We start from the raw sequence: 144,179 nt of genomic DNA, 5'->3' as shown, positions 1-144,179 counted from the left end.
AAAACGGTTTGCGTTTGGAGAACAGTGAAGTGGCGAGCGGTCATCACTTGAAATCTTTTCGAAAATCTTCTCTGGGACGATTAGTTTTATCCTGGATTCCATCTGGATGGTTCAGATCAGCAATCCGATCAGAAGTGATGGGCCACAACATCCCAATGTGCGACGGTTGCGAATGGATCCGGTTCTTGGTCTTTTGTTGATGTCTATGGGGCCCGCTTATGGTGATTTTTCGGAAGATGCGAGACGTTCCTCTGATTAGTGGGGTCGAGTTAGGCCATGAACCAAAATCTGGATTGGATCCGAGTCTTGGATGGGCCACAAAGTTGATCAACGTGGTGTCGCCTTCTCCTTCTTCGCGAGCTTGTTCTTATGCATGATTACACAAGAACTTCAAGGTTTGGGTCGAAATCATCTCTTGGTCTTACTGAACGGCTCGGATCATCCTTCCGAATGATCGTGGTGAGCCACCACTAGTCCCAGCGAACAACATGCACGAGAGAGGAGAGAGTCTCCCTCTCAGATTAGAAAGTCAAGTCAAACCGACTTTGACCGAAATTCCGGTCCAGTGCATCGCGAGTGCACAGGTATGTGCAATGTACGTGACACGCTATAGGACCCACAATGATGTTCTTGATCCATCCGCTTCGTCCATTCATTTTTTCTTGCCAATTCAAGGGTTGAGCTCAAAGTTGAGGTATTTCCAGGGATCAGGTGGGCCCCAAATCAGGGATTTATGGGCTGATCTGTCCGTTGGGCCGCTTTCACAAGGATTCAATGGGTGAAATTTGACATGCATGGTTAATTTATGGTCCTTAGGCCATATATAAAGTTTTGAGCCGAACGGATGGTGGGAACCCTATAATCTTGCATTTTGGACGATTTTCGGGCCTCTTTAATGTGAAATACTTGATTTTCTTGAATATCGGGCGTGTAAATTCTTCTATCTCGGTCCCCTGGAGTCCATCCCTTGCTTTGGTGCTTCTTGAGCATTAAATTCATGCCTTTAGTACCCTTTTTCAGTCTAGGCTCCTAAATACACCTTGCATCACAAACACGATTAAAATGGGGCATTAAACAGTATCATATTCGTAAAAGCATGTAATAATTGGGGTCTGATATGCAATATTTGACCCTCAACACTGAAATTCTCAAACCTTTAGAAGTATACTTGGCATACTTTACAAATTCAGATAATCTTATGATTAGAGATATAGTGAATGCCTTGTAGGATTATGTCCTAGTGCCTGACACTAACCAAGAATAAAATTGTTCCTAGAAACCTCCTTCCACCAATTCTGAATGCTTTATTATTAAGGGCGGAAGAGTTGGATTCTAAACTAAATTTTGAAACTTTAAATTTTATGAAGGCTATGCTAACTAAGAATTTTACTGAAATACAACTGTTTCTAGTCTCTTATTCACCATGGTACACTAATATTGAATTATTATTTTTTGCCACAAGTGAATCTTATATTCTTTTGACGCCTCACAACAATAAAAAGAAAATTTTTGATAAGGTGCACAGATTTCTTTAGACAATCATGGTCTAATGTTATGAGCAAACCCCAAGTGCAGGGCTACGATGTAGTAATAACTCGGTGAGACCGAGGTCGTACCCACATGGACTTATGATTGTGTAATTTCTAGAACACTTTTGGACTAAAACTAAAATATCGAGAAAAGTAATACCAGCCATGAGAGCCAGTGCTGCTCTTGGCCTAGTACAAGTAGAAAAGCTCTTCTACAAGTAATACCAGCCACGAGAGCCAGTGATGGATCCTTACTCTTGCTTTGGTGGTAGACTCTCAGGAGTTCCAACACCCGGTCAAGGGTTCGAGTATCCATAGGTGGTGAAATCTCACTACGGTGTGAGTGTGTGTGCGTGTGTAAAAAAAAATCTTGGAGTTGCCAACCTGTAATGCCTCAGATTTTTGCGGTTTGATTACATACTCATGCTTGAGAATTCCAAGTGTTAATTATGTAATAATTTGATGCTTCAAAATCACACCTTATTTTATTTTTATTTTTTCATATCACATTCACGAAGGTAATCATTCATGTGAATAAAATCGACTATACTTCTTATTCTTTCAAAGTATAAAATCAACTAGTTGTCTAATACCCTCACAAGTGAGAGCTTGTTACATTATTCAAAGCTTTGCATTGAATGAAATGTTATCCTTCTTCTTTATTCAAATTTTTTTTTCATAGAGCTATCATCATTTGTATCTTCAATCTGCACTTCACATGCAACGTCTGTATGTTTGGAGAGGAATAATGCCGTACTCATAATGATGGTTATCATTTAAGATTAACAATAATTCAAGAGATTCATAAGAATAATATGAGGCTTTCGATACATCTCGTACTCCACCACTATGAGTGGTATTGGTATGTGCAACCAATTTACATGGATGCATACCTAGCATAGTGTATGCGGTCAATCATATGTAGTGATCATAACAATATAGAATATAATTAATAGAAAACCCAGATCGGCCTTCATCCCATACTACGAAAATTCATCGGTGTGTCTAACACTACCATGGATTTGCGTGAACACCTTGAGCGGCACAACACACGATCGGAAGATTTACGTGACACTATTTGTTCATGGAGGGACTATTTATGACATCTAATCCCGAAAGTGATATAACACGCATGTCAGTTTACTTAAATTGATTGTGCACCACTACCCAAACCTATGAAATTACCGTCAATCAAGACGGTAACTACCTAGAGCACATTACGTCCATGATAAAATATATGAATCACTAGATGTGAGACCTCTAACATATCACTTGCATCAATATGAAATAAATCGAAATATGAGAGTTTTGAAATTCCAAGACACATGCTCAAACCATAAAGGGAGGTAGCACAAGGTTAACCTCATAAAAGAGAAAAGTAACATTATATTAACTCAATAAAAATAAAGGGTGATGAGCAAAAGCCAACTCAATATAGAGTGAAAACACGCATCACTCTCAAAATCAGTAAAGGGCAAGGCTTGTATCCATCACCCCACAAGAATTAATAAAAATCATGCATAATTAAGAATCATATATTAACCATAATTCTTATAAGGATAAATATTTACAACGGTCTATCAATCAATGACATGGACATCACAGTAATATGAAGGTATGAAAAAATAAGACAAATCATGTATATATCAACCCGAATTAGTGTAAGCTTAAAGAAATCTCTCACCTAAGCCTTATATGTAAACCCTACGTAGATCTCGATGTAGGAGGGCTTCTACATGAACTACGATATAAGACCCATATCCTAACCTGTACCATTCCGTAGGCTTCCGCGGTCCTCCCGATCAAATTCCGGCGACCCACAATCCGTTATCGGCATTTGCACGCGATCCTAGGTCATATCCTGTAGATTTGAGTCGGCTTAATCCGAGACTTGTATCATTGCGACCGCGCTGTCACTGCGGTTCTGATGCCGCGTCTCATGCGCCAAGACGATACCCGAGCCAGAAGATGTAGGCCCGCATTCAGTTCAAGGAAAAACGTCGCGCATTGCAATCCGTAGAGAATCCATCACATCAATCACTTCACTTATCAAAGTACACCCATCAAGTCAAGTACCCTATCCCATCCTCCAAGTACACTACACCATACCCAAAGTCAACCTTTCCATCCCATCTCTTACACACCCCATCACTCCTCTCCCATCATCTCTCTCTCTTTCATTCTCTCTCATTTTTCCTCCCAAGCAACCCACGTCCAAGCTCCCCATGAGAGAGCTAGTGTGGCCCACCTTCCCATCTCCCATCTCCACCATCCTAAGTCGATCTCAACTATTGAAATCCATCCATTAGATCTTTAGCATGCATTGATGGAAGAAAAAGTCCAAGAAAATCTAAGGTGGGTGTCTTCTATGGTTAGATCCCTCTTTCTCTCTCCTCTCTTTATTTCTTTTTATGATATGATGATATGTATGTATGGCCCACCTAATCGACAATCTGGACTATCCAGGTTTTTTGGATGTCCAGCGAATGGGGCCTGTCTTGCTGCCCGTTTTAGGCCAGCTAGGATGGAGGGAAATAACAAATATCGGCTTAGTCCGTGTGGACCCCACCGTGATTAATGTATTTTATCCCTACCGTGTGGGGTGGCCACGTCTACGTGGGACCCATCTTGATTAATGTGGGTACGCGGACGGTCCAGCGTCCTTGGACGTCTTCACTGAGGAGTGAACAGATGGTGACTCTCTATAAAAGAAAAGGAACAAAAAAAGAAAAAGGGAAGGGTTTTAAGGCTTTTAGGAAGGGCCACCTATGCAGGCCCCAACTTGATGTATCGGTCAAATCCATATCGTCTATTCCACTCTCCAGCACGTTTTAGGCATTGAGCCAAAAAATGGAGTCAATCCGAGCTTCTAACGGGCCATAGCATAGCAAATGGTGGTTTTTACCGTTGAAACCCACCCTGTTGATTTTATACATCGAAAATACATTGAATATTGGGCATGTTTGGTCCGTCTCGACTCCTAGGATCCAATGGTTGGAGTGGATTCACCTGATACAGGCCCCGCATACGAAAAACCGTAAAATTTCTATTTTTTCAAAAAAAATGTAATGCAACAGCAGCAGGCACTGCTGCCGCTGACACCACAGGACAGCAGCGTCCTGCGCTGGGCGTGAATGGGGCAGGGATGTGGTCCCAGCCATGGGCCCCACGTGATGTGTGTTGAACATCATACCGTACATATGGTGGGCCCCTTTTAGCTGTGATCCCCACCTCAAAAATCAGCCTTATATGGAGCTCAGGTGGCCCACATCACATGAAATAGTGGGATTGAACGTCTACCACTGAAACCCTTCTTGGGTGTCCCTAATGTTTGGATCATTAAGAAATTTATTTTTCCCCTTTCACCTAGGATCTGTGAGACCTTATCAACGGTTTGGATGGCAGATAAACATTATGGTGGGCCCCCCCATGGGACCCACCTATGTGGAAATACAGTGGCTGAGGTTTGTACAATAGCTACAGAGCTGCTGTATATACATCAGCGCCCCTTTTTGTGAGCCGTGCATGTGGCACGTGCCACATCTAAACCGTCCATCCATTTCCCACTTGTGAGCCGTGCATATGGCACGTGCCGTATTTAAACCATCCATCCATTCTTGTGGGGGCCACCGTGATGTATGGGTCTTATCTACACCATCCAAACAGTGGGGCCTCCCCTGATGTATGTGATGAATCCAAACCGTCCACCCAATGGCCAACATGTCTTATGGCTTGAAATAAAATAATAATAATAATAATAATAATAATAATAATAATAATGATAATAATAATAATCATAATAAATCAGATTTGTTATCAAGTGGTCCACACAACAAAGGGAGCGAGGGGTTGAACGTACACCATTAAAACCCTCCTGGGTCACAGAAGCTTGGGACCTATATGAAATTTATTCAGGTCCTTGTGACCTTATAAATAGACTGGATAAAAAAAATAATAATAAATAATAAAGTGGTGGCCCGATGAAATTCTAACAATGAAAATCGCTATTTTCGCTACTATTTGAGATGTGGTCCATATGATCCTTCAATCATCATTTTGCTGTTATTTGTGGTATGGTCCAAATGATTTTTGATCTGATTCATTGTTTGGATAATGCTTTAAAATGACCTCTGTAAATGGATGAATGGCTCCGCCCACTTTGATATACTTGTGGCCCATTAGTGCGGCCCATTGATGCGGCCCACTTGTTGTATATGAGGCCCATTGGTGCGGCCCAATGATGTAACCCATCATGAAGTGTATGTTATACAGGTCGTTCTTTGGCTGGACCACTGGTAGGCCTAGCTGTGATGTGTGGGCCCACTTGCTACATGTGCAAGGCCCACCTCTGATGAATATTTAAGGCCCACTTGTTAGATATTTGAGGCCCACCTGTTGACTATTTAAGGCCCACTTGTTGGATATTTGAGGCCCACCTGTTGGCTATTTAAGGCCCACTTGTTGGATATTTGAGGTCCACCTATTGGCTATTTAAGGCCCACTTGTTGGATATTTGAGGCTCACCTGTTAGCTATTTAAGGCCCACTTGTTGGATATTTGAGGCCCACCCATTATGTATTTTCGGCCCATATGGCATGGCATTGTGATGTTTTGCAACCCATTTAACGAGGCCCATTATGATGTGCACTAGGCCCATGGGTTTTGGTCATGCGATGTATCTGAGGCCCATGTGCAGGGCCCACTTGTTGTGTATATATCCTTTGTATGAGGCCCAATGCGATGTACATTAGACCTTTGTGTGAGGCTATGGACCCACCTTATGTTTGACTCTACATGGGCCACTGCTTGGGAGCAATGTTGGTTGAATATCCACATTGATGGGTAATGACGGTTAGATGTCCTCATTGTAATCTTCCCTTAGGCCTTGTTAGGCCCATTCTCTTCATGGGTTAACCCAAATAAGTGGGCCCCATTTGCCATAGACAGATGGCTCCGTGCTATCGGATTGATATAACCACGGTCGAGAGCCGATCTTTACATTATTATTAATTGGTTGTCCATCTATGGACCCCGCCTTGTTTATATATGCTGGTTGTCGGTGCCAATTATCGATACTGATTGTCAATGCTGATTATAGATGTTAATTATCGGTACCGATTATCGAGGCCGATCCCGAGTGTCGATTCAGAGTATTGAGGCCGATTAGCCATCAAGGTCAACTATCGTGACCAATTGTCGATTTTCGATTATAGAGATTGATTATCGATTCTAATCCCGATTGTCGAGGCCGAATATCGAGGTTGATTGTTGAGGCCCAATGTGTTGTATATGCAACCCGTATTTGAGGACCGTTGTGATGTGCATTCAGGCTATGTTTAAGGCCTAATATGATGTATATGAGGCCTATGCGATGAGGCCCATTGGGATGCATTTGAGGACCAAGCTATGGAGCCTATTATGGTGTATGTTAGGCCCATGAGAAAGGCCCATTGTGATGTATTCATGGCCCATGATACATGGCCCATTCGATATATTTGGGACCCATGTGTAGGGCCCACATGTCATGTATTTGAGGCCCATGAGCAGGGCCCGCCTATTGTGTATATGTGGCCCTTGAGTAAGGCCCACTGTGTTGTATATCAGGCCTTTGTATGAGGCCATGGGCCCATTATATGTTTGGCTCTATGTGGGTCATTCCTTGGGGGCAATGTTGGTTAGATGTCTATATTGTCGAGGTCGATTATCGATGCCGGTTGTTGATACCGATTATGAGTATGTGACAGCATAGCATCATGATACATGCCCATACGCATCATCTGCATGTTTGTTATAAGATGTGATTGATCATTGCATATGTCATTGAGCATGTTGTTATGAGACTCCCTGATAGGTGGAGGTTATCTCACATGAGCACGCGGTATGCGCAGGATTGATGCATGACTGGATTGTATGACTCATGCATCTCGCATTATGATTACTGTATGCCCTAACGACATCAGGGCCGTAGCCTCCATAGGCATATCGTGGATGGCCAAATGGGACACCGAAAATATTTTGTTCTAGCATAGGGGCGCCATAGATGTCCCTGGGTAAAAATCCTTAAACCTCTGTGGCCAGGAGACGCCCCGACGTCGAGACCGAGTAGATACATGAGCGCCCGAGTGCCGAATACCAAGAGGCCGCGTCTCCCACTGTGTCATGGTCAGTTGGGAGGAGGTGTGGCCTTACCCACCCGAGGGTAGGGGGCAATACTAGGCTGAGTTTGACCAACTCGTGAATGGGTCCGCTATCGACGTGCCGGATAGGTATTAGCAGACTATTAGTCAGGTGGATAGTGAGGTTTCTTAAGCTCACTTAGACTGTGCGCTGGGAGAGCGGTAGTGCCATTTAGAGTGTACTAAACCCCAGTGATGATCCTAGAGATGAACTATATTAATATGTGGATTTAGTGAGCAGGAGTTGCATACTCATTCATGCATTCATTCATTCATTATCCACTCAGGTTGGTGGTGCGCAACTATTTGTTACGTGTGCCTTCGCAATGGCCAGGATTTCGGTTGGGGCGCACGACTAACCTGAGATTAGGAGTTTACCACATTAAGTCTGACTATCCAAATTTAGGTATAGGACTGGTTTAGATAGAAGTCCCTTGTGATGGACCCCATAACCTGCGATACTACGTACTATCATCCCAATTTCAAACTCCAGTATGGTCATTCCATTCGCACTGCATATTGCATGACATTCGCGGCATATGGCATTTTGGGTTATTGTGTCTCTGCATTTATATGGTCTAGGTACGACTGACGCTATTTGTGTTACTCATCAGGAATGCATATTGTATTGCATCCTCTGCATCTGATATTTGGCTATCTATGATTCCTCATTTGCATAGTTGATTTGTATTGTGTATTCTAATATTGGATAATTCCTGATCTTGTCAGTATTTATACTTATTCTGATATTGTACGATTATGGATTACCAGTATTTCCAGTATTGTATGATTATGGTATTGTATTGAATACTTGGCACTTACCTTGTGCACACACTTACACCACCCTCTAAGCTTTCTATAAGCTTATGCACGATAGATGCTTGTAGGTGATGTTAGGTTGCAGCAATGTTGAGCTTGAAGCGTACAACGGTCTTCTGGAGCTTGATTTTTATTTATGTATTTCCTTCCAGCATTGTACTCAACTGATTATATTAGTGGATATGTGATGATGATGTTGCCTTTGTGAATTGGGTAATCTTGTGGTTATGCTTACTGCGAGTTAAATGTACAAAAAAAAAATCCTCCTTGTAGGATCCCAGGATCGGAATATGGCGTATGGACGCTAGGAGCTGAGAATGGGGTACTATGGAGGATGTCGGCACCAGATTCGGTGATTGGGATTCCTATGAATCCGATTTTCGGGTTTGGGGCGTGACACACGATGTCACTTAAGAAAGAGGGAGACAACACGCGTATGGGAAATGAAGAAAATGGATGGGCATATAGGCTTAGACATCTCTCTCTATCTCTCTCTCTTTCTCTCTTCATTAGACGTGAGAAGGTGATGGGCATGTGATTTTAAGTGGAGAAGAGACACACATACTATTTTATAAAGGGTTTCTCAAATTAAGTTTCTCATCCCACTTGAATTGGGTTTTCCTAATTTGTCTCTTCTGGTGATCTTTCTTTAAATTTAATTTGATCACGGTGACAGAGTTGTCGAATAGGCCAGGGTACATAAATTTTCTGGTGATCTGATATTTAGATTGATTTATCTTAAAAATCTCCTAGCTTGTGCTAAAACGGACCTGATCTCCATTAACAGTCCACGCTCCACCTCCACACTTGTTAGTTTGCAAAGTAGTTTGTTAAGACGATGATGTATTTAGAGAGATCTGACCCTTCTTCCATCTTTAGAGTATACAACTATCTCTTTAGATATAAACGATTGGATGGTGACGTAGTCATGTAGATGCTCTCTAACCTTGCCCATAGGCTTGCAATAGTCTTCCCATTAGTAACATTATAGAGGACTTCGTCTGTAAGACCCTACCCCAAGTGTGCATGTCGTTCCTCTAGGTCTTGCGTCCTACCGGTCGAATCCCAGCGACCCACGACCTGTGGATAGTGTTTGCAGTCATCCTTAGGTCTAGTCATGTAGACCTGACTCGAATCGACCTGAAACATATGTCATTGCGACCGCATCGGTGCCGCGATTCCAACGCCACGTCTCGTGCATGGATTTGACGTGTACATCGTAAGTTATGAGCCACACTCTTTTTGGACCATTGATTTGTGAATAGTGGGACCCACCCTAGCCATTCACGTTTTTCCATGTGATGATGTCACCTTAGGCATAGCTTTCTAGAATGCCTACCCTATAGCCTAAACCTTATGAAAGCATGGGTTGCTTCTCCCATTACTATGATTGCATTTCTCTTATCTAGATGCCTCTTTTAGAAAGACAATGATTACCTTCTAACTACATCTTCCAAGTCTCTCTTTTCCCTCCCATTCCTCTCTCACTTTTCCTTCTCTTCCTTACTAGAGAGCCCAAGGACGTCCCCACCCTCTCCATTTCTCCAGCCCCTTCTCTCTCAAATCTCCTCCAATCCAACCATCTCTAACCCATCTCCACCTTAGAAACCTCTTTCTTAGAGCTAGAGGATCATAACGGTGGATGTTTGAAGATAGATCATTGAGGTGGTTGTGCATGTAGATAACATTTCAAATTTTTTAATTTCTTAAGTTGTTCTTCCCATTTCTTTCATTCTAAAGCTTGTGGGGCCCATCAAATGATGGTGGTGGCCCCCATGTCTTCATAGATGTGGCACATAGCCCATCCTTTGTCCATGCATGATCTATGCAAGGGGCCATTCTCCATAGACTCCTACATGGTCTTTCCTTCTTATGTTTAGGGATCCGTAGGTCATCTAGACCCTTGATCCTTAGTGGAGATGGCATCTCCACCATAGATCTTGAGTAGGAAGCATTATGCTCTTGTAGATCCATGTAAATCATGTAATAATGGATGTATGTGATTGTGTGATGAGGGAAAGGGCCTCAATGTGGCGGAGCCCCTTCCTTTGTGGTCAGATATTTTATTTTTCCCTTGAATATACCTCTAATCATGATGTGTGTGGTCCACCTCATGGCTTAGAAATATCTAGACCGTCCCAAGGGAGTGGACGTCCTTGACAGTCCACTCCATAGACGTTGTGGCCCCAATTGCACCAAAAAGGGGCACATGCAAAGGGGTGGGTTTTGATGGTGGAAATGGTCTGGATGTTTGTGGGGCCCACTGAGGTGGTCCATACCACAATTTTTAAGGGATGATTTCCCCTTTTAGTGGTAATTATAATTATTTTATTTTAGTAATATGTTACTATCCAGAAACTTTCTGGATAGATTTTTGGACTGACTTAAGCTCAAAATTTGGGGTGTTTGGTAGGGTGTTTGGCCCCATTTGATATGTTATTCTTGAAGGTGTAGACCCCACCTATATGCATGCCAATTTTCAGCTCCATTTGACCTCATTTGAGCATCCAAAAGAGTGGGCCAAGATGGTTGGTCAGCTAGATTTTTGTCTGACAGTCCAGCAATATAGTCTGTTGGAAACTGAAATTCACAAATATATCTAGCATCGGTGGGCCATTTTTCTGGACTCCATCTTAATGTACACATGTTAGGGGATCTTAGCCCCCTATTTTTCAAATTTTTAGAGGCCCTGGACCCACTCTAATGGAGTGCTCAAGTTGAGGACAACAGCATGTAGTAGCAAATTTTTCAAAACCTTGCCGTCCTCTTTATTATTGCAGAAGTTTTTGGACCCCAGCCCATTGGACTTTGTGTATGAATTATTAAGGCCCATCTCTGATATTTATAGGGCCCATTGAGCCATGATTTGTGGGACCAACAAGCTGGGCCAGTAAGCCCTGCTGGACATCCAGCTGGGAACATCCAGCATGGGTTGGCCGTCCCGGCGTGCAAGCCCACCATGATGGTATGTTTCATCCATGCTATTCTCCTATTTGGAGTTGACCATGTGGGAGGGTGGTCCACCCTTAGTGGAAGTCCCCTATGGGGCCCACTTGGGTATATGTGTAGCCCACCTTGATGAATGCATTGGTCCAGGCCGTCCAGGCCTTGGACCGCCCAACCCATGGGACGCCCCATGTGGGCTACCTGTTGGACTTTGGTCCAGCAGTGTGGATCACCTACTCCCTTGTGTTGTATGATGAAATTCTATGTGGTGGGGCCCTCTGACTTGATAGTTGGACCACTTGGACTGATGTCCTAATCAGATGGACTAATTACTGGACTCCAATAGGCCCATAAACCTATTGGGTCAAAAAATCCAGCAATATGTTATAATTATGCTTGGCCCTTGGGCTGAAATTTTGAGGAGTGAGGCCCACCACATTGTGAGGACCTTAGAGGGAATAATTTATACCTTTAGTCCCTTAAATTTTGGGCTTAATTAATGCACCTCTGAGGCCCACCACAGTTGGATTTAATTGGGTCCATGAATGTAGCTAGTTGTTAGACTCTTTAGGCCTAATTGGGCTGGAACTTTCTAGATAGGCCCATTGGACTTTTGGGTCATTTTTTTCATACTATTGTGTTGGGTTAATGGGCCGGATTACACCAGTAGTTGGGCCCTTGGTTGCCCACCAGATCAATTTTATACTTGGGCCGGGTTGTAGGCCCAACTTACTTGACTAAGAACATGACATTTGCCCATGTGGTTTGAGTAATGGGTTGCCCACTAGGCCCACCACAATATATGGAATTAGTGGCCTTTATTTTGGGCCCTAACCTTTCCCTATGGGCCCATAGTGGTATATATGGGTTGGGCTATGTGTGTTTCCCTTGGACCCATGTTTTGGATAAACCTTGGGCTGCCTTTTTGAAGCCCAACATGGTGTATGTGGTATGATTATGGCTGCCCATTTCTTATTTCTAATGTTGTGTGGGCCTTGGGCCTTGATCTGTGATCAATTAGGGATGGGCTACCTTATGGGGACCAATAATGGTTGGATGTCCATATTCATGGCCCTAAGGTAGGCCAATATGCTTCTATGGGTGGTTAAAGACCCACCATAGACCCTTACTAGGCCCGTTTCATCTATTTAGGCCCATATCATTGTTCTCCTTAGTCTTGTGGGCTACCCCAGGCTATTGGGCCCCCACTAGAGGTTGATTCCTTATGAAAATTTGTCTAAGTACCTAGACTTGGTCCCTTCTTGGATAGGAGTGTACTACATTGTACATCATCGCATGGTGCGTTTAGATTCATCTTCATGACCCATGTACATCATTGTATGCTTGGTTGACACTGTGTGTGTCATCATGGTTGTGTCATTGGAAATTATATGATAGCTTCCCAGAGGGATGGAGTTCCCCTCTTGAGCACGTTGGATGCTTGGGGATGATATATGATTGGTATACGTGATTCATGCATCTGGTGTTGCATTGCATGATAATATTTGCCTTTGTTCCATCAGGGCCGATGCCTCCACTGGTATGTCGTGGATGGCCGTTATTGGACATCGGAAATACCTCTTGAGCATTTAAGGCACGTAAGATGTTTTTGAGTGAAAGCCCATAAACCTTCATGGTACTAGGAAACGCCTCAACACTGAGACCAAGTAGAAATCATGAGCGCCCGAGTGCCTTATACCGTTAGGCTGCATCTCCCACTATTGCAAGGTCGGTTGAGATGGGGTTTGGCCTTACCCGCCTGAGTGAGGGGGCATAGCTAGGCTGAGTTTGACTAGCTCGTGAAATGGGTCCGCTACCGTCGAGTCTTGCTGGTGATTGGTTGTCCACAGGTGGGTAGTGAGGTCTCTTACGCTCGCTTGACTGTGCGGGTCTTGGAGAGTGGCAGTCAGCCAGTAGTGTACTTGACCCCGGTGGTTTCCCTATGGTGGAATTGTACTTGATATGTGGATGAGGATTGGCATATTTCGTATTGCATTTACATCGCTTGTATGAGCCTTATGTTGCACTGCCTTGGTATGGTGCCCAGTACTTATATATTGCATTGCATAGTGTAAGACCCGTATCCTATATTGTATTGCTTCTTAGGCTTCCACAGTCCTTCCAGTCAAATTCCTGCGACCCGCGATCTGTTATTGCCATTTGCGCGCAATCTTGAGTCGTATCCAGTATATCTAAGCCGGCTCAACTCAAAACTTGTACCATCATGAATACATTGTTGTCGCGGTTCCAATGTCACGTCTCGTGCGTCAAAGCAACGTTTAGATCAGAAGTTGTGGCCCGCACATTATAATGGCTGTGGACCACACATTGTGGGACCTACCTACCCCTATGGCACCATTTCCTAGGTATCATGTCCTTACACAAGTAAAAATGGCTCCTCCTCTTAAGTCAACACCTCCACATACCTTGCCATTTATGATGGCCATCATTATGACAAGCCATAACTCCTCTCTCTCTTATCTCTCTCTCCCTCCCTCTTTCCTTTCTCATTTTCTCATCTCCCCTAGCAACTAAGAAGCCATGGACGTCCCAACCCATCTCCATGGCCAGCCCTCTTTCACCTTAGATCCCCTCCAATCCAGCCATTAGAAGCTCATCTCCACCATTGAAGAGGATCCTAGAAGGCTTGAGGACCCTAGGGATTGAAGAAGAGTAAATCTAGAGGTGGGTGCTTCTCTCTCTCCCTCTCTTCTTCATTTTTTTTAATATGATGATGTGGCTATGTGTCCCACCCAATGGACCCCACCATGAAGCATGCATTTTTCCCAAGCCATCTCGTAGGTGGGGCCCACATTAAAATGTGTTGTATGGGTACCGTCCAACGTCCAGGGACGCTGGACGCGACTACATAGGAAGTATGAAGCTGACAATGGTGTGTACTGACAGTAGCAGAAAAAAATAAAATAAAAATAAAAAGATAAAAATGTCAGCTTGATTTCAAACCTTTGAGTGGGTTGCTCATGTAGGCCCCACCTTGATGTGTGAATCTAATCTAGGCCGTCCATCCCATTCCCCAGATTGTTTTAGGCGTTGAGCCAAAAAAATGAAGTCAATCCGACTTTCTGGCGGGCCATAGCATAGAGAATAGTACTTTTACCATTGAAATATACTCTGATGTTTCTGTACACCAAAACCTATCGAATATTGGGCTTGATGGGTTTGTATTGAGCCATAGAAACCAATGGCTGGAGTGGATTCTCCTAATGCGGGCCTTACCTATGAAAATCCTCAAGAAAATCTCAAATCCAAAAATAAAAATATATATATATATAAGGGCAGCTTGTGCTGACACTGACGCCCGAGGACGCGTAGCAGCATCCTGCTGCGCCAATGACGGACGGGCGGCGAGGGACCCACGGTCCCAACCGTGGGCCCCACCATGATGTGTATTAACCATCAACATCGTGCATTTGTTGGGTCCCCTCTATCCAGTAGGCCATCCCAAAAATCAGCTATATGTGGGACTCAGGTGGCCCACATGGTAGGAAAAAGTGGTGATTAAGCGTCTGCCATTGGAACCCTTTTTGGGTGTCCCAGAAGTTTGAATCATCATGAAATTTATTTTGCTCTTCATCTAGGATCTGTGTGACCTTATCAACGGTTTGGATGGTAGATAAATATTATGGTGGGCCCCATGTGTAAGACCCGTATCCAAGCCCGTACCGTCCCGTAGGCTTCCGCGGTCCTTCCGGTAGAATTCCGGCTACCCGCGATCTTTTATCGACAATTACGCGTGACCCCAAGTCGTATCCCGTATTCCAGAGTCGGCTAGATCCGAAACTTGTACCCTAGCGACCATGCCGTTGCTATTGTTCTGATGCCGCGTCTCGTGCACCAAGGCGATACCCAGGCCAGGAGATGTGGGCCCGCGTTCAGTTCAAGAAAACGCTGCGCATTTGTAAAATCTTAAGAGAATCTCTACAACCTTTCAAATCAATCCCATCAATCATGTCAAATGTCAAGTACTCCCACCACCTCACACCCCATCCCCAAGTACAACCACCCCTCCCCTAAAGTCAACACTCTCTTACAACCAAGTATACCTACCCATCACTCACCATCCCTCTCTCCCATCACTTCTCTCCCATCATCTCTCTCATTCTCTCTCATTCTCCCAAGCAACCCCAAAGAGAAAATCATCCATGGTTTCCATGGAGAAGCCATGTGTGGCCCACCTTCCTATCTCTCATCCCCACCCTCCAAAACCAATCTCAACCGTTGAAGTCCGTCCTTTGGAGCTCTAGATCGTGTTGGCGGAAGAAGGAATAGGTGATCAAAGGTGGGTGCTTTGATAGAGTAGTTTTAATGTTTTTAAGATGGGCCAAGTGAGGCCAACCGACCAATGGTTTGGATCTCATTTGGGACCCTAAGATGTGGCCGATGGCCCACTTTGATCATCATGATCATTCCATGATGGGGCCATTCTCCATAGACCTCATTATGATGTTTATTTTTCTTTTATACCTAGGGTCATCTAGACCATCTATTTTAGTGGAGAAGGGATCTCCACCGTTGGATTTTGATTTAATGGGCCCATGTGTAATGGGACCCACTTGATGTATGATTGGTTGCAAGGGAGGGCCCATAGTGTCGGGGTCCCTCCATCACGCGTGTGCCACTCTCTATCTCTCTCTCTCCCTCTCTATTTCATTTTTCTTTTAGGAGATCATGATATGGTTGTGTGACCCACTTGAATGGACCCCACCATGAGGCATGTATTCTATCCAAACCATCTACAAGTGGGGCCCACCTTGTGTGTGTTGTATCCACACCATCCTCCATGAGGTGGCCCACCTAAGCAGGGCCCACCTTTAATGTATTTGTTACGAGCAATGTCCAGCGTCCAAGGACGCTAGACGTGGTTTGGAAAACACAAATATCAACTTGTTTCCAAGCTTATGGGTGGCCCACTCATGTAGGCCCCACCTTGATGCATGTGTTCAATCCACGTCGTCTATCCTAGATACTAACTCATTTTAGGCGTTCAGCCAAAAAAATGAGGTTGATCGGAGCATCTGGTGGGCCCTACCTTAGCAAACAGTGATCTCCACCGTTTAAAGTCCCCCAGATTTTTCTATACACTGAAAAATGCCCAATATTGGACTTGATGGATGTGTTATGGGCTGTAGAAATCAGTGGGCATGGTGGATTCTTCCGATGTGGGCCCCATGTACAAAAAACCTTGGAAAAACAAGATTTCAAAAAAAAAACAAAAAATATGGCAGCAGACGCTGCTGCTACCAGAGGTGCAGGCAGCGCCTGCCGCGTGGAGGCGAGCAACCGTGTAGGCAGGACCCACAGCTCCAGTTATGGGTCCCACCATGATGTATGTTTGTCATCTAACCCGTTCATATGGTGGGCCCCTTTCTGAAGTGGGCCCCCTCCAAAGATCAGCCGCATCCAAAGCTCAGGTGTCCCACATTAGAGGAAATAGTGGGATTAAACGTCTGCCCTTGAAACCCTTCTTCGGGCCACAGAAGTCTTGGATCAAGATGAAATTTATTTTTCCTCCTCATCCAAGTCCATATGACCTTATCAATGGCTTGGATGGAAAATAAATGTTATGGTAGGCCTCACGTGGGACCCACAATGATATATGTGTTTTATTCCCACCGTGATGGTTGAGCCCACAGTAATGTATGTGTCTTGCTCACATCGTCCACTGTTGTGGATGGTGGAACCCACCGTGATGTACGTGTCATATTCATGTCGTCCAGCCATTTATCTGGTGGGCCCATATCAAGGAAACAGTGTTGATTAAACGTCTACCATCGTGACCCTTTTTTGTGGTCTAGAAAATTTGGGCCAGCATGAAATTTGTTTTTCCTTTCATCCCGGCCTCTATGACCGTATGAAGATGACATAAAAACATTATGGTGGGCCTAACATGGTACCACATGGTGTATGTGTTCTAGCCACACCGTCCATACCAAGACGGTGGGACCCATGGTGTATGTGTTCTAGCCACACCGTCCACACCTGGACGGTGGGACCCACCATGATGCATGTGTTACATCCAATCTGTCCATCCATTTTAAAAGCTCATCTTATGACATGAGCTAAAGAATGAGTCAGGTCCATAGTTCACGTCACCATGATGCATGGGTTGTATCCTAACCTTCCAACCATTTTCAGAGATCATTTTATGGCTGGAGACTAAGAATGAGTCAAATCTCAGGCTCAAGTGGACCCCACCATTGAAAATAGTGGGGACAGTGACATCCACCGTTCAAACTTCTTAGGAGCCACATTAGCTTCCAATTAAGCGTATATTTTGCTTTCACTTCATTTACCTCTATGTTAACTTATGAATAGGTTGGATCTCAAAAAAAAAAAAAATACATAAGGGTGGGCCCGAATGCTATACATGAAGTCATTTGATTCGGCCCATTGATATGACTCATTGTGATATTTGGGGCCCATGGGTTGAGGCCCATTGTGATATTTGGGGCCCATGGGTTGAGGCCCATTATGATGTATAAAGGCCCGTGGGTTGAGGCCCAGTGTGATGTATTCAAGGCCCGTTATTGAGGCCTACCTTGATGTGTATGAGGACCATATGATGAGGCCCATTTGATGTATTTGAGGCCCATGGGTCGAGGCCCAATGAGATGTATACAAGGTCTATTGCATTGTGAGATTCCACCATGATGTATGTGATGATGTTTTTGACGATCATGCCTTGGGAGGAATGATGGTTTGACGTCCACATTGATGGGCAATGATGGTTAGATGTCCTCATTGTGACCTTCCCTTAGGCCTTGTTAGGCCCATTCTCTTCGCAGGTTAACCCAAATAAGTGGGCCCCATTCGCTGTAGACGGATGGCTCCGTGCTTTTGGATTTGATATAACCATGGTCGAGTACCGATCTTTATACTATAGTTAATCGGCTGATCATTTATGGACCCCGCTTTGTTTATTTGTTGATTATCAGTGCGATTGTCGTGACCGATTTGTCGATTCTGATTATCGATCAATCCGATTGTCGTGACCGATTTACTGACTCTGATTATCGATCGATCCCAATTGTCGAGACCGATTACCAACTCCAATTGTCGTGACCGATTTGCCGATTCTGATTATCGATCGATCCGATTGTCGTGACCAATTTGCCGACTCTGATTATCAATCGATCCTGATTGTCGAGACCGATTACCGACTCGATTGTCATGACCGATTTGCCGACTCTGATTATCGATCAATTCAGATTGACTGATTGCCGATCTTGATTGACAAGACTGATTTACCGATTCTGATTATTGATTAATTTTGATTGTCATGATCGATTGCCGATTCTGATTGACGAGATCGATTTGTCGATTCTAACTATTGATCGATTCCGATTGTCGTGGCCGATTACTGATTTCAATTAACTTGGCCGATTTGCCAATTCTGATTGTCAAGGCCGATTATTGATGTCGATTCAGATTATGATTATCAAGGCCGATTCTGATTTGTCGAGGCTAATTGTGTAGGTCGATTTCGATTGTCGAGGCCGAGTATCGAGGCCGATTCTGAGTGTCGATTCTGATTGTTGAGGCCGACCTCGATTGTCGAGGCCGATTTCGATTGCCAAGGCCGATTGTCGTGACCTATATGATGTACATGCAACCCGTAGTTGAGGCCTATTGTGGCACGTATTAGGCCCATGATGCATGGCCCATTTGATGTATTCAAGACCCATGTGTAGGGCCCGCATGTCCTGTATTTGAGGCCCATGGGCAAGGCCCATTGTGATGTATTCATGGCCCATGAGTAAGGCCCATTATGATGTATTCATGGCCCATGGGCAAGGTCCATTGTGATGTATTCATGGCCTATGAGCAAGGCCCATTGTGATATGTATTAGGCCCATGAGCAGGGTCTACCTGTTGCGTATATGTGGCCCTTGAGGAAGACCTATTGTGTTGTATACTAGGCCTTTGTGTGAGGCTATGGGCCCATTATATGTTTGGCTCTATGTGGCCATTCCTTGGGGGCAATGTTGGTTAAATGTCCACATTGTCGAGGCCGATTGTTGATGCCGGTTATTGATACCGATTATGAGTATGTGACAGCATAGTATCATAATACATGCCCATACGCATCATCTGCATGTTTGTTATGAGATGTGATTGACCATTGCATATGTCATAGGGCAGGTTGTTCATGGGGCTTCCTGATAGGCAGAGTTGCCCCACATGAGAGCACGACATGTGCAGGACTGATGCATGATTGGACTGTGTGACTCATGCATCTTGCATTTGTGTGATATGACCACCGTACGCCCTAGCGACATCAGGGCCATAGCCTCCACAGGTATTTCGTGGATGGCCAGATGGGACACCGAAAATCTGTTCTACATAGGGTGCTATAGATATCCCTGGGTGAAAGTCCCTAAACCCTCTTAGTTTCAGAGGTTGCTCCAACGTCTAGACCGAGTGGATGCATGAGCGCATGAGGCCGTATACCGTTAAGCCGCATCTCCCACTATGTCGTGGTCGGTTGGAAGGGGGTACGGCCTTACCTGCCCGAGAGGAGGGGGCAATGCTAGGCTGAGTCTGACCAGCTCGAGGAATAGGTCCGCTATCGGCAAGCCGGGCCCGATATTGGTAGGCGGATAGTGAGGTCTCTTCCACTCACCTTATTGCGCGCGATGGGGCGGCAATCTGGTTTGGAGTGTAATAGACCCAGGTGATTTCTCAAAGAGGAATCATACTGATATGTGGACTTATTGAGTAGGAGTTATATACTCATGCATTTATTTCATTCACTATCCACTTGGGCTGGTGGTACGCAACTAATTATTGTGTACATTCGCATGGCCAGGATTTCGATTGGGCGCGCGACTAACCTGAGGTCAGGAGTTTACCACATTGAGTCTAACTATCCAAATTTAGGTATGGGACTGGTTTGGATAGAAATCCCTTGTGGTGGACCCCGTAGCTTGCGATACTATGTGCTATCATCCCGACTTTACACTTCAGCTTGGTCATTTCATTCGCATCGTATATTGCATTACATCCTCAGCACATAATATTTGGCTTACTATCTTCGCATTGCATAGCTGATCTACATTACTTCTTCGGTATATGATATCGGTTTATTATATTTTTGCATCGCATAGCCTAGAAGGCTGATGGTATTTATGGGCTTATCAGCATGTTTTTTCATTACTCTGATATCGTATGATTCATTATCTTGTTAGTATTTCCGCTTATTTTCGACATGTTATGATTATGACATTGCGTTGAATACTTGACACTTACCTTGTGCACACACTTACACCACCCTCTAAGCTTTCTATAAGCTTATGCATGATAGATGCGTGCAGGTGATGTTAGGTTGCAGCAGTGTTGAGCTTGGAGCGTGCAGCGATCTTCTGGAGCTTGATTTTCGATTTATGTATTTCCCTTTCAGCATTGTACTCAAATGATTATATTAGTGGATATGTGATGATGATGTTGCCTCTATAATTTGGGTATACTTGTGGTTATGCTTATTACGTGGTAAATGTACATTGAAAAATCCTCCTTGTAGGATCCCAGGATCGGAATCTGGCGTATAGACGTTGGGAACCGAGAATGGGGTACTACGGAGGCTGTCGACACAGGATTTGGCGATCAGGGTTCTTGTAAGTCCAATCTCCGGGTTTGTGGCGTGACACCATGTGGGACTCACCTTTCTGAGTATGGTAGGTGGCTGGCGTCACTGATCTATAGACAGCCATGTGGCTGCTGTACGTGGAAGCAAATCCACGCTGTCCATCTATATGGTGGGACCCACCCCACGTGTGGGGCCACACTAATGTATGCATCTGTCCAGGCCATCTAGGGCCTGGACATTGTATAGATATTAAATATAATATTATATATATATTATACATATACATTTATATAATGTTGTGGTGGGCCAATGTGGGACCCACCTCTGCTTTTAAAACAGGCAACAAAGCTGCACGTAAGGCAGCTTAGCGAGTTCGGCAGGTCCCAAGTGATGTACGTGTACACCCATGCTGTTCTGACGGTGGGACCCACCTTGGTGATTGCATTGTATATCCACACCGTCTGTCCATTTTAATGGACTGGTGCGCCACACATGTGGACCACCTTAATGATGCAGATTGGCTAGTGTACCTCTCACCAGCAATATAGCTGTTGTACTCCGCAGTTCTGTGGGTCCCATTTGATATATGTGATCCCCAAGCCATCCATCTGTTTCGATATGTGGACCCATCCCACACTTGTGGCACGTGTGGGTGGGACCCACCTTGATGTTTGCATTGTATCCTCACCATCTAATCCGGGACGATGGGTATCTGGGCACTGGAGCAGTTTAAAATAAATAATTATAATTATAATAATATTAGTATTATATATATAATATATATTATGGTTATATATGTGAGTTGTGGGGCCACCTCTGATGTACTTATCACCCACACCGTCCATCTGTTTTATCTATACCGTCCGTCTGTGGACAGTGGGCTAGCACCCACAACAAATAGTTGCTGTACAATGACAGCAAGTGTCGTGGGTCCCACATGTTATGTATTTTATCTACACCGTCCATCCCACGTGTGGGGGACCCTCTGAGGTATGTGTTACATCCCAAACGTCAGTAAACTCTGTGGGTTCCAACCAGCTTTCTGGTGGCCTGATCATGAGGCAAGTGTTATATCTAAACCGTCCATCCACCCGTGAGCTCGTCTTCAGGTTTGAGACTAAAGATAAGCCAGATCTATTCATCTAATGGGCCACACTGCCAAAAACAACGGGGGTTGAACACCTACCATTAAAACCGTCTTTGAAGAGTACAGAAGTTTTGGATCAATATGAAATTTGTTTTTAATTCAGGTCTTTGCGACCTTGTGAATAGATCGGATGGGAAATAATCGCTATGGTGGTCCTTAGGAATTTTAATGGCGGAAATCATTACCTCCATTGTTATTTGTGGTATACTCCAAATGACCATCTGATGTTTTTTTGGGTAATGTTCTAAAATGATCTCTAAAAATAGATGTATGGTATAGGTTGCTCACCTAGAACGGTGGGCCCGATTTGACGTTTATGAGGCCCATTAGTGCGGCCCAGGGATGTAGCCCACTTGATGTATATGATGGCCCATTGGTGCGGTCCATTGATGCGACCCATCATGATGTATTTTGACCCATGTGTGGGGCCCACCTGTTTGTATTTTTAGCCCATGTGATGGGACCCACCTATTGTGTATTTATGGCCCATTAGCGAGGCCCATTGTAATGTAATTCCGACCCATATGCCGTGGCCCATTGTGATATGTTTCCAACCCATATGATTAGGCTCATTATGACGTACTGAGGCCCATGGGTCATGGCCATTGAGATGTATTAATGGCTCATATGTAGGGCCCACCTGTTATGTATTTGAAGCCCATGGGACGTGGCCCATTGTGATGTATTTGAGGCCAGGTATGAGGCCCAATATGATGTGTATTAGGCCCTTAAGTGAGGCCCATGGTGATGTACATTAGGCCCTTTTGTGAGGTCATGGGCCCACTATATGTTTGACCCTATGTGGGCCACTCCTTGGGAGCAATGTTGGTTAAATGTCCACATTGCTAGGCAATGATGGTTTAATGTCCACATTGTGACCTTTCCTTAGGCCTTGTTCATCCAATCATCGAGGCTGATTATTGATCAAGTCTGATCATTGTGGCCAATTGCCGATTCTGATTATCGATTGCCGATTATTGATCGATTCTAATTGTTGTGGCCAACTGCCAATTCCGATCATCGAGGCTGATTATCGATCGATTCTGATCATTGTGGCCGATTGCCGATTCCAATTATCGAGGCTGATTATCGATCAATTCTGATTGTCGTGACTGATTGCCGACTAGCGATCGAGGCTGATTATCGTAATCGATTGCCGATTCCGATTGTCGAGGCCAGATATCGAGGTTAATTGTCGAGGCCCAATGTGATGTATATGCGGCCCATATTTGAGGCTCATTGTGATGCATTGAAGGCCAGGCGATGAAGCCTATTGGATTGTCGAGGCCAGATATCGAGGCCAATTGTTGAGGCCCAATTGATGTATATGCGACCCATATTTGAGGCTCATTGTGATGCATTGGAGCCCAGGCGATGGAGCCTATTGTAACGCATGTTTGACCCATAAGAGAGGCCCATTGTGATGTATATTAAACTCTTGAGTGAGGCCCATGGTGTTGTATATTTGGCCCTTGTGTGAGGCCATGAGTCTACTATATGTTAGGCTATGTGGGTTAGGGGGCAATGTTGGTTAAATGTCCACATTGTCAATGTTGATTATCGATGCCGGTTATTGATACTGATTATGAGTATGTGACAGCATAGCATCATGATACATGCCCATACGCATCATCTGTATGTTTGTTATGAGATGTGGTTGATCATTTCATATGTCATTGAGCATGTTGTTATGAGATTCCCTGATAGGTGGAGGTTATCTCACATGAGCGCACGGTATGCGCAGGATTGATGCATGACTGGATTGTATGACTCATGCATCTTGCATTATGATTACTGTACGCCCTAGCGACATCAGGGTCGTAGCCTCCACAGGCATATCGTGGATGGCCAGACGGGACACCGAAAATTTGTTCTAGCATCGGGCTGCCATAGATGGCCCTGAGTGAAAATCCATAAACCCTCTTAGTACTAGAAGATGCCCCAATGTCGAGACCGAGTGGATACATGAGCGCTCGAGTGTCGAATACCAGGAGGCCGCGTCTCCCACTGTGTCGTGGTCGGTTGGGAGGGGGTGTGACCTTACCCGCCTGAGGGTAGGGGGCAATACTAGGCTGAGTTTGATCAGCTCCTAAATGGGTCCGCTATTAACGTGCCGGATAGGTTTTGGCAGACTATTCGCCAGGTGGATAGTGAGGTTTCTTACGCTCACTTGGACTGTACTGCTGGGAGAGGGGTAGTGCCATTTGGAGTGTACTAAACTCCGGTGATGATCCTAGAGATGAATTGTACTGATATGTGAACTTATTGGGCAGGAGTTGCATACTCATTCATTCATTCACTATCCACTCGGGCTGGTAGTGTGCAACTATTTGTTACGTGTACCTTTGCAATAGCCAAGATTTCGGTTGGGGCACGCGACTAACCTGAGATCAGGAGTTTACCACATTGAGTTTGACTATTCAAATTTAGGTATGGGACTGGTTTGGATAGAAGCCCCTTGTGATGGACCCCATAGCCCGCGATACTATGTACTATCATCCCGACTTCACACTCCAGCATGGTCATTACATTCGTACCGCATATTGCATTACATCCGTGGCATATGACATTTTGGGTTACCTGTGTTTTTGCATTTATATGGTTTTCAATACGGCTGACGGTATTCATGAATTCATCAGGAATTGCATATTGTATCGCATCCTCAGCATCTGATATTTAGCTCTTTATTACTCCTTATTTGCATAGCTATTTTATATTGTGTACTCTGATATTGATTGACTCATGGACTTGTCTGTATTTCCGCTTACTCTATTATCGTATGATTTATGATCTTGTTAGTATTTCTGTTTACTCTGATAATTCCTGCTCTTGTCAGTATTTCTACTTACTCTGATAATTCATGATCTTGTCAGTATTTCTGCTTATTCCAATATTATACAATTTATGGATTACCAGTATTTTCGGTATTATATGATGATGACATTGTATTGAATACTTGACACTTATCTTGTGCACACACTTACACCACCCTCTAAGCTTTCTATCAGCTTATGCACGATGGATGCGTGCAGGTGATGTTAGGTTGCAGTAGTACTGAGCTTGGAGCATGCAGCGGTCTTCTGGAGCTTGATTTTCTATTTATGTATTTCCCTTTCAGCATTGTACTCAAATGTTTATATTAGTGGATATGTAATGATGATGTTGCCTTTGTGAATTAGGTAATCTTGTGGTTATGCTTATTACGAGTTAAATGCATATAAAAAAAAGAAAAGAAAAATCCTCCTTGTAGGATCCCAGGATCAAAATCTGGCATGTGGATGCTAGGAGCTGAGAATGAGGTACTACGGAGGCTGTCGGCACCAGATTCGACGATTGGGATTCCTATGAATCTGATTTTCGGATTTGGGGCGTGACACATAGCCTTGGTACAGCTTACTGTATTCATGGCTTAGTCTCGGTACGGTTAGCAGCATTTGTATTGTTCGTGGTTCCTGTTGTATTATCTATATTCTTCTCAGCACCGTTATCACACACTTATACCACCCTCTAAGCTTTCTATAAGCTTATACACGATTGATGCGTGCAGGAGATCCTAGGTCATCGCAGTAGCAGTGGAGCATTGGATTGGTGCGTGTTGAGGACCTGTTACTGACCTCTCTCTTCCTTTCTTATCTTATGTATTTCCCTTTGAGCCTTATGTACCTGTAAAAGTTTAAATTTTTAATGGATTTTGCAATGCGTTCTTATGGTTACTTTATGAGATTACTATGTTATGATCTTGGGTATGCTCTTATTGGATTAGATTTATGTTATGGAAATCTTCCTTATAGGATCCCAGGATTGGAACCTATGTCAGGAGACGAGAATGGGGTACTATGGAGGCTATTGCGGCCGAAACCGGATATCGGGTTCCTTGTGAGTCTGGTCACCGAGTCCGAGGCGTGACATCGTCGGTCAAGTACAATTGAATTGAATTAATTACCCTCTAATCAAGTTCATCCCAATCCTCTTCTTTCATCGATTCAGGACGTTTTGCTTTACCAAAAAGTGCTTACGATACCCTTTGCATAATTAGGAGGGCTTTCATCTTCAACCTCCATAATTTGAAGTTGTTTTTACCCGTAAACTTTTCTATTTTGAACTTCACATTGGATCCCTTTGATCCCATGTCTCAAATCCACTTTAAACAACTTAACGTAAAATTACGCTTTGATACAACTTATTGTGCGCAGCCTTGGGTCCTTAATCTTGCTCCGGTGGTAGACTCTCGGGAGTTTCAACACCGGGTCAAGGCTTTGAGTACCCATAGGTAGTGAAATTCCACTATAGTGTGAGTGTGTGTAAAAAAAATAAAAATAAAAAAATTATGCGCAGCCGCCACAAGTTAGGTGCGAAAGCAACCTTAGAATGAATCAAACACGTAATAAAGAAACGAAAAATTTGAGCAATCACAGAGAACATAGAGATTTTATGCGAAAAAATCTTGTAGGAAAAAACCATGGCACCAGGCGACAATGAATCCATTTTGAATACAAAGTTACAAGAGATTGACAACTAACTGATTCGAAAATCCTTATTTTCTCCCTTCAAAACCCTCACAATCACATGCTCTCATTTTTTGCATCCTTAAAGATAACCCTAATACCGCATAAACACGATTTATATATCCCGCTTATGAAATTAAAACAAAACAACACACTTACACAAAACCTATGCGAACCGTCGATTGAGCCACAATCGATCAACACCACATGTTTGATCGAATTGAACATGCCAAAAAGTGTCTAGAGAGAAAATTGATTTTTTTGAATTATCTTGATAGATCAAGCCCTGATATTCAATCAATCGAATATGTTTAAAACTGTCCAAAGACTAAATTGAAAAATTCAGGATCTGCTCAATCCAATTGAAGCTGCAGTCAATCGATCAAAATCTCCTCTATTTGCATCAGATTGAAGGCACTCAATCAACTGGCTAGAGCTTATTTCAATCTTCCTTCTACTACTTCCACGTGTACACGTTGTGATGATTTTTTGTGTACTATTGAACCATTAGATGGTTCGTTAGATGACACAATGTTAGACGTAACTTGACATTAATTGATTTCCTGGGGTAGATGTTTTGGGAGCTGATTCAATGAATCCGTAAATGGTCTGGGTAAAGATTATTGAATTTTTTTTAAAAGGTAAAATAAAACGAGTTTTACATCTCACTCCTGTATCCTCGTATACTCAAGACTACCAATGAGGCTACTCGACATTGATGGTTAACGAACATTTAAAAAAAAGAAAAGAAAAAAAAGAAAAAGAAAAAGAAAAGAAAACTGTACGGACAATTCTTGCAATTTGATTGATCAACTTCTCTCTTAACATTTGGTGAATTGACTCCTTGCTAACTACACGTCGATCAACAAGCAACGTGAAAATTTCATTGAAGCATGTGATTAGTGCGATTTCATCTGTGGAAGGACCCACCATGACTGATGATCCACACCTTTCATCTCATGTGCCCCATTGCAGATGGATGATGATCCAAAATTATCCTAGACTCGATGATTTAACAATTAAGACAAGATAGTCCCACGGCCGAGTTGGATGGCGGGGCTCAAGATCTTGATCCTATCATAAAAACATGGGCCCCAGCTATGGGAAGTTAGGGACAGAGGACCCCACTTTTTACCCTAATTAAGCACGGCTCACTAGGAGTGCAGCTCGGTTGGGTTGGGTTGAGGGTCAACTAGAGCGAGCTCAACCCCTCAACCCAACCTGACCCTATGACGACAGAAACCATAACCCGACCTAACACAAATTCCAACCTGCGGTGCCCAACCCTTACCCGATTACAAGTCCTCTTTACTCAACCCAACCCAAATGCACGTGATTATCGAATCCAACGTAACCCGACCCAAGTTTTCTCAACCTGAACCCGAATTCAAATTGGGTTACAGTTATTCAACACAGATCCCAACCCAAACCGAAACCGAGGACCTGCACCAGCCGGCCAGTTGAATCTGCGCACCCAACTCGCAGCCCTCCAAAACCCCCTCTCCCTGATGCAAGTGTTTAGGGGGCATATCACCTAATAAAAGTCTAAAGAGAGATTGCAGTAGTTGTGGCCTTCTCAGTCTTGGCTTTGAAACTGAAATCTCGTTTTTTCTTTCTATTCTACATTTGCTCTTGATTGCTCTCTCTCTCTCTCTCTCTGAAAGCCTCATATCGGAAGGAGAATGAGGGAAGATGGGATATTGGGAGGGCGAGATGGAGATCAACGCAAGGACGCTCTTCCCAACAACACACGCCAACGTTGGCTGAAGAGGCGGGAGAGATGGCTGGTCGTTCTAGGAGTCCTACTCCACGCTGTCTACATGCTCAGCATCTTCGACATCTACTTCAAGAGTCCCATTGTCCACGGCATGGATCCCGTCCCTCCACGCTTCCCCGCCCCCGCCAAGCGCCTCTTCCTTCTTGTGGGTCAGTCATCTCTCCTCCCTTCTCTCTTCCTTTTCCATTACCTCTAACATTTTAGCCTCTCTGCTTCCATTTCCTTGAAGTGGCGATGACCCTGGCCACTAACCAGGAATTCTCTTGATCGGACAATTCCAACCGTCTGATCTGTGAACCTCTTTTGTTAGTGAATCTGATTTATTACTGATTGAATGGTTTTGATCATCTGACCAGTTTGATTCTGTTTTATTTTTCTTTCTTTCTTTTGTTTATGGCTCATACTTTATCGGGTCCTACTGAGTGAACGGTCTGGATCTCGTCCAGGAATGTACGGTAAACTATGTCCTCGAATACAACGTTTATGGCTTATTCAATGGGAGCTGGTGAACACTTAACCTCTCATTATCCATGCTTGGTTGAAATCTTATCACGCATTTCAAAATGGACTTTGAAAATTTGAATTCCAAAATGCTTCTGGATTCCTGCCAACCATCTTTAACTGGTGAGACCTAACGCAAAAAAGTTCACTGTTCCAGTTTGTCTGGATCGTTCCATGGAGGTGATTTTAGGTACCTCATCCTTCTGTGGCGGGACCCACTGGATGAGCACCTGAGGTTGGCGTGGATATACATTCCATGATTAGATTGGAGGTTGGTGTGGATATAAGTTCCATGAGATTTGCCTATTTGGAGCTGAAGTCCATTTTATTCATCACCTCCTAAAGAAGGGCCATTCTATTTAGTTGTAGGATTTTTATATGTCGAGTTTTATGTACATGTATGTAGATCTCGCTTTTCTTTTAAAAGTTAGTCATCAATTGTGATGCAAGACGGATGGCCTAAACTAGGATGATGCAAATAAATTAATTAAAGAATTACCAGAATAAATCAAATCATAAAATAAAGCCAATCTACCATAAATTTAGAAAAATCAAATATTTAATTAAGCTCAAGTTCAAGACCACATTACAATCCCACAAAATAGATCCTTAAGACTAGTGATCGGACATGGCCTAATGGAAGGTAGAACTTCCATCTAGCATAAGATTCGTTCTAGATTCGAGGATTCACTTGCGCTTTGCTAGGGTTTGAATGGATTAGGGGTAGGTTTGGAAATAAAAAAATTGAAAATTTATGGTTTTATAAAAGGCTAGGGTTAGGATTAGGGTTTTATAAAATAGAGAATAAGAGAAATGATCAATGAATGGGAATGCCGTTTGGCTGTACGGATGCTATACGGATAGGTTCGTGCAGTGTATGGGCATGTCTGTACAGTTGTACAGATGGTGTGGTAGGGCTGGGTCGGTTTGGTCGGTGATGAGTTGGGTTGATGATGGAGTTATGGTTTGAGAAAGAAGAGAAAAAAATATTCAATGGAAAAAGAGGGTTTGGGAGAGAGAAGAAAGAAATACCCTAATAGGAATAAGAAACATAACTTGGAATCACTCCAGTGGTTTCACACCAAATTCCATTCGCAGGAAGTTTTCTTGCTCAAAAGAAGCAATGTGGAGAAATGTCATTCAATATGTCAATAATCTCCAGTCTTAAGCCTCAAACAAGTATATATAAGAAAACCTAAGCAAACCCTAAGTCTAGGACTATTCTTGATCATCCGAATCTATTAACAGTCAAGATCAAAACATAAATCTCTAATAACCTAAAATAAAACTGAAAAATAAAGCAGAAATAAAATATGCCACACGCATGCACAAGGATGATCTCCAACGTGGAACAGGTACTTCCACACATCCACACATGATCAATGTCCTGGATGAATGTGGTCCAACGTGTCCATGGTTCAGATGTACATACTAGAGTGTCTGTAGACCTAAACTCGAGTCTCCTAACATATCCAATGGTCTGGATCACCAAATTGATGTGTCCAAGATATCCAACAACATGATTTAACGTTTGTAACATCTAGATGTGGTTCACGTTAGGCTGGGTGACGTCTAAACAGTCCAAAGATGTATCAATCAGTTCCAAATAAGCAACCCACATGCATCTTTCCAGTGTGGGGTCTTCAAAAATGCACAATCATGCTTGTAGGGTCTTTAATGCGGCTAAGAACTCAAATTGGGTCCACTGGCCCATGTAATGATCATTCAACCATAATGAAAATGGGGTTGGGGCCTCTGCTCTCCTCCTCTGATAAACTCATGTAGGTACTTGGATGCCTTCAACAAATTAACTAAGGGTAGTTATCAATTGAGTAAGGGTATGACACGTAAAATGCAAGTGGATAGAGAACGGAGAATAAGAAATCAGGAAGGAGAGAGAGAGTTGGGGTGTGTTGACGTGAATTTCGGAGTTACAAGTAGATTGTACAATAGCAACAAAGCTCCACGGGGCCCACCATGATGTTAGTATGACATCCACTTTGTCCATTAGTTTCACCAGATCATGATAGGATTCGATCATGAAAATGAGGTAGATTCAAAAATCAAGTGGGCCACATCATATGAAACACTGGGAATGGAAACACCCATCGTTGAAATCTTCTTGGGGCCCATAGTGATTTTTACAGTTCATCCAAGTTGTTTATAACGTCATTATTGCCTGAATGAAGGGAAAACATAAATATTAGCATAATCCAAAGCTTCTATGGCCCATAAGAAGATTTCAACGGTTGACATTTAATAGCCCACCTAAGTTTTGAAATTGCTTGATTATTGAGCTCACATTCTAACATGAATTGGTACAACCAATACGTGGAGTAGATATGACATAGACATCACAGTGGGTTTCACTCCACACAACCTTTGTTGCGTGGCTCCCTATTAGTAGTACCATTTGTTGGGGGCTATACGCAAAGAAGAAGAGAGTAGGCTATCGCTTTAAATGGTCAAAGTGGGTAAAATCTATGCTGTTGGAGATAGGAAAGGAAAGTGGCATATGAAGAGAGAACAAGGAGAGAGAGAGTTACGGGGGAGAAAAAGGAGAGAGACCAAGCCAATTTTTTTTTTTTTTTTTTTCGATTTTGTTGCCCACTCTAGATTCAAGTCTACATCGTTTTTGGTTAGTAGTTCTAACATGAGCCGTTGCAACAGATGTATGGATTGTATGTAACACATGCATCATGGTGGGCCCCATAGAGGCCTTCCTTGCAATGGCTCCTAACACATGCCTTCCCCACGGCTACATGCAAAGAGGAAGGAGAGGAGCTGTGTGCTTCTGACAAAGTGGAGTAACTACCCTTTCTTTTTAGTGAAAAGCCCTCTCATATCATGGAGTTTAACTACTGAAATTAATGGCGAGGGTCAAATTGTCTTTGGTTCTTGCATTTTGCTGCTAAAATCTAAGCCTTTCTAGGCTTTTTTTTTTTTTCGTGGGTGAAATTTGAACAGTTGGACTGGTAACAACCACATTTTTTTGTTCCAAAAATACCTTTATTGTCATTTGAAACATCTTCATGTCCTTTCAATATAGAAAGTTCTCTGACCGAGGGAAACTAATTGCGGGGGCAAAATGTCCAAAAGCTGCCCACATCACATATAGTATAGATAAGTGGAGATGTTGTCTTGAATTTGGCGTTGGGGACACAAAAGTTCCTTAGAGAGGGAATATAATTCTATTAAGAATTGGTTCCATCCTATTTCCTGTGAATTTTGCAACCACGTTGTACCCCAAATTGCATAGGTTGATTAGCTGGAAGCAGTGTTTCAAATAGCGCCCGTAGCATAGCGGTAGCGTACGCTACGTAGCGTAGCGTGGCCGTAACGCTACGTAGCATCCCAAATAACGTAAATCCCCTGTAACGCACGCTGTACGCTACAACTACATAGCGCGTAGCGTCCTTAGGATAAGCTACAATATATATTTTTTTACTATTTTAGTTTTGTTTTAAAATTTTTTCACGTTTTCTTTGTTTCTAATGTGGAGGAATCTGACACTTGTATTGTACTTGATACTTTTAACCTATGGGATTTTTATGTCTTTTCATATTTGTGACTTGTGGTTTCAATTAGACATTATTAATTAAAGTGGTTTTCTTAGGAAGTTGTTGATGTGATAATTATTTGATTTGGCTTATATATGTGGATTGGCTTTTGATAATGATAACTAATAACTTTTTTGAACATGCTTATAATTGATAAAATGAATCATCTTTTCGGCATTTTTATATTTTTTTCCCCCTTTTTCACTATTTATTATATTTGTCCTATTTTTTAATTAAAAAATAAAAATATCGTGTAGCTTACGCTACACGCTACGTATTTACGCTACACGCTATAGAGGGCTGAGCGCTACGCATCACGCTACCACTATTTAAAACACTGGCTGGAAGTGACCTCTTTCAATTGGTTATGGTTGCACAAAGCATTAAGTGAAGCGTTTGGGTGTGAGTGTGGGGAAGCAGTTGTTTCAAAATGTTATCAACTGTAAACGGCTAGGAAGCAGCAGCCGGAGTGTGACTTTGAAGCGTGATTTGAAACAGGAACAACACCTAGTTAGAAGGATCTTGCAACTAAGCTCTTAGGGATGAGGACAATATTTTTCTGGGTCTAGTTCCTTCAAAATGTGTCCTATCTCAAAACATTTTTGACCTCACATGATAGGCGCCCCACCATAGAGCAACATTTTGTAGAAAAAAGGTACTCTAGAATCCATGTGGAGTGGGGGCTTTATATGGACCACTTTCCTTAGTTGTCTGGGAAATTTTAAAATTAGATATAGTCCGTAACTTTTTTTTTTTTTTTAATCACCAAGAAGATACTCTATTAATAAGAAAAAAAAGGCTCGAGAGCAATTTCAAAATTAAAGGTATTATTACAAAGGAGATGCAAATCAAAAGAAAGATCGTCATTTCTGAACTAACAAATTCCTACCCAAGAGCTAACAAGCCATTTACCTGTCTGAACAGTTTGGGTGGCTGGTTGACATTTATCATTGAAGGTTCAGCTGCTCCTCTCCTTCCATACATGCCAAAGAATTGTGAGGAAGCATAACCTCCATAAAACCTTCCCCTTATGACCTCTAGGGCCCCACCGCTGGGTTGCGAGGAGGAGATCAATGGATCTCAACATCAAACAAATGATGTTGAACCTTAGTTGCAGGACCCTTCTAAGTAGGAGCCGCTCCAGCTCTAGGCTTTCACTCCCCTACTCCCGCTTCCTACCTATTTCTACTTTTTTTGCATTTTGAAACAAACGCTTCTCCGATCCAACAATTGAATTTGTTTCCTCTCCGCTTCACGCTTCATGCACCCCATATTTCATATGCAAAAGAATAATGGATGAGCATTGGATTAACATTTTCAACATTCCTCATGCATAAAAAAACATTTGTTGGCCAGAATCATATTCTTTCACAAATGCATAAAAAACATTTGTTATGCCTGACTAACCATCCAAGTGCGCTTACCCTTAGGTTAGCCTTCGACTTCCAAATTCAGGGCATTGGAGCAATATCATATCCCATACCCAAGAGTTTATGGTAAAGGGTTTAATTGAGAAGTTCCGTGATCGGTCCCACAACCATGACCACCAATCCTACCAATGATGATCAATCACCATGGAATTAAGTGATCCCATAAGACTTACGAGACTCTTCCTTGTCCTCATTGAAATCACATTTGAAGTTGAGTCAAAACAACTTCGTCATATGGTCTTTTGGAAAATTCATTGAATATAACTATAGAGCCTTCCATATGAAGTTTAGAGTGGAGATCTCCACACAATCTATTCTCCTAGGACCCAATTGACATGCCATTGCAAGTGTTGAAAGCAACTCCAAAGGATTAATTTTCCAAGGAAGAAATTGCTTTCCAAATTTGAGCTCCTGAATGTCAAGGATCTAGGGGTGCACCTCTCAGTTCCATACTACTAACACTCTTCTACACAGAGCCATATTATCCTAGGACCAAGGGTGGGACCACACGTGTGGCGAGGATGGCCCACACGTGTGGCCATAAGCATCAACAACGCCTAATAAAAACTTGGCCACATAGAACTCCTCTCTTTACTAATGTTGCTTCTCAAATCAGTAGTAAGGGGTCTGCAGTAAATGAGCTTTATTGTTGGACGATGGTAGTAAGGGGTCTGATTCAGCTGGGTCTGAAGTAAATGAGCTTTATTGTTAGACGATGGTAGCGACGGCGACGACAATGACGACCACGACGATGGCGATAAGGAATTAGTTTTAACATTATTTTCAATGTCTTCCTTCGGAAGTAAGAATGGAGTTGATGGTGTTTCCAAAGCCACATCGTTACAGGGCAGAGATAAAGGGAAGGGAAGTCAACTAGAAGTCGGTTAGCTACCTACTGGTAACGACGACAGGGACTGGAACTTGGTCCCCCCAGAAGGCGTTATCGAAATCCGGTGGGAGACAGTCGCAGCAAGTATTCATCATACCCCACCCTATTTGTTAAAGGCTACCCTCATGGATGGTTCCCTCTTAACCTAGAGAAGATTTTTGGCCGAGCCGGAGCTGTCATGGACGTAGTTATGCCTAGAGATAGAGACACTGGTGCTTACCGTGGCTTCACACTGGTTTGCATGAGCAACGAAGTTGAACTAGCCAGGGCAGTGGCCATGCTCCATGGAGTTAGCTACGACGGAAAAAAAAATGTTAGTCCAGAGGGCGCGCTTTGGATCGGAAACCCTGCCTGCTTTTGCCCGCCTGAAGCGTCCCTCTCCAGGAGCTTCCAAACTCCCGATTCATCACAGCGGCCCCCCAGGGCCATCTCTGAGGCCGTCTCTTCGCTCCGTCGGTCCTTTCAGAGACACTCTTCTTCTGGGCCCTAATGCTAACGCATCGCCCACCTTGGCGCCAGAAGGGACCCCGATCGTCCCGATCGGCGCTGAAAGAAATGTTAATGGCGATGAGCTATGGGACTCCACTGTCGATCAGGAAATATTTGAGAAGAATAGAGCCGAACTGGCTAAGTTGATGGTGATCATAACGGAAGAGGGCGCGTCGATATCGGTAGTCAGGGCATGGATTAGCGATTGCACAGGCTTCCAATATGGTAACTCCGATATTAAGCCTTTGGGTTTCAATGCCCTTTGGGTGAGAGTGGGCCTTGGTCTAAAACCCAGAGATGCTAACAATGGTAGGTCATTTGCATGCCTCTGGCCCGATAAGAAAAAGCATGGTGTGGGATGAATTCTCTATCTTCGGCAAAGAAAACATCTGGGTCCTCATTTGGGATATCCCAATGGAGTATTGTATGACGAATTCCTCATCAAAGCAGCATCACCTGGGATTTCTCCTCGAAATCGACTCCAAGACTCAGCTAGGAGTGGAACTGGGCGTCATCAGGGCTCGGGTGAGAAGAGAGAAAGGTTCTCCCCCTTCGACCCATGTTCGAGTCAAGGTCGATAATCGGGTCATTTCGCTTTTGGTCCAGAAGGAATTCTCAGAGTCGACTCAGCCCAGATGGGGTGATGTGTGGAGTTCTAGGGAGCCGGTGGGGCAGCCCTTATCGCAGATGCAGGAGAGCCCGAGGGAAGGAGTTCCGGTTCCATACTCGAGTGGACTACCAACGCACAGGGCTGTCAGACCGCCTGCAGAGAATGTCACCAACGACAACGTCCAGCCTTTTCAAGGGGTACGCGGCAGCTTCTCCTCTGCTTCGGCGTCTCATTTGACTGACGATATCCCAGTCGTTGGCATGAATATCTCACTTGCGTCAGAGATCGCGACACGTGTCCGGAAACCAGAACTCCCTTCTCGAGCGGACGACCTTTTCTCTCGATGGACAGCTATAGTGCAGCCACGTAGCTTTCCGTATCACCAAATCTCGAGACTTAATAATGACGATGCCGCGTTAGCCAGAAGATCTCATCACAAGTCGCTCGATATCCCAATCGACGGCAGCAGGGCCTTCCACTTGGCAGATCAGACGTCATCCCTGAGTCTCATGCCTCTTGTTGATATCAGTTCTGTGGAAGCGGGTCCGTTCTCGACCCGAATCTGTTTCTCCCCAAGTAAATGGGGCTCACTCAAAGTACCCGAACCCGTCCTCGTTAACCCTAAACCTTTTCTTATGCCGCACTCGACCACCAAAACCGACATACCTCTTCCTACTACCTTCACCCACACTCATTTCCCCAACCCATAGCCTTCTACCCACAACCATTCTCCTTCGGCCCTGGGCGACGATATCTCCAGAGGAGATATTTCAGATAACCTGTTATCCGTATCCATGTCTGCCTCTCCCCTCCCTTCAACTCCTGCCAACTCGGTGTCCAACTGCAGAGACTGGGTGGATTTGGGCCCTATTACTCTATTCCAGGAGGAGATCTCCAGTGATGTGATTGTTGTAGAACCCCTTCAGATGTGTTCAGAGATTCCATATCAGCAACAGGGAGGCATTTCCATGGTGAACACAGAAGGCAAAAGTAGAGAGGAAATTTATGAAGAAATTCACGACAAAAAATGGCCTAGAGATGCAGTGGGTCAGGTGGGCCGATTGTTGGGCCTCTTGTTCGGTAACCAACCAGAAGACTATATCGGCCTATTCCAATACATCGAGAATAGGGGTAGGCCCTTACCTCCAGCTAGGACCTCTGCCAAACAAGTCCCCTGTTCCGCAAGCAATAGAGAGCTTCTTAGGCTTCAATCTTCTCCGCCTTTAGCATCCACGTCTTTTGCTAGACGTGGACGGAAGGGTACTCGGGGCAGATCAGTTCCCTAATGATCATTCTATCTTGGAATGTTAGGGGAGTCAGCTCCAAGCAGAAGTGGAGCCTTATCAAAGGTTCTATTCGGAGAAAGAATCCGGACGTCATTTGTCTTCAGGAAACCAAAGTTCCTTCGTTCTATGATAGTTTGCTGGCCACCTTATGGGGAGTTCTGGATGCTCAGTTTGTCGCTTTGGATGCAGTTGGTTCTTCAGGAGGCATCCCCATTGCTTGGAAATCCTCCAAGTGGGACTTATTGGCTTCCTTGTCGGGCGTCTTTTCCAAAGCAGTTATTCTCCAAGATAAGTGCTCTAAGTTCCATTGTATTATTATTTATGTTTACGGTCTTAATGAAGAGTCTTTAAGGCCCAACTTCTGCGACGAGCTGACTGCCATTAGACAGTCCTTTTCAGGCCCAGGCTGTTACGTGGGTGACTTCAACGTGATTCGTTTTGCGAAAGAGCACTCTCATAATAGGCGAACCTCTCAAGCTATGCAATCTTTCTCTGATTGGATTCAGGCTGAGGAACTCGTGGACCTTCCTCTGGCTGGAGCCAGATTTACTTGATCTAACAGTCGCAGATCTTAGATTCAGTCCAGATTAGACAGATTCCTCCTATCCATGGATTGGGTTGAGGAGTTCCCTTCAGTGTGTCAGTTTGCCATTCCCAGGACGACTTCGGACCACTGCCCTATTCTCCTCTTGGTAATCAACATTGATTGGGGCCCGTTCAAATTCAGTCCAGCTTGGCTCAACATTGAGGGATTCAAGCAGAAGATTGTGGAGTGGTGGGCCTCTTTCCAAGTGGATGGTTTCGCTAGTCACAGGCTGATTTGCAAACTAGACTCCTAAATGAGAAAATGAAAGACTGGAAGACAGAAGTCCTTCGGAGGAGAGAAATCGAAACTGAAGCTTTATTTGCTGAGTTGCATCAAATTGACTCCAGTGCTGAAGGCGATGTTCTCCCTATGGACGTCTTATCCAAACGTATTCTGATCATTCAATCCATTTCCTCCAGATCTCTTGAAGATGAATTGTCTTGGAAGATAAAATCGAGGGCTAGGTGGATCTCTAAGGGAGATAAGAACACCAAATACTTCCACAACATAGCTAACATGAGAGCTCGGGCTAAAGCCATCCTTAGCATCATTGTTGACGACAGACAGGTTGAGGACAGAGACGAGATTTCTGACATCGCTGTGGACCACTTCTTTTCTGTGCTCTCCTCCGAGGGATGGACCAGACCCCGTTTGGACGGGATCCCTTTTCTCTCGCTCCTGAGATTGGAAGCCGATTCTCTGGAGGTTCCGTTCTTGGAAGAAGAGGCAAAGTTGGCCGTGGATGCCATGGAAGGAGACAAATCCCCTAGGCCTAATGGGTTTCCCATGTCCTTCTTCCATCATTTCTGGGACAGTGTTAGGCCAGATGTCATGAATTTCCTAAATGAATTCCACTCTAGAGGAAAATTATCCAAGGGTATTGGAGCTTCATTCATTGCCCTTATCCCCAAAGTGGTCGGAGCAAGCTCTTTTGCCGAATTCAGGCCCATCAGCTTGATTGGCAATCCGTACAAAATTCTGGCAAAAATTTTGGCCAAAATTCTTTCTATAAGACTATTGACAGTTATGGACAAGTTGATTTCCAAGTATCAAAATGTTTTTATAAGGGGCAGACAGATCATCGACGGTGCTTTAATAGCAAATGAAGTTCTCTACTCTTACCACATGTCTGGGAAGAAAATTGTGTTTTGTAAGCTCGATATTGAGAAGGCCTACGACCACGTTGACTGGGGCTTTCTTCATTATATGCTTCTCCGTATGGGCTTTGGCGATAAATGGAGAATGTGGATCAAGGCCCGCGTCGAATTGCCGCATTTTTCGATCCTCCTTAACCGTGTTCCGAAAGGTTTCTTCCCCAGCTTGAGGGGTCTTCGCCAGGGTGACCCCCTCTTGCCCCTTCTTTTTCTTATGATTGCAGAGGCTCTTTCTCAGTTGTTGATAAAGGGACAGTGCTGGTTTTTTCTGTGGCATCTCAATGCCAGGGGTAGTTACGCTGATATCCCATATCCAATTTGCTGATGATACTCTTATCATGATCGAAGCAGATCCTGAAGCCATCAACAATCTCCACACTACTCTAAGATGCTTTGAGGCAGTTTCAGGGCTGAGAATTAACATGGCCAAATCCAAGGTCTTTGGGGTCAATTTATCGGATTTACAATTAAATGCTTACGCTGAGCTTCTGGGCTACTCACCTGCCTTCTTGACGCTGTTTGTAGGTCTTCCGCTTGCTATTGGCTCCCCTCCGACAGCAATGTGGGACAAGGTTGTCGAGAGATTTCAAAAGATGTTGGCTAGATGGAAATGTAGGTACTTATCCATGGGGGGTAGGCTCACTCTCATTAAAGCGGCCTTGTCCAACATCCCAGCATACTTCATGTCCCTGCTTATCTGCCCGCCATCTATTATGCATCGGATCGATAAGCTGAGAAGAGACTTTTTGTGGTGCGGCAAGGAAAATCAGAACAAATTCCATCTCTTGGACTGGCAAGATGTATGTAGACATTTCCAGGAAGGAGGCGCGAGCATAAAAAATCTGAAGGTAATGAATAGGGCCCTTTTGGGCAAATGGACCTGGAGATTGGGATCGGAGCCGGAAGCTTTATGGACCATAGTAATCAAAGGGAAGTACGGGTCATCCCCAGGAGGTTGGTGGACCAAGGATTCCTCAAACTATAGAGCCTCTCGCATTTGGAAAGGCATCCTGTGGTCCAAACATCCCGTCGTTCAGAATACTGCCTTTCATTTGAGGAACGGATCAGCGATTCGATTCTGGGACGACCACTGGACGGGAGAAAGGAGGTTGAAGGGCAGATTCCCTTCGATCTATTGCCTCGCTGTTAATGAGAGTGCTATTGCCAGCTTTTTTCTCAATCTGTTTCAGGCACAGCGTGGAATATTAGCTGCTGCAGAAACCTTCTCGGTAGGGAGGTTACAGAGTACATTGCCCTTCTCGATCAGTTATCCAGGGTGATCTCGATCCAATCTGAGCTGGACAGGATTATTTGGACTAGAGACAAATCTTCTCGTTTCTCGGTTGAGTCTCTCTATGCTATTCTCTGCCCCCCCCCCAAATGCAACCTCCGCCTCCCTTTTTATCTGGAAATATCCCATCCCTCCAAAATTTATATGTTTTGGCTGGTTGGCGTCTAAGAATCGGATTCTCACGATTGACAATCTTAAGAAAAAAGGGATGCAACTAGTTAATATCCGCCTTTGCTGTATGGGTAGCGATGAATCAGTGGACCATCTCTTCGTTCATTGTCTCTTTATTTCTCACATTCGGCAGGATTTTTCGTCCAGATTCAACGTTAGTGGCTGCGTCCCAGCCTCTGCCTCCTCTATGCTGGCTTATTGGCACGGCTTCAAGTTGGGTAAACTCAAATCGAAGGTGTGGAAAATGGCTATCCTGGCTATCTAGTGGGTGTTCTGGAAGGAGAGGAACGACAGATGCTTCAACAACTCTCAATCTTCGGCTCAAGTTGTGGGCTCAAGGGCGAAACGATTACTAATTGAATGGGCAGCTTTCCTTAAGGACTTTAATTTTCTGTTTTTAGGCTTGTAGCCTTTTTGTTTCTGCTATCTCAGCTCAGCAGATCCCCCCTGTTTTCTCTCCTTCCTTTTTTAAATATATATTCCCGTTGCTTTAAAAAAAAAAAAAAAAAAAATCAGTAGTAAGGGGTTGATATACATTCAACTCCTCCCGCATTCCTTTAATATTCATTTAGTGATTTATCCCATTGTTGAAGCTTTTAAATATTTCCTTAAATAACTGATATGTTTGAGAAATGTTTTTATCGGATGAATATATCTCTTCTAATGCATCCCACACTTTTGCAGTATAAAAAAACATTACATTTTCACTAATGGAAGGTTCCATACTATTCCTCAACCACATCATAATTTGTTACATTTTCACTAATGGAAGGTTCCATACTATTCCACAACCACATCATAATTTGAGCATTCTCCTGGATCCATTGATCATGCGCACTAGCACTCCCATTAGGTTTTTTTTTTAGTCAAGTATTTTAATTTGTCCTAGTAGTTAAAAACACTTGAATTGATATGGATCACAGAAGATAGCATGTTCCATTTAATTTAATAGAGATTATTTGGACTCTAAAAAAATTAGTTGGATTTATGAAGAATTCAAAATTTGAATTACTTTTCTCTTCCATCTTGGACAAAGGCCTAGAATATATACTGCGAGCTTATACGAACACGGGCCGATCTTTTGCGACCTGCGAACACGCAACTTTTATGCTTCACACGGTATGCACATCACACTTGAAGAGTATAACCAGCCCACACGTCCGCACATTCCAACTTCCAACTTACGAAGGTTGATGATTACGAACATGATATCCGACAAAGGCAATCAACCCCTATGTCCACACGTCCCACACACGAGAGGTGATGATTATGAACACTTCAACCCCTTCTCACACACGGACCCTTTTGAAGTCCCGGCACAACAAAAAGAAAAGAAACGGTAGGTTTTCTTAAAAGATTTTCGGCACAAGAGGGATGGGAGAGACAAAAAATAAAAGAAGGAAAATAATTATAGGATAGAAGGAAGAAAGATGGATTAGATCTAGGGTGCACCAAAATGGTTACATTTTGGCCGTAATAGCCAATACATATCGATAACAGTCAGGGCTATCATGTGATATAGGTCCGAAGCGAGGTGAGTTGAAAAACTTGAACCGTAACGGTTGTTATGGCTCCCGCGATGGAAAAGTTTTTTTTTTTTTTTTTTTTAAAAAAAACCGTATCTCCTCTGAGTTTTCTGTAGGCTGCAGAATCTCGGTTCAAATTATTGCTTGCTTTGAAACTCTGTCGGGGCTGAAAGTGAATGAAATGAAGTGTGGTTACAAGGTATGTGGAGATTTTTGGGTGTTGCCCTGGAAGCCCTCCACTTATCTCGGATTACCTGTGCTTGACCTTGATCAAATCTGCATTCTCTAACATATACTTATTTACTTTTATGTCACTCTTCAAATGTCCGAAGTCGGTTTTGGACAAATGGAGAAACTTAGACGAAACTTCCTATGGCGTGGTAAAGACCCTTTGAAGAAATATCATCTCCTAAAGTGGGAGGATGTTCGTAAGCTGCTATCAGAAGGGGGAGTTGGCCTGAGGGCGTGTTTGATTATCCGGATAAGATGTAAATGCACAGTAAATAGGTAATAATTACTTACCTAAGTAATTACCACATCATTCCAATGTTGATGTTGACACTTGCTTTTGAAACACTAAAACCGAGGACAGGTGCAAAATAAATGTAGGGCCCACTGTGATGTATGTGGCTTATCTACACCATCCATCCGCTATGTGAGCTAATTTTAAGGCATGAGCTCAAAAATGAGGTAGATCCAAAGCTCAAGTGGACCACACAATAGGAAACAATGGGAATTGAATGCTTATCGTTAAAAACTTCTTGGGCCCCCTAGAAGTTTTGGATCAACTTGGTATCTGTGTTTTCTCCCTTATCCATGTTTGTGTTAACTTATGAACGGATTAGATAACAAATAAACATCAAAGTGGGCCCGTTAAAGGAAAGAGCTTTCAACGGTTGACGTTTTAAGGCCATTGTTTCCTTTGATGTGGGCTACTTAAGCTTTGGATCGACCTCATATTTTTTTACTTAGGCCCAGAATGTTTGGGTAAAGTGGGTGGACGGTGTGAATATGCCACATATATTATGGTGGGGCCCACAAATTTAAGTCACTCCTTTTGAAGCAGTTTTCAAGGTGGAAATACCATCTGATTTTCAAACAAGCTCAGATAGCAATAATTACTTATTTACCGTGTATTTACAAATGATAGGAAAAATCAAACACGCCCTAAAGGTGTTGGACATCATGAATAGTGCATTATTGGGGAAGTGGTTGTGGCGGTTTGCTATGGAAGACCATAGCTTGTGGAAAGAAGTCTTATCCAGTAAATGCGGTACAAGTCTTGGGGGATGGTGGGTTAAAGACTCTTCCAAATATAAGGCTTTGGACCTTCGGAAAGCGGTGCTCTTGATTGCCCCAAAGTTTTAAGGAAGAAGTTACGTATCTAGTGGGAGATGGCTCTTGGGTTCGGTTCTAGGAAGACTCATGGTTGGGGGACTGCCTGCTGGAAGATGCCTTTCCGAATCTAGCAAGTTTGGCCTCAGACAGGAATGTTTGTATTGCAAATGGTTGTTCGAGATCCAAAAGAGGAGCAGTGAGGGCTCCCCTGTGCTTTAGGGGATTGAAGGATGAGGAAGTAGAGATGATCATCAATCTATTAGATAGGCTAAATCTAGTGGTGACAAATGACTCGGTTGGGGATTCATTGATCTAGAGGGGTCACAAATTGGGCTGCTTCTCAGTCTGCTCCTATAGAAAATTATCTGCAACTACTTTGTCCACTTCTTATAACTCTCGCTTTTGGAAGCATGGAGCTCCCCCTAAAGTGGCCGCTTTTGTGTGGTTAGTGGGTAGGAATAGAGTCCTCACCGTAGGTAATCTTCGTAAAAGAGGCACGATGCTTCTAAATATCTGTCTTCTATGTATGAGGGATGCAAAGTCAATGGACCATCTTTTTATTCATTGTTCCTTTGCAAGGAAGATTTGAGAGACTTTCTTATTGACCCTTAATGTTTGTTGGGTTCTGCCGGATTCTATTCCATCCTTTATGGCCTCTTGGGATGGTGGAGGCATTGGAAAAGAGGGTAAGGTGGTTTGGAATTTCGCAGCCGTAGCTACATTGTGGATCATTTTTTTGGGGGGGGGGGTGGGCGTGGCACAGAAGGTGTTTCGTGAATAAGGTGGATAGGGCTGATCGATCCTTTCGGAAAGCTTTGATTTGGGTTAAGGAATGGGCCTCGGGTTTAAAGGATTTACATACTGATGCAGGACGTGAATTTAAATATGATGTGCAAGATTTCAGGCTTAAGATCACGTTAGTTCAGAAACAATTACACAAATTCCATATCCCACATGAAAGTCCAAACCATTCAATTAAGGGGAATCTATGTGGGTCTAGGCCTACACATGTTAGGGCTGGATCTATTAAAATTATAAACCAAACGATGCTCAAAGATAAGCAGTAATCATCCACACATGCACAACAATCAGTCCCTAATCTAAGGGATTCACCAATTTCAATTTAAGGAACCCCAGGGTGAGAAAAGGGGCAAATAAATTAAGGATAATGCGATCTAGGGTTAGGGTTTATGAAAAACTGGTATGAAGGGTAAAATAAGAAGAAAACCTGAACCAAAAGACAGTTCCCGCGCGTGGACAGCAACAATGTCCTAGACGCACGTGTGTGGGGCCCACTATTCAGAAAAAGGCCACCTTGGCCCTGGTCGGCCAGGGATGGACTCTAAAACCCCCAAAATCTCAACTCGATCCAATGCACGGTTTGTGCGTGGTGCTCCGCTGAAGTTTCAGCTCGCCTGCGGGCCAAAATCTGGAAACCCGCTGTAATGAAGAAATCTGATGCAACAAAAGGGACGAATTCGAAGTACGGATGGTGGAGGAAGATGGAAAAAAAAATGATGGAGGATGGGGGTGAATCGGGATCGATGTGGCTTCGCACTACGGTAGTTAACCCTTTGATGAAGGGAGGGCTTCGCATCCAATTAGGTTTCACAACTCAGAGAGTAGGAAAACGCAGAATTTTTCTTAATCTTCAATACATTAAAAAAAGCTACAAGGGGTGCCTATTTATAAAAAAACCTTATACCTCAAAACTCGCGCCATGTGCGCAACCTATTACTTGGTGATGAAGTAAATCAAAATAAAAACTAATCAAAGAAATCTAAAGTGTCCATGATGTTCTAAATAATATTAATAAGCAAAACCTAAAATATGAAATCAATCGATTAGTGGGCCACGATCATGAGATCCCATGATGGGCTTTTCTTGACAAACGGGCCCACTCTTTTGCATCAAAACTTCGTCTTCTAGCTAGGAGGCCCTCTCTGGATGTCGTCATCGATCCAGATCGACGGTGGGGCCCTCCTTCTAGCGTACGTGCGTAGGGGGAGCGGCGTGAGTGCGCGTGATGTCCCCATTAGATACTTTCATTATTGTAGCCCTTTTGAGCCTTTAATTTCTTCGTTTTGTTGTATTCTTTTCCGCTTTCTTTGAGGATTCTAATAAAGTTTTTGTTGCCTTTCAAAAAAAAAAAAAATAAAAAATAAAAAAATCTCAGTTCAAATATCCAGACAAGAAATTCCTTCAATTTACTAATTTCCCTATGGGCATGTGTTCTGAGTGTTCTCATTGTGCAATTCTGTTTGCATAATTGTTCCTGAGAATATTTGTTTGAAATACTGAAGTAATTATTGCATTTGGATTGCTTACTTTGGTTCGTTTATCCACATTCACTGTTTACCAAGGGTACTTAATATTTGAGAAATTGTTCAGGAACCAAACATTCTGTAGCCCACAGTATAACTGATGTGTTTTCTATTTCTTTAGATCTAAAGTTTCTTGCTTGTTTACTTCAAAATGATTGCAGCTGATGGCTTACGTGCTGACAAATTCTTTGAGCCGGATTCCGAAGGGCAATTCAGGGCACCTTTTCTCAGAAGTGTAATAACAGGAAAAGGTCGTTGGGGAGTATCTCATGCTCGCCCTCCAACAGAATCAAGGCCGGGTCATGTTTCTATAATTGCTGGCTTCTATGAAGATCCTAGTGCTGTTACAAAAGGTGAGATTCGCTCTCTCTCTGTGTCTCTACTGCATATATAAATGGAATTAAGTGTTGATGGACCTGTTACAAGTCCTGTTCTTTTACATATAACTATGCTATAACTATGCTATTGTCTTTTCTATTTTCTTTGAAACATTGGAATGTCCATTGGTGAAGACCATAATCTATTGCTAATTAGCAACATGTTTCCCAGTTTCAGTGACTAATTTGGATGGGGCCGAGTCCAAGTTGTATCGCTGGAGCTGAATTGAATCTGGATGAGTAGCATTGTGTTAGCCACCGAAATGTATTCAATAATAATTATTAAATTCCTAATAATCAGAAAAATCGCAAAAATTGTTGAAACAGACATTTACCAAATTTTATATGTTAATATCCTTTTTTGAAATAAAAAATAGAATCTATAATATTTTAAAAGTAAGAAAATAGTATAAATAATTTGTTGTTTTTTTTTTTTTTAAATTTTTTTTAATTTTTTACTTTTATTATATAATGGATCCTCTTTATTTTTTTTTTAATATTTTTTGTTATTCTTTATTTCACATCATAGATCTAGACTGGTGACCAAATCCATATCTCTATGATTTGCACATATTTTAGATGAATGAAACTTGATTCATGAAAAAATGATGATAAACCTTATTTGAGTTACCCAAAAGGGTTTCTTGACTTACTCTTTGTGTTTCAATTCATAATCCCAATTTGTTTCCAGTTTTGCCCACGAAGGATGACAATGGACTTTTAAAATTCTCTAATAACACCCGTAGCAACTGTAAAATTACGAAAAGAGAAAATAAGTAAAACGAAGTTGGATGTTATTAAAACATTGTGGATGACAGTGTAAAGGAAGACATGAAAGAAGAGAAGAGAATATTTTCTTCACATCTCTCTCCTTCTACCGGTCTATTTGTAGACCAGTTTTTACGAAAGATAAAATAAATGCAAACCAAATTTAAAAGATACACCATTATCTCCAAGGATATGGTGCACTAGAGGACAACTCATTGTATGTGAATTCTCATACCCAAATACACTGCAATGCTCGTACACTGAAGGCAGTGTACTCCAACAGATGTAAAACTCTCTTTAATGTTTGCACTGAATAAGTTGATTCATGTTTAGGTGAAACAGTTTACAATGTCTGATTCAGTATGAATTCCAATGGGCACTGCTGAGTCTGGAATTGGGCTGTTGATAGACCGGCCCAGGCCAAGCAAACTGAAATTTGAATAGGGCCAGCCTGACAAGACTGGTTCAAAATCTGGGGTGAAGACAACCCCAGGCCTGGCCAGTTGAATGGCCCTATAGTCTGGATAAGTCTTGTACACATTGTTTTTGGAGAGGGATGCTGACTTGTGTCGATGCTGATTACCAAGTTGATTCGGATGATACTAGGTATCAAATGATTATTTAAACCATTGCTTGCAAAAACTCAGTGCAGGATTCAACTGATAAAAGTAAAAAGAAAAGAAAAGACCTCGGAGCTATAAGGATCAGAAAGGAAAGAATGCATTCTAATTTGGAACTGCTTTTTGTAGAGTTGTCTAGTTCTTTGCTTTTTGAAGCATTTATTACATGTAGCTATTCATTTGAGGGGATACCAAATGTTTTCTATAAGTGGTTAACTGTGGCTTTTATTAAGCAACTCCTACAGGTTACATAACTGTTGTTAACTGTCCTTTCGTTCGGCTGCAAGTTTGATGGGGTGTCTGCTGCCTGGTTCCATTCTCCATATTCATGATCAGGTGCCGACTAGGAAAGAAGTGCAAAAGTTCCCTAGCTTGTTGATGATTTGCCCGATCCACCAATGAAGGGAGATAGAGTGATTGCCTTGAGGGTGTTACTGCAGTCTCCTATGAGGAGACTTTTGCACCTTGTTCGCTATTTGCATAACAGAATATATAGCATAAACTACTACGTATTGGCTTGTACAATGTGGAATATCCACTAAGGCCACAACAAACTGGTGGTTATGGCATCGAAAGATGCCTTCTATGCCACCTTTACCCTGATTCCCTTTTGATGAACTGTCAAAGTTACCTGTATACATCCTAGTTTAGGCAGATGCAATTTTACCTGTATTCTTTTGTGCTATTCTAATGTGGTGTTGTTTCCATGAGCGCTGGATGGGCCAGTGAGTGGAGCAGGTGTCCGTGGCTTCAGTGGTTGCTGAGTTAAATTGTTGGGGTGCAGATGGAGTCCCATACCTCCAAGTTTTCTCTAGTGGTAGATTTGAAGATCACCTGGTTTCTAGTTTTCCACACCTCCCAAATTGGGAAAGCAATTGTTGCTTTCCATATGAAATTTAATTTGCCTTTGGTTTTGGTTCCTGCTGACCTGCAATGGAGACATCGATTTCAGCGATTGATGTATTCGAGCAATGGAATCTGACAATCATAAGATTCCACACCTGTTTACTGAATGCAGGGTTTATAAACAGTTGGTAAGCCAATTCTAAAAAGTGAGAATTGCACATGGGACATTCTGGTGGCGTCGCGTGTTCTCTTTGGATTATATCCATTTGAATGGGCCACCAACCATGAGCTAATTTCCATAAGAAGATCCGGGTTTTCGGAGGCCAGGTGGAAAGCCAGATACTTCTAGTGATGTTAGTAGATTCTAGTTCCTGGAAAGCTCTTGTTACGATCTTCACCGAGACTTTGCCCATTAGTAGTGAATTGCCAATGATGGGTGTCCTCATATGATCTTTGGGGAGGCATTGCACGTGTTTAGATACTTGAGACGAGAGTAGTTGATGGATTTTTTTGCATCTCACCTTTGGGTTTTGCATGACTAAGACACCTGACAGTATGCCGAAGGGTCCTCTGGTGGTATTTCGTAGATCTACAAAGCATGACTAGTTCTTTACATAGATGGTAGCAGGTTACAAGGATGGCCTTCCATATATGAGAACTAAACTTGTGTCTCCCTAAAGTCCTGAGTTGTGCAATTAGTTCCCAGTTAGAACTTTGATCCACATGGTGTTCTTTTCTTTTAGGAGTGTCCATCCGAGCTTGTTAAGGGAAGTGCAATTCATGATGTTTAGCAGAGCGACTCCTAGTCGCCTAGCCCCCTATATCAATGGGCTGGCACACTTTCATCCAGGTCAAAAGGTTCTATTCATCGTACTGTCAAGGACCGATCATTCCCATGGGCCTAAATCATGGACTTTGACAAATTTATACTCATCATGTACATTGGAGATGTTTTAAACATAAGTGTAGAGAATTCTAGAATAGAGTAGAAGTTTATGGAAAGTTGTGGAGAATGGTAGAAGGGTGTAGAGAATTGTAGAAAGTTTTAGAGTGTGGAGAGGTTTGGAATTGTGTGCAATGGGGTAGAATTGTGTAGAGATCTCTAGAACTTTCTATAGAATTGTAGTGGGGTCTTGTGTAAAGAAGTGTTGAATATTCTAAAAATGTTCTAGATAATTCTTGACTGTTGATTGAGTGCCATGCGGTACAATCCTAGCCATACATTTGTAGGTTTTAGAGTCTTCCTACCTTTATATAAGGAGGTGCCCTCATTTGTAAAGCATCCAAGAGAAGGTCTAGTTTTGAGAGTTCTAGTGAAATACAAGGTGTTCTTCCATACACTTGTCTCCCTTGCTTTTTAGTGAGTTGTGGCACTTAGCACGTGGGTTGTGCATGTGAGGAAGGCTGATTCATTCACAATGGGACTGTGAGATGAGTGCCACATGGTCTACACTTGGGTAGGGATAAGTGGCATCAGAGCAAGGTTAAGAAGGGGATTGTAATGCTTGTGGAATGAGCGAGAGAGAGACTATGGCTTTGGAGGTGATCAACAACAATCAAGTGCAAGGAGGGTGCCAACAAGTCATGGAGGGGGACTGGGAGAGTTCTCATGTCTTAATGGCTTTGTTGGAGGCACATCTTGCGAAGGTGGTGCTTGCTGTGGGCAATGGACAAGAGAAGTTGGATGTGATGGGTAATAGTATGGTTGAGCTCAATGACGTGTTCGAGGGACTCAAAGGGGAGATGCTAGGTGTCTTAAATGCATTAGCCGACACTCAATGCCGTGAAAAGGGAGGTGTTCCAGACCACTATGATTGAGACTCTGAACATGCTGTGGGAGCACGTTGAGGAGATGAGAGGTGATTGGGCTCTTTGGAAAGAGGCCATGGCCAACAAGGGTGTGGCCATGGGCATTGTAGCAAAGGTGAGGACACCGGACCCTAGGGCTTTTACGTATTACCAGCTTGAAATGGCTGTAACGGCTGTTACAAGAAAAAGGGTGTAACAGCCCCATAATGGCCCCATAATGGTTCTGTTATAATTAAAAAAAAAAAGAACAGAAAAAAAAAAGAAAAAGAAAAAAAGTAAAACAGCTGTAACATATGAAGGCCGTAATGACCATTACGGCTTGTCTCATAATGGTAATGGTGGTGGCCGTTGTGGCCGCCATTACTGTTATGGAACACCTTGGTGGCAGGCCTCGTTCACAATGATGACAATCTTGAATCTGATGAGTTGGGACGAAGGTACCTTGATGGGGGATATCATCCTGGCCATAAGAGTTCTCATCCTATTCACCATGGGTCTAGTTATGATTGTGTATGTGGTGTTGCATAGACAAGTTGGTCAATAGTGCTGGATTGTTGTGGGGTGTTGATCACTGGGGATGAGGACCAAGTAAGTTCGTTTTTCTTGGTAGCATGGAAGTTCTGGAAACTACTGACAACTTTTGGCTGACCCATTTTCAAAATTTTTGGTTAAAGATTGGTTGAAATCCATCTAGCCCTGGAGCTTTGAGGGGTAGCATTGCCATTACAACTTCTCTAATTTCTTCAGGGGTGATTGGACTTAGCAGGGCTATATTGCCTTGCTTGGGCTTGGAGATGGTGGCAGACTTGTACCTCTGTTGCCATGTGTTGTCTTCCCTTTGAGGGTGGATGGTAAACAGATTTTTCAAGTACTTGACTATGACTTCCTCCACCTCGTGCTGGTTTTGAATCCACCTCATCCTCATTCTGAATGGAAGATATCCGATTTCTGGCTCGTGGTGGTGTAGGAAAAACTTTTTGCTGCAGTCTCCCGTCTTGAGTTAATCCACTCAAACCTTTCGAGCCCTGTGGTTCTTTTGAAGGCAAAAGTCCTTATGATTGTCAACCGTAAGGCTGTTTTTCATAACCTTTAGATCATAGGTTGATGAGCCATCTGGGCTTGTCTTTTGACACATTTGATTTGCTCCTTCAGGGTTGATATGCACCTTTGGGTACGGCCAAAGTGTGCCCGTTCTATTTTTGCAGTTCCAATGCAGTAACTCCCAGGAGAGAATGAAGTGTTTGTGGTTTGTCAAATAGATTTCCCCAGATGGACCTTATGATTTTCCTGCAGCCAAGATGATGAATCCACATTGCTTTGAAATGAAATGGCCTTAGTTTCCAGATTTTATTCGTTACGTCTTGAGGGTTATGGGGCGATGATCAGATCCCTCAATAGGGTGATGTGTAATTGATGCTCGGCGAACAGCATTCTCCAAGCGGTATTGGAATATACCCTATCAAGACGTAAGTTAACCAGCATGGAGCCGCTCCTTGGTGAGAATTAGTCCAATTGAAGGGGTTACTTTAGTATCCAAGGTCCATCAACACGGATCGTTCAATGGTAATGCCTTGTTGCAATGAGGCCGATGCAAAGAACTGGATGTGACTTGACTGGAAGCTTTACCTCCTAGAGAATGGTTGCAAATACATTCTGTAAGCTTTAGCTCTTAGAGAATGGCTGCATATATAATTTAATTTCTCCAGGCTAATCAATGTGGAAGGTATGCCCATGGCATGAATGCAATGAATTGAGTGTTTAAGGGTGGCTCTGAGTCATGGAAGCCCAGATTTATTCTCAATGAAAATTGTCACTTTGCCTCCATGCTAAACATTTTGTTTGCTGAGGTTGGCAGACAAGTGAATGATGATGCTGATGTTTTGATGAAGAGGTGTGCTTTCAGATCTTCTGTGTAGAGGGAACTTGTTCACACTCCCCTAAGCTGCATCCTTCTATGTTTGCATAAAATTTACTTTATTTCTAAAACACGAGGCCTATGTGAACAAATGATGGCATGCATTTTTTTGGAGGTTTTGTGGGCCCCTTGTAGCTGCATGAGCAAGTGCGTCATGGGGATGCATGACTAGAGCAGAAGCTGTCGTTCTTAGATAAGTGTTGCAAATACACTCTAAGTTCTCTAGGCCAATTATTGTTGAAGGAGAGTTCTTTAATGTCATAAATTGGGCATATTGGGGTGGCAATGGGACATGGAAGCATACCTTTATTTTCCAAGAAATTTGTCACTTCGTGTACAGGGTAGATGCCCTTGTTGACAGGGAAGTGAATAATTTTGCTGATGTTTTGACGAAGAGTGCTCTTTCTAGATCTTCTCTTTGTAGAGGGAACTTGTCTCTTCCCCAATCGTTCCCTTTGCGTTTGAATAGAATTTCCATTATTTCTCAAAAGAAAAAAAAGTGGGCAATGGCAATCAGCAGTGAGATGCACTATAACCGGGATTATTATTATTTTTTTGGAGGTTTTGTGGAGCCTTTGTGGCTACAGTGCAAGTGCTGCATGGGCATACATGATCATGTGTGATGTTGCCATGGGTTTCAGAATGTCTGGATTCTAGATGGGACATCCATACAGGTCTAAAGCTGGATTTAAAATATTGAGAGTATTAAGTATGATAGTCCAAGGAATCCCCTTCTTTAACACTCAGGTATATAGAATTCATGCTTCCCACTAGGCCTTAGACTTGACTTTCTCAGCTTGATTAGGAGAGTATACGTTCCTCTTTGAATCCAGGATTTTTTCGTTGGGATCACTAATATTTTTCTCTCCCTTGAGGCTCTTGCTTGGTGGTTCTGTTATGTAGAAAACCTAATGCCAATGTCAGTGTGTTTGCAATCCTTAGAGCTGCCTTCTGATTTCAACTGTGTGGAGTTGTATTTATTTTGTAGGATGCTTCTGTCTGGGGATAGTCCCATCTTGGTGATGTTTTTCATTGATTAAGAAAGAAGAGAGATCTTTAGACTTCATCTAACTGTCATTTGGTCATTCTTTGTAAAGTGAATGAGAAAGTTTATTTACAGTATGGTCCATAGGAAGGGGAAGACTTAATCACTCCCCAGTTTTCTTTGTGCACTTTCTAATCTTTTCGAGCTTTCTGATGATGTCTTAATGTCATCATTTCTTCGTTGTAGTTTGATTATTTGTCTGCCGTTTGCACTGTCTGGTGTATTTTCATTAGCTAGTTCTTTGTATGCTACTATGCTCATGATTTCCCTGGTTCTCAAATCTTTTATGTTTGTTGGACTGCAACATCCGTTGAACCACTGCGCCTGGAACAGTCATCACTCTACCAATGTAATATTTCTTCCCTCTGGCTTCTTTGTAGTTTTTGCATTTCCGTATGCTGGTCTTCTTTTGTTTGTGACCTGGAGCACTTGCTTCCACCCATGCCATCTCTTAAAGACACAAATTTGCAATCTTCCTTCAGAACTATTGTTGATTTGTTTTTAATATTTTCTGCTTTTTGGGTGTTGCTTGCTACTAATTCCTTCAGAATTCTAACCTCTTCAGCAACTTGTCCTGGCAACTAAAGATAACTTCATGCCATTTGCAGGATGGAAAGCTAATCCTGTTGAATTTGACTCTGTTTTCAACCGGAGTCGGCACACATTTGCTTTTGGTAGTCCAGATATTGTTCCGATATTCTGCAGTGCTTTGCCACATAGCACCTGGAATACATATCCTCATGAATTCGAAGACTTTGCATCTGGTAAGTTTCACAGAATCTCAAACATGAGCTGTGATGTATTTGGAAAATGGCTCAGATAAGTAATACCTTGGAATGGGATAATTGGACATAACATGTTAATTATGTCCCTTTCATGTGAAAGTTAAAGTGCCCATACTTATTCCTATGATACCCAGATAAGGATACTGAAATGGATACAGAAACAGGCATACAATTCTTTTCTCAAAAAAATAAAAAATGCGGATCATCATTGTCATCATCATCTAAGCCTTATCCCAATTGATTGGGGAAAATCAAGGATATGGTACATGTATAATCTTCGTAACATGATATGCATACTTAATTTTATAATGAAGTGTTTGACGTGTTAACTTTTAATTTTATTCCACAATGATTAATGCCATCTGATTCGGTGAATTTTTCCCAATGCATCCTAGACTACTGGTACCAGTGTCCTGATTGTGATGTGATTGAGCATAGTTAAATATCTGTGTATTGTCGCTTATCTTGTCTGTATGCATATAAATCTGTGCTGTCTCAGCTGCTATTTTCTCCTAAATTATGCCCTTTAGGTTCACTAACCTCACAATCACCTCTCCTCATTTTCTACACACAGATTGCAGATACTGTGCTGACGTGGCATGTGAGAGGGACATCTGAACCCTGCAACATGTGGGACGTCATGTAAATGATTTAGATGGAATCTTTGGTCATTCAACTATCAAGCACACCACACATGTATGAAATAATGGACTGCAAACAACCTTGCAACTTTTATTACCGTCCATTGTTTCCATGAATGTGTGCCTACATGATAATTAACTGGCCTGAGCTTCTGGTCAAATGATATGCATGATGGTTCCTGCCTGCTAAATTGATCGGATGTCTACACATGTGCCTTGTTTGTGTGTAGATGTGTGTCTGGAGGGGTGCATATAGGGCTTGCAAACTCCTATGCACACACTTCTTTCCTTTTGTAGTTATTTTTTGAGTATTATATAAATGGAATTTTGCTTCCAGTGTGTATGTGATTGTTTCTCTACATACTTTCTTTCCCATATTGAAATCGCCCTATGCATTGCAATCATAAAGATAGTGGGAAACATCAGGAGATATCCCTTGTATCGTGTAATGTATTGCTGTTTGAGGGGGGAACATTGGGAAAGTACAGGAAAGAAGGTGGAATTTTTCAATGAAATGTCAGGATATGTTAGGACACATGATTCATAAAAAAAGGACACATGACTACACACTTAGAACACAAAAAACTACAGGAAAAAAAAAACTATGCACAATAGTTTGCAATTGTTTAGTCAAAGAAAGAATACAATGTTGGACAAAACTATGGTCCAAAAAACCTCTTTGATTGTGGTTTCTCTACCAAATTTATGATTTGATGCGAAGCAACTCAAGTGGAGTTGATAAAACACAATTACAAAGAGATTACTCAAAAATAATTGCGCAAAAAATGTTTCTTTGTTTATTTTTCTTCTGATTTTTAATGATTTATACTGGTTTCAGTTGAAATATCGCAATTACCACACAAATATCGACAATATATCATCAAACTTTCACAAATATCACACAATAATTGCATAATATCTCAAATATTTCAATATATCCTTCTAATAACGATATGATTATTGATGCATGGAAATTTTGTGAATACTTTGAGATTTCGTATTGCCTATGTGTGATACCGATAAAATCAAGTTACCAACAGATATTTTGGTCGATACATCTATGCGTTGATCATTGGTATTGCTATTGCACATGCTAGGGCCTTCCCAAAAATTTAAGCATTGTCCCGCTACAATTAATTTGTATGTTTTGACAGGTTTTGAGCTCTTGATGCGGAAACGAAATGTTTGGTGCTTTCATTAGTTAGTAATCCACATATGATCACTTCACTTGATAATAAATTCTAATGGAGAAAACTAGTTATCAATGATTTGTGAAGAGATTTTAGAGAACAAGGATACGTTTCTCAACCTAGTGGTGCACCTCTTGAAGATCTCCTTAGGGAGCCTCTTTGAACACCTTCTGATTTGTCTCGAACTCTTTCTCTTTGAAGCGGTTTTGACTTGTCTCATCGTTTTCCTCTTCGATCATCTTCTGACTCGTCTCATCGCCACCTGCCAGATCGCCCCCTTGTCTTTTTTGAATGGCATCTACCCAACCAACCCACTTCTGACTTGACTGGATTAGGATACGTCTATTGCTCTATTCCTTCACTTGCTTGCTTTCTTTTTCTTTACTAATGATTCATCTCCAATACCTAACACAACATATCTCAATTGGGTTAAAGCCAACAAACTACTACGAAGTTGGAATAGTGCATACCTTCATTGAGGACACGATAGCTCAAATGGTTAGCCCTAACACCTTGTGATGCATGGCATTCTTTTGAAAGGTCTCTCAGGCTTCGGGGGCTTGTTTAATTCAACTTAATTCCAAATTCCAAACTCTGACGTGTGATTCTATTTGAAATTTTATAGGCGAACGTAAGTCTACATGCATGCTTTGGAAAGCCTTCAGCAACGAGTTCCTAATATTTACAAAAAAAATATAAAGTTCCCAATGAGGACAAAGTTCTCTTTGCTTTCAATGTTCTTGTATAAAAATATAAGTCTTTTGTTATATCTGTTGATGTCCATGTCTCATTTTCCAGCTTTGAAGGACTATTGCGTCTCCTTCTTGATCAGGAAGTATCTTCCTTCTCAGAATCCGTGGTATCTCTTCCTTCCCAACGAGGACTATTGTGATGGATATTCTGTTTGTTTTGGAATTCAATTCAGCCTTGTTAATGGTCAATGTGGTCGTAATGAATGAGCCTATTTTTAACCCCATGGCCCATGTTGTTGGTCAGGGTTAGTGTTCACGATGTCAATATCACATGCTTGGTATATGAAAATTTCATGGGAAACATCAGGAAATGTCATATAGTGTAATGTATCACAATTTGCGTGGAATATTAGGGAAACTTGTGGAGAATGGTGGTATTTTCATTGAAATTTCAGGAGAAGTGACAAGAGACATGATTACACACTTAGACCTCAAAACACTACCAAAAAAAAGCAAGCTTCAAGGGATCCTCCAAATGCTCCCCAGAATTGGAAATCAAATAAAAAATGCAATGGTAGGCGGAAAAATCCAGGCAATTCTTGGTCCGATACTTCTACAATTTGATCCGCCTTGCGGCAATGGGGATGGGCCATGCTTGTACTTCCTTTTTTTTGGTCCTATGGGGCCCCGCCAAAAGTGGTAGCATTTGCTTGGTTTGTTGGGAGAAAGAGGGTATTGACGGTGGATAACCTACAGAAAAAGGTCAATGGTGCTGCCCAAATTTGCATCATGTGCATTGGGGATGCATAAACAATTGACCACCCATTCATGCATTGCTATCAGGCTCAGCAAATGTGGAGCACACTATTAAGCATGTTCAACGTTTTGTGGGTGATGCCAGAAAGTGAGAGGACTTCTTCACTTGGCATGGTGTCATGTGAAGGAAGGATAGAAGGGTATGTTGGAGATTGGTAATACTGGCCGGTCTGTGGGTTCTCTGGGGGGAAAGAAATGGAAGATGTTTTTGGAATTTGAGTTCATTGGCAAGCGATATGTCTAACATGGCAAATACCCTTGTGGTGGAATGGGCTGCCTATATTAAAGGCAATGATAGATTGTAATTTTTCTTTCTTTTTGAGCTATAGCTCTTTTTGCTCACGTTGTAGCTTTTGCACCATCTTGGTGCTTCGCTTAAAAAACTTCAGTTACTAAAAAAAAAAAAAAAACACTACAAGAAAAGCATAATAGTTTTATTGTTTAGGAGACAAGCTATGCACTATTAGCCATACGTGATGTAATGATGTCCAAAATGAATTCATGTGATTGAAATGTCATAAAATACCAGCAACAAAACCCAAAATGTAGACAAGAACTAAAAAAAGAAAAAGAAAAGAAGAAGAAGAAAACATTGGTCTCAGATTCACATGGAGTTAATGAGTTGGCTCAAAGTCATCTTCCCTATTCGTATGGGGCATCCATAATACTTCTGCTCCACAAACTGTAGTAGTGTTCCCAGCTCATGAAGTTATGATACTAGGCTTGTGCCTTCTAAGATATTGATAGTAATCCCAACAATGTGCACCGGTATGCTAATTGGTGGATATTAAGTTGTCATTGTAACCACCAAAGTAACTCCCATCCTAGTGGCACTGGTTGGCTGTTGTTGGAAGTTTCCATATCCATATCTATATCTGTGATACATTTGTCTAGAGCCATTCCCTTGTCCATAACGGTAGACACACTCATGTTCACATTCTTCCTGTACCTTCAAAATTGAAATTTAAACTTGAAATCACCATTCAAAAGAAAAGAAGAAGAAGATATCCAAGTCAATTCATCGAACTCACGTGTAGATATGGATTTCTACATCTTTTCTTGCCAATCGGAAGAAAAATGAATTTAAACAAACTTTTCTTACCTTTCGCAGCTTCTTGTTCTTTCTTTTTTTCTTTTTTCCCCCATGGAGAGTTAAGATACTATGAAGGCATTGAGAACCAATCTGTAGTTAGAATTTGAAAATGAGAGCTTACGATGTCCTAGAGGGGGGGTGAATAGGACAATGCCAAATAATCGAAACAAGTGCTGAATATGCAACTAAAACAAATATTTCAGTTGCTATAGTATTGAAACCTTGATTCCAAATAATTCGTAGGACAACCTTCACCTAACGTTTTAGGCAGGACAACCTTATTTCACGAATTTCTTTAAAATCAAAATCTCAAACTTGCAAGAGTAAATTCAAGAATTACAACATTCACCACACAACTAAAATTAAATACATTCAATCCGCCACAAATAAGAAATAAGGCATTCACCACATGACACAAAGAATTAGTGGTTCGGTGCTTTAAAAACAACCACACCTACTCCACTCCCAAAATTACTTCCCTCGTATTTTTGGCTTTCACTATGAAAAGGTTTTCACAGGGTCACCTTAATAACCCGATACAATTCCTTGTGATTTTCATGGGCTATCACAATAAAGCCAAAACTGAGATTTTACCAGCTATCTCAGACAAAACCTTAAATTGAGATTTTACCAGCTATCACAATAACCTGATACAATTCCTTGGCTTTCTTTAAAATCAAAACCTCAAACTTGCAAGAGTAAATTCAAGAATTACAACATTCACCACACAACTGAAATTAAATACATTCAATCCGCCACAAATAAGAAATAAGGCATTCACCACATGACACAAAGAATTATAGTGGTTCGGTGCTTTAAAAACAACCACACCTACTCCACTCCCAAAATTACTTCCCTCGTATTTTTGGCTTTCACTATGAAAAGGTTTTCACAGGGTCACCTTAATAACCCGATACAATTCGTTGTGATTTTCATGGGCTATCACAATAAAAACCCAAACTGAGATTTTACCAGCTATCTCAGACAAAACCTTAAACTGAGATTTTCACAGGAGATCTCAGAAAAATCTAAAAAGAGTTTAAAGAAGGTATACTTATCTTCCCCGTAGAAGATGTAGCAGAAGCTTGTAGCAGAAGGACTTCTTTCTTGAATGTAGATGGTTCCGTATTCTGTCAGATAGAAAGAGTCTAGGGTTCTATTGATTTTAATTATGTTAAACCCAAAAGCTACTTAAATCAATTCTCTTAGATCTCAAAAGATGAGTATAGTTTACTCTTTTAGATTAAACTTGAAAGATCTAAGATAAAAGAGAATTGAAAAAGCTATTTAAAATAAATTATAAATACCGTTCAATAGCTTGCTAATAACTTGAGCTTCTTTCTCTCTTGCAGAAGAATTTTGATAATTAACATGTGTAATTCGGAACGAGGGAAGAACTCAATTCATAGGCAAAGAAGTTAGAACTTCGGCTAGCTCGAGTCAGGCTTCGACTAGCCTAAGTTCAGCAGATTTGGTTCAACGGATTTTTGATTGCGCGGGATAAGGTTTATCCAAAATTCGGCTGGCTGAACAGCACAATTCGGCTAGCCGAATTTGACCTTCGACTAGCCGAATTCCCCCGAATTCCAAAAGTTGAAGCTGCTGGAATTTGACCCGAACTTTCTCGGGCTAGTCGAATTTCAAGCTCAGGCTAGCCGAACCAAAATTCGGGCTAGCCGAATTTACAACAAAAGTTGTTATTTACTTCGGGCTTAAAGTTAGGCTGACCGAGGAAGCTCAGGCTGACCGAACCAAAAGTTAGGCTGACCGAATTCCAGGCAAAATGAGTATAAAAATCCATGATTAAACAAATTTGAAAGTACCTAGTCCTAAGGTCTTTCTAGGGTTTTATACCACCTGAGATATATCAGATATCTTATTCAAATTGGCATGATCTTTGTCTCGAACTTCATCTTGGTTTTAACCTCGATCTTTATCTCTTACTTCATCTTGAATATGTGCTTGAACTTTTCTTGAACATTAGCCGATCTTGAGCTTGATCTTCTCTCGAACATAGACCAATCTTGAGCTTGATCTTCTCTTGAACATAAACTGATCTTGAGCTTGATCTTCTCTTGAACATAGACCGATCTTGAAGATCTACTATAAAGTGGTTTTGTCTTTACGAAATTTGACGACTTATGTGTGCTCAACATTTTAGCACATACAATCCCCTCCTTTGTCAATTTCATGACAAAACACTTAACATTACTAATATGTAATCACACACATCTTTTGAAGTCATTGTAAACTGAAGTCTTGAAATCTTCAGCTCACCAGCAGATGATGCTCAACTGGCATTCCCCCTGTGAAATACACATATACCATTCCATACACAAAGCATTGCATTCATTTCATACATTCCATACACATAGCATCATCCATGCCATTCATTCTATATATGCTCTCCTACATTCTCTTCCCCATACTATAACATTGCATATTACTAGCATTGATATCATTTCTCCCCCATACTAGCATATCTCTCCCCCTTTTTGTCACAAGTTGACAAAGGAAGAATAAGATGAATAAAAAGAGCATGTAGTAAGAGAATAAAGGTAAGCATATGAAATTTTCAAACATATGAAATAATAAAGGTAAGCAGATGAAATCATCAATAAAAAGGGCAAGTGTCTAGCAAAAGCATCCAATGTACCAAGACAAACACAAAATAAAGTTGAGTACATAACCAGCATAAGTTTGAAAAATAAAGGTAATCTAGCTCAATTCGACCCAGAGGAAGAAAGGAGCAGGCATCGAGGGATCATTTTGGCTCAAACTCCAGGTGATGTGATGGAAGTACTTCTTCTTGTACTTCATTGTAGACTTTCGGGTTTGGGCCAATGAAGTCTGCGATACATGCAAGGATTCTACTTTCTCCTTAGTGTAGTAACTCTCTCATCAAACAGAGAGGGATGATAGTCGGAATCAGTTGGATCATCTGAATCGTCCAACTCATTAAAAATGTCTTCCATGGTGGTGTCTGCAGCTGGCTGTGCTTCCTCTTCTTCTTCATTTTGGCCAGGAAGAGGGGTGAGGTTCATCATATTCAGATTAGAGTTATTAAATGAGAGTTCGGATTTCGGTGCCTCATATGTAGGAATTTGAACATTATAGTGAAATGCAATGCAAGTCATGAGATGAGCAATGGGAATCGAACCGTGCTTAGGATGCAAGCGAAACTGAATGATGATGTAACGGATTAAGGAAGGCAGACAGACCAGGGTATCCCAAATCGGTTACGTATCGGCCGATACGTAACTGTAACGGTGGGACCCGTTACACGATACGGGGTCGAAACGGCCGTTATGGATTTCTGTGACCGTAACGGCCGTTACGGGGCCGTTACGGGCCATAACGGCCGTTACAGACCCGTAACGGCTATTACGGGCCCTGGAAATTCTTCTTCTTCTTCTTCTTCTTCTTCTTCTCGAGCAGCTGCGGCTGCTCTGCTTCCTGTTCTTCTTCTTCTTCTTCCTCTCTCTCTCTCGCTCTCTCAATCTCTTCTTCCCCCCTTTCCCTCTTTTTTTCTTTTCTTTCTTTCCCTCTTTTTTTCTTTTCGTTTCCCTCTCTCTCCTTCTTTTTTTTTATTTGCAGCGGTGACTGCTGTAGGTACGTGTCACGCAAAGACGAGCGCTGACACTCCTCGAGCTCCGAGTTGTACGAACGGTTCAAAGGAGATCAAAGTTATATGGGCTCCACAGTGATGTATTTATTACATCTACACCGTTCACCTATTTTCAGAGATCATTTTAGAGCACCCGCCAAAAAATGAATTATATCAGGAGATCATCTGGACCACACCAAAAATAGCAGCAGGGATAATGATTTTCACGGTTAAATAATTTGTAGGGCGCACGGTAACGTTTATTTTCCATCCAATCAGATCAGACCCGAGTGGGCCCCACCATAATATATATGTTTTATCCATATCGTCCATCCATTTTGCCACGTCATTTTAAGTCAGGATTCAAAAAATTAGTAATATCCAAATCTCAGGTGGACCACACCATAGGAAATAGTGGTTACAGAATGCTCACCATTAAAAATTTCCTAAAATCCACTGTAATGTTTATTTTCAATCTAACATATTAATTGGGTCATATTGACGTGGATGAAGGGAAAACACACATGCCAGCTTGATCTAAAACTTTTCTAGCCCCCAATAAATTTTTAACGGTGAATGTTTAATTATTATTGTTTCTTACGGTGCAATTCACCCGAGCTTTGGATGTGCCTCATTTTTGGGCTCATGCCCTAAAATTATTTGGCAAAATGGATGGATGGTGTAGATATAACACATTCATCACGAGTGAGGCCCAAAAAACTTTGACACGTGTGCTGCACTTTACATCCAAGTCCCTCCTAATTCAAGCCTTAAAAAATTGTACACGAGACATATATTAACTTGAAATTTGACAATTAAATTATGGACTGCAATTGCTAACTCACAATGCCAAAATCAAATTATTTGAATAGTTTTAATTGTTAATTTGTGAACTTTTATTTTTTAAGGGCCTTTTGATTTTTTTTTTTATTTTTATGATTCACTATCCAATAAATGTCCACCAATTTATAAGTGGGATAATGACAATAAATGGCATGAATTTGAGGCTGATTTGGAGAATAAATTGGTCCTCCAAGTCAGCCCCAAATTAGCAACGCCATCTACCTGAATTTAATTTCATTTTTTTAAAGAACTATTGGGAGAAATGATATCAAGATGTTAAGTATATAAATTACATATTTAAAAAATTAAATATATGAATTTTGTAGTCATATTCAAATTACCTGGTTAAAAAATTAATCTGACAGTCCGATACAACTTCTCACCAAAGAGTGGACCGTTACACCACCATAAACATGTTCCAATTTATAAATGAATGCATATTTGGAATGCTTAGAATATTCTGGATTTAATCCATATTTTTTCATATTTTTTTGGCAAAAAAAAAAAATTGCGCCGTTACGGGCCGTTACGCCCCCGTATCGCCGTTACGCCCTCGTATCCGTATCGGTTTCGGAGGGCACCGTTACGCCAACCGATACCGATACGGGACACCTTGAGACAGACACACATACCAGATACAATGGAGCGAAATACTCTAAGCATGAAGGGAGTAAGATCAGTCTTATTCCCGGCTCAAGGATACACATTAGACGTGAAAATCCGATATAATACTCAGTATTTTGGGAGCATTTGATTAATGGGAAGGGCATTACCCGATCTCCATTCAGCATTAAAGCGACATAATTTACTAGTGATGGCTTGTTTTTCAGAGTTTAACATCTTCTCTGACAATGTGGCGATTGGTATTCCATCATCCGCACAAACTATATCCATTAATGTTGAAAAAACTTGCGGCGTTATTGTGAACGTCTCTTCAACAAATTTAATTGAGAATGTTAAATTCTCAAGTGAAACATCACAATTGGACGCATACATGCCCTGCTTGATGGACCGGTAAGCCGTTCCACCCCAACTCAAGATGCGTTCCCATCCAACCTCGGAGAGAATCGGAACAAGACCAAACCTAGCAATGTGGTCTAAGTTGACAGATTTTTTTATGAGTCTCTTTTTTGGAAGTCTTGAACATAATCCGGATAATCCTCTGGTGTCCATAGGGTCTGTACACCAAGAGGGGTTGATCTAGAAGATGAACCGACACGATTCTTGCGAGCCATTTTCTTAGTTTTATGCTCCATATCAGATTGCACAAGAAAAATATCAAAGAAAAAGAGTAGATCAGATTTGGATCAAAACCCACAACAAAAAGGGTTTCAAATGATGAAAAATCTACTCAAATATGATTTTCTAGCATTAGACCACTAAATACTAGAAGGAATTTGGAAATAAATCACTTACAAGTGAGCTTGGAAGATGGGTTGGTCGAATGGGGCACCGGCTAGCCGAGGAAGAAGATGAAGAATGAAATGAATTTGGGGATTTTCCCCTTTTTGAGTCAAATCCGCGCGATCTTCGGCTAGCCCGAGCCCATGCTCGGCTGGTCGAAAAATCCCAAAAATTTTGATTTTTAATTTTAATTAAAATTTTATTTTCATTTCATGCATTTCATTATTAAAAATAAACATAAACATAAATGTATAAAAAGAAATAAAATAATTATTTAACGATACATAATCCAATATCATGCTTTAAATTTGAAAATTTAACTTTATCAAGCGGCTTAATCAATATATCTGTAAGTTGCTTCTTAGTTTGAATGTATTCCAGCGTGATAGATTTGTCTTCAACTAATTCTCGAATATAGTGGTAACGTATGTCGATATGCTTCGTACGAGAATGTTGAATTGGATTTTTAGAGATATTAATTGCACTTAGAATTATCGCAATATAAAGTCATTGTATCTTGCGTAATTCCATAGTTAGCTAGCATTCTTTTCATCCATATTAGCTGAGTGCAAGCATTTCCTGCTGCAATATATTCAACTTCAGCAGTAAAGAGATAAAATTTTGTTTCTTGCTGAGCCAAGATACTAAGCAGTTTTTAACATAGAAACATCCACCACTGATAGATTTTCTATCATCAACATTTCCTGCCCAGTCTGCATCTGTATATCTGGCAATTTGTACAGACGTATCATGTGGATACCATAGACCTAAGTTCACGGAACTTGCGACATATCTGATTATCCGTTTAACAGTAGTTAAGTGCGTTTCTTTAGGATCAGATTGATATCTAGCACATATTCCAACACTAAATGCAATATCAGGTCTACTACCAATTAAGTACAGAAGACTACCAATCATACTTCGGTATAGTCGAGAGTCTATACTTTTACCTGATTCATCTTTGAGAGTTTAAGAGTTGTACTCATTGGAGTATCGAAATTTTTATCATTCTCAAAGCCAAACCTTTTTACAAGGTTCAATGCATATTTGGTCTGTGAAACGAACATTTCATCTTCAAGTTGTTTAACTTGTAATCCAAAGAAATAGTTTAGTTTGCCGACCATACTTATTTGAAACTTGGATTTAATTAGTTCTACAAACTCAATAGATAAGTTAGCGTACGTAGATCCATAAATAATATCGTTAATATAGATTTGAACTATCAGGATATGATCATTATATTTCTTGACAAGTAGAGTTTTATCAACACTACCAACAACAAAATTATGACTAAGTAAGAATTTTATCAATTTCTCATACCATGCTGTGGGAGCTTGTTTCAAACTGTAAAGAGCATTTTTAAGACGGTAAACATGATTTGGAAGTTTGGGATATTTAAAACCCTTTGGTTGTTCAACATATACTTCCTCATTCAAATCACCATTTAAAAACACACTTTTTACATCCATTTGATAAATTTTGAATTTTTTATGGCATGTAATCGAAATAAACAATTTGATAGATTCAAGGCGCGCAACTGGTGCAAAGGTTTCATCGTAATCAATACATTCTATTTGAGTATACCCTTATATAACCAGTCGTGCCTTATTTCCGATAATATTTCCCATTTCATTAGTTTTATTCTTAAAATCCACTTAGTTCTAATCACATGTTTATCAGTAGGTCTGGAAACCAAATACCATACATCATTTCTAATGAATTGATTTAATTCTTCCTGCATGTCATTAATCCAACTTTCATCAGCGAGTGCTTCATTTACATTACCCGGTTCAATTTGAGAAGTAAAGCAGACATGATTACATATATTTTCTAGTTGTCTTCTTGTTTGAACGCCTGTGCGAGGGTTACCAAGTATTTGATTAGTCGGATGGTCTTTGACTAACTATAACTCAGTATTGTCTGATTTAGATGAAGAGTCAGATATATTAATCAAATTAACATCATCATCATCATCTTGATTAAGACTGGGTGTGATTCGTTGATAATCTATCACAACATTTATAGATTCTTGTATCACCCCAGTTCTTTTGTTAAGAATGCAGTATGCCCGACTATTTAGAGCATAACCTATAAATATTCCTTCATTGCTCTTGGCTTCAAAATTTCTCAAATTTTCTCAGTCACGTGAAATAAAACATTTGCTTTCAAATGTTCGAAAATATTTAACTGTGGGCTTTTTATTAAACCATAATTCATAAGCTGTTTTGTTTTTAGCTTTTCTAATATAAACATGATTGATTATATAGCAAGCAGTACTAGCAGCTTCAACCCATAAAGTTTTTGGTAGGTTCATGCTATTTAGCATTATGCTTGCCATCTCTTGAAGAATTCTATTTTTTCTTTCAACAATTCTCTTTTGTTGAGGTGTTTTTGGAGCAGAAAATTCATGCGATATACCATGATCATTGCAGTATTTCTCAAAATTGCTATTTTTAAATTCGGTACTATGATCACTTATAATTTTGACCACAGATAACTCTTTTTCAGTTTGGATACGTTTTAAAAATTTTCTGACTTCTTCAAGAGTATCTGATTTTTCTCTTAGAAAGGCTACCCAAGTATATCAGTGTAGCCATCAACTACAACCAGAACACTTCTACTCTCCGTTCTAGTTGGTCTTACTAAATCCTTATGGAGAAGTTCTGATGGGGACATCACGTGCACACGCACGCCCCCCTATGCACATATACAAGGAGGAGGGCCCCACCATCGATCTGGATCGATAACAACGTCAAGGGAGGGCCTCCTAGTTAGAGGACTGCGTTTTGGTTCGTTGGAGTGGACCCGATAGTCATGTGAATCCCACCATGGGTTCTCATGATCGCCTACTATTCCAATTGATCTAGTGCTTTGGGTTTTGTTTATTATTGTTATTAGGAATATCATGGACGGTTTAGATTGCTTTGATTAGTTATTATTTTTTATTACTTTGTCTCCAAGTAATAGGTTGCGCACATGGCGCGAGTTTTGGGGTATATGGTTTGATTATAAATAAGCAGCCCTTGTAGTCTTTTTTTCTCAATGAAGATTAATAAAATTGCTGCGTTTTTTTGCTCCTCTAAATTTCTGAGTTGTGGAGATTCAATTGGGTGCGAAACCCTTCCTTCCTCAAAGGGCTGACTACCATGGTGCGAAGCTACACCTATCCCGATTCGCCCCCGCCCAGGGTGTGCCGAATCGGTTACGTATCGGCCGTATCGGCCGATACGTAACGGTAACGGTGCGAACCGTTACCCGTTTCGGGGCCGTATCGGCCGATACGATTTTTTGTACCCGTATCGGCCGATACGGGCCCGTTACGGGGTGTAACGGCCGTAACGGGCCGTTACGGGCCCGTAACGGTAACTTTTTTTTTTTTCATTTTTAGCTCATTTTTTGCTGTTTTTTTGAAACCTTTTGCTTCCAAACTGTTTTTCACTCCTTCTACTACTAATTTCGACCAACCTTAGCTAGGTATTTGAGATGAAAACACATTATATCATAGATTTTTTTGAATCAAAGCTCGGTGGGCCATTTTTCAGAAATTCGTCAAAAATAGGTATTTATACTTTTTTTAATATGTTTTGCTGTTTTAATCATGTCATATGATGTGTTAATCATAGTAGAACATGTTAATGTACATTTTACAGATTTGGGGTGCCATTTAATAATTTTTTAATATTTTTTCTACTCCCGCATGAATTTTGGCCCCTTTTTTTTAAATTCGAAAAATCAAATTTTAATGGTTGTTTTGCTGTTTTAATCATGCCATTTGATGTGTTAATCATAGTAGAACATGTTAATGTGCATTTTACAGATTTGGGGTGCCATTTTATATTTTTTTAATATTTTTTTCTATGTACGCATTTATTTTGGCCCTTTTTTGAAAATTCGAAAAATCATTTTTTAATGATTCTTTTGCTGTTTTAATGACATCATATGATGTGTTAATCATAGTAGAACATGTTAATGTGCATTCTACAGATTTGGGGTGCCATTTTATATTTCTTTAATATTTTTTTCTATTTACGCATTTATTTTGGCCCTTTTCTTGAAAACTCGAAAAATCATTTTTTAATGATTCTTTTGCTGTTTTAATGACATCATATGATGTGTTAATCATAGTAGAACATGTTAATGTGCATTTTACAGATTTGGGGTGCCATTTTATATATTTTTTTCTATTTACGCATTTATTTTGGCCCTTTTTTTGAAAATTCGAAAAATCATTTTTTAATCATTCTTTTGCTGTTTTAATGACATCATATGATGTGTTAATCATAGTAGAACATGTTAATGTGCATTTTACAGATTTGGGGTGCCATTTTATATTTTTTTATATTTTTTTCTATTTACGCATTAATTTTGGCCCTTTTTTGAAAATTCGAAAAATCATTTTTAATGATTCTTTTGCTGTTTTAATGACGTCATATGATGTGTTAATCATAGTAGAACATGTTAATGTGCAATTTACATATTTGGGGTGCCATTTTATATTTTTTTTATATTTTTTTTCTATTTACGCATTTATTTCGGCCCTTTTTTTGAAAATTCGAAAAATCATTTTTTAATGATTCTTTTGCTGTTTTAATGATGTCATATGATGTGTTAATCATAGTAGAACATGTTAATGTGTATTTTACAGATTTGGGGTGCCATTTTATATATATTTTATATTTTTTTCTATTTACGCATGAATTTTGGCCCTCAAAAATAATTGCAAACACCTAAATGTAAGATATTTTCATATTACATTCATTCTAATATATCTATCATTGATAGTAGATAGTTAGAAAATTAAATATATGAATTTTGTAGTCAAATTCAGGTTATCTGGTTCATAAATTCATAAGATAATCCGATACAAATTTTCACCAAAGAGTGGACCGTTACACCGCCACAAACATGTTCCAATTTATAAATGAATGCATATTTGGAATGCTTAGAATATTCCGGATTTAATCCATATTTATTCATATTTTTTTGGCAAAAAAAAAAAATTGTGCCGTTACGGGCAGTTGTGGAGATTCAATTGGGTGCGAAACCCTTCCTTCCTCGAAGGGCTGACTACCATGGTGCGAAGCTACACCTATCCCGATTCGCCCCCGCCTTCCTCCATCCATATTTCTCCTCCTACATTCATATACGCTTCAAATCCATCCTCTATTGCAGCCGTTTTTCCCTCTACAGTAGATTTTCAGAATCTGGCCCTGCAGGAGGATTGAAACTTCGGCGGAGCACCATGCACAAACTGTGCATCGGATCGAGCTGAGATTTGGGGGTTTTGGAGCTCACCCTTGGCCGACCAGGGCCAAGGTGGCCTTTTTCTGAATAGTGGGCCCCACACAAGTGCGACCGGGATCACACGCACGTGCGTCTGGGCCATTGCTGCTGTCCACACATGTGACACTTCTCTGGTTCGTCTCTCTCCTCTTTTTCACCCCTCTTTCACCCCAAATCCCTAACCCTAACCCTAAATTACTCAGATCCCCAATTTTATGCCCTTTCCACGCACGTGCGTCTAGGCTATTGCTGTTGTCTACACGCGCGGTACTTCTTTGGTTCGTCTCTCCTCTCTTTCACTCCTTTTTCACCCAAAATCCTTAAATCTGACCATAAATTACTCAAATCCTTAATTTTATGCCCTTTCTTTAACCTTAGGGTTCCCCGAATTGAAATTTCTGAATCCCTTGAATTGGGAAAATTATTTCTGTGCATGTGTGGATGAATTTACCCTCATTTGATTCTTGTTTGGTCTATAATTTTGATTAATCCAGCCTTAGCATGCGTAGGCCTGGATCCGCATAAGATTCCCCTTGATTAAATGCTTGAATTTTTGTGTGGGATGTGGAATTTTGTGTAATTGTTTCTGAACTAGTGTGATTTAAAGCTTGAAAATCTTGCATATCACATTTGAATTTCATATCCGGCATCAAATTTGGTATCAGAGATTAGGGTTCTTGTAGGGGAATGCATTGCATGTTTAGGGTTTAGTTTATTTGTGTCCATTATGCATCAAGTTAGAGGTCCATAATTTCTGATATAGGCTGCTGAATTTTCTGCTATCAGAAAATCCGCATATCTCTTTGCTGGATTTTCTGTTGATAGATTTTTTTGGGCAAATAGGTTGCTGAAAATTTAGTATTGTGTCATTTTCTCCATATAGAGTCCTATAGGAGCATTTAGTCCTATTTAGGCGCATATAGTTGTAGTAGAAGGTCTTTAGATTGAGTTAGTATTTGTATGCCCACACGTACGGGTCATGGTTTTGGCTTACACCCTATACTAAACATGGAGCAATTGTAAGAGTCAATGAACAAGCTGACCTAACAGTTTAAGTCTTTGGGTAGGCGCTTGGAACAACGTATGGACCAATGCTTCGAAAAACTTGATGTGCGCATTACTTAACTAGAGACCTCCACCAGGGCAAACCCCACTACTGGGGAAGATGCCCAATCTCAGGTAGGTGGTCAGGAGGATAGACCAAGGAATAGAGGTGGCCAAGGAATCGGTTATGGGCGCGCACCTGTGCACCCACCCCTTGAGGCACATCAAGACCACTATGACCCCGATGCGTAACTTCTTAAATGAGTTAGAGTAGATGCCCCTACGTTTGATGGTCACTTGGACCCTAAAGCTTTTCAAGATTGGTTGGCAGACATGGTCCACCTTTTTGAGTGGTATGATATGTACGGCCTTGTAGCTAGAGAGAGTGCACCAGAGGCTAGTGTAGTGTTACCTACTAAGGCCATTCCGGTATTGGATGAGTTTCGTGATGTCTTTCCTAATGATCTACCAGATGAGTTTCCCCTATGAGGGATATACAACACACTAGGACGTGGGACACTGTACTACCTACAGTCGAGTTTGCGTTTAATAGTTCTGTCAATAGGTCCATAGGTCTAAGTCCTTTTGAAGTCGTTACTGGTTATAAATCTAGGAAACCTATTGATCTTGTCCCTATGTCTCTGTCCCATAGGCCATCAGAGTCTGCAGAGTCTTTTGCGCATCACATTCACTCATTGCATTAAGAAATCAGGCGAAAGATTACTACTAGTAATAAACATTATAAAATTTCTACAGACCAACATAAACGATTCAAGGAATTCAGTGTAGGGGACTCTGTGATGGTCCACATCAGGTCGAAGCGGTACCCTCAGGGAGTCCTTCGTAAATTATACGCGTGTAGCGCCGGACCATTCAAAATTATAAAACGAAACGGTCTCAATGTGTATGTGGTAGATCTTCCACTTTCCATGGGAATTAGTTTCACATTCAATGTGGAGGATCTAGTTGCATTTCAGGAGACCACTGATACATTGTCCGGGCTTTCACCTAACCATCCTCATTCCCCAGACCTTTCCCTTGATCCATGGCCCCCTCCCGACCCATCTTCCTAACCTCTACCTCCCATACCTATCCTTCCCACACCCAAAGAGGAGATAGAGAATATTCTGGACTATCAGATAGTATCGACGTTGGATGGCGGATTTCAAAAGTTCTTGGTCAAGTGGAAGTCACGCCCAGCTTCAGATAGTATGTGGCTCGCTGAGGAGGAGCTTCAGAGACTTCATCCTGATATCTCGGAGCGGTTCAGGAGTTTTGTTTCGCCAGTGACGAAACTTTCGCAGCCGGGGAGAATTGATGGGGACATTACGTGCACATGCATGCCCCCCTACGCACGTACGCAAGGAGGGCCCTACCATCGATCTGGATCAATAACAATGTCTATGGAGGGCCTCCTAGTTAGAGGATTGTGTTTTGGTTCGTTGGAGTGGACCCTATAGTCATGTGAATCCCACCTGGGTTCTCATGATCGTGGCCCACTATTCTAATTGATCTAGTACTTTGGGTTTTGCTTATTATTGTTATTAGGAATATCATGGACGGTTTAGATTGCTTTGATTAGTTGTTATTTTTTATTACTTCGTCTCCAAGTAATAGGTTGCGCACATGGCGCGAGTTTTTGGGTATAGGGTTTTATTATAAATAGGCACCCCTTGTAGTTTTTTTTTCTCAATGAAGATTAATAAAATTGCTGCGTTTTTTTGCTTCTCTAAATTTCTGAGTTGTGCAGATTCAATTGGGTGCGAAACCCTCCCTTCCTCGAAGGGCTGACTACCATGGTGCGAAGCCACACCTATCCCGATTCGCCCCCACCTTCTTCCATCCATATTTCTCCTCCTACATTCATATACGCTTCAAATCCGTCCTCTATTGCAGCCGTTTTTTCTCTATAGTAGATTTTCAGAATCTGGCCCTGCAGGAGGACTGAAACTTCGGCAGAGCACCACGCACAAACTGTGCATCGGATTGAGCTGAGATTTGGGGGTTTTGGAGCCCACCCTTGGCCGACCAGGACTAAGGTGGCCTTTTTCTGAATAGTGGGCCCCACACACGTGCGGCCGGGATCACATGCACGTGCATCTGGGCCATTGTTGCTGTCCACACGTACGACACTTCTTTGGTTCGTCTCTCTCCTCTCTTTCACCCCTCTTTCACCCAAAATCCCTAAACTTAAGCCTAAATTACTTAAATCCTTAATTTTATGCCCTTTCTTCAACCTTAGGTTTCCCCGAATTGAAATTTCTGAATCCCTTGGATTGAGGGAATTATTTTTGTGCATGTATGGATGAATTTACCTTCCTTTGATTTTTGTTTGGTCTATAATTTTGATTGATCCTGCCCTAACATGTGTAGGCCTGGATCCGTATAAGATTTCCCTTGATTGAATGCATGAATTTTTGTGTAGGATGTGGAATTTTGCATAATATAAGTCTAGCTGTGACTAAGGAGTTCATTTTCTTGTAACTACTCCTAATTTGCTTGCCAATTTGACATGTGCCACAAATTTTTTCAATCTTTTTCAATTTGGGTAGGCCACGTAAGTGATCTCTTTTGCTCAATTTATATAGATCTCTATAGTTTACATGTCTAAGACGTTTATGCTATAGTTCAGTCTAATCTGTTTGGACCATGTAACATGAATGATTTGTTAAGCAAGAGTTATCAATTATATAGCAATTTTCAGACGTTTTATGACCATTTAATATTGCATTTCCTTTCTCATTTATAATCTCACATCCGTGATCTGAAAATTTTACTCTATGCTTATTATCACAGATCTGAGTTATATTCAAAAGATTATGTTTTAATCCTTCAACATATAGAACATTTTCGAAGAGAGGTAAGTTAGGAAGTTGTATGTTACCTTGGCCAATTATCTTGCAGTTGCTTACATCTTCGAATGTAATTGAGTCACCATTTACTTCGTTGATGTTTGAGAATATAGCCTTATCACCTGTCATGTGTCTCAAACATCCACTATCCAGGTACCATCTTGAATGGCTAATAGCTTTGAAAGTTGTGTGGGCAACAAGACACTTAACCTTTGGAACCCATTTCATTACGGTTCTAGGTTTAGGAGGATCATTTGTTTTTTGTTGTGTTTGGGAGTCAGGATTTCTCGTTTTTCTATATACTCCAGTCTTATCTGAGTTGGATTTCAATAGCTCTTTACGCAAGTCCACAATTTTTTCAGTTAAAGGAGGTTTATTATTCCTTTGATGTTTGTAAACATTGACATTATTTATTACATTAGAGACTTGAAAAGATTTTGAATTTTTGAAGTCCTTCCTTTTACAATTTGAATCTCTTAGAGTCTTAGCTTTAGAGTTCGAGGATTCTCCTTTTATAAAGGTAGGAACAAAATCCTTAGGTTTCAAAGAGTTATTTTTAATATAACCCAGACCAGACTTGACACCACAACATCGTCTCAATGCGGTTAACAATTTTTCAAGTTTTTAGTCACCAAGGGCATATTTCCAAGTGTCCTTTGAACTCTGAATGGAAGAAACTTCAAGTTTTAGTTTCTCATTTTCGGTTTTAAGTTTTTGCAATTCAGAAGACTTAAAACTCAAATCTAATTTTGTTTTTTCAAAACAATCGGAAAAATGAGATTTTTCTAAAACAACATTTTCAAGTTCTAATTTTAGCTTAGCATATTTTTCTTTTTGAATTTTCAATTTGACAGCAATTTTAAAACTCTCTGTATCGGGCATTATAAGCATATTGAAGATCATCTTCATTTTTAGGGTCACTTCTTAGAGTTTCATAGTCAGACATATCACAGCTATCTGAAGAAGTGACTTTGACTATTGTTATAAAGGCTTTCAAATTGTTATCATTTTCTTGGTCTGATTCATCAGATTCAGAATTTGTTTCAGACTCTGATGATTCATCGCAAGTAGCTATCATGCCTATTCTTTTAGGTTTACCCTTTTTAGGACATTTAGAAGCTAAATGCCCATATTCATAACAGTTGAAACATTGACTGTCTTTTGTTTTAGATTTTCAAAAAATTGATTTTCCTTTTCTTTTATCAGATGGTTTTTGAAAATCTGTTCTTTTCTTATTTTTGAAAATTCTATAAAATTTCTTTGCTAACATTGCCATATCATCTTCGTTTTCTTCAAAATCAGAATTTGCATTAGTTTCTTTTGAATTAGATTTAGAAGATTTAAGAGTAATGGACTTAACTTTAGGAGCTTTGAAATTTAGCTCATAAGTTTGACGAGAACCAACTAACTCCTCAACTTTCATAACATCTGTATCTCTTAATTCTTGTATAGCAATAACCTTTGAATTAAACCTATCAGGTAGTGATCGCAGTAATTTTACGCAAACCTTGCTTTCAGGGATTCTATCTTCAAGGCCCCACATGAAATTTACCATATCATTTAATTTCGTATAGAAGTCCATGAAAGACTCATTTTTTTCCATACAAATCTCCTCAAATTTGGTTGTGAGAATTTGAATTTTAGATTTTTTGACTATAGTAGTTCTTTCATGTGTCATTTTGAGAATATCCCATGCTTGTTTAGCTGTATTGCAAGAAATATTTCTTTCGAATTCATCAGGCGATAGAGCACAAGTTATAACATTTAAGGCTTTTGCATTTGCACTGCTTTCACTTTTCTAAATTGTAGTCCAAAAAGCAAATGCGGTTTCTTTCATTAATATGGTTCCATCATCGGCTACTACTTTCATGATAGGAGGGATCTACTTAGATACAGTGGCTTGCCACACACTTTCATCCAAGGATTTGAGAAAAATCCTCATCCTGGCTTTCCAGTATGAATAATTAGAGCCGTCAAAGGAAGGTGGCCTGGTAATGGATAAGCTTTCGAAATTTGACATATTAAAGCTCTAGATCTAGCTCAAGGAGGTAAATCCAAAAAATTAAATGAGCAACCCTCTCTGATACCGCTTGAAAAGGAGAGCTTATCATGTCTTTTGGGGGAGGGGGCAGTGAATAGGACAATGCCAAATAATCGAAACAAGTGCTGAATACGTAAATAAAACAAATATCTCAATTGCTAGAGTATTGAAACCTTGATTCCAAATAATTCGTAGGACAACCTTATTTCACGAATTTCTTTAAAATCAAAACCTCAAACTTGCAAGAGTAAATTCAAGAATTACAACATTCACCACACAACTGAAAGTAAATACATTCAATCCACCACAAATAAAAAATAAGGCATTCACCACATGACACAAAGAATTATAGTGGTTCGGTGCTTTAAAAAAAGCCACACCTACACCACTCCCAAAATTACTTCCCTCGTATTTTTGGCTTTCACTATGAAAAGGTTTTCACAGGGTCACCTTAATAACCCGATACAATTCCTTGTGATTTTCACGGGCTATTACAATAAAAACCCAAACTGAGATTTTACCAGGCTATCTCAGACAAAACCTTAAACTGAGATTGTCACAGGAGATCTCAGAAAAACTTAAAAAGAGTTTAAAGAAGGTATACTTATCTTCACCGTAGAAGGCGTAGCAGAAGCTTGTAGCAGGAGGACCTCTTTCTTGAATGTAAATGGTTCCGTGTTCAGTCATATAGAAAGGGTCTAGGGTTCTATTGATTTTAATTATGTTAAACATAAAAGCTACTTAAATCAATTCTCTTAGATCTCAAAAGAGGAGTATAGTTTACTCTCTTAGATTAAACTTGAAAGATTTGAGATAAAAGGGAATTAAAAAACTATTTAAAATAAATTATAAATACCGTTCAATAGCTTGCTAATAACTTGAGCTTCTTTCTCTCTTGAAGAAGAATTTTGATAATTAACTTATGTAATTCAGAATGAGAGAAGAACTCAATTTATAGGCAAAGAAGTTAGAACTTTGGCTGGCTTGAGTCAGGCTTCGACTAGCTTAAGTTTAGCAGATTCGGTTCAACGGATTTCAGATTGTGCGGGATAAGGATGATCTAAAATTCGACTGGCTGAACAACACAATTCGGCTAGCTGAATTTGACCTTCGGCTGGCCGAATTCCCCCGAATTCCAAAAGTTGAAGCTGCTGGAATTTGACCCGAACTTTCTCGGGTTGGTCGAATTTCGAGCTCGGGTTAGTTGAACCAAAACTCTGGCTAGCCGAATTTACAATAAAAGTTGTTATTTACTTTGGGCTTAAAGTTGGGTTGGCCGAGGAAGCTTACGTTGGCCGAACCAAAAGTTAGGCTGGCCGAATTTCAGGCAAAATAAGTATAAAAATCCATGATTAAACAATTTTGAAAGTACCTAGTCCTAAGGTCTTTCTAGGGTTTTATACTACCTGAGATATATCAAATATCTGATTCAAATTGGCTTAATCTTTGTCTTGAACTTCATCTTGATTTTAACCTTGATCTTTATCTCTGATATCATCTTGAATATGTGCTTGAACTTTTCTTGAACATTAGTTGATCTTGAGCTTGACTTCTCTTGAACATAGACCGATCTTGAGCTTGATCTTCTCTTGAACATAAACTGATCTTGAGCTTGATCTTCTCTTGAACATAGACCGATATTGAAGATCTACTGTAAAGTGGTTTTGTCTTTACGAAATTTGACAACTTCTGTGTGCCTAACATCTTAGTACTTACAAAAATTGTGGTATGCCTTTGTTTCCCAGACTTGAGGTGGCTGCCCCATTTCTTCCTGGCCGAGTAAATGGAAGATACAGCAATCATCTTCTTTGATGATGATTGTGTTGATATTCTTCTTTAATCCTTGGATATTTTTTCATGCAAAAACCTCCTAATTGAACCATACTTGGAAGATAGTGAATGGATTTTATGATGTCTGAAAGGGTTTTGTTTGTTCCTGCATGTTTGATTCTCTTGAGTTGTTTTCTTTCTAAACACATCTTTCTACATCATTTTCTGTCATTTATTGCACATATATAAGGTTTATACTTCTTTAGTAGCTTTCCTGGAAATATGGGAACCCTCCTATGTTACACTTTTGAAAATCTTCTGCTGTTGCTATTGCCTAAACCTAAAATATACGTTCCTTTGATATCTTTCACTGGAAATTATACTTATGGATGAAAATTCATTTTCCTTCTGGATATGGCTGCTTTATATTTTCTTCTTTAATGTCTTATTTTGCCATTATCTATTTATGTTGCTGATGAGGAATCACATGATCCAGCATCATAGGATAGCACAATATCCTTGGGTTTCTAGTTTGTAGAAGTGGGGCCCATGGCTCAGTAATTGAGATGGTGGATCTGATTATCACCATTGTGGATAGGCGATGCCCAAGAGATCTCCCAGATTGGATGATCTTATCAATCCATTCTTTGTTCTTTTTATTTCTCAATTTGATGTGGACCATTGATGTATTTCTTTCCTTCAGTGTCCAATTACAGGGTACCAATGGGACTTTAACATTTCCATTCGGGTCCTTTCCCATCTGAGCAGCAGCCTTTGTCACGAAACCATGGGTCAAAAGATATGTTAATTCCGAAATGAGGATACTGTGCATATCATTGGGGCGAGGATCATAGAACTCTCCTGTAGATGACATGCTACTCTGCGTTGAGTTGGGTGTGGAAGCTTTAACTTATAATCAATTTGTTTGTCCCAACTACAGAGACATGCTCATTTTCTAATCTGATAACCACTTGCTGAAATCTAAAATCTGGATGGGTCCTAGGCATGCTACAATTTTGTTTCTCTATTGCTGCAGTTTTTACTTGTATTTAGTGCGTTACAATTTGAAGAGTTTTAATGCAGATGCATCCTTTTTGGATCAGTGGTCCTTTGATGAATTTCACAGCCTTCTGAACAAGTCGAATGATGACCCTAAATTGAAGCAGTTGCTTCTACAGGATAATCTGGTCTTCTTTCTCCATCTACTCGGTTGTGATACCAATGGTCATGCACATAGGCCTTATTCATCCATCTATCTCAACAATGTCAAGGTGGTTGATCATATTGCTGAAAATGTATATAATCTTGTTGAAACATATTTCCAGGACAACCGGACAGCCTATATTTTCACTGCTGACCATGGCATGAGTGACAAAGGTTTGGATTCCTTTTTTATTTAATGGATTTTTTTTTTTATATATTCTGTTAAATTATGTAACTGGATTTGTTTAGTTTTTATTTTTGGAAGCCTGCTCAATTCTTATAAAGTGGATGATGCATGCCTTTAATTGTCAACAAAATTGTGGGTCACTAGATCTAGAGTCATTTGAAGTATATTACATACTGCTTGCACTGTTATTGTGGTTGCACGCATTCAGTCACTAATATAATCAGGACAGTCTTTGAGTTAGTATATGTTTGATCATAACTCACAAGTTAACTTACTTTTCAATCAATGAATGTTAGAGGGCAACAAATATTTGGCGGCGTTTGACATTATCAGAATGAGAACTAGCACTCTAAAATAATAGATATCGTGGACCCCAATTTTCTCAAAAGATTGGATCTTTCCTCGAGTTATGCTTCAATTGATTGTAGGCTTTTGGTGATGTCATCTCTCTTCCTAGAGAATTGATGTATGACTTGCATATTTAATTCTCTGGCTCTGTTTACAGGGTATTTTAAAAGTGACTGCCTAGAGGTTTGGTCTTCCAGCTGGAAAGGTTTATGCGTGTTTTTGGATGGCAGAAGGAAAAATACGTGTTTATAAGCGTTCCTTTCTGCTTGGTGCTTTTGATTAGATGGTTGTTTCTTGGTGAGAGTCGTATGCATAACAGACTCTAATGGGAGGGATATCTGGCTTTTCCAGAAGGAAGCCTTTCAAAATCTCCTTTCCTGTTCCACTTATGGTTGAAGGACCTACCCTCCTATTGATACTAAAAAAGCGAGTTGCCAAGTTTTTGTCTGTGGAGAGTTGGAGACTGACAAAAAATCCTTGATAAAGTTCTATTTTGGTTGTTGAAACTTCTGTTGTATTATATAAGAGGTAAATGAACTATAGCTGACTCTCAGGGAAGATGTTTGTAGACCCACAGTATTTGAAATTCTGTCCCATCTTGTAGCTTGGGTTACCATTTGTTTCTTTTATGATACCTTGATATCTTTTCTTCATGATGATGCTACTCTTGTATGCGCACACCTGGACACAGACCTTGCACATGGCAGACTTCAGGATGACACCATGTGTATGAGATCTAAGCAGCTCACTACACAGGGGTCCCTTTGGATATGATTTGAGTGAAAAAAAGTCAGGCGGGTTGGACAGTCATAACTGCTGGATTTCAAGGAAAAGTTGAATGGTTAGCATTGGCTGCATTCAATACTCAGGTTTAACGATCCACATTCTGTAGTGGGGCCTAGTGGAGACGAAACGCTGGGCTTGGATCTCATACTCATGTTCCTCTTCTCATATTTGCAGCATGTCAGGTTAGCATGTAGGGACTGTGTGCAAGATTAGAATTTCTATTATATCTTTTCTAGAAGTCAATCTTTATTAATCTGAATGAAAAGCGAGAATCCCAGCCGTTGATCTACCACACGTTTTAACCCTACTATTCTATTTTTATTTTTTCAAAAACACTCATCCTCATCCTTAATTAATTCCATACACTTAAACCATCCTTTTGTCCTATATAGGAAGTATAACCCTCCTTTTATTCTCTTAACTCCTAATAACAGAACTTAAAACAATCTTGTGCACTTGACAGTTAGCCTCGTAACTCCTAAGCAAGATTAAACATACAAGAGACCTAACCACTAACTTTAAAATAGAAAGTTATGCTTAACACCTGCCTTCGTACGGATGAACAGTATACATGTGAACAGTACACGTGTGAGTGATGCACACATGTGGGGCCCATAACATGATCAAATCAGATGTGGGAGGTATCGATATCTGAGGATCGCCTGTGGGATCCACTAGTCTGTGGATATGGTATGTAGCTGGAGGACTCTTTTGTTATCTGTAAAAATCATCATTCTCGTCTCTTGATTGTGATGTGATGGAGGGTGCTGATTGCATCAAAACCTCTACAAAGTAGGCTTCTTCTCTTGTATGTGTTACGACCAAGAACATTCTTGTGTGTTAGATTCTTGTTGATTTAACATTCTAGTTTCTATCTGTTGTGTTCTAGCGTTCCTTCTCCACTTCTTCCTCTCATCTTGTCTATGTTAATTTGTTTTGCTTCATTTTGCTGCAACCCATCTTATTAAAATTATGGTCTTATCTTGTCGTATAAATTGTCCAACATATTCTGTCTTTTAAGATTCTGACATAATCACGGTTTTACTGATAGGAAGTCACGGCGATGGGCATCCTTCAAACACCGATACTCCTCTTGTAGCTTGGGGAGCTGGTGTTCAGACTCCGAAATTGGTGTCAGGCAATGGACATTTTGATGCTGGTTTTCGTTTTGTTGATGAGCATAAGCATGACATGCCTACACCTATTGAGTGGGGCCTCGGAAGCATAGAAAGAGTGGATGTTAATCAAGCTGATATAGCTCCTCTTATGGTTGTACAATAGTTTTCTATCAAAACTGGAATTTCATCTTATCAATAAACAGAATAATTTATAGCATTTCCTGTTAATCTTATTTTTCTGATTGGTCCCTTTAACTTTGGCAGTCAACTCTTCTTGGTTTGCCATGCCCTGTTAATTCAGTTGGAAATTTACCTCTGGGTTACATTAGTTTGAGTGAGGTTAGTTGTATGAACTTCATACTTTCACCTTTGTGTTTTCTTTTATTAGAATTTGTAATACTCGTGATAATTTTTTTTTTTTTTTTTTTTGTTTTTTGTTTTTTTTCCGTAGATAATGAATATCAAGAGTATGAATGATGAACCCAATGATGTTAAACTTCTTATGCATTGAATTGTTAAATTGTAAGGTAAGGAATGATTTGGTTCTATCCTCACTTTAACTAGGCTGAAGAAGTTGAAGCTGCAATAGCAAATACGAAGCAAGTCCTTAATCAGTTCCTCCGCAAGTCAAGTATCCTTTGCAACTTGAAGGGGATAACTACGTTCGTTTCCTTTTCTTTTGAATAATTACAGCAATTGTTTCTAGAAGCCTTATGACTTGTTTTGAAGTTTCATTATTTGCTGCTAGTGGATGTACTCTGCTTGACTCGTAAGTGAGATGGGATTGTCTTGTAAGTTATAATAAGCCATTTGCATCTCAATTGCATTTTGATTATTAAAAGATGGAAAATGGGAGCTCTCGTAATATGGTTCCTTTTGTGATCTTGCTATAAAAAGATGGCATGTTTATTACGCTGAACAATCAGAAACAGATCCAATTTCTGGGGACTTCCAAAGGGGACTTCAAGCATTATAACGACTTCAGCAGTTGTTTTTCAAGGTTTTTATTATTATTTATTTATTTATATTTTTTATCACGATCATACATGTTCTACTTGTGCAGTTATTGTTGCTTCTTTAAAATGAAAGTTATGCATGCATGATATACAAAAAAGGCTACACTGCATTTCTTGACCAATATTTAGTGGTTTTTTTATTTTTTTATTTTATAGTTTCTCAATCATTTGCCACTATATAACTTCTCCTTGGAATCATTTGTGGTTCTTTAGTGCCCGCTTGTATGCTAAAAGGCTATGAAACCAGGAACAAGGGTGTTTGTTTATGCAAATCATCGTGGACAGGAGCCTCTTGACGTTATTGGGTAGGATTTTAAAATATGTTCCGTTGCAAGTCCTGCCCAAACGATTGTGATGGCAGTCTATTTGATTTGCTCAGATCCTTTCCCTATTCAAATTGGCATCAAGAGCATGCATTCATCTGATGCATCAGTTATAATATAGTCTATGCAAATCATCGTGGACAGGAGCCTCTTGACTTTATTGGGTAGGATTTTAAAATACGTTCTGTTGCATGTCCTGCTGAAATGATTGTGATGACAGTCTTTGCTCAGATCCTTTCCCTGTTCAAATTGGCATCAAAAGCTGGCATTCATCTGATGCATCAGTTATAATATATTCTGTTTTATCAGATCTGCATTTATGACAGTTTTCATTATATTCTGAAAGTGTGAATGCTGAAAATACACTTCCTATATTTCCACTTTGAGAGAAGGGTGTTCACATGCTGCAACAAAGAAACGTATGGATCTGTGCAGCTTGTTTTGCTTACCAGGATTCATTCTTTGCACTCACATAAGCTTGATATCACAACTTGGTCATATTTTCTGGTTATTTTCTTGACAATATGTCCAGAGCTAAAGCAGTCAAACACCTTAAAGTTTAAGCCTTTCAAACCTCTGGCAAACTATTCCTCTGTTTTAGATCGTATTGAAGATCTGATATCTAGTGGAAACTATGAAGCTGCTATGGAGCTGTCCCAAAATCTAAGAAGTTTGTCCTTGGCAGGTCTTCATTATTTCCAAACATACGACTGGTTGATGCTCATGACCACAGTTACTCTAGGATATATTGGTTGGATGATTTGTCTTGTTCTCCATGTATTGCAATCTTATACCTCTCTCGTGGAGAGTATTTATAAGAAGAATCAAGGGATTCGTCTGTGGAAGAGCAATAGAAGAGTAAGGATTCATTGACGTTACTTCTAATATTATATTTATGTGGTTTCCATGATTTATGAATGCTAATAGTTTCATAAAGACTTAAAAGTAGACTTTATTTCTCCAATAGTTGCTATCCACATTGATACTTCCACATCTCTCTTTTCTGGTACCTCCAACCCAGATTACTATGTTAGATGCTACATGTTGATGGGTCACCCATTGTTGCATAATTTTTTCTTGAAGGGTAATGTTTCAAAAAGATTCCTTTCGAAAGATTTCTATTTATTAGGCACTATCTGTCAACTTGCAGATTTTCAATCCCGAAAGCATATGTAATGTCTCAATTTGAAAATTGAATGCTGACTTGGTTCTTGATAGTTTAAAACTCTACAAAATAAGAAACCCTTCCTCTCTCTCTCTAAAAAAAAAAAAAAAACCTTGAACAACAATGAAAAGATGGGAAAAATTATCCTCACAACGATTGATAGTGTATATTGGTCTGTATCTGTCCATATTGACTGATATAGTGATTTTTGGTGACTGAATATTTTTGTCACATTGGCTGGGGCCAATGTGCGATTTGCATTGGTTGATATTTTGAGCCATGGAATCGAAGGCATCATCATCATCATCATCTAAGCCTTATTCCAATTAATTGGAACTGGCTGCATGAATCATGTTCCACCCTTCCGCTCAGGATCCTCTTCCACAAGTCATCAAACAGAGTTGTGAGTCTCCAATCACATTCTTAAACCTGATTCAATCAGGACCATTTTTTAGACTTGGTTTAAACAATGTTATGACTGGAACAGAGTTCATAAAGCTTATGCAATCCCAAACAAATTGCCGTTGCCTTTGCTTCAAGATAATGATCCCCTTGGCCGGTCTAGAAAACTACTTTTGGCATACTGATTCTAATATTAAGGATACCAGCCAAACTGGAATAAAGGCATCACTAGCAAAGTTGTCCATCATCATTGTTGTCAATGGCAAAGTACCCATCCAAATTTAAGCTTCTACACAACTTCCGGTGGACGGATCCACTGATAAGCCATTTTTCAAGTGATTATCACCATCTATTCCAGCACCCAACTCATTGGAAAATCCATATTTAAAGTTCCCTCAAACTCTTATATATATTGTTTATGTTTTCCAGAAGTAATTTATATGGACTTGACTTCCGAAAATTGAAAGAAGAAGAAGGAAGAGAGAAACATATGGAAGAAAGGAGAGTTTTTGTTAGATTCTTCCTCCACTTTTTACATCTATTTAAAGAGAATATTTACAAAAGAAAAGGCTCATTAGCTGTCTCCTAATCACAACTATACAAACCAAATAAAAAACAAGAATGGTGCACTACAGGTGCACCTAAGCATATGTACAGTTTCTAGTATGGTGTACCACAACTGTACCCAAATTGTTGTACACTAACTCTCCTCAAGCTGGTGCATGAATATTCCTGCCAAGCTTGACACAAATGGTCTTAAGGCATACTGTGACGTGGCTTTGGTGGAGACATGCTAACTGATCCTCTAACTGAACGAAGGGTGTGTGAAGAAGCTTGGCGGCTAATTTCTGCTGAATAAAGTGACAATTAACTTCAATGTGCTTTGTGCGTTCATGGAAGACTGGGTTAGATGCAATGTGTATCGCTGCCTGATTATTACAATATAGAGGAATTGAGGAAGATGTCATAAATCCCATATCTTAAAGGATGATCTTTATCCATAGTAACTCACATGCTGTATGCGCCATTGCGCGATATTCGACTTTCGTAGAGGAGTGCGCAACAAGAGATTGCTTCTTGCTTTTCTACATAACTAGAGTTTTGTGAGGGTTGATAGAAGTTTTATTAAAGGCCTGCTAGCCACAAGCAAAGCAAGAAAAGAATTCAAACAAAGGGAAACAAGAAAGAGCCTGCCCAATAGGCACCCAGCTACTAGTGATTAACATAAAAGACAACCCATTCTGAAACTAACAAAGAAATCGAGCTGAGAAATGCCTCCAGAGATTTAGAGATTTAGATTTGTGTTATTGTCAATTTTAACAATAACACAAATGACCAAAATGCCCTCACTTAAAACAGGTAGTAGCTTAAGGTGTATTTTAGTCTCTTCAATTATTAGGGTTTCATGTTTTGGTTCTTAGTCTCTTCAATTACAGAAGTATGATGGTACTTTTGCTTAAAAGAGTTTCAATTTTATTATGCATTGCTTGGAAGAAGGATAGAGAGGGGACGTGTGACTCTACACTTGCGTAGAGGGGTTGTGGCTCTTTCCACAATTTTGATTCCCTTGGTAATCTAAGTCCTATGGATTGCATCAAAGTTTGGTGTCAGAGCAAGTTCCTTCTTTGGGAACTTGGACCTTTTCCTCTTCAATAGGTCTCTGCTTTATCTCTCTTCATTTCCTTCCCTTTTCCTTTCCCCTTATTGCTTTTCCTTGTCCCCTCTCCTTTTCTATTACCAAACCCATGAAAAAGAAAATTACTCATACCCATTCTTCCTCTTTCTTTTCCCGTTCTGAAACCCTAAACCAAAGCCCCTCAAGTCTTAATCCCTAATCATACCCATTTCCCAACCCTCCAAAATCCCAATCTCATTTCCCAAGCCCTAATCTAAATCTTGTTAGAGATTCTATCTCACTGTTTGATTAAAGCAAATTGACGATCCTGACTCATAATTGGTGATGCCATCTCTTTGTCCAAATTAATGATCACCGTTCAATCGAAGCAATGATAATTGTATGTATCGTGGAATGTATCACCGCTTTTGGGAAACATTGGGAAATTGATCAAAATTTTCAATGGAACTTGAGGGACGTTAAAAAATACATTATTACACACTTATAACTCAAAGATCACAAAAAACAAGTACACATAATAAGTTCCTTTGTATAGGGTCCTAAACTATGCGTTTTCTGACAAAAGTGATGCAATTATATCCAAAATGATCTCATTGAATGGCCTTGTTCACCACTTGGTTGGAACATCGTTCGGTCGGGTTCTAAGGTTCTGCATTCTTCGGTAGAGACATTTGGCATGGTCCATAGCTACATCTTCCGACCGTGCCCTTCAGATGGATTCATTTTTCATCCTATCTAAAATGGCTGACAAGACCAGACGCTCCAGCTGGCTTCAAAGCCTATTAGTAAAACGCGCTAGCGCGCACATACATTTCAAAGCTTAAAAATGTATGAGCGCCAACGTGCGCAATGGCTTTGAAGCCATTGCTTGCTAGCTTCAAAGCTTATAAGTAAAACTGGCTAGTGCACTTGCTCTATTCCCTAAGCCTAATTGTCCTTACTGACCTCTAACAGTCCTTACCACCCAACCCGACAAGAGACTCTTTATCACTGCACCTGTCGTGTTCTAAGAGCGGAAGAAAGCATAAATGGCACATAGGCGGTGAATCGTGTTGAAGGTGAAAGTCACCAAAAAGTGATAGAATGCTCTCTATATAATACTTATATAATGCATGTAATTTATTGGCACATTAGATATTATAATTAGTAGTACTAATCTGTCCTATAATGTACTGTGCATTTATTTAAAAAATATATTATAAATTAATTTTTACATTTAAAAACATAAATTTATTTTAAAAATAAATAAATGAGTATGGCTGATATTAAGATCAACATATACTTGTTAATACACAAATATTAGGAATACATTTTGGTTGGTTAGTGTAATTTTTTTAAAAGTTTTTAATATATATTTTCAGATATTTTTAGTTAAAGGGTTGAAATCAAGGAAATTTCGGATTTTCCATAATTCCCCCATTTTCCCCGAAATAAATAATCGAACGTAAAAGACTGTGATTGAGCGTGCAAAACATGCAAAATCATGGATTACTAAGTTGGTACCACTGATTCTAAGCTATTTAAACAAGAAAAAACACTTTAAATTTAAAAAACTCATCGATTGGTTTCGAGCCCGTCTCCACTCTCTCGACTTGATTTCCCCACCCAAATCCTCCTATCTAAACAACTTAAAATGACTGGTTAAAATCTTCTTTGTTTTTTTTTTTTTTTTTTTAAAATTTTTTTTTTCTGACTTTCCTTCCCCCCCACCCCAAATTTTTTTTTTTTCTTTCAATGGGGCCATTTTTGTCGATATCGTCGATGCATATCACATGTATTGACGATATTAAGGACTTTTATACTGTGAGATATTAAAAATATTGCAATGTAATGTATCGATGATATATATCATCAATACATTCCAATATATTGGACAATAGAGGGAAGTTTTACAGCTCACCCTAGTTTCGTATTGGCAACATGCGATACTATTGATATATATGTCATTGCGATGAGGACATCACGTCACGTACACCATTACGTACGTATCAGAGGAGGAAGCGGGCTGCGCTGATTTCCATGTGGCTAGGCGAGTATCCGTGATCGTGCTGAAGACCCCATGTACATGTGCGAGCATCTGGAAGACCCCACACTGGGAAGATGCACATGGGCTGCTTTATGGAGTGATCCAGACCATTGGATTGGAGGGACGTGACGATCGGGTCATTGGATCGCATGGATCACATGATCGGGCCATTGATCGTTGATCGTCCACATTAGTTTTAGACTTGATCATATTTTAGGATTTAGTTTTTGATTATTTTATATTTAGACACATTATGAGTGTTTTAGTTGATTTTATTTAGACTAGGGCTATTTTCGTTATAGTTCACAAGACTGGGTTTTTGTAATTTTTGAAACTTCTTAGATCTATAAAAGAGGTGGGCGTGTGACCTCTCCCTCATTGAATTTCATGATTAAAAAAAAAAAAAAGAAAAAAAAGAGAGAAAAGCTCTTGCTTTCTTCTCCCATCTTCATGCGATTTGAATATACTTCCATGTGATTTGGAAGGAAGATTGGTGCGAGGCTAATCTTCATCAACGGAGGTACAAGGTCTCCATTTATCCCCACACTGTCTTCCATTTTCTTCCCCATTCAAGTATTTTCTTCAGATTCTTAATTCTCCCATTCCAAATCTTCGTTTTCTACCAAACCCAACTTTCTCATACTCATCCACAATCGAAACTCTAACCCTAAACTTAAAATTCCCAATTTTCCTACTTTCCCAAATTATCCAAACCCTAATTTTAACCCTAGGTTGTATTAGGTTTCCTATTTTGAAATAGACTATCCTATGCTAATTGGATGTCCCTACATCCATTAGATCCTAATTTCTTTTTATTTAATGATCTTGAGTTACGACGTTGGTAGCTTAGGCTGAGATTATACATGGTTTTCTTTTGATTTTCATGATATTTGTGATGATTATAGCGATGTTTGTGTTTTTTTTTGTTAAATATCTTAATTCGGCTATTTGATCTCACATGTTACTTAGTTCATGCATCGGTCTTGCATCACATTGCCCGTGACAACCAATGTGCAATTCTGTAACGGGAAAGAACTAAAACATTAAATTGACTACCATGTCAGAGGACGTTGAACTCAGGAAATCAAGTCCTCTTACCTTCTTATCAACAATGAAATTGATAATGTGCTCATTAAGAGGCTTCTAATGTATTAGAGCATTACCATATTGGCGAACTATTTTGTTGGAAGTCTACATGCACTACGAGTGTATCTACCCAATATTTTATAATTAAGAATTCTAGCCTAGAGGATGTTGCAACTTGTTCTTCCTTCATTATATTATTCAACTTCTATAATTATTAGTTATGATCTATATTGTTCTAAACCATTCTTTTTCTATCGCAGGCATATTTATGTGGAATGCTATTGATGGGAATACTCTGTGTTCTACTGTTTATTGAGAATTCTCCTCTTCTTTACCATGCTTATGTTGCAATGACGGTGTTTCTCTGGACTCAAATATTTAGTGACATTCAGTTTCTAAAAGCAGTATGGAGATCCTTGTCTGGGAGCAAAGTTAATTTTATTGGGAAGCTTCTAGCCTCTTGTGCTGTGTCCATATTTACTCTTGAATTCCTGGTACGGAAGCATAATGTGCAATTGCCCATCCTGCCATTAACTGTAATTACTTGTTGAGGAAGCATTCAAGCTGCAGACCGTACTTCACTTGTCTTTTTCTCTTTACGCAGGTGACTAGCTTTTATGAAAGGAAGCTCTACACTTGGTGCTTCCTCATTATTGGGGTCGTAGCTGCTCTTTATATTTTTTACAATATTCCAGGGAGACCAATGATACCATTTTTTATATGGGTTGCGTGTTGGCTTTTATCCATTTTTACGTTAATGCCAGCAGAAATTCCTGACAACACTCACTTGGTGTAAGTCTATTTGTTCGAGGCCTCTCGACTTTATTACTTGGTTATATGCTCCATCTAGATGTGATAATACACATGATTGTAGTTATTTGTTGTAGTGGATGCTTGGGCCATGTTTGGATACATGTATTCCAAGGGAAAAGAAAACAAAAAGGTAATGATTATTTCCAAGAGCATTATTGAAACATGGATTCCGTTTTTAGGTGCCTCCTTTGGATCGAAGTGGGAACCCAATTTTTGTGAGACAACTTCACCTATTTGTTGGTGCCAGACAATCTAAACTATGGAAAAGTGCAGTGGTTGGTTTGTGGAATCCTCCCTCTTCTTTGCTATCCAAACATCACAAACTGTCACATCAATGGAAAGCCTTTTCTATTTCCATTGATTTGCATGGAATTGGCGATATCCCAAGATGCCCCTAGTCCATTTGAACATGAATTTGTTTACTTGCTCTTAACCTTATCATAATATAGGTCTAAAACTGTCTGCTTCCATTCCTTTTATTATGTCACGTCCCAAACGGACCGTCGAGCAATTGGAGGACATTGGTGCTTTCTACCGAACATCCCTATTTTTTAGATAGGAGGAAACTTTTGATAATCTGGCAGAGCATGATAGTTCATACACAAGCGCAGAGAAACCATACAATTGGCACAACAATAACTCAAATTAAACCATTCAAATGGTTATTCATAATTGAATGGACTGCAAACCAAAACAATGTATTGATTTCATTATGCAAACAATTTATCGAAATAGGATGATTCAATGAAAAATATTATATGGTCTGAATTGACCAAACGTTGGTCCTCCAATCAGAGGTTAGGATTGCTCGGACAATTATGATTTTTGGATTATGAACCATTCAGAATGGGTTTTCTAATTTCATTGGTTAAACTTAATATGTGCCACGTCTACAAGTTCTAAATGCATGTGTAGCAAGTGTAATTCTCTATCAAGAGTATCAAATAACTGCCCTTTTACAATCGCTTCTCCACCCTTCTCCCACATCTTACAAACTGCTTCCTCCTTTTCCACTTGTGTTGCATGTGCCATATCCTCAATACTAGTAAATGGTAAGATGCTTTTCTAGTCACATCACTATCATTCAACATGTGTTTTTACCCAGTTTGTCATTTTTTTTAGTGAGCTTGTTTGACATTGCATGCTCTAGTCCTTAACTATTCCCAAATTGCCCGTGTTTGGTTAAAAGTGCACTGGTGGATATGATCATTTTAGCATGTGAGTGGTGTTCAGTATACATGTGTCAGCGGGCTCCTTGCTATTTATTGTAGGCAAGTACTTGAGCATGTCCTCTCCACTTCCTATCCATGGGGGGCACATGTGTTTGCCTCGGCGCCAACTTGGATGCCTGTTTTATTGCCCTTATGTGAGGGTATTCCATATGTGTGTGTTCCTCCTGCTCCGTAGCACATTGACAATTGCCACTCCATGAACATTTGCTTCCTTGCGCTTCAGGGTGTGCATGTATTGGTTGGGCTGGGGATTAGTATTGGGTGGGCTGTTTTGGCATGCAAGTGTTGTCAATCTGAGCTCAACCATGGTAGCCTCCAGAGCCCAAGTAAAAGAGGAAGGTTCAAGTCTGGTGAGCAGTCTATTGTAACACTTCTTCTAGTCTATCATTACTTGCTAGAGAAAGCCAAAGATGATGATGATGAATTCGAACTCTGATTAAACAAAATGGATTAGTAATGTTGCTTTTTCAGTTGTAACTATCAAAGTTCAAATTCGTACTTCAACTAAGGCCATTTATTTGTAGAATTGCAAGTGGAGCTATAGTTATCCTGATAGGGATGGCTGCTAGGTGGCTTGATTCAAGTACCAGAGGAAGTAAGTATTGGCTATGCATCCTCAATTATGATAAACAAAGGTCCAGGTTTCAGAAACTATTTCATTTGCAGGTAAATAGCTCACCTTGTTTATATATTGACCTACCTCAGCTTCAGAAGCTTAGAGGCTTGTTTGAGCACATCTAAATATTTCACTGTTTTGTTCTTTGGATATTAGGCTCTTCTAGTTGGGCTATCATCAGGGATGGTGTGGTTATCCACTTCTCACAGAACCCAGAAGCAAGAACTTCTCACGTTGCACCAGTTGATAAACTGGTCCTTAGCAGGTTATGTTTTAATATCCTTTCTTTCTTTGTTGTCTTTAGTGCTTATATTTACAACTTGAATAATAAATACAATCAATATTAATTGTTTCTTCAGTTTAATTTAGAGGCTTCTTCTGTAGCAAATATTTTTCATTGGAGCTTTAGGCTTCTTGATTAGTGGAGGCACCATTGTCATATTTCTTCCCTTTCAGCATTTACTCATTTAGCATTTCTCTCTGTTTGCGACATTATTATATATCAGTAATCCCACTCTTTCAGAAAATTTGTTGTCTAGAATTTCATTATTTACATTTTGTGAGGGAGGGAGGGAGGACTCAAAAAGTAGTGATCCATCACTTATCATTAGGGCTTTGATATTGTTTGTGAAAGTACAAATATACCTCCATGCTTTAGTAATTACATAAACCAAAGCCAGTTTGTCTAAGAAAATAATAATACAAAACAATAGAAACCATAATCTCCTTGTAAGTTGGCCACATGTGAGTTCATCACCTCAAAAAGTGGTGATGCCCTATGCCTCTCCATCACTTATCATTAGGGCTTTGATATTGTTTGTGAAAGTACAAATATACCTCCATGCTTTAGTAATTACATAAACCAAAGCCAGTTTATGTCTTAAACTCTATTCTATCATATCACCTTAAAGGTTTAAAGAAGAAAATAATAATACAAAACAATAGAAACCATAATCTCCTTGTAAGTTGGCCACATGTGAGTTCATCACTGTCCACCGTGGTCTGCCAACACTGTCCACCATGTTCTGTCACACACAACTACTTGGACCATCCAACTAGTTGCTACAATTAATGTAAATAAATGTTGTCGTAGGACTTATCTTACTTACAGTTTCAAGAAGAGGTCACTGCTTGGGTAGGGCCCACCATGGTGTTAATGTGAAATCCACCCCGACCATCAGTTGCTTAACTCCATGTCAGACCCAGGGCTAACAAATTATCCCCATCTGTGGTTCAGGTGGACCCCATGATTGGAAACAGTGTACAAGGAAAGGTTCACCCTCCAAACTGTTTCCCTTGTTGCGGCCCACTAAAATCACACATAGGCCTGAGTTTGGGACACAGGACCACCATTTGGTGTGCCATCTGACAGTTGGAGTTGATTGAACATATGCATTCCGATTTGTCCTATAAAAATCAAGGGTAGATGTCTCTCTCTTAACTGTTTTCATTGATGAGGCCCACTTGAATCAAGGTCAGACTAATGTTTTTGCTGTGGGCCCAACATGGGATTGTACATCTAATGGTCAGAGTGGATCTCACATACACATCAAGGTTGGCCCCGTAAAAAATTAAGGATGGCCATCCGTCTTTTGCTTGTTACAAGAAAACCACCGGCGTGATTTAAGGGAGTAATTAATTATAATAAATGTTGAGAGAGAGTACTTCAATGTTACCTCAAAAAAGGTTGCCGCTAAGGTGGTCCCCACCGTGGTGTTAATGTTGAATCTACACCAACCATCAGGTTCTTCATCCTACACTCAACCCATGCTCCGAAAAGTGGAGCCTCCATCTGTGGGCACAACTAAAAAGGGTAGGGAGGTGGTTGGTAGCCCTGCGGTGGAGTCCAGTTAAGATTTGGATCCGGATGTTTTCTCACTGAAGGTTCTCTAGCTACAGAGCCAAAGTATTGGAGAGTGTGTTGCCACTTTCCACAGTTGTCGTTCAACTCATCGAGCCTTCCGATTAACATCGTCGATTGACACGAAATTATCTTGCGCTGGATCTCTTGGTGTAACCCTGCTCGATAGTTGTTAGCCATTACGTGGTCTATCTCTGCAAGCTTACAATGGACAAAAAGTTCATTGAACTTATTAGTATAGTCATCCACCGACAAAGTTTCCTGTTTGAATGCAAGGAGATCCTGGAGAAGAGTATTCATGCAATCTAAAGGCAAATATTTACTTTTTAGTTTTGTCTCCTATGTCAACCCATCATGTGATAGCAGGACGACCAATGATGAGATTGTTGTTGTCAATGCTTCACCACCAGATTCTTGTTGAGCCCTTCAACTTGGCCTTGACAAAGGTCACTCATTGGACATCATCCATGTCATAACATGCAAAATAATCTTCAAGCGTTGTAATTCAATCGATAAAAGTCTTTGCATCAAGGTGACCTGTGAAGTCCGAAACTTCAACTTGTACTTTCGTGGGAATATCATCTTTCTTATGCATCTCTATCGAGGAGTCATGGGCTCTCTCTACGAAGAGCCATTCCATGAAGTCATAAACAAACTCCCGTGGACCTGTACCATTTTTATTCACCAAAGGTTTTGATTAGAACTCTTGTTGTGAATTTGGCTCACCATTCGGAACTCTAATGGAATCAGGTTGCTCTACATGAGGTTCTCCACTTAGTTGGTCAACAACGGTTTGCAAGCTGGCTACCCTTGCGAATAGCTTGGTGATACAATTTTCTTGTTGTTGATCGACAAGCTTCTCTCCATAGAGGTTACCACTATGGGTAGACATCGTATCAGGGGATGACATCAGGAAAGTAATGGACAAAATATGGAGATTGTTGTTTATCTTGGACTTCAAATCAGCCGTTGGGACCCACTCTAATACCAAACTGGAACATCCAGATGGTGGGAAGGATTTGCCAAATATAGGCACCTCCAAGACAATCACAAGAATCACACACAAAGTAAAAAGAGACGATCCATAAATTTTATTCAATTCAGAGGTGCATTGATATTGCTAATGCCAAGCCCTTAAATAAGCTTTAAAACATACAAATAATGAAGATTCATAATGTCATTGACGACTAATGACTTATTACAAAAATAGAAAACAAATTAAGAGATGCCTAAGGGATAAAAATGCATTTAAGAAGATTTGACCAATTGATTATTTCATAGTTAACTGATTAATTTTTCTAGCTAGCTACATAAATAGAAGGCTTGGTCCTTCTTACCAATTGAGGGGCTTGGGTCCTGGCCCATAGTTTCTGGACCTAGTTCATCCTGCATAAGATGGCCCAACTTAAACCACAACCCTTTAATAGTTGTATAGCAGTCTCCTAAGGACCTCTACCCTAATCAAATTGTCAATCTCCCTACAATTTTTTTTATTTTTATTTTTATTTTTATTTTTAAATTTTATTTTTACAATAAGCAAGAACAACAAAATCCCACGAACCATGGGCCTAACCCATGGTTCGTGGGCCCAGTTCATCCTACATCAGATGGCCCAACTTAAACCACAACCCTTTAAGAGCTGTAATCTCCCAAGTACGTCTACCCCGATGAAATTTTCAATCTCCCTACATTTTTAAAAATAATTTGTAGCAACAAAATCCCAAATCTCTTTAATGGATTTACAATATGTCAATGTCATTCCAATTTAAGGCTTCGAGTGAAGTCGCGCTTAGTCGAGATAGGCGCACGGTCTTGCTGCCGACTACTGAGTAATCCGGGGTATTACATTTTTAGAAAATTTGGAAAAAAATTAATTAAAAATATCAAAAAATTAAAAAAGAGTTATTATTATTTTTAAGATTATATTGACCAACCAAAATCGGCTCCTAATATATTTGTGTATTCATGAATGTATGCCAATCTTAATATTAGCCAGAGTTTTATTTATTTTAAAAAAGATACTTAACTTTTTGTAGAAAATTAACAACAACTATTTTGAAATATATTTTTAATAGTTGCACTATACATTGTAGGATGATTTAGTGAACTAAATACATTTAATGTGCTAATAAATTATATGTTAGTTATTTTTATATTAATTTTTTTTTATGTATTTAAAAATATTAAAATTATGAAAATATTGGGCATGATGTCATTTATTATTCCTAATAATTTTTTTACACAAAGTGGTCTTGCATGGATAAAATGTTTGGAAAGGGTGGCAGCCCGACATTAGCTGGCAGCATGGTATGCATTGGAGTAGTAGGGTGAGGATGTCCAAATACCTTAAGATCTATTAATATATAGGGAAGAGGAAGGAAGCAGAGGCGGCTGGAGGAACTTTGGAGTTGAGGGGATGTGAAAATAGGGGTGGGAAATTTCGTGGCAAGGTTTTTCATATATGACGATGTGCCAGATAAGGCAACTGCGAATCTGCGCTTAAAAAATGTAATCACTATAGTGAAACATAGGGGTGAGGGTATGGTGCCACCGACACCACAGAAGATTATGGGTCCTTACCTAGATTTTGAGGTTGCTAAGATACGCCATTAAATCTATGAGTTGAGGCTATCATGGAAAGCATATGGGTTCACGTTGATGTGAGATGGATGGACGATACTGATGAAGCTGTCCATCATAATTTTTGAAACACTGTGCGGGGCTGATGAAGGATGTGATGAAGGAGGTGAGGTGGAAGAACGTAGTACAATTTGTCATGGATAAAGGGTGCACATTTGTGAAGGCGGGGAAATATTTAATAAATTATGACTTGTACTAGACCCTGTGTGTAGCCCATCACATTGATTTGATGGTTGAAGCAATTGGCTGCAGTTAAGAGTGTGATTGTTGATGCTCGAGCAATTACAAATTTCATCTACAACCACACCTGGGTTTTAGTTGAGATGCGTGCGAGGTGTCATGGCGCTAGTTCAGCCGAAGGCGACATTGTTTGCCACTAATTTCATTGCCATAGAAAGCCTCTTAAAACACAAGCATGGAGTTAGAAACCTATTTAGAATCAGAGCGGCAATGTTCAGGTAACAGCGATTGAGGGGATTGTCATGAGCAATTCTTTTTGGGACTGCATACATAGTGTGGTATGTATTATGGAGCTGATTTACAGAACGCTCAGGACAATGGATAATGAGACATTCGTCTATGGGTTCCATGTACAAGTCCTTGGAATGCCATCAAGGCAAAAGCCCTAAAGGCATATGGATGGGTGCACGCAATCATTAATGACCAATGGGACGTAATCATTGATGACCAATGGGATAGGGCCCTCGAGCACCCACCTCCCATGTTTGGTAAGTGATTCGATATAATTTTCTATATGTTTCAATACTTCAGTAGTTTCTTGCATGATATGGACCTGTGGTTAGAAATTTGCGCATTGTGATGGGATTTGAGCATACTTCTTGAACCCCAAGACCACTACCAGCCGTAGACTCGACAAGGGTAATGACTTGAGGTACGTGAAGTATATGAGAAGTTATTCCTCAATACTCTGGGGAAAGCTTATTTCAGGAACAAGGTAAACTGTTGCATTTAATTCTTAACTAAGTTCCTACCACACATTATCTTGATTTTTTCTAACTTTTTATGATTTTTCTATATTTTCCTAAAATTTTCTGATTCTTTATTTTAATTTTAATTTTAATTAATTAATTTATTTTTGGGTATCCGTTCCCCAATTTGTCCCATTTCGCACGAGTCATGTTGGAACTTACGATATAACTCGATTTCATTTCTTTGTGAGTCATTGATTGGTAACAATCTTTTGAACCATAATGGGTACATCATCCTTTGAGATGGTCAGACATCTTCAATAGATGAAAGTTTCAGGGCTCCTGTTTTGGAGTTATTGTTATGGTTTTGGGGTGTTGTTGTCTATGGGACAGCTTGAGGTTATAAACTGGCATTATGATATTTGGAACAGTCATCATGGGAGCCTTTGAACTTCCATTCCACCAGGTTTTTATTTTCTTTTGATTGGTAACATAAATAAGACTGGATTCAGAAATCAATTACCACTGATGTTTCTAGGTATCAAATGTTACTGAAGAAATATGTTTTAAAGTATGATTTGACAGTAGCAAACATATAGAGCTGTACACGAACCGAGTTAGCTCGATTAACTTGCTCGACTCGACTCGAAAAAGCTTGATTCGACTTGGTTCGAAACTGAGTTCGAGCCGAGCCGAGCTGATTTTTGGAGCTTGAAAAAATTTCAAGCCAAGTTCAAGCTTGGCCGAGCTTGAATCAACTCGGATCGAACCTCAACTCGAATCGAACTCAGTTCGAACCAGTTCGGTGACTCGGTTATTTTGATATTGATGTTGCTCACCAAGCGTTTGATGAAATGACTCAACGAAGTGTTGTTTCGGGTGCATACATTTTCTGTGGGATCGGCTGGTGGCGAGGAAGATATGGATATGAAACTAATCACTACCAAAAGAAAAACATTACATGATAAAACTACCTTTGGATCTTGATTTTGATGCTGCCTACTGAGTGTTTGATGAAATACCTGTAAACTGCTGCTGCTGTTTTGCATACTATGAGAAATTGAAGGTGCACTCCATGTGTTTGAGAAAGTGCCGCACTGGCTCAAACTCGGCTCGAACTGGCCCGAGCTGCTGACCGAACCGAGCTGAGCTGGCCAGTCGGGCTCGAGGACCGAGCTGAGCCTAGTTCGAGTTGGGGTCAGCTAGTGGCTGAGCCGAGTCGAGCTGTGCCAAGCTCAACTCGGTTTGACTCGTGTACAGCTCTACAAACAGATACATGAAGTGACTAATAACAGCATTTAACTCATAACATGATGATTGGCAAAAATTCACAGTTATGAATACTCGGTAGGCCACTATTAAATTATTCATTAGAAGTGCGACCACTTAATTATTCTAGTGGTCACAGAAGAACCCAAAGTAAGTGGCAACACTTCAACTATTTGCTCGTAAAGGGATTCAGATGATTACCAAATGATGATACTCATTTTCTCTTGATTGTCTCTGACATGTCCTGCCTACGCCTTTCGTTATAGAAGCTATTTCTCAGTTATAGATGATGTTTCTGACTGCCACCATGTTTTCTTTTATTCGCAACAGGTCTTTCTATGGTTCTACCACTGTTTTCACCAACCAGCCTCTTGGATCGCCTCTCCTCTATATTTCTTGGTTTCGCTCCACCTTTTCTACTTCTATCTATCGGGTATATTACCTTGTTAGTTGGTGTCATGGTGTATTTGGCCAATCATATTCAGAGAATAGGTAGATGATAAATGTATGATCAATCTCTTGCAATGAATGTTTTGCAGATATGAAGCTGTCTTCTATAGTGCACTTGCTCTTGTCCTTATGGCATGGGTTTTGATTGAATGTGCAGTTCTCCACTTTTCTGAAGTGAAGAACTCACCTGCTTACATAAAAAATGTTGAGGATCAAGTCATCCTTAACCATGATGAAAGATACTTGCAGCTGTCGGACATGAGAGTTCCTTTGATCTTTGTAAGTCAAATTTCACTATCTCTTCTTTTTCTTGGTATAGTCTTGATTGTGAACATTTAACTATGTGTAGCCTTCACATTTTTCTAACCTTTAGTTCACATTAATGTGAATATTGTACACTGCAAATGTTAAACCGATGTTTTAAATAGCGGTAGCGTGATGTGTGGCGCTCAGCCCTCTATAGCATAAATACATAGCGTGTAGTGTAAGCGACACGATACTTCTATTTTTTAATTTAAAAATATGACAAATATAATAAATAGTGGAAAAAAGGAAACAAAATATAAAAATCCCTAAAAGAGGATTCATTTTATCAATTATAAGCATGTTCAAACATTAGTTATCATTTATCAAAACCCAATCCACATATATAAACCAAATGCAAAACTCGACTGGATGATGCATATACTTAATTTTATGTTTATGCATGAAACTTGACACAACATATCCTAGATGCATATAACTGAACATGTGATATGCATGAAAGGACTCTTACGCTAAACCAGGCTTTGAAACCAAATTTTGATGTAGGATGACGTAAAACCGGCTATGTGACCGAGATTTAACTTAAAATCAAAGGAATAAATAAAATCATCAAACTAAAGTGTGATGCACATGCAAACAAAATGAAGTCCAAGAGATGACCGGTATGATTCGAGGCCAAATCACAATCATAAACACTTTGACCAAACAAAACACTCCGAAAATTGGGCAATTGGGCCCAAGGAAGATAAAGATCTTCCGACTAGCTTAGGAGTAATCTGAGTTAAATAGGTGAAAGTTTGATATTTCCAGGGTTGGACCAAGGTAGTTCTAATGCAAAAATCTTGAGATCTAGGAATATTAAACACAAACGGCCGAAACCGAGTTGCCTAATGTGGACAAAGGAACACACCGACTCAAAATCAGATCAAGCGGGCCCCACACATGCGTGTGGCAGTCACACAGGTGGATGTACGGTCACACGTGTGGGTTGAATGATCGTGTGGTCCACTCACGGGTTGGGTCCGTTAATAATGGAAGATGGGTTTATGTGGCCCGTAGGATCAAGTAAAATCATATCCAAGTGAAAATAAGGAAAAGAGTTTACCTTAGGATTGAAGATTCCAAGAGACCTACCACCTACAATTCATCAAGCATGAAGTGGATGAGCAAGGATCTTAAGGACGAATGATAGAGTGACTTCTCACCCTCTAGGCTTGTATTCAAAGATCTAGCCTTCACAACAATGAAGGAAGAAGAAAGGGACGCCCACAAAGCTTCGTCGAGATTTTTTCCAAACTTACATTAGGGTTGGACGTCCCCACCCCACTTGCTTTATATTATTCCAAAAAATTGTTGAAATGACAATTTTGCCCCTTTAGTAACAAAAGCAAAGTGCCCATTATGTCCTAAAAGGTAAATAGTCTAATCTATCCTCTCAAAAGAAAAAAAAATGTAACAAATAGATGTCCACTATCCAATCACAAGCTAAATTGTCAAAATCATTAAATAACATAATAGAACTAACAAACAAAAGGGTCCAACATAATCCAACCATCGGATGTCCCAATAATGGGACACAAGATGATCCATTGGATGGACGATCATGTAGACCATGATCAACGGTGGGATGGTCTCCAAATATGATTCAAGCCCACCATGCTTTTCTTATACTCACCGATGACCACTGGTGATCACCATCAATCGCCTAGCCAAACTTAACTGCCGATGTAGCCTGTCGACACTTACGTCTCTAATATGTATGGAGTGGTGGCGTGATGCCCGCATCAATTCTCACTAGGCGGGAAGACTCCAATATTGCTTGAGAATGTCTAGATCTATCTGTTGTATCTCAATCTCTGTAATCCAAGTACTATTAGATGTAGGTTGATTCTTCTATTTGACTAGAAACTTCTGATATCCACCATAATACAGGGGCATTTTCACACCGGGCTCGAGTGGGGTAGCCCGTGGGATGCGAGGACACACTCGAGGTGGGTGGCCCATGTGATTTGGGGCCCACAAGGGGGGTTTGGTTGAGGTCCTAACCCATGAGATGTGGGGCTTGGGCTATGAGATAAAGGGATTAATTCACCATGTTTTAACAGTTCGAGCTTTTAGAGTAAGTGGTTAATTGTCCTGCATCAAATTGGTATTAGAGCGGGAAGTCTTGTGTTCGAGACTCCTCACCGGGGGTGATTAATGCAGGGGCATTTTCACACCGGGCTTGAGTGGGGTAGCCCGTGGGATGTATGGACATACTCGGGGTGGGTGACCCATGTGATTTGGGGTCCATGGGGGAGGTCTCGTGTTCGAGACTCTTCACTGGGGGTGATTAATGCGCATTTCACACTAGGCTCGAGTGGGGTAGCTCGTGGGATGCGGGGACATACTCGGGGTGGGTAGCCCATGTGATTTGGGGCCCACGAGGGGGGTTCGGCTGAGATCTTAACCCATGAGATGTGGGGCCTGGGCTATGAGATAAAGGGATTAAGTCGCCATACTCTAACAGTTCGAGCTTTTAGACCAATTGGTTAATTGTCCTGCATCACACCATAGCGAGTGGAAACCACCTGCTCACCCAAAATCATCTCTACCACCTCCTTCCTCTCAGGTGCTGATGGAATAGGCGGTAGAGGCTGGGAACCTGGGTCAGAATTATAGGGGGGATATGGGACAAGGTAAGGATCAATAGGGGAACTGAAGTGAAGATCTGGGCAAGGCACCAAATCTTCCACATTAAACATTGAACTGATACCCTTGTCCAATGCTAGATCTATCATGTAAGCATTAAGATCCATTCTCGTAAGGATTTTGTTAGGTCCTGCGTGGCATGCCTGTAATTTCTTAACAGTACTTGGAGGAAACCGTTCGGGCCTAAGTCGGATCATCACATAGTCATCTACATCAAACTCACGCTGTCTGCGATGCGAATCAACATGTAGTTTGTAATTTTCATTACTCGCTCATGGATGAAATGCGCAAATGATGATGTTGACTCAGAAGGACGACGAGATACTGACATGAGAATAAGATCCACATGCTTTCTAGGGGTGTAGCCATAGACGACTTTGAATGGACTTATGCCTATTGACCTATTGACTGATGAATTATATGTGAACTTTGCCACGGATAAGACTGCATCCCAAGTCCTAGTGTGCTCACCAACTAGACACCGCAACAAATTCCCCAAACTACGATTCACGACCTCTGTCTGCCCATCAGTTTGTGGATGATAGGCTGACGAAAACAAGAGTCGTGTGCCCATAATGTGCCATAGTGTCTTCCACCCATCACCTGGACGAATGTAGATTTGGTGATTCTCGCTCTTGAGGTCAATCTTGGATAATATTTTAGCGTCAGCCATCATATCAAGCATATTGTCAAGCCGCGGTATGGGAAATCAATACTTGACGGTAATCCTATTGATGGCGCGACTATCCACACACATGTGCCAAATGCCATCTTTCTTTGGCGTGAGAAGCGCGGGCATTGCGCAGGGACCTATACTCTCTTGGATGAAACCCTTTCGCAAAAGTTCATCCGATGTTTAATTTTGCGTGTTCTGTCGGGTTCATCCGATAGTGGGGAAGGGTCGGTAGAGTGGCCCCTCGTACAAGATCATTGACATGCTAAATGTCTCGCATCAGTGGGAGTGAGTCTGGTAAATCTTCAGGGAAAACATCCCTGAACTCATCTAACAATGTACCGGTCTCCTGTGGCCTCTCTACATTGACCTTCGGGGTGGCCTCTCTGGCCATTACGGCGTACACCCCAGAATCAGTTGTAGTCTCCTGCTCAAATTCTCTGATGGTGATAACATGAAGAGACTTAGATTGTGAACTCGTGCCCTCCTTTGACCCATTTGATCGCCCTTCATTCTTCTTCTCACTTGGGCCCTTAGGGGGCAGGGGGACCAATACAACCTTCTTGCCTTGGTGGGCAAAGGTACATACATTTGAGCGACCTTGGATTGATAAAAACAGTAAAAAAGTCAAGGTCGGCCCAAAATGATGTGTTTAATATCCATAGACTTGACGTCACACCACAACGAGGCAGTGTACAAGTCAAACTAAATAGGCACAAGACACCGCTGGGTGACTGTCACCGAGGTCGCATTGACCAAGACACCTTAAAAGGCTGATGGTGGGGTTCAAGCTTCAACCCCAATCACTCTATGGCTCCGGTGGAGACAACATTAGAATAATTACGACTGTCTACTATCCCTTTATAGGCCTTATTCCCACATTTTGCATAGGTGAAAAAACATTGTAGTTCGACGCCAATCATCGTTAACTTTAGGGCGTGCTATGGCACAACAAACGACAACCAACGGCGTGTCCTCTCCCTCATCGTAATCCTCATCACTGGGGATCACCTCAAGCTAGTACATCACTTCTTCCTGATCACCTTGATCCCCGACATCTTCACACTCGTCAAGGAGAAGGGTCTTACCCTTTAGACATTGACATGCAAAATGCCTTAATCCTTAACAGTTATAACACTGTACGGAGTTGCTACCCCTAGAGGTGGCACCAGCTATACCTTTTCCTTTAACATCTCTAGGGTTAGGTTGAGACCCCTGGGTTTTGGTTTGGCTCCCAAAATTGGACTTGTTGGCCTGGGTATTGGTCCAGGCAAAAGAAGTACGAGAATCAAACCTCCCTCCATGCCGTGGTCGGGGAATACAACTCAATCTCCTGGGCTGCCTGATACGCTTCCTCTAGGGTAGTAATCTAGCGGAGATGGAAACCTTATCTTATTTCCAATCTGAGACCCATTCGAAAACGAGACAGTAAGCTCAACAGGTTCTCCTCAATTTCACACCGCATCATAAACTCCTCAAATTTAGGAATGTAATCTGCCACAAACATGGTCCCTTGATGTAGGAAAACCCATTGGTCCATCAACCTCTGACGGTTTGTATAGGGTACATACTTCTCTTTCAAGATCTCCTTCATCTCTCCCCAATGAGTCACGGGAGCCTGTCCTGCCCTTTCCATCCATCTCTCCGTGATTGTCCAGAACATTTTGGCTTGCCCCTTTAGCTTCATCTTTGCAAATCTCACCCGCTAGTTGTCGGACATATCATACCACTCAAAATAATGGTCCATGCTCACCATCCAGTTGATGAAAACTTTTGGGTCAAGGCAACCATCAAAGCTAGGGGGCCTCCGTTTTCACGCTCTTCATGATCCGCTCATCAGGTTCATGATGGTCACGTCGATCTGCAGGTGGGAGTGGAACTTGACGAACTACATTCCTCCCACGTACGCTACCGTTACCTTGCCGGACCACATTATACCCATTGTGTGCATCGACTTGATCACCCGCCTATGAATGGGCATTGTCCCTAGTGATGGGGCACATCTACCGCAACAACTCGACCCACCAATGCAGTAATTTGCTCTGCTGTGGCCTTGTTGTGGGCATCGATCTTGTCAAGGCGCCCCATAACCAGTTTAAGGGTTTCATTCAATTGCTCTAGACTCATGGTTGCGTTTAGTCTAATGTCACGAGATTTGGTGCGCATGCAAGATTGGGGAATCAGAATGCATGTGCGACTCCTAGACGACGACCGAGGACACAAATCTAAAAATCACAATCGCACGAGCAATATAAACGGTGCAAAATCAGAAACATGTAGAGGAAAATTCTGCAAGCTCTAGAAATTCGGCCGCATGCAAAATTTTCAGCAATGTGCGGAATCTTCTGCGATACGCAGAAAATTCAGCAAATTGCAGAATTTTCTGTTGTACACGCAAATATTCAGCAGTGTGCAGAAATTTCCAGTTTGCACCCGATTTTCTGATTGTGGGAAATTCCAGATATGCGCAGAAAATCAGATTCGTGCAAGATTTCAAATTGCCATAAGATTCAAATTTGTGCGGGAATTCAAATTTGAGAAAAAATAAAAAATAAAAATTTAAATTGCAATAAAATCCGGATTTGCAGAAAAATTGCAAATCGTACGTAGTAAATTCTGATTAAGTGCAACAACTTCAGATTTTATAATGCAAAACTCAATTGGATGATGCATATGCTGAATTTTATGTTTATGCCTGAAAGTTGACAAAACCTATCCTAGATGCATATAATCGAACACGTGATATGCATTAAAAGACCTATCCTACATGCATATAATTGAACATGTGATATGCATGAAAGGACTCTTACGCTAAACCAGGATTTAATACCGAAATTTGATGTATGATGATGAAACCAATTATGTGACCGAGATTTAACTTAAAATTAAAGGAATAAATAAAATCATCAAACTAAAGTGTGATGCACATGCAAACAACATGAAGCCCAAGAGATGACGGGTATGATTTGAGGCCAAATCACAGTCATCAGCCCTTTGACCAAACAAAACACTCAGAAAAGTGGGCCCAAGGAAGATAAAGATCTTCCGACTAGCATAAGAGTAATCCGGGTTCAATAGGTGAAAGTTTGATGTTTCCTGGGTTGGACTAAGGTAGTTCCAATGCAAAAATCTTGAGATCTAGGGATATTAAATGCAAATGGCCGAAACCGAGTTGCCTATTGTGGACAAAGGAACACAACGACTTAAAATCAAATCAAGTGGGCCCCACACGTGTGTGTGGTAGTCACACGGGTGGCCGTACGGTCACACGTGTGGGTTGAATGTGTGGTCCACGCACAGGTTGGGTCCGTTAATAATGGAAGATGTGTTTAGGTGGCTCGTATGATCAAGTAAAATTAGCTCCAAGTGAAAACAATGAAAAGATCTTACATCAGGATTGAAGATTCAAAGAGACCTACCACCTACGATTCAACAAGCATGAAGTGGAAGAGGAGGATCTTAGGGATGAAGGATAGAGTGATTTCACAACATCTAGGCTTCTATTCAAAGATCTACCCTTCACAACAATAAAGGAAGAAGAAATAGACTCCCATAAAGCCTCCTCAAGATTTTCTCTAAACTCACATTAGGGTTGGACGCCCCCACCCCCACTTGCTTTATATTATTCAAAAAAATTGTTGAAATGATAATTCTGCCCCTTTAGTAACAAAAACAAAATACCCATTATGTCCTAAAAAGTAAAAAGTCTAATATACCCTACCAAAAGAAAAAAAATGTAACAAATAGAGGTCCAATGTCTAATCACAAAATAAAATGTCCAAATCATCAAATAACATAAAAGAACTAACTTACAAAAGGGTGCAACATAATCTAACCTCTGGATGACCCCATGATGGGACACAAGATGATATGATGGATGGACGATCATGTAGACCATGATCAATGGTAGGATGGTCTCCAAATATGATCCATGCTCTCCATGCTTTTCTAATGCTCGCCGATGACCACTAGTGATCACCATTAGTCGCCTAACCAAACTGAAAGTGCCGATGTAGCACGTTGACACCTACGTCTCTGATATGAACGGAGTGGTGGTGTGATGTCCACATTAGTCCTTCATGCAAAAAGGACTTGTGAGAACTGAAACAGTGGAAAGAAGTTAGGACTTAGAGGAACTAGTGACTAATGTTGTCACAATCGTTATAATATCGCATATAGCAGGCATTGAATTGTATCAATAGCTAATCATATTATAAATGGTAAGATTTTTTTCTATTCTCTTAAAAATAGAAAAGAATCTAAGAAAATTATGATAAAATAAAGGCAGTCCTTGCACTATGGATAGTCTAGATCAATGATTGGACCTTGTCTATTATAACAATATGGAGAACCAATTTTATTAGCCATTTATTGGATGGTTAGGATCACCCAATCAAAATGATTAGGCGTGGACAATCAAAGGTGGGCCCCACGTGATGAATAGTCCAAATCACTTGCTAAACTTTTTCTAGTATAATAATTATGAATGTCTGTTTCCTATCCATGGATTAAACAGTATCATTAAGTCACTGGTTGAATGTGCTCTCGGTAATTGGTTGTTCTTAATTCTCAACAATCAATTTTGTTGAACGATAATAAATATTTGCTCAGATTCGATGAAAATGGTCACCCTAAATTGCTAGAAACAATCCAATCATTGATTTGGTTGTTCATCATGATGGCCCTGATTTGGTTGTTCATCATGATGGCCCTGTTTCCTCTCCATGGATTAAACAGTATCATTAAGTCACTGGTTGAATGTGCTCTCGGTAATTGGTTGTTCTTAATTCTCAACAATTAATTTTGTTGAACGATAATAAATATTTGCTCAGATTCGATGAAAATGGTCGCCCTAAATTGCTAGAAACAATCCAATCATTGATTTGGTTGTTCATCATGATGGCCCTACATTTAATTCCCATTGCCTCTAAGAGCTGCTAAATTCCATTTTTTGTCAAGCATGAAGCATCCCAAACACGCACAATGTTGAAAACTTAACAAATTTGTGATTATGTTGGCCAACTCATGAATGAAACTTAAAAATAAAAATAAAAAACTACACAATTTTGTTAAACTCGGAAGTTGTAATTACAAAAATTTGGATGTCGATAGACCCTCGAGGATTTTCAAGAAAATCACCTTCCAAATCAAATTAAGCCAAAAGAATTTTTTTTTTTTTTAATTATTAGACATGCATATGTACCTCTTTGGATGTAGAAACCAGTTTTCGAAATATCGGTATCGCGTTACGTATTGCATCCTTGGGATGCAGATACATATTAGTTATCACACAGGATATATCGTTTGTATTGGGTAATTTCACACTTATTGGGAAACATGAGGAAACATTGGTAAAATGGTTGAATGGGGAAACATTGGTAAAATGGTTGAATTTTTCAATGAAACTTCAGACGTTGTTAAAAAAAGACCTTAATACACACTTCTAAATCATAACATCTCAAAAGAGAAATGCGCATAATAGGTTTCCTTTGTATAGGGTCCTAAACTATGCATTATCTGACTGAACTAATGCAACTATATTCAAATTGAATGCATAACATTTAGAGTGTATGTGATGATCATTTAATCAAACACTTCGTAAATATTTAAAAATTAGTCTCAATTGACAACTGGTTGAAGGGACGTTTTGGGGGAAAAAAAATTATATTAATTTTTAATTAAAAATGATTTTTATTTTTCAAAAATTGACAAGGACTTAACAAATCAGTAGATCAGCCTTCATACATGCTTGATTTCATGTTTGGAGTGCAAGGAATTTGGGAGAAATTGGGGAAATTTCAAAATTTTCCCAAATTTCCCCAAATATGACCATCTACACTCAAATGAGTGTATGTGATGATCATTTCATCAAATATTCCTAAATACTTTGAAATTAGTCTCAATTGATAACTGGTTGAAGGAAATTTTCAAAAAGAACATGGAGAACATGAAGAACCAATGGATATCGAAATCAAAGCTCCAATTCTATGATTTTTCATGCAAAACATGATGAACCAAATTTATTTATTTATTTATTTTTTTTTTAAAGAGATAACAGACATTTTATTGAGAAACTCGCAAAAAGCGAGAAAAGAACCAATAAATTTATAACCATTTGACATTGATTTAACATAATTTCAACAAAAAAAAAAAGGATCGGAAATTAAAAATGCCCACCGGATCGAACATGTGGGATATATTGACACTACATGTGTGTTTCGTATTGCACAAGTGGGGTACAAGATATATCGTGGGATATATTGCTGAGATCATCGATATTTAAAACATTGGTAGAAACATAGGGGAATAAATGTTGCTCAATTGTGTTGCAAAATGAGAATGATCTTGATTTCTTTCCTCTTGAGTGTTCGAAAACCCCAAATCCCTCTCTCAAAAGTTGCAGGACTTAGGCCTTAACTAACTTTTGAAAGAAAAAGCGAAAAAGGGCAGAAAAAGAAAATAACTTTTTTTTATACATTGGGAAACATCACAATTTGAATCATACGATTCATACACATTTTTCTGAATTGCAATTTGGGCATATGACTATATAGTTGTAAAATATGATATGAAATGGACCTTTCAATTAATATCGTACATCATATGATTATGACAACATTGCTAGTGACAATAATGTCATCAACATACTGAAGAAGAATGAAAAGACCAATGGAGTCTTGGTGGAGAAACATTGATGTCAGTGAGATTGCACTTGAAACCAAGCTCAAGCATTGGTAAACCACTCAAACCAAGTACAATGAATCTGCCCTCAAGTCCATAGATGGACATACGTGAAACATGATCTAAGAAAGAGGAGTCATGAAAGCATTGAGGTTTTTCCTCTTCACAAATAATGCATTAAAAAAAAAGGCATTCTACATCCATTACACCAAGCTATCGAATGAACCAACCTTGAGAGATATCAATGGTGAGAACAATCTGAATTGTTGCAAGTTTTTCCACAAGACTAAAGGTTTCATTGAGATTAAGACTATGCAGTTGATTATAGCCTTTGGATGCAAGACAGCCTTGTAGTGTTCATTGAACCATCAACACAGTACTTAATTGGATAAGAGGACCTGCTTTGACACTATGAAAGAAAGTTGAGGGATGTGATTCCTGTCTATTGAATGAATGGAATGAATGAATGCGTATAATATTCATAGGCTTTCTTGTCTACCTTGGAAACTTCTAAAAATCTTCTTAAGCTTATCTGGAGAGATCCTGGAGATCTTGTCAAGCGTAACCGTACCTTATAGATTCACATAGATTTCAAGAATGTACTCATTGTACATACACGATTACAATGAATGCCCTCATGGTAATTACACCCCTATTGCTTAATTGTGTGTTCATCACATGCCTATGAAATTTAGGGAAAGTTTTACAAGATAGTTGTTTGACAGGCGATGCTATATTATGGGTTAGGTGTTTGGCAGTTGGAAAGTAGTATGATATATTGAGTGTTGCAGTAATGAGGATGTTGAGATGAATGTGTTCAAAGACAAGGATCAAATTAAGAATCAGGTCATCCCAAGCAAACTTGGAGTTGTCGCAATAAGTGTGAAAATGATTGAGAACAGATGGATAAATTTTGGTCATGTTGTACTGATGAAGACAGGAGACGGCTCTAGTAAGGAGGGGTACATTAATTAGGGTTGAAGAACCTGAAACAAGGATGAGAGGAAGACCTGAAAGGACGTAGATTGAGCTGATGAGAAGGGCTTATTCATTTGGCGAGGATAGGACCTTAGGTAATTGGTTTAAGAAACAGGTTTGAAATCCAAAATATTTGGGACAAGGCTTCGATGATGATGAGTGGTAAGGGATGAAGTTGAAATTGCTTGGTAGGTAAGCTAAGCAAATCGTACAGTGCAACTGAGATAACTTAGTGGATATGTTAAATAGTTGAGGTTAGTTTAGAAGAAGAAACCATGCAAGGGATGGGCACCTGAGCTGAAAGCCTCACTTCTGGGAAGTGAGAGTTCTGTCTTTTTCTTCTTCTTCTTCTTCTTCTTCTTCTTTCTTTCTTTTTTTTTTTTTTTCCTTCTTATATATTGCCTATCTTTTCTGCAATAGAACTCCAAAATGACCAAAATGCTGTAGATTTCCATTATAGCAGTAAAAACAAAGCCCAAAACGAACAGAATTGCAAGTTGTGGATTGTATAGGCTGGCAACTGTCAATCAATTGAATTGAGTTGGAGAAAAAGGTTAAAAGAAAAATGCAAGTCGAAGGATTTTATTGATCAGAAACAAAATGTTCTCATATATATTAGTTTTTCGGAATTTGAACCTCAAAAGCTTACACAATTATCTCTCTAATGCCACTCCTATGGGCCTGTAAATACTATCAGAAACTGAAGCAAACTGTACTTTGTAGATGGTGTTGTTTAATGTTGCATTTTTTGGAACGGGGAATTTTGCCAGTATAGCAAGCTTTGAGATATCATCTGTCTATCGGTTCATCACAATCTTCAGTGTAAGCAAAGCTTTACCCCAGTGAGTTCTCAAGTCTTAATGCAGTAGTTGGTTTGTTTCTACATCTTTGGTACTGTGCTGATATGATTTTCTCTTGATTGCAGCCATTTCTGATGGCAGCGTTACTTATCTTCAAGTTGTTTATCCCATTCATGCTCGTCATGTAAGTAGTAATTTTGTTTGTCCAGTCACATTATGTGTACAACATAATTTCAGATATTATGTAAATTAAAATTGGCTATCCTTTAAAATTTTTTAATCTGTTTGTGCTTGCATATTTAATGCTGAACTGTTGAACCTTTAAGCATTAAATATTCGAAGTTTATGAAGTATTCTTGATAGAATTGGCTATCCTTTCTTCTTTTCATGGATTACTTTAGATGTATCATTAGATAAACTTGTAGTTAATGTTGTTTTTACCCTAATTTCTTTAAACTTGAATGCAGATGTACATTTAGTGCTATAACCAAGTTAATTCGAGTTCCACGACTGGGGTGCTATTTCCTTGTGATTTTATTTTCTGATGTAATGACCATCCACTTCTTTTTCCTGGTATGCTTCCTTCTCATATATCACCTTTTGGCTTTTTTGTAGATAAAAAAAATCTTGTTTTCATTTCGGGCCTGTTTGGATACCATCACATAAGTTTAAAAAAAAATAAAAAATCTACTTGTGCAACAAAAAAGTTGCTTTTTAAAGTAAAGTTAGTTTGGTAGGCACTTTTTGAAAAGTAACTCGACACCTTAAAGTTGTTTATGGTCATGAGTTTTTTTTTTTTTTTTTTTCCGCTTTTTACTGTTCTCTCTCTCTCTCTCTCCACATACTGGAGACTCCATATCGAAGGTGGCCCCACATGATGTACGGCCCACATTGAAGGCCACACGATGGACAGTCCACATCAAAGGTGGGCTCACATGATGGGAAGTGGACATTGAAGGTGGGGCCCATGTGATGGACAATTAATATTGATTGTGGGCCCACATGATGGATGGTCCACACATCTAGGTGGGCCCCACATAATGGGCTATCCACATCATTAGTCAGCCCCTAATGATGAATGGCCCACATCCAAGCCAAGCCCCGCATGATGGACAACCGACTTGAAAGTAGGGCCCACACGATCAACAGTCCACATCAAAGGCGGGCTCCACAAGATGACTAGTGGACATTGAAGGTGGGCCCCACGTGATGGATGAACCACATCAAGGTGGTTCCCATATAATGGATGGTCTAGAACAAAGGTCAGCCCTAATGATGAATGGCTGACATCTAAGGCGAGCCCCACATGATGGACAACCCACATCGAAGGTGGGGCCTACGCAATAATAGTCCACATCAAAGGTGGGATCCACATGATGGGCAATGGATATTGAAGGTGGGCCTCAAATGGTAGATGACCCATATCTAGGTGGGTCCCACATGATGATAGTTCACATCAAAGGTTGGCCTCTAGTGATGAATGGCCCACATTCAAGGTTGGCCCCGCATAATGGACAACCCACATCCAAGGTGGGCCACACATGATAGATAACCCACATTTAAGGCAGGCTTCACAAGGTGGATGGTCCACATTGAAGGTAGGCCCCACATGATGGACGATTCACATTGAAGACAGGGCGAAGGTGGGCGCAACATAATGAATGGTCCACGTCAATGGTTGGCTCTACGTGATGGACGGTGGATATTAAGGGTGGACCAAACAAACCTGAGTGATAAATACTTATCTAATATTGGAAACCAAACATACTTTTCTACTTTTTGGTTGATAAGTATGTTGTTCATTAAACATACTTATCTATTGAATAAGTAGAAACCAAGACAAGCCACTTGAGGTATAAGTAGCTTTTGTAAAATAACATGTGATCCAAATGAGTTGTTCATGTTCTCTACTTGGTAGTTGTATGATTAATTTATTATAAAATAATAATTACTTGGTCATCATAAACAAGTTGGGAAACTAAACATTTCAAATATATAGGGCAAACAATTTATATGCTAGAAATTTTATATGTTAAGAAACTACAGATGTATAATAGTGCTTGTAGTGTCTAGCACCTGTTTAAATACCATGCAAAGCCTATTGATGAAACTATTTCCTTCGGACATGGCAATACTTGATTTGTGGTTCAAAATATATCATTTGTGTTAACAAGGGTTTCCAATTATGCAATGCATCTCATTACTTCTACAATCATGAAAACTAACAATCCCTTCATAGCTTAAAAATAAAATTCTTGATTAGCATCAGGGTCTAGGTGTGCAATATCGATTACACATCGACCATAACAACCGATACATAACGGTAGCGGCCTACACTGTTATGCGATACAGGGTTGAAACAATGACCCCCTTAGTTTTGGGCTCGAATTAGCCCATAACGGCCATTACTGCCCAGTAACGGTCAAGGGGCGTAACGATCAGGAAACGATTAGTCTAGCCTTTAAAAGTTGTGATTTTTTATTTTTGCAGTTTTTTGGCCCTTCTGTCTTCCAAATTCGTTTCCAAACTATTTCACTGCAAATTCTGACCAATTTTAACTTGAATTTGATGATGAAAATAAGTTATTACAAGGATTTTGGGGAATTGAACCTTCATGGGCCATTTTCCAGTAAAGTTTCAAAGATAGGTATTTATACCTCTTTTTTGAATCTCTGTTTTTATGGTTGAATATGATGTGTTATTCAAATTAAAACATATCAATGCACATTTTACAAATTGTGCAATTGATTTTCTATTTTTTTAAATTTTCAAGTTATTTTCGGCCGATTTTTTTAAATTAGGAAAAATCAAAAATTTTCAATCTTTTTTTTTTGTTTTAATGGTTGAATATTATATGTTAATCATAGTAAAACATATCAACGTGCATTTTACAAATTATGCAATTGATTTTCTTTTTTCTTTTTCTTTTTTTTATTTTAAAAAAAAAATTCGGAGTATTTTCAACCGATTGTTTAAAATTAGGAAAAATCATTTTTTAAAATCTTTTTCTGTTTTAATGGTTGAATATGATGTGTTAATCATGGTAGAACCTATCAATATGCATTTTACAGATTATGCAATTGATTTTCTTTCTCTTTTGTATTTTTTATTTTTCGATTATTTTCGATCGATTTTAAAAAAATTAGGAAAAATTATTTTTTAAATCTTTGGTTGAATATGATGTGTTAATCATATAGTAGAACATATAAATGTGCATTTTACAGATTATGCAATGAATTTTCTTTTTTTTTTTTTTGGGGGGTATTCCCATGCCTAAAGGGAATCGATTTTTAGAAATTAGGAAAATGTAAAAAAAAAAAAAAATTCAATCTTGTTCTGTTTTAATGGTTGAATATATTATGTGTTAATCATAGTAGAACATATAAATGTTATTTTTACAGATTATGCAATTGATTTTTTATTATTTTGATTTTTTTTTTTTTTTTTTTGTATTTTCGGATTATTTTCGGTCGTCTTTTAAAAATTAGAAAAAAAAAACATATTTTTCAATCTTTTTCTGTTTTAATGGTTGAATATGATGTGTTATGCATTGTAAAACAAATTAATTTGCTTTTTACAAATTATGCAATTGATTTTTTTTTTTGGTCATTTTTCATATGTTAGGAAGAATATATATATATATATATATATATATATATATATATATATATATATATATATATATATATATATATATATATATATATATTTCTATCTTTTAATTCATTTATTTGTTTATTTATTTAATAAGCATATCTCCTAAATTAGAATGAATTACTTAATGTACCACATATGATTTTGGGGTAATTATGGATGTAAATTTTTATTTTTTATTTTTATAATTTTTTTTTCCGGAATATTTTTGGGCAATTTTTAAATATTAAGAAAAGTATGTCTTTGCTTTTTCTTTTCGGTTTGATGATTGAATAAAAAGTGGTATTATTATAAGATCACATGATGTGCTTGAATGTCATATTGTCATTATTGATTCAATTTATTTTTTTTAAAATTTTTTATTTTCAGATTAGTAACTTTATGTTTATATTTTCTTATTTTGGCAAGTTTTGGAGCTTCATAGGGTTTAGTACTTAATTTCTTCTGTATTGATTATATATAGAAGTTAGAATTTTATTTCATTAATCTATTTACATCTGGTTACAAGTTTCAAGATTTAATTAATTTATTCTCTTATAAAAACTGTATTTAGACTTGGAGAATCAAGTAGACTCATCAGCCATATGTAGCTACGAATATGTATGGCCAACAAGGAAGTGAGGATATTAGATGGTACTATTGTTAAAGGATAGGTGTTTGTAGGCATCAAATGAAGTGCAACTACTGTAATAGAGTAAAAACTGGTGAAATTACGCGACTCAAACAACATTTGACACATCGAAATGGTCAAGTTGCAAGATGTACGATAGTGGCAAAAGAGATAATGAACTTGATGCAAGCCAGTTTGGATGAATCGAAGGGAAAACGAGCTATTTTGTAGAAGAAGAAAGATGCGATTCTGGAAGCGGCTTGATGGGAGGTGTTTGGTCTTGAATATATGAGCGTTCGTGATGAAGAGATCACTGATTCTGATGAAGATTCAGATTGGAAAATAACTATAGTTAGGAGAGAGAGCACGGGCCTTGGCCTCGAAGAGGAAGAATGTCAGCACATGTTTGGCGCAGGGTTTATACGTGATACATGGGGGTTGCAACCAAGAGTTTGACTGCATATGCAAGTGGGGGTAGGTTGGGATTAATGGGGAAATGGACAGATGCAGAGTATGCGGATATGAAAGTATACATTGCCACGTAGGAACGGTGTATCATAGGTCAATTGATGCATCGGTTGAAATAAAAATGCTTCTTATATTTTTTCCCTTATGGATAAAGTGGTGGATGAGATTGGAGTGGAGAATGTGGTGCAAACTGTGATAGATAATGAAGCAACATATAAGCCATTACAGGCCATATAATCCCATTGGCCATAAGAATATCCATAATGCTCGAGACCATAAGCCTGCTAATGTTTTGGACCTCTCTGTGCACCACTGGAGCCACCGTCCTCCCACTGGCTGTATTGTGACTCAGTTGACTCATAAGTCATACCTCGCATACCCCGTCAATGCTCATTGGCCCCAATATCTGTAGACGGCTGTATGGAGTGTCGAGCAATACCAGAAGTGGGACCAACATCAGGTGCATCATCACCACTGCTACCATGATCATCCGTCTCAGTCTCACTGTTATTACTGCTCGTACTCTACTGAGCCGGGCTTTGTATGAAATCTACCCATCTTTCTTTCTTTCTTGGTCCAACACAGCTGTATGACTCTCTTTCTGTGCCAGCCATATTATTGGGTCATCCACTTTTAATTCTTCGCTATCCTCTTCTATCTTTTTTTCCCTTACTTCCAACCAAGGTCAAAGCAGGTTGTCCTCATCATATATATTATCCAAGTTTATTAGACAATAGTCCGTGTCACTGGCGGCTGATGTAATGCTCCTATGATGTTGTTGCATTCTTAGTCTCATATTATGGTGCATGAAGACAAGTCTATCCAACATCCTAGACTGCTATCTATTCATATTCTTCTAATGAATAAGTGCAAAACAACTCCAATTCCTTTCGCAGCTAGAGGAAGATGTTGTCTGACTCAGAACTTACTATAATTTTTTGGAGAGCCTTCACACTCTCTCTAAAATTCATCCACCATTCGGCCGATTACAGCCTAGATATTGTATGATGTGCAAGAGCATCTCCAAAGTCACCCTAGCGATTTTTAAATGTATCTAATTCATTCAACGCCCTTATTTGCATATCTAAGTCGGGCTCTAATCTCTTTAGGAATTTTGAACAAAAAAGCATTGCCCAAATGCCCCAAATATTAGAAGGATTAAACAAATGTCCTACCTAGTCATCTTACACCTCTTTAAAAAAAAAAGAAGGTTGGGACGAAATTACCCCTGGATGCCTTTTGCGTTGAGCCAACATGCGGCAGCGGCGGGAGGGGTTCGGATGGGGCAAACACTGTGAGGCCCGCTATGGTATTTGTGAGAAATCCACATCGCTCATATCTTTCGTAAAATCATTTTATGACAAGATCCCAAAAATGAGGTAAATCCAAAGCTTAAGTGGGCCACACAACAAAAAACAATGGAGATCATACACCCACGGTTGAAATATTATAGGGCTGCATAAGCTTTGGATCAGGCTAATATTTTTATTCTTTCAGTCCATCCCTATGGTAACAAGTTTATGAGCATTTGGGCCACTTTATGAACAGTTTGGATTGCATTTAAACATCACGGTGGAGCCTATAAAAGTTTAGCCATTTCCTTTCCTCTATTTCCAATCGTGTGGCCCACCTAAGTTTCAAATCTGTCCAATTTTTTGTCTTATGTCTTGACATGATCTTCCAAAATGAATGGATGGAGTGGATTTCCCACAAACATCATGGTGGGTCCAACATAGCTTACGGTAGTAGAAATTGCCTCCAAAAAACATCTCTCGAAATCCACATCAATGTAATGTGACATGATGTGGATAGGGTAATCGGACCTATCTAGAGATGGATGGTTATGTGGGGCCTACTGTGATGCATATATTTTATCCACGCAGTCCATCCAATTTGAAAAATTATTTTAGGGCTTGAGCCCAAAAATTAGGGATATCAAAGGCTCATGTGGACCACACCATTGAAAGTAGTGAGATTGAAAACCTACCATTGAAAACTTTTTGGGGCCATAGAATTTTTTGATGTAACTCATTTTTTGGCCCATGATGTTAAATTAAATTCTAAATCCAATAGATGGAGTGGATTCGACACATAGCCCACGGCAGGACCTACAACTCTTAACACATGACTCTTACGACGTTACAACCTTGACCCTTACCACGTTACAACCACAACCCTGACCCTTATAACATGACAACCTCAACCCTTAACGCATAACAATGTCGACCCTTCACATGACATCCTCGACCCTTACTATGTTATAACCATGACCTCGACCCTTATAACATGACACCCTCGACCCTTAACACGTTATAACCATGACGACCTTGACCCTTACCACATTACAACCATGACCTCAACCCTTATAACATGACAACCTCGACCCTTGGCACGTTACAACCACGACCTCGACCCTTATAACATGACAAACTCCACCCTTAACACATTATAACAACAACCTCGACCCTTAACACATTATAACCACGACCTCGACCCTTTATAACATGACAAACTCGACCCTTACCACCTTACAACCACGTCCTCAACCCTTGTAACATGAAAACCTCCACCCTTAGCGCATGACAATGTCGACCCTTCACATGACAACCTAGACCCTTAACACATGAAAACCTCGACTCTTGCAACATTACAACCATGACCTCGAACCTTATAACATGAGAACCTCGACCCTTAACACATTATAACCACGACATTGACCCTTATAACATGGCCGCCTTGACCTTTAACACTTGACAATATCGACCCTTCACATGACAACCTCGACCCTTAACACATGAGAACCACAACTTAAAACCCTTAACACATAACCTCAGCCCTTAAAAAATGATATATGTTCATTGTTTCCTAATGTAGAACATGTCACAGATACATTCCTAACATGGTTGGGCCAAAAGAAGGTGGACCGTAAATTGGCCATAACTTTTGATCCGGGTTTCGTTACAAGGTGTACAACCTATCAATCTTTACTGAAATGGGCCATCCGAGGTGAATCAACCCACAGAGTGGGTCGCATCTGTCCGTTTCGTCAGAAAACGCACACTTTCAGCTCAAAAATGATTTTTTAGGGAAAAATTACTATTTTTAGTAATTCCAAATTTTTTAATATTTTTATTTTTAGAGTTTTAGATTTTCTTCTTTTTTAGGAATAACTTGTAATCATGTTAGGACTCTTCTTACAAAAGTTTATTTGGAATTTTTATATTTAGAAATTAGGTTTTAAAAGAATTTTATTAGAATTAGAATTTTGCTAATTTTGGTAATTACGAATTTTGATTTTTTTTTTTCTATAGTAATGGTGTAATAAGGACACATCAAACAATTATCAATCAATTTACAACTTTCTAGAATTTATTTCTATTTTTTCTTGTTTTTTCCTCGTGGATTCAAGAAGTCTCTATGAGGAGTCCATAGAAGCTCCATGGCTTCGGAGTAGTTTTCCCTAAGGAAGACGGTGATCGACCTCATCACGTTCATCCCTGTGTCAATTGGTATCGGAGCGAGGACTCCCCTCGAACCGATGGCAAATAACGAAGGTATGGACCAAAATCCTGTGGATGGTGACCCAGGGATTCATTATCTTTTAGAAAGAATGAAAGCTTTCCACTGGGAGAGTCAATTGACCATGCAAGGGCTGCAGGCAACCCTCAACCGTATTGCGGATGCGCTAATTCCGTCCCGATACTAAGGCGATGCTCAATCGCCCGTGGTCGTTGTACGACACAACACTGATTTCCATATAGCACCACCCAATGATGGTGAATCGCAGGCCACCACTTTGATTGTGAATAAGCCGTTATACATGCCAAAGGTAGAGATAGATTTACGGTGGCAAAAACATCTTTCGAACGAGGTGCACTATAAACCAAAAAATCTATAATGTGATCATCGATGTCAGGAGCAGTGAGAATCTCATATCGAATACAATGGTGAAAAAGCTGCAACTGAAAACAGAAAAGCACCCATCTCCATACACGATTGGATGGATCAAGGAGGTTAACAAAACAGATGTAACCGAACAATGCACTATCTCGTTTTCAATTGGTAAAAATTATAAGGATCAAGTACTTTGTGACGTAGTCCACATGGAAACTTGTCACATGTTACTTGGTCGACCATGGCAATATAATGTTAATGTTGCACATAGAGGCCGGGATAATGTATTTATATTTATTGAAGATGGTAGAAAGTTTATCCTCGTCCCTATGGGAATGGAGATCCAACTCAAGACTTCTAAAGTTGAGGAACAATTTCTCATCAGCAAATATGATTTCGTTAAACAATATGAGGAGGCGAGGGATGTAGATGCCTTAGTTGAAAAGGAAAATTATATGAAGCCTGTGAACATCCCGGGGCGTGTTTGGCGCATGGTATTAGATGGGCTTAGGTGGGATGGAATTGCATCTGGTCCTGTGCCAATTGCACTCCATGTTTGGGAAGAATGGAAAAGCTTGGAATTAGATCAGATGGAATTGCATTGGGTTCCGTTCCAATTTCACTCAATATTAGCAAGTTGTGTAGGTCCCACCATGATGTGTGGGCTATATCCACACCGTCCACCCATTTTTCGAGATCATTTTAGAGCATGAGCCAAAAAATCAGGCAGATCTAAAGCTCAAGTGGACCCCACCATAGAAAGCAATAGGGATTGAATACTTACTGTTGAAAACTTCTTTTGGGCCACATAAGTTTTGGATCCGCCTCATTTTTAAGTCCATGCCATAAAATGAGGTTACAAGACAAATGAACAGTTTAGATATAACACGTGTGTTATTCTCAATAGTTTCAAATGATGGTAGGTATATCCATTCAATATACCACCGTATTACAAACAAAGCATGGAATTAAGCTTATCCCATGGTAACGGGGGACAATCCCTGCCATGGGTAATAATTATGTTTTTTAAATCCCATCCCACCTAATCCTTCCCAATGCCATGCCCCAAACACGCCCCCAAAGGATTTGAAACCAGTGTTGCAGGAGTTCAAGGCGATTATGCTCAATGAACTTCCTAATAAATTACCTCCCGTATGAGATATACTAGGGTTGAAAGTTGTGCGGGTTCAACCCGACCGACCCGACATTGGGTTGGGCTTGGGTAGGATGTATCGGGTTTGGTCTCGGGCTTGGGCCATACAAATGCCAATCCGATAAAACTTGGGTTGGGCTCGGGTTGAGGTCTTGGGTTTGTCGACCCAACCCGAACCCGATCAATATATAAGTTCCTTGTAAATTAATTATAATTGAGTGCAGATCATCTGTGTTGAAGGCATGGGAAATTCCAATGCCGTCGGATTTCATTAGTCCATGTCATTTCCGATGACTCAATCTAACAAGATACACCAGATTTCTCTCTCCCAAATAGATTGCTTGATACACAATAGGACTTTTAGAGTAGTTGTCCTATATTTTAGCTTGTTTGTTTAGAAAAAAATGTTCTTTACGATGAATAACTACATATATAATTAATACAATTATAGTTATAAAAAATAAAACTTGTATTGAAAATATAATAGACTAATGTAATAATGAAAATATTAGCATATATCTATCCGACCAACCCGCCAACCTGATTGAACCTGCTTGGGTTGAGAATTCCCAACCTGAGGTTGGGTTGGGTTGGGTTGGGTTAAGGTTGAGGTATAGGAACCTTGGGTTGGGCTAGGGTTGAGCACCAACCCGCCCGACTTTCAGCCCTAAAATATACAAAACTACATTGATCTTATCTTAGGGGCAAGTCTGCCTAATTGCCCACATTATCAAGAAGAATGTAAGATCTTGCAAGCACAAGTAAAAGAACTGATCCATACTAGTCAAGTCAAGGAGAGCATGAGTCAAGTCAAGGAGAGTGTGAGTACATGTATTCTTTCAGCTCAAGAGCCTAATGCAAACTACAAGAGAAAGCTAATAAACATCGGCTTTAGAAGTCATCTGAGAATCATGAGCCAAGTCCCTTGAGTAACTCGAGGACGAGTTTTTTTCAAGTGGAGGGGTCTAATGTAGAACGTGTCACAGTTACATTCCTAGCATGGTTGGGCCAAAACAGGGTGGACTATAAATTGACGCTAACTTTTGATCTGGGTATCGCTACGAGGTGCACAACCTATAAATCTTTACTGAAACGAGCCATCAGAGGTGAACCGACCCACAAGTGGGTTGCATCTGTCCCTTTCATCAGAACACATGCTTTTAGCTCAAAAACGATTTTTAGGGAAAAATTACTATTTTTAGTAATTCTGAATTTTTTAATATTTTTATTTTTAGAGTTTTAGATTTTCTTCTTTTTTAGGAATAACTTGTAATCATGTTAGGACTCTTTCTTGCAAAAGTTTATTTGGAATTTTTATATTTAGAAATTAAATTTTAAAAGAGTTTTATTAAAATTAGGATTTTTATTAGAGTTAGAATTTTGCTAATTTTGGTAATTACGAATTTTATTTAATTTATTTTTCTATATTAATGGTGTAACAGGGACAACTATATCAATTTACGAATTTCTAGAATTTATTTCTATTTTTTATTGTTTTTTCCTTATGGATTCGAGGAGTCTTTGTGATGAGTCCAAAGAAGCTCCGTGGATTCAGAGTAGTTATCCCTGAGGAAGACAGTGATCGACCTCATCGCGTTCATCCTTGCGTCATCATCCAAGGTAATGCATTACAAAATCTAAATTTTTCCTCCTTCATTGTCTTCCACATAATAACCACAACCATCATTATCTACCTCAAATCGCTTATGACAATCCTTCTCCCCATAACAACAACCACCATCATCCCTTTCTATCCATAACCAAAAGTGGCTTCCTTGTTGGCCAGACATTTTCTTAGCTAGATATGGATATGGCCTATGAGTCTACTTGATTATCTAAGCCTAAATACAATTTTTGTAAGAGAATGAATTCATTAAATATCGAAAATTATAACTAGATGTAAATAGATTAATGAAATAAAGTTCTAACTTCTAAATCTAATCAATATAGAAGAAGAAATTAAGTACTAAACCCTATGAAGCTCCAAAAACTGCCCAAAATAAGAAAATATAAACATAAAGTTACTAATTCGAAAAAAAAAAAAAATTTAAAAATAAAAATGAACCAATAATGACAAAATGACATTCAAGCATATCATGTGATCTTATATTAATACCACATCTTAGTCAATTGTCAAACCCAAAAAAAAAAAAAAAAAACAGAGAGACATTTCTTAATTTTAAAAAATCAATCGAAAATAGTCCCAAAAAAAAAAAAAAAAAAACAGAAAAAATAGAAAATCACAACCATAAAATTAAAAAGAAAAAAAGAAGAAGAATTGAATCAATAATGACATTCAAGCACATCATGTGTTTTACTATGATTAACACATCATATTTAACCATTAAAAAAAAAAAAACGATTGAAAAAGAAATTGTTTTGTACTAATTTTTTAAAATCGTCTGAAAATAGTCCAAAAATACAAAAATAAAATATAAGAAAAATAGAAAATCAATTGCATAATATGTAATCAAATCTGTTTTACTATGATTAAAACATCATATTCAACTATTAAAAAAAAAAGATTTAAAAATTTATTTATTTTTATATAATTTTTAAAAGTCAGCTGAAAATAGTCTGAAAATACAAAAAAGAAAAAGAAAATCAATTGCATAATCTGTAAAAAGAACATTTATATGCTCTATTATGATTAACACATCATATTCAACCACTAAAATAGAAAAAGATTGAAAAAATTGTTTTTTCCTAATTTCTAAAAATCGATTGAAAATAGTCATTTTATTATTATTATTATTATTATTATTATTATTATTATTATTATTTTAAAAGAAAATCGATTGCATAATCTGTAAAAAAAAAAACACATTTATATGTTCTACTCAGTGGTAGAAGTATCGGTATCGCTACAAGTTTTGTTGCCTAGGGATACAGAAACAATATCAATGTAACCGATAATATCGCTGATAATCGAAAATGTGGGGAAAACGGTGGAATTTTCTGCGAAACTTCAGGAGATGTTATAATGTACATATTTGCATATTTAGAAATTAAAAAAAAAAAATGCAAAAAGAATGCATACATAACAAGTTTCCATTTAATGGGGGTCTTAAAAGCATGTGTTGTTGTAAGAAATCAGTCCAACAATCCCATCTGGCCTATTTAACCATCCAACCTTCCATCTAAACATCCATCGATATTGCAAAATATCAACAACACATGACATTTCACCAAGAAATCATTAACAATTGGAAAGGAAACGAAAGATTGTGGTCTCAATAAGGTGCATGTTGCGATATCAATAATATTGAGATGTTATCAATATTATTAATGACAAATTGAACACTACATAAAACCTTGTGCCCATGAAAAATATATATATATATATAATAAACAAAATTTTGATGATATCAATATGTTGGTGATATTATTAAAATATCGTCGATACACTTATGATACAAGTACTACCTAGAATATACATAGTCGAAAATATTAGCAATGCATTAGCGATATTGATGCATTGGCAATACAAGCAACACCTAGAATTTACACAGTTGAAAATATTGGCAATTACATTAGCAATATTGATACGTTGGCGATACTTAGTGATACATTGCTAATACCTGGAATTTCTGATACTACCAACGTTATCGGTATCGCTACCAGTGTTATCAGTATCGCTGAACTGGAGATGAAGATAATCTTGAAGATATTTTGATAATATTGGAGATAATTCGAACAGTGTTCTAATATGATTAACACATAATATTCAGCCATTAAAACAGAAAAACATACAAAAAAAGATTTTTCTAATTTTAAAAAATCGATTGAAAATAATCCAAAAATAAAAAGAATGCAAAAAATAGAAAATCAGTTGCATAATCTGTAAAATGTTCATTGATATGTTGTACTATGATCAAGGTATCCCGTATCGGTATCGGTTGGCGTAACGGTGCCCTCCGAAACCGATACGGATATAGGGGCGTAACGGCGATACGGGGGCGTAACGGCCCGTAACGGCGCAAATTTTTTTTTTTTGCCAAAAAAATATGAAAAAATATGGATTAAATCCAGAATATTCTAAGCATTCCAAATATGCATTCATTTATAAATTGGAACATGTTTATGGTGGTGTAACGGTCCACTCTTTGGTGAGAAGTTGTATCGGACTGTCTGATTAATTTTTTAACCAAGTAATTTGAATATGACTACAAAATTCATATATTTAATTTTTTAAATATGTAATTTATATACTTAACATCTTGATACATTTCTCCCAATAGTTCTTTAAAAAAATGAAATTAAATTCAGGTAGATGGCGTTGCTAATTTGGGGCTGACTTGGAGGACCAATTTATTCTCCAAATCAGCCTCAAATTCATGCCATTTATTGTCATTATCCCACTTATAAATTGGTGCACATTTATTGGATAGTGAATCATAAAAAAATAAAAATAAAAATCAAAAGGCCCTATTTTAAAAAATAAAAGTTCACAAATTAACAATTAAAACTATTCAAATAATTTGATTTTGGCATTGTGAGTTAGCAATTACAGTCCATAATTTAATTGTCAAATTTCAAGTTAATATATGTCTCGTGTACAATTTTTAAGGCTTGAATTAGGAGGGACTTGGATGTAAAGTGCAGCACACGTGTCAAAGTTTTTTGGGCCTCACCCGTGATGAATGTGTTATATCTACACCATCCATCCATTTTGCCAAATAATTTTAGGGCATGAGCCCAAAAATGAGGCACATCCAAAGCTCGGGTGAATTGCACCGTGAGAAACAATAATAATTAAACAGTCACCGTTAAAAATTTATTGGGGGCTAGAAAAGTTTTAGATCAAGCTAGCATGTGTTTTCCCTTCATCCACGTCAATATGACCCAATTAATATGTTAGATTGAAAATAAACATTACAGTGGATTTTAGGAAATTTTTAATGGTGAGCATTCTATAACCACTATTTCCTATGGTGTGGTCCACCTGAGATTTGGATATTACTAATTTTTTGAATCCTGACTTAAAATGACGTGGCAAAATGGATGGACGATATGGATAAAACATATATATTATGGTGGGGCCACTCGGGTCTAATCTGATTGGATGGAAAATAAACGTTACCGTGCGCCCGGTAAATTATTTAACGTGAAAATCATTATCCCTGCTGCTATTTTTGGTGTGGTCCACATGATCTCCTGATATAATTTATTTTTTGGCGGGTGCTCTAAAATGATCTCTGAAAATAGGTGAACGGTGTAGATGTAATAATGTAATAAATACATCACTGTGGAGCCCATATAACTTTGATCTCCTTTGAACCGTTCGTACAACTCGGAGCTCGAGGAGTGTCAGCGCTCGTCTTTGCGTGACACGTACCTACAGCAGTCACCGCTGCAAATAGAAAAAAAAAAAAAGGAGAGAGAGGGAGACGAAAAGAAAAAAAGAGGGAAAGGGGGGAAGAAGAGATTGAGAGAGCGAGAGAGAGAGAGGAAGAAGAAGAAGAAGAACAGGAAGCAGAGCAGCCGCAGCCGCAGCTGCTCGAGAAGAAGAAGAAGAAAGAGAAGAAGAAGAAGAAAAGAAAGGGAAAAAGGTAAGGTTTTTTTGTTTTTTTTTTTTTGTTTTTTTTTTTTTTTTCAGGGCCCGTAACAGCCGTTACGGGTCTGTAACGGCCGTTATGGCCCGTAACGGCCGTTACGGTCACAGAAATCCATAACGGCCGTTTCGACCCCGTATCGCGTAACGGGTCCCACCGTTACCGTTACGTATCGGCCGTTACGGCCAAATGTAACCGATTTGGGATACCCTGACTATGATTAACACATCATATTGAACTAGTAAAACAAAAAAAGATTGAAAAAATTATTTTTCGTAATTTTTCAAACTTGGCCAAAAATAGTCCGAATTTTTTTTAAAAAAAGAAAAGAAAAGAAAAGAAAATCAGTTGCATAATTTGTACATTTCACATTGATATGTTCTACTATGATTAACACATCATATTCAACCATTAAAACAAAAAAAAAAAAAATGATTTTTCCTAATTTTTAAAAATCAGCCGAAAATAGTCTCATTTTTTAAAATGCAAAAATAATAGTAATAATAAATAAATAAATAAATAAAATCAGTTGCATAATCTGTAAAATGCACATTAGTATGTTCTAAACACATCAGATTCAACCATAACAACAGATTAGAAAAAAGGTATAAATACCTATTTTCGGAAAAAAAAAATCGGAAAATGGCCCATGGAGCTTAAATCCACTCAAATCCTTGTAATAACTTGTTTTGATCCTTAAATTCAATATAAAAGTGGTCGGAATTTACAGTAGAATAGTTTAGGAACGAATTTGTAAGACAGAAGTACCAAAAATGAAAAAAATAAAATAAAATTGCAACTAATAAAGGTTAGAAAACTAGCCGTTTTCTTATTGTTACGAGGCAGTAACGGCTATTATGGGCCGTAACGACTGATTTGATCCCAAAACTGAGGGGGTCATCTTTTTAACCACATATCACGTAACGGTATAGGCTGTTACCGTTACGTATCAACCAATACGTAACCGATATTGCACACCTTGCTTTTCACAAATGATGCTGCTAGTAGTATGTATATTTAACATTTCATGTGGGGACAAGAGGCGATTATGTAACAGAAGTTGTGGTGGAATGATGAGGTCCAGAAGGCTATTTGTGAGAAACGATCTTGTTTCCAGGCCTTACAAGCAACTAGAAATAAGGAAAATCTAGAAGAACATGGAAACAACAAAAAGAACATGAAGAAAGTAGTGAGGCTGAAGTTAAGGCAGACAATGATCTGTATTAGGAACAAGAGAAGGTGAGAAAGATGTTTTCGAACTTAAGAAAATGAGAGAGGAAGGGCATGGACATATATGTTAGATGCATTAACAATGGTAACCAGAAGGTATTGACCTGGGACAATGAAATCGATGAAATGTGGAGAACCTATTTCCTAACAAAATGCCGACCACTCTAACCTCGGCGCATATTAGGGTTGATCCGACTGAGCGAGCATAGCACCTACCTACCGACTAATAAACGGATGGTACCACTTCAGCATGCATACGTCAATGTCCATAACAAACACAATGTTTTCACACCTACTCATGTAATCTCATCATGAGCATGCCTCAATACATGACAAGGCAAAACATATTGATGACCTCAAGGGCTGAAAAGCAATTGTTTGCGCGTATTTTGTTCCAGTGAAATCTTCATGTTGTGCAGAATTCATAAGACGATGAAACATAATAAATACACCTTGTAATCTCAAGCCCAAACCATTTTTTTTCTGAAGCTCGAGACTTGTATACAGATTGAGTGCATAATAAAATGTCCAAGAAATAATAGATGAGCTCCCACTCTCATGAAAGAGTATATAAGGATTTTGGAACCCTAATCCATGACATTTGTAGGGGTGTACATCGAGTCGAACCAAGTCAAGCTGGCCTCAGCTTGAACTCGGCTCTGCTCGGTCCTCGAGCCGGACTGGCCAGCTCGGCTCGGTTCGGTCAGCAGCTCGGGCCAGTTCGAGCTGAGTTCATCATTGCAGCATTTTCACAAACACTTGGACTACACCTTCAAAATCTCACAGTATTTGAGACAGCAGCAATGATTTTACAGGTATTTTATCAAACACCTTCTAAGCAACATAAAAATTAAGAAAAAAAGGGTGTTGGTTTCATATACATACCTTCCTTGCCACTAGCCACACTTCTTTGAGGCATTTCATCAAACACTTGGTGAGCAACATCAATATCAAAGTAACCGAGTCATCAAACTAGTTCGATCCGAGTCGAGTCGAGCTGGGCTCAAACTCAGCTTCGAACTGAGTCGAGTCGAGCTGCTTAACTCATTTTCGAGCTCAAAAAATCAGCTCGACTCGGCTCGAACTCAGCTTCGAACTGAGTCGAATCGAGCTTTTTCGAGTCAAGTCGAGCGAGCTAACCGAGCTAGCTCGGTTCGTGTACACCTCTAGACAAATGCCACAATTGCCTAACTTGCAATATGCTTTGTAAAGAGATCCACTGACATCTCTTGAGTAGTATAATACTCAAGAAAATGTCTCATTTCTCACTTGATCTCCACAAGGTACACCTCACGGATTGTGATTAAAAATAAAAAGGAAAAAAAGGAAATAATGAAGTAGCATATATCCATTTCTTGCATTTTGCATGTGGTAAGTTCTAGGTCCCCATTGAAAAAACCATGGAACTACAATGATAGGTTCTAAAACCATGCACGAAAATAAAACAAGTTAACTCTGCCAGCTCATGGATTGTAATTTAAAAAGGAAAGGAAAAGAAAGAACCAATGGATAAGCATGTAGCCATTTATTCTTGCACTTTACATGTACCAGGTAGTAAGTTTAGGGAGGTGGGTTTCTAGGTCCCTGTTGAAAAAACCATGGAACTACGATGATAGGCTATAAAACCATGCATGAAAATAAAACAACTTAACTCTGCCAGCTCATGGATTGTGATTTAAAAAGAAAAGGAAAAGAGAAACAACAAATAAGCATATATCTGTTTATTCTTGCACTTTACATGTATGAGATAGTAAAGTTTAAACAGGTCATTTCTAAGTACCCTACCCCCGAAACAGGAACACTAGATAAAATTTGTTAATCTAGTGAACATTTTAAACTATAATGATAAATTCAAAATATTATTATCTATCTTCCACGAGCAAAGCAGGATCTTATCTGGTGCGTTGATCTCAAGTTTTAACACTACATTAGACTCTTGATCAATTAAAGTGAAGAAACTGATTTAGAGATTAACTAGGATTTGAGATGAGAACTGAGTAGATTAAAAATTCAAGCTTAAATAGCACAAATAGCAGCACCTCCAACAACTTTTGAATGGCTGGGTGATGCCCTCACCTGCCACATTTTACTTCTTACATACACACCGACGTTTTCATATATAAATTATACGTAGGTTTTCTAATCCCTCATGCATGTACAGGTTAGTCTCTCTGCACACAACCACATGTTCCAACATTGGAAAATTGTGCAGGATCCAAGTTGCCCTTGCGGATCCCACTGTTTAGATGGCCTGCCTCAAAAATCAGGCTGGTCCACTCGTCAAGAGGGCTACATCGTATGACACAAGTGGATAGCTTAGGGCTTGTTTGATTTCCAAATTACAATGCAAATGCATTGTAAATTAGTCATCATTACTTCCCCTTGTATTTGCATCTCTTGGATCGAGGTTGACATTGACAGGAACAATGTTTTGGCACCAATAAGAAGTGGGAATATATTTTGGATGCAAAAACCGTGGGGTCCACAGTGATGTTATAGGTTATATCCATGCCGTCCATCCGTTCAGCCAGCTCATTTTAGGGCATGAGCCCAAAAAGGAGGCAGATCTAAAGCTCAAGTGAATCACGCCACGTTAAACAGTGGGAATTGAATGCTTATTATTGATAATTGCTTGGGGGCCACAGAAATTTTGGATCAAGCTGATTTTTATGCTTTCCCTTTATCTATATATCTATATGATCTTATGAACAGGTTAGATGACAAATAAACATATTGTGGACCCTACTAAGGTATTGACTTTCAACGGATGAGGTGTGTGAGGACCACTGTTTCATGTGGTGTGGTCCATTTGAATTGTGGATTTACCTCATTTTTTTACGCATGCCCTAAAATGAGCGTGTGGAAAGGATGAACGGCATGGATATAACATATTCATCGTGGTGGACCCTATATTTTTTGTGCATACAGAAACACATGGAATCCAATTGAAATTGACACGATTTTTGACGAAGTAGTTACTCCAAAAAACCAAACTAGTGAAAAAAGTAATAATAATCTATTTACAAGCTATTTACCTGTAAATATGAAAATCAAACAGGCCCTTAGAAAAACTATGTCAAGTTTTTCTAAGCCATCGCCCTAACATTTTGGTCATCAAATTAGTTGACCAGCCTGATTTTTAGGCCAGGCATCTACATGACAGGAGTCGCAGGACACACCTAATGGGTGGTCTTGGGTGTCCAGCCTGGTGCCATTTTGGTTCATTTGGGCATGTACAGGAGTTGTCCCAGGAGCTTGTCATGTACGCGTGTGGGATGAGGAAAGAACAAAATAAAACGAAGCAAAAACTTTCTGCACTATCTCCAGTTGGTTGGGTCGATTTGAAGACACATTGATATCTTCACTAAATTCTACTTTGTATTTAATGATTAAATTATAATATTTAGAATAGTTAACACAAACTCGTTGATTGTAATCAACCTATGTAATAACTAGTAGATGGCACTTGACTGTAACAAACCAATGTAATAGTCTATTACATTGTGCCTGTGGGATGTTTATGCTCTCTTTGCCAGTCCACAACCATGATAGAGGAAGGTTGCATCGAGTTGGCAGAAGTTGTCAAACTTATGCCATAACTGCCAAGATGATTTCGAACAATATGAGGTTCCAAACTCATGCTAGGGTGTTCCCTAAAAGCTACGCGCTACATTGGAACCTAGGTGCAATGAGAACTGGGCAAGGGTTGGTGAGGGCGTCCTCTGGAAGCGATGCACCATAGCAATGCCCGGTTGCTGTGAGAAGTTGGAAAGGGTTCCTGTGCCATTCTAGATGTGTGCAGGTAAAGAAGATAGTCCGGGATAATAGGATTCATCTTGTCACATGGAATATAGAACATTGACAGGTAAGAGTATCAAGTTAGAAGATACAATGAAACGAAGGAGAGTTAGCATAGCATAGCTTGCATTTAGGATAACAAGTGGAAAAGGGCCAAAACTAGAGTAATTGATGGATATAACCTTTGGTATTTAGGAAAGGACAATAATACAACATGGGGCAAGGATAGTGTACATAAGGATTTAAAAGATAAAGTTATAGATGTTAAGAGACTAAGGGCCTGTTTGTTAAATCTGAATCTGATGTCTGAATTGAAATGTGAAAATATGTTTGGTAAACTGTCTGAAAGAATTGTTGAAGTCTGAAAATTAAGTACGGAATCTAAAACAACTTGTTTGTTAACAAACGTTTGAAATGTTTGAAATATGTTAATTTGACACATTTGCCCTTATCTCCATAGGAAACAATCATGATTGAATCCCCACGATTAAAAACTTCATGGATTTCACTGAAATGTTTATTTGCCATCTAAACCATTGATAAGGTCATAAAGACCTAGACGAAGAGACCACACAAATATCATCTTGATCCAAAACTTTTGTGGCCTACAAGAAATTTTTAATGGTCTGGGCCCCACCATGATTTATATGTGTTTTATCCACATTGTCCATCCATTTTTTCATATCATATTATGGCATGAGCCAAAAAGTGAGTCAGATAAAAATCTCAGGTGGATCACACCACAGGAAACGGTGATCATTGAGCGCCCACCATTAAAAACTTCTTAGGGGCCACAAAAGTTTTAGATCAATCTAATATTTATGTTTTTCCTTCATCCAATGCTATGCAACCTAATCAATAGGTTGGATGGCAAATAAATAATATAGTGGCCCTAGGAAGTTTTTAATGGTAAGTGTTCAATCACCATTGTTTTCCTATGGTGTGGTCTACATGAGATTTGGATCTGGCTTATTTTTGGGCTCATACCAAAAATTGATTTGAACAAATGGGTGGACGATGTGGATAAAATAAATATATTATGGTGGGCTCCATAGAGTAGCAATCGATGGCGGCAACATGTACAACATGTTTTAAAGCCTAGTTAGTAAGGGACTAGAAACAATGAAAATCTTTAACAGTATAAAAATGCCAAAAAAGCTTGCTAAGTAGTAAGTAAAGCTTATGATGATATGTACAATAGATTGGGGACAAGAGATGATGGGGACATCACGCGCACACACGCACTCACACCGCCCCCCCTACGCACGTACGTACGTAGAAGGAGGACCCCACCATCGATCTGGATCGATGATGACGTCCAGGGAGGGCCTCCTAGCTAGAAGTCAAGTTTTTGTTCAGAAAAGTGGCCCGATAGTCAAGAAAAGCCCACCATGGGATTTCATGATCGTGGCCCACTCATCGGATTGGTTTTATATTTTAGGTTTTGCTTATTGTTATTATTTAGAACATCGTGAACGCTTTAGATTTTCTTGTTTGGTTTTTATTTTAGTTTACTCCATCGCCAAGTAATAGGTGTCGCATATGGTGCGAGTTTTTGGGTATAGGGTTCTCCTTATAAATAGGCACCCCTTGTAGTTCTTTTCATTCATTGAAGTTAATAAAAAATTTCTGCTTTATTTTTCTGCTCTCTTTGTGAGTTGTGGAAGAATTCAAAAGTGGGTGCGAAGCCCTCCCTTTTCGAAGGGCTAACTACTGTGGTGCGAAGCCACATCGATCCCAATTCACCCCTTCTTCCATCATCTTTTTTTCCATCTTCCCCCATCATCCGTATTTCGAATTTGTCCTTTTGTTACATCAGATTTCTTCATTACAGCAGGTTTCCAGATTTCGGCCCACAGGCGAGCTGAAACTTCGGCGGAGCACCACGCACAAACCGTACATCGGATCGAGCTAAGATTTGGAGGTTTTGGAGTCCATCCCTGGCCGACCAAGGCCAAGGTGGCCTTTTTCTGAATAGTAGGCCCCACACACGTGCGGCCGGGATCACACGCACGTCCGTCTGTGCCATTGTTGCTGTCCACACTTGGGATCATCTTTTGGCTCAAGTTTTTATCCTCTTTTATCCTCTTATAGCCATTTTTCATGAATCCTAACTCTAGATTACATGATCCCTAATTGATTTGCCCATTTTTATCACCTTAGGGTTCCTTGAATTAAAATTAGGGAATCCCTTGGATTAGGGACTGATTTTTATGCATGAGTAGTTGATTTTATTTCCCTTTGCCATCGTTTTGTTTATAATTTTTATTGGTCCAGTCCTAGCCTGTGTCGGCTTGGACCCACATAGATTTCCCTTTTTAATTGAATGTTTGGATTTTCATGTGGGACGTTGAATTTGTGTGATTATTTCTGATTTGGTAGGATCTAAGCCTGAAATCTTGCATATCATATTTAATTTTCCATGTCCTGCATCAAATTTGGTATCAGAGCCTAGGGTTCTTGTAGGGGAATTCATTACATGTTTAGGGTTTGGTTGTTTATGTCCATTACGCATCAATTCTCATCATATATGGTTGTTTAGAGGTCCATAAACCCGGAAATAAGCAGCTGAAATTTTCTGTTATCCCCTTATTTAAATTATTTTAGAAATTAACTTAGTTTTCTATTTCCAGGTTTAGAAACTTTCTTAATCTGTTTTTAGAAACTAATTTCCTTTCCTTTTTCTTTTTTAGAAACTAATTTACTTTCCTTTTTCTTTTTTAGAAACTAACTTTCTATTTTTAGCAACTTTCCTTTTTTCTTTTTCTTTAAAAACTAAGTTGTTTTTTTTAGAAACTTTTCTAATTTGTTTTTTTTAGAAGCTTTCCTAATTTGTTTCTTTAGAAACTTTCCTTTTTCGTTTTTTAGAAACTAGGTCGATTCTTTAAAAAAAAAAAAAAAACTCTTATATTTTGACAACTATATTGCTGAATTTTGGTTGGCACCCTACACTAAACATGGAACAATTGCAAGAGTCACTAAACAAGTTGTCCCAGAAGTTGGAGTTTATGATTAAGCGCTTGGAAATGGACCAATGCTTTGAGCAGCTTGATGAACGCATTGCCCGACTAAAGACCATCGTCAGGACAAACCCCACCATTGGGGTAGATGTCCAATCTCAAGCAGGTGGCCTGAAGGATAGACCAATGAATGTAGTTGGTTAAGGAATCATTTATAGGCGTGCACCCGTGTACCCATCCCATGAGGGACATCAAGACCACTATTTTGAGGGGTACAACATGTGCAGCCTTGTGACTGGAGAGAGTGCACCAGATGTTAGTGTAGAGTTACCCACTAAGGTCATTCCGGTAGTGGATGAGTTTCGTGATGTTTGTCCTGATGATCTACCGGATGAGTCCCCTAGGAGGGATATAGAGCACACCAGAACATGGGACACCGTAATACCTACAACCAAGTTTACGTTGAATAATTTTGTCGATAGGTCCACAAGTCTAAGTCCTCGTGAAGTCGTTACTGATTATAAACCTAGGAAACTTATTGATCTTGTCCCTATGTCACTGTCCCATAGGCCGTCAGAGTCTGCAGAGTCTTTTGCGCATCACATTCATTCATGGCATCAAGAAATCAGGCAGAAGATCATGACTAATAATGAACATTGCACATTTTCTACAGACCAATATAAATGTTTCAAAGGATTCAATATTAGGGACTCCGTGATGGTCTGCATCAGGCCCAAGCGGTATCCTTCGAGAGCCGTTCGTAAGTTACACGCGTGTAACGCTGGACCCATCAAAATTATAAAACGAAACGGTCTCAATGTGTATGAGGTAGATCTTCCACCTTCCATAGGAATTAGTCTCACATCCGATGTGGAGGATTTAGTTACTTTTCAGGGGGGCCACTGATACTTTGTTCGGCCCTTCGCCCACCCATCCTGATTCTCCATATTTATCCCTTGAACCATGGCCCCTTCCCAACCCATTTTCCCAGCCTCTACCTCCCATGTCTACTTTTTCTTAACCTTTCTTCCTAGCCTCGACCTCCCATACCTACCCTTCCTGACCCATTTTTCCAGCCTCTACGTCCCATACCTACCCGTCCCGACCCATTTTCCCAGCCTCTACCTCCCATATCTACCCTTCTCAACCCATTTTTCCAGCCTCTACGTCCCATACCTACCCGTCCCGACCCATGTTCCCAGCCTCTACCTCTCATACCTACCCGTCTCGACCCATCTTCCCAGCCTCTACCTCCCATACCTATCCTTCCCGACTCATTTTCCCAGCCTCTATCTCCTATACCTAACCTTCACACACCCAAAAAGGAAATAGAGGATATCCTGGACCATCAGATAGTTTCAACGTCGGATGGCAGATTTCAGAAGTACGTGGTTAAATGGAAGTCACACCCAGCTTCAGACAACATGTGGCTCACTGAGGAGGAGCTTCAGAGACTTGATCCTGACATCCTAGAGCGGTTTAGGAGTTTTATTTCGCCAGTGGCGAAATCTTTGCAGCCAGGGAGAATTGATGGGGACATCACGCGCACACACGCACTCAAGCCGCCCCCCTATGCACGTACGTACGTAGAAGGAGGACCCCACCATCAATCTGGCTCGATGACGACGTTCAGGGAGGGCCTCCTAGCTAGAAGTCAAGTTTTGGTTCAGAAAAGTGACCCGATAGTCAAGAAAAGCTCACCATGGGATTTCATGATTGTAGCCCACTCGTCGGATTAGTTTTATATTTTAAGTTTTGCTTATTGTTATTATTTAGAACATCGTGAATGCTTTAGATTTCCTTGTTTGGTTTTTATTTTAGTTTACTTCATCGCCAAGTAATAGGTGTCGCACATGGTACAAGTTTTTGGGTATAGGGTTCTCCCTATAAATATGCACCCCTTGTAGTTCTTTTCATTCATTGAAGTTAATAAAAAATTCTTGCTTTATTTTTCTGCGCTCTCCGTGAATTGTGGAAGAATTCAAAAGTGGGTGCGAAGCCCTCCCTTTTCGAAGGGCTAACTACCGTGGTGCGAAGCCACAGCGATCCCAATTCACCCCCATCTTCCATCATCTTTTTTTCCATATTCCCCTACCATCCGTACTTCGAATTTGTCCTTTTGTTGCATCAGATTTCTTCATTACAGCAGGTTTTCAGATTTCGGCCCGCAGGCGAGCTGAAACTTCGGTGGAGCACCACGCACAAGCCGTACATCGGATCGAGCTGAGATTTGGCGGTTTTGGAGTCCATCCCTGGCCGACCAGGGCCAAGGTGGCCTTTTTCTGAATAGTGGGCCCCACACACGTGCGGCCGGGATCACACGCACGTCCGTCTAGGCCATTGTTGCTGTCCACACGCGGGATCATCTTTTGGCTCAGGTTTTTATCCTCTTTTATCCTCTCATAGCCGTTTTTCATGAATCCTAACCCTAGATTACATGATCCCTAATTGATTTGTCCCTTTTTATCACATTAGGGTTCCTTGAATTGAAATTAGGGAATCCCTTGGATTAGGGACTGATTTTTATGCATGAGTAGTTGATTTTATTTCCCTTTGACATCGTTTGGTTTATAATTTTTATTGGTCCAGTCCTAGCCTGTGTCGGCTTGAACCCACATAGATTCCCCTTTTTAATTGAACGTTTGGATTTTCATGTGGGACGTCGAATTTGTGTGATTGTTTCTGAATTGGTAGGATCTAAGCCTGAAATCTTGCATTTCATATTTAATTTTCCATTTCCTACATCAAGAGAAGGTAAGAAAGATGTCTTCAAACTTGTCAAAATGAGAGAGAGGAAGAGTAGGGACCTAGATTATATTAGATGCATTAAGAGCAATGACCAAATGTACTAGTCGTGGACAATGAGATCAATGAAAGGTAGATAAGCTATTTTCAGTACTTGTTAAATGACAATCACTCTAAGAACATAGGGATAGAAGGAACCATAAACTCAAATGACATCAGAGTAAATAGATACTTTCGCATGATTAGGATATCTGAAATCAAAGAAGCTTTAAGAAAGATGAAAATGGTAAAGGCCCTTAGACCATATGGTATACTAGAGATTGGAAGAGTATGGGAGATACTAGGTTATATTAGTTGGCAAAGCTGTTTTAAAAGATTGTAAGATTGAAGAAAATGTTAGATAAATGGAAGAAAAGTATCGTAGTACCTATTTATAAGAATAAAGGAGACATAGTTGCACTACCTATTGTGGGAAAGAATGATTGAGCAAAGACAAAGGTATGAGAAGAATGTATCAGAAAAGAAGTTTGATTTCATGCTAAGGAGGTCTACCGCTAAAGCAATTTTCCTACTTAGACAATTGATGGAGAAATATAGGGAGAGGAAGAAGGATCTCTACATGGTTTTTATTGACTTACAGAAAACTTATGATAGGGTCCTTTGAGAGTTAATCTAGTGAGTGCTTGGAAAAAAAAAAAAAAAATGAGGACTACTAGTGGAGAGACAAGTGAGTTCCCAATTACTCTAGGCTTTCACTAGGGGTCGGTATTGAGCCTGTACTTTTTCACATTAGTTATGGATGAGTTAGCAAGGCATTTGTAAGAAGAGACCTACGGTGTATGTTGTTTGTAGATGACCTTTTGATTAACAAGACAAGGGAGGGCAAAAAAGCAAAGCTAGATTTATCGAGGGGCACTTTAAAATCTAAAGGATTTAAAATTAGTCGAACTAAAACAGAGTACATATGGAGTGAAATTTTAGCAACAATCGAAGTGGGAACGAGCGAGTTAAGATTACTGACCAAGAAGCTTCCCAAAATGGCCACTTTTGATATCTTGGGTTGAAAATTCATGAGAGTGGAGAGACTGAGAAGGATGTTGCCCCATAGAACTCAAGCAGGGTGTAAGAAATTGAGATGTGCCTCTAGAATTTTATGTAATCATAGTGTACCACTCAAACTTAAAGGGAAATTTTATAGGATGGCTATTAGACCAACCATGCTTTATGGGACAAAATGTTGGCCCAGGAATAGGCTTTGCTGTTGACTCTTTTGCTGAAGCGACAGAACCAACTGGGCAGTTAAGGAACAACATGTTTAGAGGATGTGTAGCTGAGATGAGGATGTTGAGATGGATGCATGATAAGACAAGTAAGGGTAGATTTAGAAATGAATGCATTCAAGGTAATTTAGAGTTACACCAATAGGTATTAAGACAAGGTAAAGTAGACTCAGATGGTTTGGTCATGTGCAATGGAAACCAAGACCTGCACTTGTCAGGAGTAAGTTGGTACAAGTCAAAGGCTCTAAAAGGGCAAGGGAAATGCCAAAAGAACATGGATGGAGGTAGTAAGAAAAGACTTGCTGATCTATGGTCTTGTTGAAGTTATGGCCCTTAATACAGTGGAATGGCGGAAACAGATTCCTGTAATCAACCCCAATTAGTTGGGACAACGTTTGGATGATGAATAGTTAAACACAGTTAAACCACACAAAATAACTACACTGAGCAAAGGAACAACTAGGGATATAGTGGTGATAGATGTTATCTTTTTTAATAGAGATCTTGAGTCAGAAACTTACCAGCCTTTTTCATTTTTATCATTAAAACAACCAACAAGCAACTCAGTCTCGACAAGCCAAATGAGTTAGCAAGCCAACTTGACAAGTGTTGTTGATTTCGTATGGGTCACAATAAGAAGCGAGATTCCTACTGACATCACAAGTTCCCTGGTGACATACTCTGCGATTTATGTCAATTCAGAAAACAACTGAAAAGTGACTCACTTTGATTCTAGATGAATCTAATGAGTTATTGAGTCAACACGACAAGTCCTGTCAATTCAGGGATGGGTGACAGTAAGAAGTGAGTTTCATATTGACATAACGAGTTCCTTAGTTAAGCATTGAAGCCCAACTTTCAGACCGTTTCAGAAGTTAATCTGATTATTTGCTTATGAATGATTAGTTTGGAGACGCTCTGCTCATGTCCTTGCACAATATGCTTGCCAATATAGATCAGTCTGTCGAGTTGGGCCACACTAAATTTGTTTATTACTGCCAGAAATTCAATTGGAAATATTTTTACTCAAGGTTCTCTCTCGATGTTTTTCTTTTTTCTCGTCATGGATTTGACAGGTCCGCAATACTGGTAGTTGGATGGAAATTGGTAACAGTATCAGCCATTTTGGAATCATGAGTGCCCAAGTTGTGTTTGTGCTGCTGCTCTTTGCCCTTACAAATATATACACGAAAGGTATCCAAGTCAGATTGCCGAAGTCCTCCCAGAAAGCGATATAGTGAACTGGAGTTTGAAAGTTCCACCAGCAGATAAGATGTTTCCATTTGGACCATGGATGGTTTGGATTTCTTTGTTCCAAACTACATATATGAACATCCGAGGTTTTTTATTCCTTTTTATTTTTTAATTTTTAAAAAAATTCTTTTGATAGATATGAACAGTTGAAGTGCAAGTAGATGGCTGGACATTGTAGCTCAATTTTGACTCAAGCTTTCTAGTCCTTGTAATGATGTAATTTCTTGCAGACTTTTTATTCTCTGTTCCTTACATCATCCTTGGCCTCAACATTAGGTCTTGGGTTCCTTCCCAGTTAACTGATCAAAAACTTCTGCTGGAACTTTCTTCAACATGCAAGAACATGAGCATATGACACAATATCCAAGACTGAGCAAGAACTGAGCTTTCCATTCGTTGAGGATACAGTTCAGATATTTTGCCCCTTAAGTCAGGCCATCTCACACCTTAGGTGGTTCACATTACACAAATTAAATTGATGGCCAAAATTTGTTTTAACACTCAGTTTACCATCTGATGCACGTGATTGGCGGGTGATCGCGTGCATCCGCATGGAATAGTCTCGCCTTAAAAAAGGGGTAGGGACACCATGTCGTCAAAAAAAGAAAATAAAACAAAACAAGACATCAAGCCCACCTGAGGATTGAAACAGCCTTTCTTTAGTGGCATAAGATATAAGCTTTGTTTCCAACCAAATGGAAAGCTCAGATCTCAAACACTTGTTCATACAGGCATGTGTATGCGAATGTAGATGCAATTTAACTGACAACCTAGTTTGGTGACAGGGAAACCATGTAGACATATAAATACACATTTTCTTATTCACCTCACCCCACGTACATAATAATCTGGCACATGAACAAGATCTAAGCATTCATCATACGTATCTCATTGTGCTGATTGTTTTGGCAAAAAAAAAAAGGCAAGTCCACTCATCATTTTGTGCTGAAATGGAAGATTGAAAGAAATTGACCAATAGTCCATATACAATCTATTTCATGAATGGACTAGGCAACTTGTGGGCCATGGAATTATACATGATGCCCATAATCATTATATAAGTAGATAATGATTATTTACATATGTAATTGCAGCACCATTCTCCATTTGACATGGACAGGTATACTTTTTGGACACCAAACCTAAGGAAAAAAAAAAAACTTAAAACCTATGGGGGCCACCATGATGTATGTGGCTTATCCACACTGTCCATTCCTTATGGGAATTGAATGCCTGCCATTGAAATTTGTTGTGGGACCTAGAAGCTTTGGATGAAGCTAATTTTGTGTTGTCCCTTTGTCCATGTCTCTGAGACTTTATGATTAGTTGAGATGACAAATAAACATCAATGTGGGCCCGTTGGATTGAAACAAGTTTTAACTGTGGACGTCTTTAAGACCACTATTATCTATGGTGTGCTCCACTTGAGAAATTCCCTTTGTTTTTTTTTTGGTTCATGCCCTAAAATGTCCTGGTCAAACAAATGGACAGCGTGGATAAGTCACATATATCATGGTGGGGGCCACAAATTTAAGGCAGCCTTTTCATATCAATTTTCAAGGAGAAAATACCCTCTGGTTACCTTCTCTTGACAGACAGTAAGTTAGAAATCATAATTGTTTATTTACTTGTATTTACAAGGTGATTTGAAAAATCAAACACCCCTTAATGCATCTTCATGCATTTTCATAATTTTTATTAATTAAATTATTAATCTCGACTCTACAATCACTCACATAATGAATCAAATATGCTATTAAAAGAGAAACACTCTCGATTCTCTAGTCTATCATGGATTCATGGACACCCTTCTCTACACATCTAATTCAGTGCTTAAGCACTATTCTTACAATGCATTCTCTGATACAAACATAATGCTTCACACCTTGTCTAGGAAATTTACATATGACAAGCGTACATTCTCTTATCCCAGATCCACTTCATCATCATGGATTCATACCGGAAAGGATAACACCAATAAAGATTCATTACATATCATGCATTTCTTGCATTCTATTATATACTACCATTTTGTTACCATAGATATATTTATTACTATGTTGTTACCATCTCATATTTTACCTTAGAATCAAGGCTGTTCCTATAGAACACAACTTGAAATATAATAAGAACCAAAGATAATAATAAAATCTTTCCAAGTATATATCCTCTCTTCTTTCTTCAATGGATGTGGTAGTGTGATAAGAATATTTTACAAACGTATTATGAATGAATGACAATGAATGTGACCCCATATGCAATATTTATATCCAGTCAAAATCATATCCAACATATAGAATAAAAATAGCAATTAAGATATGTAGAGATAATATCAAATTGAGAGACCCATATTTAGTTTTTAACATCCCACGAGAAGGAAGGGAAGGAGTTCAACAAACAGCTAAGATGGTTGTGAAAGAAGGTTTACCAACAATGTCAGGCATCTAGATAACCTTATCATCGTACTGATAAATCTTGTCATGGTATAATTTCATTACTAATTTGAGCAATATCCCCTGAAGAAACAACACGAAGGCTTCAATTTTCATTCAGAATGATAGAGATAATCTTGGCATTTTTTCTAATGCCTAGACCATAACCACCCTTCTACCAAATCAGGTAATGGGGCTACCATTTTCTAACTTGGGGCATACCAAAAGTTGGTAAAATCATCGTTACTAATAAGAAATTTAGTATTTGCCAAGACAAGAGGGCGCCTTAAAAGAATACTTCTCCAAGCCTAAGAGGCATTTGAAGGGATTTTCAAGGACCAAATGATTTAACATGAATATATTTACTTGGACCTAGTACCTCATAGGCTTTGCTCTCTAGTAAAGATCTTCCAAAATTCCTTTAATAAACAAGCATGACTAGAAAGCTCAGGAGATATTATTCCAATACCACCTTCTTTCTTGGTCTTCCACACGTCTTCTAACCGTAGACACCCCACCCCGCACCAATAAACTGATTGAGATTGAACAAAACCCAAACCCTAATCCAAACCTCAATCAAAACCCTAAACCCTAAACCCAAGTCTAAATCTCAATCCAACCCAAAACCCTGAAAGCTTGAATCCCAAAAGCAAACCCACTAAGTTAATCCATTGAGTCAACCCACTGAGTCAACTCACCTAATCAGCCTACCCAGTTAACTCACCTTGTCAAACTAGGCCATCCACTTTAGTCTAAGCCCACTTTCCAAGCCTAACCGGAGTACAGAGGGAGACTGCAGAGCAACCGCATTTGGCCAGAGCTCTCCACAAGTGTGGGAGAGCTTGCCTACCAAAACTGGAGGTCTAGTTCTGTACAAGCGGCCCCCAGAGTGTCGCTCGCGACGTGGCTCAATCTTCTCCTTGACCAACTGCTCATCCGTGTACAACTAGTTTCTTTACAAACTATAAGCATGTGCGAAAAAACAAATTACTCCAATAACCCCTCCCTTATACCAAAATTATGCTATATGACATCGATCCAACACATGAGATCTTGCTACATGGCGATCTCAAATCTTAGTTGTCCAAATCCTTTCTAACCTTAAACTTGGCAAGAATTGTAGAAACTAGGCTGAAGGCTATAAACGTATGCTTTGTAACTTACTGACCTAGCTGGATCATACCCATCATAAATTTGTACTACTTGGTCATTTGCTTTGGCAGGTGGAGGAATTTGGTTGGATTTCTCTAGCTCGAACCTAAGCCTGTCATAAGCTTTGCACTCAACACCACATTCCACACACATTTGCATCATTCGTGCATAAGAACTAATCCTTAATCGCCAAGAATAGTCAAATCTTGTGAAGCAAAAACCATATGAAAGTACAGGCATAGTGGGTGCCTAACACCTACACCTTCCCTCTTTGTAACCATGATCCCTTAGTCTAAATCTCTGATCACAAACCATAAAATCATCTTATAATTAAGAATCTTTGGATCCTCTCCCTTAATGTTTCTATAGGGTCTAACTGACTGTAGAGATGAACAATTCGGCTAGTGGTGACTCTGGTCAAACATAATACTCTTTCAATTGTAGCACGAGTCTCTTTTGAAAAAAAAAAAAAGGGCACCCGTGGAAGCATGGACCGATTCCGCACCCTGGGATCCAGCGTCCACAGAATGGCGACTCTGCTGGGGACGTGCTAGTCACACCAATTGAGATCTGACTTGAATAGGATTTCACTAAATCTTGAGAGTTAACAATTTTTGAACACTTGCATTTACATCCATTTTAATTCTAAAATCCAAAATTAAAAAACAAATAAAAATAAAAAAATAGAAAAATCTTAAAATAGAAAAACCAAAGTCATCGCACCTCTTCGAGTTAGGTGCTCGAAAAAAAACCCCTCCTTCCACAGCATCATCCACACCAGGTTGCAAATAGCCATGGCCAACCATGAAGAAGATGTTTAGCCTTTCCATGCTCTTGACATAACAGAAGCGTAGCCTACACAACCGCAATAGGCAAAAGTTACATCAATTGTCTGGATCTAGAATTGGCACAAGGAGTAAAGGTAATACAAGAAATGCTCTTAAAACTCATGCAGGCACAAGCCACTGCTGCTAGCAGCCAAGCCGGCCCCATCTTAGCAGCAATAACAACCAGTTCCTAGATTCTCCCTAGCTTCCAATTCCAATCAAGCACAACTGTTGAAGTCTACCTAGGACTACCAACACCAGTTAGCACAAACCTCAACCATGGGGCATTTTTTTCAATACTCTCCTGCAACTAGGAGTTAATTTCAAAACAATCATGCAATTGGGATTTCCAGTAAGCCAACCTCCCCGGCAAGGCTTCAAATCAGTTTCAAATCGATCATGTAGACAGGATCTCCAGTCAATTCCCAAAACATCCTGCGGCTGGGATTACAAATCAATTCCAAGCAGCAGCAACTTCCCCGACCGGAAGCTTGGGACCAATACTAGCGGATGCCTGCAACGGAGGTCAGTGTCAAGTCCGTTTCAATTAACGGGCAGTGGCAAATACCCACTAAGGGATCACTTCTCAACCTCTCTCAGAAGTGCCTTTCAAATCTAGCAATTTTCCTCAGCTAGGAACACAATCATATTTCAACAAGCTCCCCTTAACGGGAGCCATAAGGTCAAAGAAATTGATCACTATGCTAAAGAAGCAGAATGCGCCCAGCCACGAGAGACGACGGTCTCTCAAACAGTCATGAGAAATTGTAATACATCTGCATTGATCTCACATATGCCACATACACTCTCAACAGTTTCGGTGGGTTGTGGGACTGCCTCTACTTTCTTAAGTTCCATGGCCTCAACCTTCC

General features: G+C 39.7%; 1 protein-coding gene across 3 annotated transcripts; it reads left to right on the top strand.

Moving 5' to 3' along the window:
- The first annotated feature begins 28,215 nt into the window (after positions 1–28,215).
- Positions 28,216–139,153, top strand: LOC131255442 (GPI ethanolamine phosphate transferase 1). 3 transcript variants are annotated; one of them, XM_058256159.1, is made up of 18 exons: positions 28,219–28,655; positions 45,823–46,014; positions 53,650–53,805; positions 78,186–78,479; positions 80,678–80,895; positions 81,009–81,083; positions 81,309–81,375; positions 82,616–82,941; positions 88,659–88,892; positions 89,003–89,190; positions 90,968–91,109; positions 91,216–91,324; positions 98,089–98,191; positions 98,298–98,487; positions 110,219–110,317; positions 110,421–110,479; positions 110,763–110,868; positions 138,719–139,153. In XM_058256159.1, the coding sequence occupies exons 1-18, from the start codon at positions 28,412–28,414 to the stop codon at positions 138,878–138,880; spliced, it is 2,964 nt and encodes a 987-aa protein (XP_058112142.1). In that variant the 5' UTR covers positions 28,219–28,411; the 3' UTR covers positions 138,881–139,153. The 3 variants fall into 3 exon arrangements, with proteins under 3 accessions (XP_058112143.1, XP_058112142.1, XP_058112144.1); XM_058256160.1 differs by lacking the exon at positions 110,763–110,868 and having other exon boundaries at positions 28,216–28,655; XM_058256161.1 differs by lacking the exon at positions 28,219–28,655 and having other exon boundaries at positions 45,848–46,014; positions 78,206–78,479.
- Positions 139,154–144,179: the final 5,026 nt, after the last annotated feature.

This window comes from Magnolia sinica, chromosome 9 (genome assembly GCF_029962835.1).
Source record: "Magnolia sinica isolate HGM2019 chromosome 9, MsV1, whole genome shotgun sequence".
NCBI classification, from domain to species: domain Eukaryota; kingdom Viridiplantae; phylum Streptophyta; class Magnoliopsida; order Magnoliales; family Magnoliaceae; genus Magnolia; species Magnolia sinica.
The sequence above is the reverse complement of the archived record's forward strand: the minus strand, read 5'-3'. Positions and strand labels throughout refer to the sequence as shown.

Excerpts from the sequence above, each read along its gene's own strand:
- LOC131255442 (XM_058256159.1), top strand. The coding sequence starts at position 28,412 with ATGAGGGAAGATGGGATATTGGGAGGGCGAGATGGAGATCAACGCAAG. Across the intron at positions 28,656-45,822 it reads GCGCCTCTTCCTTCTTGTGG|CTGATGGCTTACGTGCTGAC; the intron begins GTCAGTCATCTC and ends AAATGATTGCAG. Across the intron at positions 110,869-138,718 it reads CCATCCACTTCTTTTTCCTG|GTCCGCAATACTGGTAGTTG; the intron begins GTATGCTTCCTT and ends TGGATTTGACAG.